The following is a 144,179-nucleotide window of genomic DNA, read 5'->3' as shown; positions in this document are numbered from 1 at the left end:
CTCTGTTCGCCACAGTCCTTCTCAACTTCATTCCTTTCAAAGATGGAAACAAGAAGGCAAAATTATGACTCTGTATATCCAGAGGACGTAAAAGGGGGATAAACTTAAGAAATGCCATGACGCCCACCTCACGGACATGGTGTTCTTTGCTGATAAGTCCAGACTCAGCTTATGGATTCTTCTCAATCCCAGACTTCCAGCAGCCACTACAAGTCAGTTAAACGGACATGTTGAGATGTGGTGGTTTCTTCCTGCGCCCTGTCTCTTCCCCTTGGCTCACCTTCCACTGCAGACACTGCTGCAGCCAGTACCTCTGCTTACAGGTGCATCCTGATAGCCCCTCACAACGGCTTCACCCCTTATCTCTTGCATTCCGACCTCTGGCTTTTCTGCTGCCATCTTGAAGGACCCTTTGGGAATCTGTCATCCTCTCTCACATGTACAGCCTGGAAAAACAAGGGAGTTAGTACTCACAGGTCAACTTTAACCCATGAGGGTTGCAAGCTAGTAGATAAGGGGCACATGCCCTCTTTTTCCATCTCCTGGGTAACACACTCTGAGGCACAGTCTACACTGTTAGAGAGTCCCAGACGCCAACAACAGTGCCCAACCCAAGAAAGCACACTTATGCTGGCTTTCCCTCCTTTCCACTACTGGCTGTCCTCTGCTGCTGTTTCTTGGGACTGCTTCCCAAAATGAACTACCTGCATACAAGCCCTTGTTTTTTAAGGGGAAAACCAGGCTAAGCAAACTATACCTTAACTCGTGAAACAACGGTTTCATAAATAAAATAATTTCATTTCTATTTGTTATGCTTCTTTTTAAAAAGATTTTATTTATTTACTTGACAGCGAGAGACACAGTGAAAGAGGGAACACAAGCAAGGGGAATGCGAGAGGGAGAAGCAGGCCCCCTACTGAGCAAGGAGCCTGTTGCAGGGCTCAGTCCCAGGACACAGGGATCATGACCTGAGCCGAAGGCAGCTGTCCAAAGGCTGAGCCACCCAGGTGCCCCTGTTACGCTTCTTTTATAAGCTCTCCCTCAAGAAACCTACAAAGGATTTAAGCATAGGGCCATGACAAATTGTCCTTTACACCTCTTCACTGTCTGGTATAAAATACTGTCATGTAGATGAATTTAATCTCTAATTAGTTTCATGTTTGCATTTTTAAAAATAATCTATAGATGTTAAAAATATTTGTACTTGGTTTAGTTGATGATTTAAAGTAAATAGAATTTATCACTTAACTTTTATTTTTACTTTAGATCTGGCTTTGCTTTTATTCTAATTTAGTATGTTGACTTATTTTTATACTAGGTAGGCACTTGTTTTTGTGGATTATATGAGATGGTTTTGCTGGAATCTAATGTCAAGTTTACCCGTGTTGTCCCTTCCCTCTAGGAAACTCTGGCTGTTAACGCATGCTTTAAAATAAGAAGGACAGATCTGAGATGTCTCGGGACAATCAAGGCTTGGAGTTTGCTCTCTGCTGTTGCTGCCTGGTTTCTGGGAATCCATGGAAATGGGAGTTGTGTGGCAAAGGTAAGTAGTTACAATCAATCTCAGCAGCCAATTGTGTTGAGGACAATATAATCAATACTTAATGTAACCAATGTAACTAATAGCTAGAACTCTCCAATTCCAAGTCTTAACATCAGACTTGCTCCTTCCCATCTGGCCAGTGAAGGCAAGTCTCTTTGTACCTGTTTTATCACCCACCCTTGTTCACCCTCACATTCGTCATCCAGCAGGCTTCTCCCTTCCAGTGCCATCACTGGGGGTGGTGCTGGACGCCACCTGCCCAGAAAGCTGCCTATCACAACCTCTGGCTTAGGAGTGTCTGAGGGTGGGGAGAGGGTGTAGAGTGCTGGTTGGTTTCCCAGGACCAGGGAAACATCACCTTTCATTGCCTTTGTAGGAATGTCTAAATGATTGGAGAGGAGTCTTTAGTATCAAGAATGAAGGTCCTCCTTTGTTTCAGCCTGACAACCTACCCACATTTTACACACTCTTAAGACTTTCAAGGCTAGGGGTGCCTGGGTGGCTCAGTGGTTTAAGCCTCTGCCTTTGGTCAGGTGATGATCTCAGGGTCCTGGGATCAAGCCCCACACTGGGCTCTCTGATCGGCAGGGAGCCTGCTTCCTCTTCTCTCTCTGCCTACTTGTGATCTCTGACTGTCAAATAAATAAATAAAATCTAAAAAAAAAAAAAAAGACTTTCAAGGCTAGTGCTTTATAATTTGTTGTCTTATTCTTTTGTAATGTCAAATAACTTTTACATGATTTCAAAGGCAAGGGGAGAAGCCCCTCTAAGAAGTTAACCTATGATAATTTGCGATAAGTTAACTCTTGATTTTGTGTGATTGAGTTAGGAGTGCACAGGGATCAAGGAGATCTTACCTGGTGGCATTTGAGAAAAGCTATTCAAAGCCAAGGAATAGTCATGATCAAATCAGTGAAAAACAGGCTAACATGACCTCTAAAATGAAGTATTAAGCAATTAATGGTCTTAGAAAACAGAAATTTTGATAAGATTACTCCTCCTTTAGGTGTGAAAAAGAGTTGGGGTTAATTCTGGACTGCAGGTGTCAAAGTTTTAGGACAGCTTAAAAGTGAGAAAAACAAAAGTGTTTCCCTAGAAAAGAAACCATGATTTTTCTTGCTATTTGGTTTATTCATACTTCTAAATCTAAATTCCACCATTGGAATTTTTCTTTAATATCATCTAAAAAGCTATATAAATAAAAAGATACCTGCACTTTTAGAATAGTGAAAAGTTAGAAACCATCTAAATAACACCTTACATTTTAATTGGCTAAATACATTATAATACATCAATCAATAGAATATTTAGCAAATCAAAAAGGAAAGATTATGAAGACCTTATAGTGAGAATATAGAAAACACTCCAGATATCTTATTAAAAGGCAAGGTTTCTCAACTTCAACACTATTGACATTCAAGGTCAGATCATTGTCCTGTGCATTGCAGGATATTCAGGAAAGCCACTGGTCTCTACCCCTCTAGAAGACTAAGGCACTGCCAACCCAGCTGAGGCAACCAAAGATGTCTCCAGACATTGCCCAAAGTCCCAGTCTGTGAGTGGAGTGTGGGGGGAAAAGCCCCAGGTTTAGAACTACTATTAAAGGGGAAAACCAAACTACAATATCTCTTCTCTACTATAATTAAATCTAATGAGATTAGGGATGCATCTAGATCAGAACAAAGATTAAACAAACAAACAAAAAACCCAGAACACTAATTTATTAAGGTGGTGGGATTCTGAATGATTTTCTTTTTGTAAATTCTTAATAAATAAAAATTTATAGGGAAAGTATCAGAATTGGAGTAACATAATATTACAGTGGTATTATTTTTACATGATAAATGAATGGTATGGTTAAAAGTATAAATGAAGGAATGGTTTTCTTACCTCTAGTCCTAATGAAGTTTACCCATTAGACATCAATCACCTAGAGCAAATTTCATGATTTATCTTCTAGAAGTTTCCTACTCGCAGAGTTATGATGACTGAAACATGATTAGGTTTTGAAAACCTTTTGTTTTCTTCAGTGATGGAAGGTCAGTGTATGGGTTTGCTAGGGCTGCCATAACCCATACCACAGATGGGGGGCCGCCAGAACACTTACCACAGAACAGGTGGCTTGAATAATAGAAATGTATTATCTCCTAATTCTGAAGACTAGAAATTCAAAATCAAATTGTTGGCAGAGTCGGTTCCTTTTGAGAGCTGAGAGGCAAGGATCTGTTCCAGACATTTCTCCCTGGCTTGTGGATGGCGGTTGGTCTTAATGTTCACATGTCCTTCTCCTTACATCTTCATGTTGTCTTCCTCTGTCTTCTGATTTTCCCTTTTCATAAGAATACAAATCATATTGATTAAGGTGCACCCAATGGACTTCATTTTAACTTGATTATTTCTATAATGACCCTACCTCCAAATAAGGTCACTTCTGGGGTAATATCAGGTTAGGACTTGAACATCTGAGTTTGGGGAAGCATAATTCAACCCATAATAGTTAGAGTCTCAAGATGAGTGGGAGGAACTTTTTCTAACTGCACACAAAGCCCTGAAAATTCTGATGGGTTTGGTTTTAGGTTGGCTCCTCACACATTTCTTCGAAATGGACAGATACCCCTCTTTCTTCCTTTCCCTGCCCCATTTCCTAAGGGAGTATCTTGCCTTGCGAGTGAAGAAAATGTGTGGTATCTTCCAGATAGTATTGGGGCAAAGTAGTAACCGTTGGCCTTGGATGATGACTTAATAGCCTAAATAATAAATATTTATATGCCATTAAAGTAAGCTTTTTTTTTTTTCCTTCCATGCATCAACTACATGCAGATGAAGAGCTGCAAATAATATTCCTTCCTGTGGCTTAAACACAGAGTAGAGGGACGCCTGTGTGGCTCAGTGGGTTAAGCCTCTGCCTTCGCCTCGGGTCATGATCTCAGGGTCCTGGGATTGAGTCCCACATCGGGCTCTCTGCTCAACTGGGAGCCTGCTTCCCCCTCTCTCTCTGCCTGCCTCTCTGCATACTTGTGATCTCTCTCTTAAATAAAATAAATAAAAACTTTAAAAAAAAAAAAACAAAGTAGAAAATTTATAAGCAATAGCCATGGGATGGATTCATTTCCATAAAGTGGTGTTCTCTGTAGTTTCAATTTCATGCAAAAAATTCTAAGAGTTCCAAGATGCTACTCCACAGAGCCCTGCTTATTTGATGTGCAGTGGAGGAAACAGTTATGGATTCTGGTTTAGTTTCCAATCTGAAAGGATTTAAAGAAAGTAGTATTTTCATCTGTAAGTCTCAAAAGTTCACTATATTCTAGAATTAGATGAAACAGAAGTCATAAATTATGCTTTCTATGGATTATATAGAACTACACTCAAAGTTGATGTTAAATGGGGACCGTTTCATAGAGATGCCAGTGCACATTTAAATGTGCACATTAAACTGGGCCATAAGTAATTCTTTATTAAATAGTATTGGGACATTTCCCCAATAAGTCAGAGGTCTGAAGAGGGTCTATATGCCTGTGTTTATTTATCTCTGCTCTTCTTATATCAGACAAGTGGAAACCCAGATTCAGAATTCAAACTCTTCCCATATTCCCACAGGAATTCCAATGACTTTAGGCATGTATTTGGATTTCGTACACACACTGAAGAGCCGGGGATGACGGGGAGCCCAGAGAAGAGAATTCTGCTAGTTCCTAAGCTTCTTTCCTCCTAGTTCTTTTCTTGCTTTCTCCTTTCTGTATTCTTTCCACCCTACGCCCCTCCTTAAGTCACCGCAGCAGCAACACCAATTCCTTTTGTCAGTTTGTGCATAGCATGGAACACAACATGTCAAATTATTTCCTCCCATACATGCAGTGCTTTCCCTTAATATAATCAGGAGAATAAACCTTTCTCTATTCCATAACACACTGACCATGTGTAACTTACTTAACCTCTTTAAAGGAATACGGTGAAAGTCATCCCATATGGTGAATTTGCGTATACCATGATCAGCAATGACTTCCACCCTCTGATCAGCCCCTTCTCAATCAAAGGAAGGTAAAGTTTGTCTGGGCGGGAGGAAAAGAGGGTAAAGATAGAAGGAACAATAGGAATCAATCTCAACTTGAAGAGGAAAATGGATTCCTGAATCCTGGAATACCTTCCTGGCCCCAACTGACCTTCTAACTGGGAAATTTCAGATTGCAGTAAGGTGGAGGTGGGCAAAGACTGGTACGCTTGGGTCCTGGAACTTCCTGCATTTCTCGTGCGATCAAATTACTCCCTATTGTGTATGATTGAAGGTTTAGACCTTGCTTATTGTGTTCTGACGGGGTTTATCTGAATATGTTATTTTTTTAAAAACGCTTTAGTATGTCATCTTACAGCAGTCTCAAAATAACTACCCCATTTAACACTAACACAACACCACTGCCAACAAACAGACACTTCTGAAGGAAGCAAAGTTCTTAACAAATTAATAACGAGAGTTGGGACTCCTACCAGTTCTTCTGATGGCAACTACACTGGTTTTTCCTGGACAGCATGCTTCCTTCCCCAGGAGACCTCATCAAGACTAGATAACAGGAACTTATTCTTCCTCCAAAACAGTTATTTGGACTGATATTCGGTTAATTATCTCGTGATTCTCCTGGCCTGTGTCCATATGTTTTAGGCACTGTGTGGGCCCGTGCCTTCCTGTTGGTGGCCTCCAACTGCAAGCTGGGTCTAAACCTGGCAGTTTGGTGAATTCAAACAGACAAGCAGTCACTTCAGTTAAATAAATAAGATGAGTTGTTCTAAGTCATCCTCTACTTCCCCCGAGTGAAATTTTCACTCCCCACTGGGATAAAGAGTTTTGCAATAATATCAAAGTTGGAAGTGGGAAAAAATTGGCTCTGTAGTGATTCCCTGGCAAAGATGTGTAATAATAATAAGAACAGTAGCATCAACCTCTATTTCTTGATTATATGCTTACTATATTCCAGGTACTGCACTCAACCCACCATATAATTTAATTAGAAACAATTTTGTGATCTAATTTTGTCTTTTTCACTATAAATGAAGAATTTTGTGTGGATGACAAAATACCCAACTTACAAAAACAAGAGTTGGGATTCCTACCGGTTCTTCTGATGGCAACAGCACTGATTTTTCCTGGACAGCATGCTGGGCGTTGGTGCCTACTCCCTGATCTAATGAGCAGATGTGAGCAATTACAGTTCAGCCTCCAAGCACTGCTGTCTGGTGGAAGAACAGGAACTGCAAGAAATGACCATGATACTTGATTTAGTCTTTGCTTCTTATACACTGCAACATTTGTACTCTCCATTTATCTACTCTGTGGGTATAAGTTAATGCTCATGACCTGGTGTTCTGTATCTGCTACTTCTCACATGGCAGAAAATACTCATACATCTTACAAGAAAAACACTGTCCATAGCCAGGAGCAAGTTTCTCCCTGAGGATCCAGCATGATTTGCCTACTTTTATCAGCACGGATTTCTCTCCACTTTCACAAGCAACTTGAACTTGTCTGCTAGATAAGGAAGGATATTGAGCAATTTTGGTCTTAAGGTTCCTGTAGCATCATTTTTTGAGGAGGACTTTTACATTTAATCCCAACACCATGTAGTCTGTCGGTATTATCAGAAGGAGGATTTGGAGACCTGAGCAAAAAGAGTGGACATCTAGTGACAGATTGCGTGTTGGCATTTTGATCATAGGCAGCCTGGGTTTAAATCTCCCATCTACCATTTATGAACTGTGTTATCTTAGACGTTTTACCTGCCTTCTCCAAGTTTTAATTTTCTCATCTTTAAAATGAAGATAAGAGGGTGCCTGGGTGGCTCAGTGGGTTAAAGCCTCTGCTTTCGGCTCAGGTCATGATCCCAGGGTCCTGGGATCGAGCCCCACATCAGGCTCTCTGCTCAAGCAGGGAGCCTGCTTCCCCCTCTCTCTCTGCCTGCCTCCCTGACTACTTGTGATCTCTGTCTGTCAAATAAATAAATAAAATCTTTTAAAAAATAATAAAATGAAGATAAGAACAGTGTCTGTTTCATAGGGTTAGTGTGAGGGCTCAGGGAGATAAGGCACAACAATGTGTTGGCATACTGCTTGGCACCTAACACAGCTCAATCAATGTTAGTTATTGTGTAAGCAACTCCTCTCTCTGCCCCTCCTTGGATATGCAACTTTGGCCAAGTCATGCAATGTTTCTAACCTCTGCTTCTATAAGGAAATAGTCTAGACAAATGGTTTCTAAGATCTTTTTCAGGGCACCTGGGTGGCTCAGGTGGTGAAGCATTTGCCTTCGGCTCAGGTCATGATCTCAGGGTCCTGGGATCGAGCCCTGCATCGGACTCTCAGATCAGCGGGGAGCCTGCTTCTCCCTGTCTTTCTGCCTATAGCCCATGTGCTTGCTTTCTCTGACAAATAAATAAATAAAATCTTTTAAAGATAAACAAATAAATAAATAAAATCTTTTCTCACCCCTGACTCCCTAAACATCAAAATCATTTTGTACATTCACAGCACATAGTAGTCACCAAACACTCTATAGGCTCCTCTGCATTTTTCAGCACTCTAGTTAGTTTGGGATGTCATAACTAGTTTTGGCCAATGGAAATACATGTGTAAATGATGTGTAATTAAAGATCACCATGTGGTCTGAGAGGCATGCATAAAAAACATAGAAGGGGCCGAAAAACCCAATACGCATTGTTGCATGTGCAGCTCCAGGATTTTTTGGCATTTACTAGATGCCACCCTTTTCCTCATTGGCATGGTTCCAGGTTTCTTTCATTGTATACGCAGGATGGCTCTGACTCTCAAGTCGGAAATTCTTCAGTCTGTTTTTTATAACACCTTACCATTTCTCCTGGTATTTCACAGGGCATTAGGAAATTCTGAAGCATAATTATTTCTGTTCTAACTACACTAATTATAAGAAGCAAAACTTTTCACATCAGAGGTAAAATGGAAAGGCACACAGTATCTTGCAGCTCTATCTCACAAGATTGTTGTGAAGACCAAAGTAGACAGCAGAGATTGAGGAGGGAAGTGTTGTGCAGTAAGGCAAGGTGGACAATGTGATGGTTGAGTGAGAAGGAAAGGCACTAGAACTCATAAAAGAATTTGAATGTCTGATAGAGGAGACTATATTTTTAAAGAGAAGAAACATATGAAAGTCAAAATGCAAAGTATGGCCAAAGACCTACACAGGAACTTTAATAAGAAGAGCCTAGCTTCATTCCGCAGATTACGTCTCATTTCCCTATTTTATTTCTTTAAAAAGAAAAAGGTAGTAACTTAACATATCCAAAAAAGAAATAATAACACCTTCCTCAGAATAACTGAAATTCAAAGAACAGTGAGAATGTGGTTTTTAAACAGCTGCTTACTTACCCAACTCTGGATAATTTAGGGAAACTGGAATTCTTTGAATTTGCCAACCCTATTTTCTTAACTAAGAAATAATGTTGGTTGACATATATCAATGTCATTTTATTAATAATGATTGATTTAAATGTGAATTTGAAAAGTAAATAAATATCAGTGATTCAGCTCTCCTTGTCATTTATCAAGATGGATTTATCCAAGCCATTTGTGATTTGGATGGAATGTTGGAACACAGACCAATGCACCGTAACAAACAAGATAGATGAAAATCTCAGAGGATGACTGTTGACCTAATCCAAACAAAATAACTCCTGGTTCCATTTGCTGTTGCCAAGTCTCAGTAGAGTGCTAAGCATAAATATAGCACAAGTACGGAAAGGGGTCTGCTTGTCTTTCTGTTTGTGATTGTTCAAGCAGATGAGTGATAGAACTGTGAGCTGATCTCCACCAACTGCCTGGAAGTCAGCAAGTCCTTGACGTCAATGCTCAAAACAAGCTATGCTGTGAAAGCTGTAGTTCTTCACCAGGTAAAAGGAAAAAGTAAACAGTATGATCTAAGGAAGAGAATGAGGCATGTGGCAATGAATCAGGTCACTGAAGCAAGAATAATGCATCACTTCACTACACCAACACTCACCATCTAGTGAAGCCACACTTTGGACCCTAGCAGTGAGGGGTGTCCTAAGAGGTTATTGATGAAAACTTGGTAGGTGATGTGAAAAGGTACTTAACAGTATCATTTCCATATCAGAAGGACCAATGACTCATGTCTTCTCTGAGCCTTTGAGCTAGGTACATTGTTTAATTTATAGGAGACCTGTTTCCCCAAATTCGGGCCAACAGTTGGTCATTTCATCTCATATTCATTCAAGCTATGTATTGAATACATTATGATTTTAAAAAGAGGCAAAAATGTATGTTTAATAATTGTCAGTGACTCTGCATTAGATGTTACTAACCACCAAATGGTGCCACGACACTGGTATATGGAATAGATCTTTTGCTCCTCACTCCGCGTCTACCAATCAGTGAGAGGGTCACTACCAATAGGGAGAGAGAACAGGAGTGAGATGTGTAAGACTTAGAGGATGGAAGGAGGGGGTAAAAGCACCATGGGAATAGACAGTACCAATAGTCTAACACCTGCATTTCAATAATTTGGTCTTCTCTTGGCCACAAATTCCCTAACTGGAGGAGCAGAAGACTTGCCAGCCAACTGGACTCCCCACTTTGTGCTCCCACCCCCACCATACACACATACACTCCTGAAGCCTTTATTTAACTTTCTTGGTTAAATGCTCTGGCTAGAATCTCCAATACAACATTGGTTAGAGGTAATGAGAGAAGACATCGTTGTCTGATTTTAGGGGGAAGGACTTCAGTCTTATATAACATTTGCTGTGAGCTTTTTGTTTGGGTCCTTTACCAGGTTGGGAAACTGAACTTCTATTCCTAATTTTTTAAGTGTCTTTATCATGAAAAGGTATAGGATTTTGTGAAATGGTTTTGTTGCAACTATTCAGATGATCATGTGGGATTTTGTCCTTCATTTCATTAATATTACATATTACATTAATTGATTTTCAGAGGTAAAAACCAAACTTGAATTAATCCTATTTGGTTAACATGTATAATTCTTTTCATATGTTGTTGAATTTGGTTTGCCAGTATTTTGTTGAGGACCTGCATCCACATTTATGAGAGATATTGGTCCATAGTTTTCCTTTCTTTTGACATCTTTGGGCTTGGTATCAACATAAAAATGATCTCATAGGATGAATAAAGAATTGTTTCCTCCTCAAGGCTCAGTCAGTTAAGTCACTACCTTCAGCTTAGGTCATGATCCCAGGGTCTTGGGACCAAGTCCCGAATTGAACCCTGCATCAGGGTCCCTCATTTTCAGCAGGCAGTCTGATTCTCCCTCTGCCCCTCCCCCCTGCTCATGCTCTCTCGTTCTCTCTCTCTCTCTCCCAAATAAATAAATAAAACCTTAAAAAAAGAATTGTTCTCTCCTCTTGTATTTTTTGGAAGAGTTTATGAAGAATTGGTATTCATTCTTTAAATGTTTGGTGGCATTCACCAGTAAAACTGTCTAGGCTTGGACTTTTCTTTGTGCATATTTTTTTATTACTAATTAAATACCTTTTGTTGTTACAAGTCCATTTAGATTTTATATTTCTTACTGAGTAAGTTTTGGTAGTCTGTGCTTTTGTAAGAACATCTTCATTTAATACAAGTTACCTAATTTATTGTCATACAATTGTTCATATTATTTCTTTTTAATTCTTTTTTATTTCTGTAAGGTTGATAGTCACGTCCCCACTTTCCTTCCTGATTTTTATAAGTTGAGTCCTCTTTTCTTCCTTGGTCAGTCTAGCCTAAGTTTTGCCAATTTTATTGATTTTTCAAAGCAGTTTTTATTTCATTGATTTTTCTCTATTTTTTTCTTATTCCCCATTTCATTAACTTCTGCTATAATCTTTGTTACATCACCAAAATGAGAAGGAGAACGTAAGCTATCTTTTTCAAAATCCAGTCTTATGAATGAAAATAAGCAGAGTCCCAAACTCATACTATAGGAAGATAATTATTGCTTTAAACTATCTTTAGACTCTCAAGTTCAATCACCCACTGCAGAAGTTGGTTTATGTGTACAGATCTTCCTTGACCTTCTGTGGGATTACATCTCAATAAACCCATAATAAATCGAAAATATCATAAGTTGAAGCTGCCTTTAGTATACCAAAACCACTCAACATCATAAGTTAACCTCGCCTACCTTAACTAAGCTCAGAACACTTGCATTAATATACAGTTGGGCAAAATCATCTAACACAATGCCTATTAAAATAAAGTGTTAAATACCATGTAATTTATTGAATATTGTACTGAAAGTGAAAAACAGAATGTCTGCATAGGTACAGAACATTCATAAAAGCATACTGGTTTTTCGCCCTCCTGATTGCATGGCTGACTGGGAACTGTGGCTTACTGCTGCTATCTAGCATCACGAGACTATCCTATCACTTACATTATCCCAGGAAAAGATCTAAATTCAAAATTCAAAATATGGGTTCTACTGAATGTGTATTGTTTTCATACCATCATAAAGTAGAAAACTCGTAAGTCAACCCATTGTAAGTCAGGGACCATCTGTATAGGAATCCAAAGTCTGGAAGGAAGATCAAAAAATGTCATCCCCCCTCACCCTCGACAGCATTTCTCATCAAAATCACCACATGATGAAATCAACTAGGCTTCTGCAGACGCAGCTTCCACCCTTTCTCTGTCCCGAAAGTGAATTTGTAAATGCTTCACTCATCAGGCAAAGGTGAATCCTATACAACCAAAAGACTAGAGCAATTGTTCACAAACTTTTCACCACCAACGTGACTTTTCAAAATGTATTTCATCTGTGCCCCCACCCCCCATGTCAGCGGAGTCTTTAAAAGATTTTGTCTACTAAAAAAGCTACATATGTAGTAAGCAAGATACAATTTGTTCTGCCCATCTTATTACCATTCTTTGTCAACCTTAATGGAGATTGCAAGTGATTTATTAGCAGCAAAGTTTATGGTAGTATTATGAAAGCACAGACTATTAATAAACAAGAGTAACTAAGAATCCAGTCCTTTAGAACACAGAACTCTTGGTTGCTCAATACTGGCTGTCATTGTGGCGGGATTCAACCCATTTAATTCAAGCACTAAAATCCCACAGCTTGTGTTCTGAGAGTTGCATTTGGCTCAGTACTCTTGTCCTAGTTGTTTCTTTGATGTCATCAATGACCAAATTAAGCTGGAATTACAGTGGCTTGGTCTTAGTAATATGGCCAACACACAATTTAGAGCCCTTGGTCAGCTCCATGGTTCCCAAACTGTGTACCAAGACACCCCAGCATATTGTAACTAATTCACAAGAGCACTGAAAGACCTATTAAATTTTCTAAGGAAACATAGCAATTTCTCTCAGGTACCACACAAACTATCAGGTTGTGTAGATATATTTAATAAATAAAACTGTTAGAAATTTCTTTTGGCCTAGGAATACTATGAAAAAATTACCAACTCACTGTGATCTGGAAAAGATTTGCAACCTCTGTATTATCTATTTTAGTTTTTCCCCATAGCCCTATTAAGGATAACTGCATGGTTTCATTAGCCTTTTTGAAATGGAAATATTAAAAAGAGCTCCAAGAACATTTTTGGCCTCATGAGCTCCAAGTTGGTAACTGATAGACTAAGATGTCTCTAAAAATCACATCAGCAGAACAAAAGTGTGTATTATTGATAAGTGCATTCTTTATCATGATACATTTATAGCAATACAATGCTTCCTGCTCTTGATTACCTCCCCCCGCCCCTAAAATTTTCTAAAGGTAGAGAATGAGTAAAGAGAACACATTTGGGGAGACATTTCATTTAACAAAAATTGACTAAGCATATACTTAGGTGACACGTCAATTGAGATCTGAATGAAGAGGGAGATAATCACATAGGTAATTAGAGAAAGGCTTCCAGGCAGAGGGTTGCAGCAGGTGCAAAGGTGAGAACATGTTCGGTATTCCCGATATGAGTTTGCGTTGAAAGTTTGACTCTTTTGAATTTGACTCTCAGATACTGGTTAGTTTATAATAGTAACTTTGTGAACCTATAAATCCAAGAGCCAAGTAAGTTCAGGCATGTCTCAGTGACTTGAGCAAGATGCAAACACCCCATTAAAACTAGCAAAATGAACTTGCCCTCCCTCCCTCCTTCTTTCCCTATCCTTCCTTCCTTCCCTCCCTCCCTCTTTCCTTCCATCCAATCTCCACCAAATGTTATTGAAACTCCACTATTTTGGGTACTTATTGTACAGCAGTAAACAAAACACACATGGCTCCAGCCTGCTTGAAACTTACAGACTAGCAAACTAGGGTTTTTGTAAACAAAAAATCCTGAGTGTGATAAGTATCAAACATTTGTTCAGTGAACCTGGCCCAAATTAAAAGATAAATGTTTGATCAATGAATCAATGTTTAAATGAATGAACAAATTAGGAGATGGATTGACTGACCTTTAAGATTTTATAACTCTGAGATTCTTACCATAGCAGGATAATTAGATTTTTTTTTTTCTGATTCCCATTTTCTATTCCTATATTGGTGTGAGTGAAAAATGTTGAGAAAGAATTAGGCTAAATCTGCCAGTCATAAAACTTCATAAGAAAATCAATTAAGTAGCTCAAAATCATTTCTGTACTTTCAGAAAAAAAAAAAAGCAGCTGCCTGATGATATTTTTAATTGAATTCAGAAGCTATTACCTACAAGAACCTTTAATTTATTCTTACCCAGCCAATTGAAAACAATTTAAACAAAGCAGAATCTGTTTTCTTCTAAGTTGCAACTGAGCTGAGAGCTGTCATGCCAAGTTTCACCCAGTGTGAATTTCAGCAGCAGAATGATAAACACCAGTAAAAGAAGCCCTTTTCTAGAAAGCCAGTAGGACTGCTTTAGCCAAGTTTATGCTACTAGGTAACAACTTAAGAAAACCAATATTCTGTTGCTAATTACCCATCTAAAAGGCTAGAGAGGAAATTACAGAAAGAAGCAATCTTTTTTTTTTTTTTTTTTTTAAGATTTTATTTATTTATTTGACAGAGAGATCACAAGCAGGTAGAGAGGCAGGCAGAGAGAGGAGGAAGCAGGCTCCCCTAGACAGCAGAGAGCCCGATGCGGGGCTCGATCCCAGGACTCTGAGATCATGACCTGAGCCGAAGGCAGCGGCTTAACCCACTGAGCCACCCAGGCGCCCCAAGAAGCAATCTTCTTAATAATTCCCCCATTACCAAATCCTGAATCATCTCTTACCTATGAAAGGATGAACATAGAAGTTTCAGAGAATCCCAGTTCTCATTAAAGTAAGAGAAGAGATTGTTTCCCTAAAGGAATGGGCTTAACGATTCTGTGTATAGATCTTACCCCCATCTAGAAATTTACAAATGTCATGGGTGAAAGGGATGGACAGGGCAAGTTTCTGGGGGCTAAAAGGGTGGGAGCTGGAACCCCAAACTTATGTCAACTCTGTCACCCACACTGCAACCCGGCCTCTACTGGTTCATCCATTCACTCATTACACGTGAACAAGACAGAAAAGTTTACAGTGTAGTATAGAGTCAGGTAAGAAATAGGTAAACAAATAAATGAGATCATAAAGATAACTGTGCTTTGAAGAAAATTTCCAAGGTGATATGATAAATAGTAACGTGAGAAGCCTCATTTAATAGGGTGGTTAAGAACCTTCAGAGCATTATTCTGGTCCAAGGTTTTATATATATTGCAAATGTTCTCTGTGTTCTTTTTAAGTTGGGCCTAACCATGCTCCTATAACATTAGATAATGATGCTTATTCTTTTCCAGCCAACTCATGATGAGTCTGAGGAAAGGAAGAGAAAAGAAGGGAAGGGGAGAAATTCTTAATACAATGGTTCAAATAACCCAACATAAGAATGGTTGAAATAAGCCAACATGAGAATACCATAAGAAAACTCACTTCTTCCTTTATGGTCACGGCATAGGCAAATTCTTTAGAAAGGTTAAAAAAGCAAGAATATTGAATAAACAGTTGCAAAATTGGATTTCAAAAAAATGTAAAGCTTTTGCTCTTAGAAAGACACCTTTTGAGAAACGAAAAGGCTGACTGCAGACTGGAAAAAAATATCTAATATATATCCAAAATATTATTTGTGTACACACCTAGTATTATGTTTATATATACATACATGTGGCCATATACACATGTATGTATATATAATATAGGACATAAGTGTGTATCATATTTCATATATATCTAAAAAGAACACATATGGAACACAGAGAATTCTTAGATATCAATAAGAGGACAAAACTCAATTTTTAAATGAACAAAAGGTTTGAATAGGAACTTCACAAAGGAGAATAAGCAAATGGCAAATGGCAAATGACATGAAAGATGGTCAACACCATTAGTCATCAGAGAAGTACAAATTAAAACCACAATGAAACACTCCTTTACACCCTCTAGAATGGCTAAGATGAAAGAGTAACCATACCAGGTGTTGGTGAGGATAGGAAAAAACTGGAACACTCCTAACACAGCTGGTGTACAGGCAAACTTGTATACAACGTTCATAAAATCTTTATTCATAATATCTACAAACAGAAACCTACTGCCCATCACGGGTGAATGGATAAACAAGTTGTATTATATCCATAAAGTGGAATACTATTTAGCCATAAATTGAATGACTAATACATTCAACAACATGAATGAATGAATCTCAGAAACATGCTGAACAAAATAAGCCAAGTATAAAAGTATATGATGTGCGAAAACATTTATAGGAGATTCTAGAAAAAAGGAAATACAATCTGCAGTAATAAAAAGCAGATCAGTGGCTATCTGGAGCTGGGGTTAGAATGGATTGACATTTAGAGAGCATGAGGAAAATTTTGGAGGGATGGAAATATTCTACAATATGGTGGTGAATATGATGGTGGTTACAGAGATGTATGTATAGATTTGTCAAAACTCTCAAAATGCTGTTTATTGTATGTAAATTATAATAATGTTGATTATAACACAACAAAGTTATTTTTGAAAATTAGCTCCCTTCAAAAAGTGGTTTTAACGTTTGCTTATAATACTGGTAAAAGTGTGTCATTTGCTGGATCAATTCATAAAATTTGAAATTTGAAATTTAGGCAGACAGGGAGCCAATATAACAACCATGGCCCCAAGTATTCACTGACCTGGTTTTACTAAATTTTGCCATACCAATCTTGAAAGAAGTTCTGTGAAGAAAAAGTCTCTCTGGTCCAGTAGATTGTAAAGAGACCGAATGCCTTATTTGTAGATTCACATTATACCTCACCATAAATTTGGTTCTAAAAGTCCTATAAAGAATATCTACTGGAACACAGTTTGGGAAATGCTAAGTTAGTTGATCAATGTCAATCTGGAGGGAAATGTCTTAAAATGTTTTTCATCATCTATATATGTTTTAAATATCAAAAAAGGTAATTTAGTATGTAGTATTTTCCACATGTGTTTGAGCATGGTATTGATCTTGTAAAATTGGCGTTCTATATTATTTTCTTACGAAAAAAGTTTTTTAGGGTTTTTCCAGAGAGCTTGGTCCTTGACTCTATCTTTATAAACAACTTGGCCAAATGGCAGAAATTGGATTGTCAAATTTTTGGATGTCACAAACTATTTTTTTTTTTAATGATAGTCATTATTATAGAATTTGAATCTATTAAGATGCCTGTCTTGGACAAGAAAGATTGATGGGATTTTAAAAATTATTGGGTTTGAAAAATCAATTAATTAAGTGTATATGTTTTCTGAGGGACAGAGGAGAGCAGGCTTTGGAGTTTTAGTTGACCACAAACTCAACCAAAAGTATAATGTTGCAGCATTAAAAACCAATTCAACCCAGTCTACACAATTAAAAGAATAGTTTCCAGAACAATAAGAAGAGATCCATTATAGATAAGTACCATTGTAGATCTAAAAGATGGAGAAAGGACTGAGAATAATACCAAAGGAATACCATCCAAAATCTGTGGAAAAGAATACACAGGCATAATGGTATTTGCCTCCAAGTATGTGAGGAAATGTCATGGTCTGTCATTCAAGCATCTTGGTTGCCAGCTTCTAGACCTTTTTAAATCTTTTAAAATCTCTAATTGGATCTAACCAGGACTGTTTTAATCAGAACAGAAATTTGTTCACAAAATCCACAGAATGTGGGAAGACCAGGTTACTCCCAGGATGGAGGGAACTCTGGGACAGGGTGGCCAGAAGCCCAGCAGGGGTCACAGACAGTAGAAATCTGGTCCCTACTCCCCACCCTCTACCATTAACGATGAACCACCAGCACCCACCCCATCCTTGCTTTTGCAGCACCCAAGACTCAATATCGGTTAAATGGCAAAAAAGTTGGACCAAAATTATGTGCCTGGCCCGGGCTGGATTTATTTAGAGTTCTTCCAAAATCAGAAAGGCAACAATTACTCAGACTCCTTCAGTGAGAATTTTAATATCAATAATGGAATCAAATTTTTAAAAAATTAAATTAATAATGGGCAAACAAGAATATTTTAGGAGGGGAATGTACCTTAGACGTTATCTACAAAACAATTAATCTTTTTCAATGTGGAAACTGCGACCTCCCTTGAGTAATCAAATGAGTTTTTTCATAGACTCTCGGTTAATGAGTACTGTATGATCCAAGGGCAGACTGCCCCAAGTTGGGCCTCTTTGGCATGAAGATTATTTTTAGTTAAAAGCAATCAGAACCCAGCAGACTCTGGAAAAGCTCTTTAGCTTTACACAACTGCCTAAAAGAATTTCAATAGAGGAACTGCTCCAGGAAGAGCGCTATCACTGTAGGTAATTACATTATAACGTGAACTAGGTATGGTAGAGAGGGAAGAACCCAACAAGGCCTGTTTGATCAAAGTCATCTATGTCCCATTGTTTCTGTCCGGCCCAACTAAACTTTGTTTACCAAACATTTACCTTTTTGTCTTCCTGTGAATTGCATTCCTTCCCTTTTGAAGTCCCAGATCCCCACTCACAACTTTCCCCTCTCCCCCAGCAACCATTCTCCTTAGTTCAGAGTAACATATATACCTCATTTTGCCTGACTGTCTTTGGAATTTTTATGTCTATGTGGATTCCCTGTTTGTACAAAATTAAATTTGACTTTCTCCTGTTAATCTGACTCAGGTCAATTTGATTCTTAGTCCAGCTAGAAGGACCTTAAAAAGCAAAGGAAATTCGTACCCCTGACAATATCAAAAGAAACGCAGAACCTAGGCTTTCCATGCCTTCAACCCATCTTCCTCTATAATAAAATACTGCTTCCTTTCTCAACTGAACAATTTAACTTACTAATATAAATATACTGAGATCCCCATATCTATATATTATTGTTAACAGAATTAATATGAACACAGGAACGTATGACCATGAGGGGAAGAGGGAGAAAGTTAAGAGGTGAGGTAGAGACAAGATAAAATAGCCATTCAAACTTAATGTGTTTGTGTAATTTTTGTTTGTTTCTGATACGACCTCTAATTTACTAGAATGTCCTTGGTTTTGAAGCTAACCTTTTCTGGTAAGAGTGTTTAAGGAAAAACAATGCCTTTGACTATTAACAAAACCTTAAGGAAAATGTCACTGTGAAGGCAAATTATTTTTCATCTGCTTAGTAAACTTTTTGACTGATGAAAAATCAATGCTTCACCAATTCTTCTTTCAGGTGTTGTATGTCTGATATGTCTCCTATGTCATCTGGAAACAACTGTTTAAATACTACTTTAATGAGAAAAATCACCTACGGCTGGTCTGGTACTGCCTTGAATGGATTTGTGGCTGATAAGTGACTGATAAGATGCTTGTTTGAAACATTTTGGAAGGACAAATCCATTATTTGTTGCCACTTTTTCCACGGTCCTTGGAGAAATTAGCTTTAATTATTTTTTTAGTTGCCAGAACACAGCAAATCCTCCTTTCTTGAGAAAGGGCAAACACTATTAGACTCTTATTTTGCCCAATTCTTTTGTAAATCAAAATATTAAAACTAGTGGATTAAACCATTAGACAACATTCCCTGAAGGACAGAGTATATTATATTAATTCTTTCTCCTTATTGTAGAGGCAGAAAAAGAAACAAGAATTTCCTTAAACGATGTGTCAAAATTTGGGGATAAAACACAGAATTTCAGTCATTCAGATTCTTCATGTATATACCTACTAATTCTCTGGCCTCCCACTTCCTTTCAGATTGATGTAGGGTGTAGATTCTCTAACTGCTCCCATCCTGAAACAATGTGTCCTTTAGCAGCCAAGGATGTAGCACAACCCAGAAGCACTCATTTAAAAGAAAATTAAAAAATAGGAAAGAAGAAGAAAGGACATTAACGGACAGGGAAGAAAGAGGTTATGCAAAAATTGAAGCCCCTCGTCACTGTTATAATTCTCTCTACACAGTTGCTGGGTTAATTTTTTTTTTTTTTTTTTTAAGTTCTCAAAGGAGGAAGGAAAGGGACAAGCTGACTCTGTGCTAAGTGTGGAGCCCCATGTGGGGCTCGATCTCTTAACCCTGAGATCATGACTGAGCTGAAACCAAGAGTCGGACACATAACCAATGGAGCCACCCAGGTGCCCCTGTGTTCATTTTCTAATAACAACTCCATAGTCCTCTCTTCTGTTGCTCAGTATCTCCAGTGGAGACGCCTCTACCACTCAGACTCTGAATCCTACCATTTGGCTGATTTTAGACATTATCACATCGTCACTGAGAGCCTGTTTACCACCCCATAATACCACAGGTCAGAAGGGCTATGATGGCCTTTTCTAAGCTAGCTCAGTTTTCTTAGAGTAGAGCTCACACTGGGCAAGTTTTCATCTAGACTTCCAAGCAACCAACCTCTTTCTCATTTGAATTTCACCATTAATTCACCTTGGAGTATTTGTTGTGACATCTATCTTTACATCCCTGATGTTTCTAGAGGAAATACTCATACTGAACTAACTCTGGGAATCATCTGGGAGGAAGGGTTTGCATAACCATTTCCAAAATAACATCATGGCAGCCTTCCCAATTCACAGCCACAACATCCTGTGGAAGCAGCAAAACTGTTTAGAAAGCCAACAACCAATTTGAATTAGAGCAATTCCATGGAGGCTCAGGGCAGCAAGGCTTCTTCTTCTTCTTCTTCTCCTTCTCCTTCTCCTTCTTCTTCTTAGATTTTATTTATTTATTTGACAGACAGAGATCACAAGTAGCCAGAGAGGCAGGGGAAGCAGGCTCCCTGCTCAGCAGAGAGCCCGATGTAGGGCTATATCCCAGGACCCTGGGATCATGACCTGAGCTGAAGGCAGAGGCTAACCCACTGAGCCACCCAGGCGCCCCAGGGCAGCAAGGCTTCTTTTTCTAGAATGTAGAATAGTGGTATTCTTATATCATGATACAAGATAGATCTGAAACAAGTTTGAGCCCACCCCCCAATCCTACTTAACATGAGTATACTTTTTTTCCTCTATGCTATTGCATGTTCACGCTAGTTATGATCCATAAAACCGACTTCATGATCCACTAATTCGTCATGACCCATAATCCAAAAACATGAAGAATTTCTCTGTTATGTGGGGTCATTTCAAATGGCCATGTTTTAAGGATTCTAAAGCAGTGCTGTGCATTAGAGCCACCTGAAACTCTAGAAAAATGAAGATAGCTTTGTCCCCTGGCTAGAGTCTGATTCAACCAGTAACGAGCAAGCCACAGTCATTGTGAAGGCTCTCTAAGTAATTCTAGCATGGGGCCAGGATTGGGATCCATTGCTGTAGTGTAGAGCCACTAAAAAGAAAACCTACCAGATCCTTTATTGCAGTACACTTGTCCCAAGAATCTCTCCCAGCGAAGTTATTCTGCATAACGCAAATTTGTCCCTCCAAAGCTTGTTTATATCGGTTTGCCGCATTCAGTACAAGATGATCTTTAAAGTACTTTACAATCTCTGTTTTTCCACTTGAGCAGCAGAATCCCTAAAGGCCAGGAGGCCTGAGCACTTGGCCTCCTGCCTTGGACACAATATGGAGGCAGGCCTGGGTTATAATACAGCTGCCTCTGCTCTGTGTGACCTTTCCCCTAGTAAGCTAGATTTCCATGAACAGAAACTAGATGCCTGAGAGCTGACACATGGAAAGTGCCTGCTGGTCTATAGCAGTGACACTTCACCTACTAAACTTCCCCTTGTTGACTCTACCGCCAGCCGGAACAGCCCAGGCTGTGGGTGTGGGACTGACCTTTTACCCACTTAGCCCCGCAGAGGCCCAGCATCTGCTAACATCTGCAGGATGGGCTGTATTTCTTCCTTCCAACACAATGTTGATGAAGAATCACTTGCTTTTTATTTTTAAACAGGAAGTGGGACTATAAGTTAGGGTTGTTAGCATGAGTAAACAATCCTTTCATTCCAATATACAGTGCATTCGGAGGTGTCTGTTTGTTGCCAGAGGCGGTGGGGGCACCCTACTGTACAAGGGCTGAAAGAAAGAACACAGAAAGGGACCCCCCACACCTTTGTTCTCTGGACTCAAAGAGGACTAGTGAAACACAGCCGGGCCCCTTTCTTCAGTCAAGAACATAAACATGTCACCCAAACTCGGCACTGCTGGATGTCCACATTTAGTTTTCAAAAGACTGAAAGCAGAAAGGAATGTGTGTCTGTGTGGTTACTGTGAAAGCGAAAGATAGTGTAGTTTTCTTTCTGGCAAAGTCTAACGGATGCTCTAATATGAAGGACACCAGAAAAAAAAAAAATCAATATTCTCGAAGAAACAAGCTGTTGAGTTTCCAGCATCTTTTTTTAAAAATCTAAATTCAATTAGCCAATCTATTATACATCAGTAGTCTCAGATGTAGAGTTCAATAATTCATCAGTTGTGTATAACCCTCAGTGCTTATCACATCACGTGCCCTCCTTAATGCCCATCACCCAGTTACCCCATCCCCCCACCTACCTCCCTTATGCAACCCTCAGTTTGTTTCCCAGAGTCTCTCATGGTTTCTCTCTCTCTGATGACTTCCCATTCTGTTTTCCCTCCCTTCCCCTACTGTCCTCGGCCCTGTTTCTTATATTCCACATATGAGTGAAACCATATGAACATTGTCTTTCTCTGATTGACTTATTTCGCTCTGCATAACATCTTCCAGTTCCTTTTGGTTTGTTTTTGAACTCAGTTTTATACAATTGCTTCATTTGGGCCAGAAGGAATATGCATTCTTAGTTCTAAAGAGTCAGAAAGGCTAATGTAAAAAAAAATCTGAAATTTCCCAAGCTGCAGAAGAGTGTGGCAAAGATTCCTTTTTAAACTGAGATTGAGAACTCACGTTTTCTACTAGCTCTATGTCCTAGGTGACTTAATGACTCTCCTGCCTTGGTTTTTCCTCTGCAAGAGAAAGTGCTGGATTAAGGAAGGATTTTCATGCTTGTAGTTGACAGTTTCACTCAGGGGTAGTTTTTCCAAGTGGAAAGGGGACAGTGGGGGCAGGGGTCCTGTTGCAGGCTAAAATGTGGAGACGGTTTAGACCTGGAATAACAAGGCGTTACACCTTCCAAATCTGATGCCCTGATTCGCTGATTTCTAGAGTGCTATGTTGAGAAGAATCCTGAGCCAAACCAGACCTAACAGGAAAGGATGTTATGATCTGTTGGTGGTGGGATCAGCCACTCATCTTCCGTTGGAGACGGAAGAACTTATACAACATGCACCTGCTTAAACTAGTATTTTCAAACAAAGAAAAATTTAGTGTGATGTCTGGTTATCTATCCTTTTACTGCTAAGCATTATTAAAAAGAAAACCACAGGTCAAAAATGGTATCACTTAGACTGAGTTCCCAAACTGGGGCTTAATATCTGACCTAATTGTAGTTTCATCTTTCCCAGAAATGCACTCTTAACTAGCTGGTCAGGAATTTTCCCTTCAGTGCTGGGGGGGTGGTGTGGGGGGTGTGGGGGCTAGTCAGCCACTTGGACTCTCTTCATCCCTACCCACCTTCCCCAAAGTTGAGGAGGTGATCTGCATGATAAGGCCCCTTGCTTTTCCCTCTAAGGGAAAATGGCCTCCGGGGAATAATCCTTTTCCTTTGCTAGTAACTTTCTTGTCCCACCCTTTTTCTATAAAACCTTCCCATTTTGTTTGACTCTTCAGAGCTTCCCTCTACTTGTTAGATCAGATGCTGCCCAGTTCATGAATGGTTTAGTAAAGCTTAATAGGTCTACAAAATTTACGCAGCTGAATTTTGGTTTTTAGCAGCATATAGACATACAATGCGTTGCCTATACTAATAGGCCAGTACCCAGGAATTGACTGAACTAACCAGGCAACAAGGAACATGTGTATAACTGACTAAATTTTCTCATTTTCTTCTTCTTCTTTTTTTTTTTTTTTTTAATTTGACAGAGACAACGAGAGAGGGAGCACAAGCAGCAGGAGAGGGAGAGGGAGAAGCAGACTCCCAGAAGAGCAGGGAGCCCGATGCGGGGCTCCATCCCAGGACTCTGGGATCACAACCTGAGCCGAAGGCAGACAGTTAACAACTGAGCCACCCAGGCACCCATTAAATTTTCTCATTTTCAAGTGGATATTCAGTGAGATGTTGACATGCTTTTGATCATACCCCCTGCACTGGGTTAAGCAAAGAAGTCACAAAAGGAAGTGACCTCTAAGATTTGTCTTCCAGATGACTTGGTGCCTGATTTGTGCTCCTTTTATTATCTGGAATACCAGGAAAGCCTGCCTGAGGCAGCCAGTCAGTTCTACACAAACCAAGGCTGGACTTTAGTTTTAATTATTAGCGTTTTGGTTTTTCAGATGAGAGATTTCTGTTTGGACACCATGTGGGGTGAGGGGCCGGGAGGGGGGTGAGGGTTCAAAGGAGAAGAAATGTCTTATTTGGTGATAGTCTCAGGAAACTTAGGCAATGATCAGCAATCAGAGAAAAGGAACAAGCCACAGGCTTGGAAGTAAAGTTTCAGCTGACAGTAGCTCAGTGTCAGTCCACAGACGGCAATAGCAGGGACAATAAGGGAGAGAAAGAGCTGATTATGGGCTCCTCAGGCCTGGAGTCTCCTGGCCTCTTGGTATGCCCAAAGGGGTTAGAATAGAAGGCAGGAGAGCACTGATCCAATGCCCTGTCCTTATTCTGCCTTCCAATTCGGTCAAAAGCTTATTCTGAATGGATACATGACAAATTCATTTGCCTATTCTTTAGCTATATTGACTGTCATTTCAACTTTTGAAATAACCTTAATTTTTCCTATAATCAAGAAGTAACACAAGTTTCATTGCTAACATTTGGAAAAGCACAAGAAAAGCCAATGGAAATACTGATACATCTAACTAACCCTCCCTCCCCCATAACCGCTACGGACATTCTGGGATATTTTCTTTATATACATGTTTATACGTATGTGTATGCATATAATATTAAAAATATTAACCATGTATGTTTTCCACTAACATTTCTTATTAGTCCATGACCCCTTCCCTCATTTGGGCAGCTAATCATGATTCACAAATGGGAGCCAAAAATACTTACACATATTTGGGAGATTTGCTTTATTGAAGTATTATGATATATGGTTTTTTTTTTCTCAGATACATAAAAACCTATGTATGGTTTCTGTGATCCATTCACTATTCCTCTCTTAAGTTTCATTTGAGCCTTCACCAAATCAGTGTGTGCATAATATAGTACCTGGAACTATATTAATCTGCTTGAGAAAACACACTCTGTGTAGCAAGACAGGGCCACCACTCCATTGGTTTATAACAGTCTACAGTCATTCTTAGGGAATTACCCAGTTTCCACAGATGAATTCAGTGGAGACATGAAGAGAACCAATACACTTGAAATACTTATAATGATGGAGATAATCTTAAATCATTCCTGGCAGGATACCATATTGGTCTGTATTTGCTACCTTGGTCAGGGGCATTTTCAGAGGTTTATACTTGGCCTTCTCCACTATGACAGCTCTGTGACCCCACAGGCCATGGACCTAATGTGGGATTTTTCCAAATGCCAATTGCCAAGTTTGTAAATCCTAGTTATATATGCATTCAAGGACCAGAGGAATGACCTCTATATTTGCTCAGGGCAGGACCCCTCTACTGTGAAATGTTTACTCTGGAGCTCCCAGCTGGGTTGGCTGGGGGATGGTCTGTGAAAGACTAAGAAGAAAGAAGCAATACTGGGTAGGGAAAGCTTGGAAACTGTGTGGCATATATGAAATCTGTGAAGGAAAGGGGGCATAGGAAGCAGAATTGACCTGGGACAGACTCACACTGCAATGCAAATGTGACAAAGCGTAGCCATCCAGAAGAGGTCCTGGGAGCAAAGAATTCCTTAACGGAGTCCCACATGGAGGAGAGATGGCCAGTCCCAGATGTTTGTCCATCATTGAGGATGGATGGGAAGAGCATGGCCTCAGCTCAAACACTGCACGGATCGAAAAGCTGCTGCAGATGGCCTCTGTCAGCCGATGGCCTCCTTGCTGCTGACTGCACGTACCTTAGTGCACGGGTACATCATGTATTTCTATCCATTCCCTCATGAGTACACATGTTGTTTTCACATTTTTTTGTTGTTGTTCTTGCAGGCAGTATTGCCACAAACACTCTTGTACATGTATCTCTACACTCTCTGTTGGTAAAACTCTAGGACACGTTTCTGGAAGTGGAATGACTAAAACACGTGGTAACTCTCCTTACAATTTTTGCAAATTCTGCCAATTGCTTTCCCAAAAAAATGGCCAATTATACACTCCCACAAATAGTATAGGAGAATGTTTATTTCCCCAGGATTTGCCAACATGAGATGTTATTAGCCTTTTTCGTTATTTGCCAGCTGACAGAACTATGATGTAGCGTTATCTTACTAGTTTTTATTTTCCTACTTCACTCATTAGTTCAAGCATATTTCCATATGTTCATAATACATTTGTTTTTCTTCTTTGGTTAATTTTTCATTTCCTTCGCTCACCTTCCCTTATTGGTTTTCAACACAAGCATCAGACACAATTAAGAAATTTCTGGGTGGGGAGAAAGAATGCTCAGCCTGTATTCTGAAGCAAAAATTCTTCTTGTCTTCCCACAAGTCAAGATGTGTTAGCTTCAGGATTCACCTGTTTTTCGATAACATTGAAGCTATAGGTGCCAAAACAGAAAAAGGAACTATTTTTGTTTTGGTGTTGGTTCAGTGAGGGGAAGAATCTTAGCCTTTATAAGTGTAAGGAGGCAAGAATGAAACCAAAGCCTTCTTCAGAAGGAAGTTTTGTGCACAGAAAAAAAAAAGTGATCTAGAACTGTGGGATAGTAGGAGAGGGGAGCCTAATGGAAAGAAACAGGCAAGAGGCTCACCCATCTATCTTCACTTCTCACCAATGGCTGAACAGTGTTTGCACCTTCCCTTCCCCAGGAACCACCCCCGTGACTACTTCCCCAGTGGTTTCTCATTAACTCAGTGTTGCCAAATAAACGCATCATTTGTGTTCCCCCTCTTTAGTCAACCTACCCTTTCCTCCTGACCCTTTGACTTCCCTGCTGCTATTAATGAAATCACCCCCTCCCAATAATACAGGCTTACAACATCACAGAACTTTTTATTTTCATTCTTCCTTCTCAGATTTGACAAGAACTGGAGAGCCCACCGGAGTAAAATGGTTCCTTATATTCTCTCTCCCATTGCCCTAACATCTTTCCTTTTTTGTGTGCCTTTGAACTTCTTTTCAATCTTTAAAATTCAGATGACATGTCACCACCTCCAAGGGAGTCTTCCTTGACCACCCCCCTACACACACACACACCTTATAGATACCACATTATTTTTTCTTTAGATTATTTACAGGTTTTTCTCCTGTCCTTGAAGGCAGCAACTACGCTTTTTTCATCTTTATATCCCCAGCACTAATCATGGTGTCTGGTACATAATGGATGTCCAATGAAGTTTTATTGCATTGAATTGTTTAACTGCTATGAAATTTGAGCTCCAACAGTTCCATGTTCATATCAGCATTTAAGGTTTTTTATGCTATAACCCTAAGCTCCCATCTCCTTCTTCCTTGGGTACTCCAGACGGCAGCTGTCCCAATCTAGTCATCATTTCTCCACTGTATCTCTAGCTCCTATGTCTGTGCTTCTGCTCAGGCTTAGACATCCTTCCTCACTGTCTCCCAATAATTTGCCCAAATCTTGCTCATGTTTCTCAAGTCATCCCCAAAGTCAGTTATCAGAGGAGGCATTTCCTGATTCCCAACAGAGCCCTTCCTCCAAACACCCCTGAGCTCTGTTACTATCACCATCAACATGACACACTGACCGAATCTGTTTTTAATATGCACTTAATTGTATTTTTTTTTTGCTCTGAGGATTAAATGAAAGTCCTATGAATAAAAAAATTTTTTTTTAAATTAGCTATTGTTGGGGCACGTGGAGGGTCAGTGGGTTAAAGCCTCTGCCTTCGGCTCAGGTCATGATCCCAGGGTCCTGAGATAGAGCCCTGCATCGAGCTTTCTGCTCAGTGGAGAGCCTGCTTCCTCCTCTCTCTCTCTCTGCCTGCCTCTCTGCCTACTTGTGATTTCTGTCAAATACGTAAAAATTTTAAAAAAATAAATTAGCCATTGTTTTCCATCACCCACTGTTAGTCTGAGATTCTTGAAACAAGATATTTTTACACCAACCAAAGCATCTAGTCCAGCTCCTGGCACCTAGTAGCCTCTAAAAATACCAATTATAAGAAATATCACAGACCAAATGGTGATTTAGGCCTTGCTTTCCCCAATCTCCTCACCAATATGCTTTCCCTAATACTCCCTTCTCATTGCCAAAACAAGGCTGCTCAATCACCTATAATTATCACTTCCTCAGAGAGACCTTCCTTGCCCGCCAAATCTAAGGTAGCTCCAGGCCATTATCTATAATCCCCAAAACAGAAAACATCATGACTATCTTGTTCCCTGCTGAAACAGATATTTCTTAACTAATCATTTGTCTCTTACATATTTTGTAAAAAATTTCTTCAAGTCTGCTGTTAATTTTTTAACTTTAAATATTCCACATATATATTCTATTACACACACATACACATATATCTATCTATCTATATATGTATATATATATATATAGAGAGAGAGAGAGATTTGGCAACACACACACACATACGCTCTCTTCCTTCCATCATGGCTTTTGAAATTCTCTCTCTCTCTCCATATATATATATGTTTTTTCTTGCTTGATCAAGCTATGCAAATACGTAATAAAGAATTCAGAGTACAAAAACACAAATCCTAGGGGTATATATATATGGTATATATATATGGAGAGAGAGAGAATTATAAATATATATAATATACATATAAATATATAAATATATATAATATACATATAAATATATATAAATATACATTTATATATTTAATACTCCCTTCCAATATATACCTAGAGGTTAAAAAGTTGAAAAGCCATCTTTTTAAAGGTCTTGAAGCATTTTGTCAAATTGGACATCTCCAGCCCTCCGACAAAAGTGTCACTTGCATTCTTAAAGTTCTACCAATGACCTTATGTGACCAGATTCTGCTAGGCCAGCTGGACAGAATTAATTTAGTGCTAGCTAAGCACACTCTCAAAAATTTCAGGAATCAGATGTGTAAATCAGGGGTGCTCTGTTCAGCACTGTGTACACTGCCCCCTGGTCATTAGCACCAAATCATTTGATAGTCCTCTCATGATTTACCTTTACTTGAATGAATGCACAAATTTGTCCATATCCATTGCACCCACATACTAATTCTCTTTGCTTTATTTCTGTAGGGACTGGATAACCTCCAAGATCTGTGGTCAGCTGGAGAACAAGTGCCACTTCTTTCCAGGTCACTCTCTAATTGTGGTAATACATAATGACTTAGCCAACTGTGTAAACAACTTTACCTGGCTATTCCGGTCCATTTATCACAAATGTTGCCAATTATAACAGTTTCCATCACAGAGAAATGACATAGAAGAATGCAATGCACTGTGAGGGTCATCTGGTAAATATTATTGGACAGGATGACATGGAGACAAATTTTGGTGACCTCAGTACACACTTAGCACCGAGCCATTTCTGTGAGCGTCATATGACTTCCCCTGATCTTTAGTCATCCTGAAACATGTAGGAAAATAGTGCTGGGTGATCCAGGAGAGCACTGGGTGGGGCTTTCCTAAACTACACCTGCCTGTAATACATCATTTTCCCTGGCCTTTCCTCTGCAAATTAAGGAGTGTAATTCTTTATAATATATATTTTTGCTTCGTCCAGATCCCACAGACATGGAAAGAAAAACAAATGCATTCTTTTACTTCTGTTCTTAAGATGTAATCCAGGCAGGGGAAAGTGGGGTGGATTTTTACCTTAATTTTTTCTTGCTTTGTCAGAGAGGGTTTTATTTCATTGTTTGACTTCTTATACCCATTTTTTTTTTTGTTTTGCTCTTCTTTTTTCTTTTCTTTGTTTTTTCTTGCTTGATTAAGCTATGCAAATATGTAATAAAGAATTCAGAGTACAAAAACACAAATCCTAGGGGTACCTTAGTGGCTCACTCAGTTGATCATCCAACTCTTGATTTCAGCTCAGGTCATGATCTGGGGGTGGTGGGATCAAGGTTGACATCTAGCTTCGACCTTCTGGAGCCTGCTTAAGATTCTCTCTCTCTCTCCCTCTGCCCCTCGTCCCCACTAGTGCACACACTCTCCTTCTCTCGTTCAAAAAAAATTTTTTTATATATTATGTATATGAAAATCATGGTGGTATCAAAACCTATCTCCAAGTGTAGATGCAATTTAGAGCTTCCGCCTTGTTTCCACAACTGTTTAAGCTTAAGTAGTGATAAAGCAGGGTAGGAATAACGAGGAAAAACCCGACTTGGTCCCAACCCTGATTGTTTCCACGGGAGGGGATTCAGAGAGGTCAATACAATAATATCAATAGCTACAATACAATGTCCTAAGTGACAAAGGCAATATTAGAAGGATGGAGGAGAGGCCATCAGGAAAGACCTCTTGCAGCACGCTGTGCTAGACATTTAAGAGCTGAAAAGAATGTCTTGGACAAATATTTGGACTAAGGACATTCTATACAGGAGGTCAGAGTGAATAAATTCTCTGATGGTAGAAGGCGGCGAGTTAAACTGACAAATTGATCCCTTTATAACTTTGTTTTTAATTAACAGAGTTAAGCCTAATGAAGAGACTGCCCTCCTGGAGAAAAACAAAAATTGATGGCCTTTTATGGCCACCAGGAAAAAGTAAATGTATTTTGGGAAGTTACCGAAGCCTTAGTGTCGCCAGAAGGAACTTCCAGTTCCCGAGCTGTACAGATGGCTCCTGGAGAAAAGACTAGAAACCACTCCTCAGGCTATTTATTTCCCTCACTGTCCACTGGCAGAGACGCTCATTTTGAACGCAGCTGATTGGCTACTGTAAAAGCCCGCTCTGAGCAAGAGCCAATGACATCCCGGAGCTCAGATTCTTGGAAATAGCTTCTGGTCAGGAATGCGTGACATTGAGACAGCTTCTCGCTTGTAAACAAGGACGAGTCTGGGCGGGCCCGCAGCCCACGAGGTCCGGGACTCCTGTCCAAGCGGCTGATCTTAAGCCTACATACCTCCAGGTGCCCGCTTCACCTTCCACCTTTCCCCTTACTCCTCACAGTCCCGGGCACTGGTGCCAGGTCTCTCCCGCGACAGGACCCCACGCCGGGGGGCGGGGCCCAAAGTTCTTTATCTGAGCTGATTGGCGCGGCCCCAGCTCCGGACGCGTCGCCAAGTCCCAGTGACTCCTCCCCTTTGGAGCTGGGGGGAGCGTGCGGGGAAACAAATAAAACCGCGGGAGGCGGCGGGGGGTGGCCAGACGGGAACTTGAGTCTCCAGACACTCGCTGCTCCTCACACTCACTGCCGGCCTCCTCCCCTCGGAAGCACCCCAGGATCTCAGCCCAGGCAGGGTGCACGAGCCAGCCCACCTGCCCTCCCTGCCCAGACGCGCACCGCCCCAGCTCGGTCCCAGGTTCTGCTTTCCTCGGCCTTCGTCCCCCAAGCCAGCCCTTGCGCTAGCCAGGCCGGGTGGGCATCAAGATGAAGGCGGCCCGCTTCGTGATGCGCAGCGCCGGCTCGCTGAGCAGCGCAGGCCTGGTGCCCCGCGAGGTGGAGCATTTTTCACGCTACAGCCCGTCCCCGCTGTCCATAAAGCAGCTCCTGGACTTTGGTGAGCTGGGAAGTAGGGCCGGGTGGGGGCGCTGGGGTTGGGAAGCTTCCTTAACTTTCAGCCCCCGAGCTCATTGCTTAAAATAACTGGAGTCTATTATCCTGCTGAACCTTGGAGCCTCGACGGCAGTGCACCTTGCCCTTTCCTAGATCTGCCTTATTTCTGACAGTTTGTGCCTACAGGTCAGGGCCACTTGCTGACCCGCTGATGCTGGATGGTTTGAGCTCATCTTTCTGTCCACAGCTTCCAGTCAAGATACTTTTTGCTTTGCGTCAGTATTTCGCAGTGATTTAAAAAACTTTATCCCCCTCCTTCACAGCATAATACTTTGTGGGGGAGGATTCTTAATGTTATAAAGTGGCCTCAAATTAATTCAGATTTTCTCCTTTAGCCACCTGCCACCTGTTTACGGGGTATATACATCTCTCTGCATTGCTAACAGATTTCTTTGTCTCTTTACCATTATGGTTTTCCATATATTTGCATTACTGCCAAAAATGTTTACAGACTTTCTGCAGTGATTTTTTTTAAGATTTTATTTATTTGACACACAGAGAGATCACAAGTAGGCAAAGAGCTAGACAGAGAGAGAGATAGGAAGCAGGCTCCCTGCTGAGCAGAGAACCCCATCCATCCCAGGACCCTGAGATCATGACCTGAGCCGAAGGCAGAGGCTTAACCCACTGAGCGACCCAGGCGCCGCTCTGCTGTGATCTTATAAGGAATATTTCAAGGATTTAAATGTGGTATTATTTACCACTAATGTGGAAACATCATGACTCCTACCCACCCTTTTATTCCTCTACTCCAATTTCATATCTAGAACTCTCTGTACGATGTTGTGGGGTTGACATTGTGCTGTTGACTGAGCTATGGGATATTCTGACTTCATGGAAGTGAATCCTCTTCCAAAAAAAGAAAGCAATAATCCTCATATTGGTCTTTCTTTTTTTTTTTTTTTAAAGAAAGTAAAGAAAAAGACCATGAAAAAGGAGATACTTCTTACTTTAAACAGTAATCCAACGGCAGGTGAAACTCTAATTTTATGATTTGTGTGTGGGTTCAATATTGGAGAGTTAATGCTATTCAAATGTATCATTTAGAGCTACTTTTTCCCCAAAACTAAATAAAGGTTATTTATTACAGGTTCAGAAAATGCATGTGAAAGAACTTCTTTTGCATTTTTGAGGCAAGAATTGCCTGTGAGGCTAGCCAATATCCTGAAGGAAATTGATATCCTCCCTGATCAATTAGTCAATACCTCTTCAGTGCAATTAGTTAAAAGCTGGTAAGTGGTGAACCATTCCGAAACAGTCTCTATTTTTAAGACAATTATTTGTATACGAATTCTTATAATATATTAGCATCATAATTGGAAAACGAGTGGCCTGAAACTAAGTATTTTGAAGAATGTCAAGATGTTTTTGTAATTTATTTATTTATTTATTTGTTTTTAAGATTTTATTTATTTATTTGACAGACAGAGAACGCAAGTAGGCAGAGAGACAGAGGGAAGCAGGCTCCCTGCCGAGCAAAGAGCCTGATATGGGGCTCGATCCCAGAACTCTGGGAGTCATGACCTGAGCCAAAGGCAGCAGCTTTAACCCACTGAGCCACCCAGGTGCCCCTGTTTTTGTAATTTAGTGTGAGTTGTCATAAGGACAGTTATAAAGCTATGAACAGACATTTTGCCCTGAAAAAGTACATACTTTTCACAATATAACTATATTTTGAATAATAAAAGACAGAGTTTGATATTGCACACAGAATCCTATCCTAGAAATAAACAGAAGGATGGCTATTTAGAGGATCTAATCTTTGTTACTTACAAACTAATTAACAGCAGGCTTTGGGTTCAAATCCTGTCTCTACCTCTAACCGGTTGTGGAATTCATGGCAAGTATCTTAAATTCTTTATGCCTCAATTCCCCCATCTGTTACTGAGGAAAATAAAGTATATGCTTCAAAAGTTTATGTGAGTGAAATTAAATGGGCTAATCCATAAAAAAAAAGTACTTAAAACAGTACCTGGCACACAGTCACCACTTAATAATTGTCAGTTATTATCATCGCATTTTACAGATAAGGATTTTGAGGCTTGGAGAGGGTAGATCACCCAACAGAACAAATTTTCAGAGAATGGAACCAGGATATGCACTGAGGCGGGTATATACCAGAGCCTCACCCTAATTCACTGACTACACAGCTTTACTGATTTAAGAAATCTATATATATTATAAATATTATAAATGTATATTATATGATTGTGTATATTATATAAGTATATTTATAATATATTAATAAATATATATCTATATTATATACTATAAATATAAAATAAACATTATATTTATAATAATTATTTAATATAAATATATACCATAAATATAAATAAGTATTATACTTATATAAATATAAGTATTATATATTATAAATAAATATATAAATATAGATTATTAAACAATTACTATCTGAAACACATCATCCATAGTATTTACTGATGCTTTCATGACTCCTACTCACCTATGAGTGAATATAGCAGGAAAAATATGAAGCCTTCCTTAAAAAGTTTTTTTCTAAATGTTATAAAAAAAGAAAACACTTGCCAGATAAAACAAAAAACTGACTACTGATCTGGAATGATTGAAGAAATATCAATTTTAAGTTAGAAAGTTGAGTGTTAAAGTCGTAGCTTCGTTTTTTGTTGTTTTTGTTGTTGTTTGGTTTTTTATTAAGATACAGTGTTTTCCAGATGTCTTGAAGAAAAGTTTTAATTTTAAACATAATACTTTCTCTTTTGCAATCATTTTTAAATGATTTAGCTACTTGTATCTGACTATTCAACTTTAAAGCTTAAAGCATGACTGTCCCTTTACAGGTATATCCAGAGCCTGATGGATTTGGTGGAATTCCACGAGAGAAGCCCAGAGGACCAGAAAGCATTATCAGAGTAAGTTCTATGCATTTGAATATGTGTCCAAAACTTTGACTATTTCCAGACATACTTCTAAGATTTTTTTTTTTTTTGGACATAAATTAAAGGGGCTACACTCTGAATAACAAATAGCCTCTCCCTTACAAATGACAAGTTTTGACTTGCTGGTTTTTTAAAAGTGAAGAGGAATGATGGCATTGAAAATGATGCTGAGTCTGAGCAAGTGCAGGGAACTTTTTATTTTTGAGGAAACCTATTTTTACTATAAATTCAGTCAGATGATTAGATTCACAGGTGGATTTACTATTACATAATATTAATATATGTCATTGTTACTGGAGATTGAACATTATCTTTCAGAGTAACTGATCGTTTCTGGCTATAAGAATAGGAAAGAAGAATCTTTTTATAAATCCGAGAAGAAATCTTGAGGGTTTTTTCCACAGTGGCACTCTAGAATGCTCTGTAATATGAATTATCTTTTAATTCTTATTTTTTAAAGAAAAGGCTTAATGAATTCCCAGAATGAATTTACCAGTTAGAAAGCCGGTATTTTTACATTAAGCTAGAAGGAAAAAAAATCTGTTTGTGATACTATCTTTTCTATTGTAGTAGAATCTGTAAGTGAGAACCTTACATTTTATCATTTGATTTCTTTAGATGGGTACTTAAAAAAGTTTTAGCCTTCTTTGGGGTAGTCTAAGGGATGTAAGTGAAGGAAACTTACTTGAATTTTCAGTAACTGTAAATGTGTTTTGGCTTAGTTTTGTAGATACTCTCATCAAAGTTCGAAATAGACACCACAGTGTAGTTCCGACCATGGCACAAGGAATCATAGAATATAAAGATGGCTGTACAGTTGACCCAGTCACCAATCAAAATCTTCAGTATTTCTTGGATCGATTTTACATGAACCGTATTTCTACCCGGATGCTGATGAACCAGCATAGTAAGTTAGCTCCTTGTGGTCGTGACCTACTGAGAAGGGTGTGGAATATAAGCCATACCCCAACCAGATGTTTCATTATTCAGGGGCTCACGTTCTTTTTCAATAATCATGATTATCCTGATTTTTATAACACCATCTTTTGTTCTTGTTTTTCAACAGTTCTTATATTTAGTGACTCACAGACAGGAAACCCAACTCACATTGGAAGCATTGATCCAAACTGCGATGTGGCAGCCGTGGTCCAAGGTAATCTCTAGATTTCTGCATTTCTCTTATTGAAAATATATGCTATGCGATTGACATATCTCTGGTTGAAGTGAGTTAGTGAATAACTTTATATTCGGAGTGATCCATTTATATTTTTATAAATATTGTCATGGAGGTCCTTTGCTTTTGAGAGCCAGGGGTTTAAAACTCATTAATAAAATTATAAAAATCCAAACATTACTGGTTAATGTGCCATATTCTTATATATCGTATCCAGTATCTGAATTGTGCGTATTCCTATTGCCACAGCTATAACTTCAACACTATCTTCATTTTTTCTTCAATAAAGTATTAAAGAGGTTTTTTTTCATATATAGAAACCTGTACTCTCAATGAATATTCTAGACTAAGGGTAGTACACACATTGAAGATCATGTGAAAATTTTACTTGGCATAAATTCATTTCATCATTATGAAAAAAACCTTCTATTTCAGATGCCTTTGAGTGTTCAAAGATGCTTTGTGACCAGTATTATTTAACATCTCCAGAATTAAAGCTCACACAAGTAAATGGTAAGCTACAAATAAACCATATTTTAATCTATGGGAAAGTCACTGTTCTCCCAGTATGATTACTTCTTGTAAATACAAAGCAACTTCTGTGTTCCTTTTCTCCCTTCTGACCTTCTCTAGAATTTGTACACTTCTCTTTTGAAGCCAAAGTTCTCTTCATCTCAGTTGGAAAGTTCCAACTGAGTATATTCAGTTGTTAATGATGATTCATAAAACGGAATGGTTTGAACAAATAATTTAAGATTTAAAGTAGCAACCTAGTTTCCATATCTTAGATCAAAGAAAGAAAGCTTATTGCAAAATATGGGAGTCAGGGAGGCCAGAAATAGGAGGAACCACTTGGTAGTGGAAATATCCTCCTGGAGAAGTTACTCATAAGACCTAGAAACAAAAATACTTTAAATTGTACTGTAAGAGATAAGCCAGTCATGGACAAATACTGTGTGATCCCACTTACCTGAAGTATGGAAAATAGTTAAATCCAGAGAGGCAGAAAGTAGAATGGTGGTTGCCAGAAGCTGGGGGCTGGGGTAAAGGGGAGTTGCTATTTAATGAGTATAAAATTTCAGTTATGAAAGATGAATAAGTTCTAGAAATCCACTGTACAACATTATGCCTACAATTAACAATACTATATTGTATATTTAGGTAGTTAAGAAGGTAGATCTCATGTTAAAAGTTCTTTTAAAAATGTTTTTAAATTACAAAAAAAATTAAGTGCACTGTAAGTATACACTACTCTTTTGGAAGCAGAGCATAACTCAGTGGCTTCAGCTCTAGGGTACCTGAGAAGGTAGGGTCTTCCCACATGGAAGTGATAATATAACGAATGCAGGGCGCTGTTTTTATTGTATCCCGTAGTGCTTCTCAGAGCAGGACAGTTAAAATTAAGTTGCTCACATTAAAAGTACCCTAACTCTAACTCATGGATTGGGTTATATGTACATGTAATTGATTGCTAAATTAAAAATAGGAATACAGATAAAGGTTGAAAAATATCTCTAAGCATTAACAGCATTGTTGCATAATACGTGTAGACAAACTGCTTGAACTGTTTGATAAAATAAAGAGGGAATTGTGCCAGGCCTTCTGTTTTCTGATTCAAACTTGGCCAAGGCCTGGGACACCAAAGAATAATACTTTGATTTTTCTTCTCAAACAGTATTAAGAGGTTTTTGTTTCTCTGTTTTCTTTTGCCTCTCAGTAAAATGTAAGCATATTTAGCCTGTAAGATTTAATGTTTGGGTAATATGAATCAAGAATAATCAAATGTGTTATTTTCCCATAAAATACGAAAATTTTAGTTAACATTAATTTCAGTATTATACTGTGGCTACATGAATTTTTTTCTTTCTTAAAATGGTGATTTTAACTCTGAAATAGCACAGTATGAAAGTTTTGAAAGCAGAAACAAATAATTCATGTAACCTAATTTAGAGCACGCTTGTCATGCACTTCATCTGACCTCATACATTTGTAGAGAAATGCAGAAATTAATCATAGAGCACAAGGCAGCAGCCGTGATAGCATTTTGAAAATAAGCCAGCTGTGTTTACTGTTTAAGAGGGAAGTTCTAGGATAGATCCTAGAAGGTTCTAGGGTAGTACAGGAAGATGGGGTGTATTCTAATCTTGGGAGTAAGGAGTCTCTATTAATCAAATAGATACAGAAGTTTGTCTTCCTGAAATACTTGTTCACCAGTTCTAAATGAGTTTAAATTTTTTTCTAGGAAAATCTCCAGGCCAACCAATTCACATTGTTTATGTACCTTCTCACCTTCATCATATGCTCTTTGAACTATTCAAGGTATGACACTTCCAAATAATTGCAATCTTGTTTTGTTTTTAATTCACTGGTTACATTTTTATTTCCTTTATTGTTTCCCACTGAGTGGGAGCCTCACTATCTTCTCCCAAACGTGCTTCAGGGCTCCTAACAGAAAGGAGCCGCAGTTAATGTTGGAAAGGGCCCCCACAGTTCAGCAGAGCCTCCACACGTACTGGAGAACACATGATAGGACTCACGATGTCTTTGAGCTCCCTGTTCTTATTATTTTTTCAAGTGTCCAACAAAGCGCTAGTCATACATGCAATTGTTAAGGAAGGTCGGGGGGTGAATGCTGCAGTGAATGGGGGCCTTGTTACGTCCACCCCTGCAGGATGGTCCAGCTCCAAATCCAGATGTTCAGGTCCAGAGTTACTGCAGGTGGCAGGGCTCCAACGTGAGTCTAAAATATACTCAGAAGGCAGTCAGTTCCCTCCATGATCAACTTTAATGTGCCTATGAACCATCTGGGGTTTTGTTGAAATTCTGATTCAGTGGCACTAGACTGGGGCCTGGGGTTTAGAATTTGTAATAAGCTGACGGGTGATGCTGCTGGTTCACATTCCACACTTTCCGTCGTAAGACTATAGGACAGTGCTTCTCAAACTTCAGTATGCATTGGAATCACCGGGAGGGCTTCTTTCTTCCTTCCTTTCTTTCTTTTTTTTTTGAAGATTTTATTTGTTATTTGACAGAGAGACAGTGAGAGAGGGAACACAAGCAGGGGGAGTGGGAGAGGGAAAAGCAGGCTTCCCGCCCAGCAGGGAGCCCCATGTGGGGCTCAATCCCAGGACTCTGAGATCATGATCTGAGCTGAAGGCAGATGCTTAACAACTGAGCCCCCAGACGTCCCTGGAGGGCTTCTTTAAACATAGATTTTTAGACACTGGTCCAGAGATTCTGATTCTGTACATCTGAGAATTTGCATTTCTAACAAGCTCACCAAGGATGTGAATGTTACTGGTCTGAGGTAGCCAGGTACCAAGAATCAAATCCTGTCCTAGGTTCTAAGACAAAGCTAAAACTATATTTACACCAAAAAAAAAGAAAAAACACCCTAAGCTTTATGATGCTTTCCATGAATCTCCTGGACTCCTTGAGGAGGAAGCCTTAAAAAAAGTGAAATTTGCCTCTAATTCTGATACAGCTTTTCTCAGAATTTATTGTTTCTTTATTCTAATGTTAGTGTAATGAGGTATTGATTGTACTACAGACATTATGATCTATTTTCTTTTACTTCAGCTAATGATTAGAACTTAGTATTATATAGAGGGGCACCTGGGTGGCTCAGTGGGTTAAGGTCTCTGCCTTCGGCTCAGGTCATGATCCCAGGGTCCTGGGATCAAGTCCTGCATTCCATCCGGCTCTCTGCTCGGCGGGGAGCCTGCTTCCCCCTCTCTCTGGGCCTGCCTCTCTGCCTACTTGTGATCCCTGTCTGTCATATGAATAAATAAAATCTTTTTAAAAAAATTTTTTAAATTACAAAAAAGAACTCAGTATTATATAGAAACCAGAAAACAGATAATGTACCACAAGGAGGTTAGAGAGGAAAATGGGTGACGTAAACCAAAACTTAATCTGTATGAGACCTATCCAGTTGTCTGCAAACTTGAGTTTCTTCTCTGTTAAAGGACACAAGATACTTTTTGCCTTGATTTCATTCATTTTGAAATTGAATGGTCCAGCTCTTAGAGTTGTTTTGCCATCATTGGTAAAAGTTAAGATGATAATCAAATGCAAATTGAAACTTAATTTAGAATTATTTACTATCCTTTTAAATAGTAACAACCTTTCCCAGCAAGTTTTATAAAAGCCAATAAATTGGTTCAATGATTCACTGTTCATTTGTTATGTAATAGTCTTTGGTGCTTGGATGTAAAATGTAATGGAAAGACAGAAAAGAGAGAGCCAGGAAATGGACTATAAAAACCAATTTCTACATTTAAATTAAGCTTACAAATAAGAACTTGACAGCTAGCAGAATTATTTTTCCATTAGACATTACTCCCAGGAGCTATATTACATGGTAAATGAATATTTTTCATTATACATCCTGCATGACACATTCATAAATGGCTATTTACAGAGCTGTTTTACTACTAACTTAAAAAAAAAAATAGGAACTTTGAATTACCCTCTGTGCCGCTTTTATTTTAAACATAAAAAACAGTTATTTATTGTTTCTCATTCCTCTGCCATTGAATTCCTTATGGTTTTGATTTCTTTAGAATGCAATGAGGGCAACCGTGGAACACCAGGAAAACTGGCCTTCCCTTACACCAATTGAAGTGATTGTTGTCTTGGGAAAAGAAGATCTGACAATCAAGGTAACCATTTTCTGTTGTTCGTTGGAGTCTCTCTTTTTTTTTTTTAATTTTATTTATTTATTGACACATAATAAGTAAATAAAATCTTTAAAAAAAGATCATAAGTAGGCCTGGGGGGAGGGTTAGGGGAAGAAGCAGGCTCCCTGCTGAGCAGAGAGCCTGATGCCGGGCTCCATGATCATGACCCGAGCCGAAGGCAGAGGCTTTAACCCACTGAGCCACCCAGGTGCCCCTGGAGTGGGGCCCTTCTTCTCTTGAGAGAACGTAAAAGTGTCAGTAATAGTAAAGTGATCTGCTTTGAGCAGCAGATCAAAGTCTATGGTGTACATAGGCCATAATGACTTTTAAATAAAGGAAAAACTTTTTTAGAGGGACAAATCACCTTGTTTTTCACGCATAGCTTTGGTTTGTTTGTTTAAGATTTCAGACAGAGGAGGTGGCGTTCCCCTGAGGATCATTGACCGTCTCTTTAGTTACACGTACTCTACCGCACCGACCCCCGTGATGGATAATTCCCGCAATGCTCCTCTGGTAAGACCAGTTACACGGCTACATTCATCCCAGCCACCTAGTCCTAAATGCAGAGCAAGGATTACAAGGAAGTATTTAGGCAAGTTAGTCAATTTAGTTAAATTGGGCATGGGGGATAGGAGAAAGCAGGAGAAATCAAGCTGAAGAAGGTGAAACAATTTACCGGAGGTCTCTGATTGGAAGCAGAAATCACTTACCTTGGCTCTAGAACATCAGTAGCAAGGAGGCTAATAACACTTGCCTATGTTTTGCACTTCCACGAGCATGTCCACTTCTTTGCCAATAATTGATCTTTTCCCTCTAGGCTGGTTTTGGTTATGGCTTGCCAATTTCTCGTCTCTATGCCAAGTACTTTCAAGGAGATCTGAATCTCTACTCTATGTCGGGATATGGAACCGACGCCATCATCTACTTAAAGGTATCCTTTCAATTCAGTAGAAACAATCATATTTCTATTTTTGTAAAGATTTCATTTGTTTGTTTATTTGAGAGAGGGAAAGAGGGCGAAGGGGCAGAAGGAGAAGGAGAGGAAGAGCTCAAGTGGGCTCCTCAATGAGGGGGAAGCCCGGGACTCCGTCTTATGAGTCCGAGATCAGGACCTGAGCTGAAATCAAGAGCCGGACGCCTTCGCCAGGTGGCTCAGATGATTAAACATCTGCCTTTGAAAAAAAAATAATAGGGGATCCTGGGTGGCTCAGTGGGTTAAAACCGCTGCCTTCGGCTCAGGTCATGACTCCCAGAGTTCTGGGATCGAGCCCCATATCAGGCTCTTTGCTCGGCAGAGAGCCTGCTTCCCTCTGTCTCTCTGCCTACTTGTGATCTCTGTCTGTCAAATAAATAAATAAAATCTTTAAAATAATAATAATAATAATAATAATAATAAATAAAGATTTGCCTTTGGCTCAGGTTATGATCTCGGGGTCCTGAGATCGAGTCCCTCATCAGGCTTCCCTCCCTCTGCCTGCCTCTCTCTCTCTTTCTCTCTGTCTCTCATGAGTAAATAAATAAAATCTTTAAAAAAAAAAAAAAAAAAAAGAGTCAGACGCCCCACCGACTAAGCCACCCCGGTGTCCCGAAACAATATTTCTGAAAGCAATGTTGCTCTTAAGGTCCTGAGTTCCACGCTCCATGGTGTGAATACCTCAAACTGAGTTAATGCAAATAACAACCACATGTCATTTTATTTTCTGTTTGGTATGTGTAGATTTACTCATTAATATTTAATATGGTAACTTACCAGTTAGAAGTGGGACCAGGCTACCTGCTTTAAGTGAAGCAAAATTTTTTCTCAAGAAGCATATTAGTCTCCCAGTGAGGACATCCTCATGTGAATTTCTTAAACCAATGCCTTTTGGCATCTGTGAGAATAGCTGTGCATTTGTTTTACTTAAACTCATGGGAAATATATGCTAATAATGTTCCAGCCTAGAAAACAGCTGATACCAAGATACTCAAGACCTTAAGTTGACCTTATTAGAAATCCAGGGAAGAAAAGCTAACCGCTCACGAGCTGTCACTGGGATGTCTGGCATTTCCTGATTAAACTTTAAAACTTGGCACTTGTTTTTTCTATTTCTGATAAAGCCTCGTTGTATTCGTTAAGGTCACTGTCCTGATTTGTTCATTGTTTTCCAGCAGTTTTGACTGAAAATGTATTTACAGATATTTGTAACTAAAACATTAACCTTGTGGGTTCCCATTTTGTGCAAGGGAATTATGTGCTGAGAGGCCTTTGACTGTCTGAAGTAGTTACTGTATTCATTTCTTAAATGAGCAGAAGTCTTCAAAGTACTGGGAAGGATTAAGAGATGATAGAGTTATAGTATCAGATTTTAATAAATTAATAGTATCAGATTAGGACTCTTTATCACAAATACAAAAGTTTTTGTAAAGAAATAATAGCTTTGCTATTCAGTTCTATCACATCAGCAATATCTGAACAAGGGACAGGTGTAAATATTGGAGACGAATTCTGTTCCCCAATTTATAACTGTGTATATATTATTTTGGCACCTAGAGGATGGAAATAATATTTATTTTTTTCGTTTTCTTTTATACCCTGCCCAGCATACTATGGGCTATGGTGTGCTCTTACTAACTGAATCAACTAAAGGAATGTATTTGACTGTTTGAGTACTTACCTCTGGATTTATTTTAAATAATCACTTCAGGTACAAATTGTGCCACGAATAATTTCTTTGAGTTGACTTTTCTTCCCCTTCTTCTTTTAGGCTTTATCTTCAGAATCTGTAGAAAAACTCCCAGTCTTTAACAAATCAGCCTTCAAACACTATCAGATGAGCATCGAGGCTGACGACTGGTGTATTCCAAGCAAGGAACCAAAGAACTTGGCAAAGGAGAAAGTGGCTCTGTGAAGAGAGTCGCTTGGGACACTTTACGGGATCAAAGTGGGTCTGCGCCAGTGCTGCTTCCTGAATGCTTGCGTGTGAGCTCTTGTTTCCTCAGAAACAAAAGCACAAAAACCTGCTGATCAGAACAGTGGTGCAAAGAGAACGAAGCCTGTTTCTCAGACCCAGGATGTAGGCGTTATTCTTTCAACCTGGCCCGATGTACGAGCTTATATCAAATCCTGAAGCAAGAAAGGCCTGTTTGCCCTGTCTTTGTCAACAAGGATGGGAATGCGAGTGAAGTGGAGATAGAAGCTGGCACTTGCAGTAGACTGCTATTTTAGGGCTGCTGTTGATGGCGTAAGATATTGGTATTTATTGCATATCAGAAGTCACTATGCCAATATTTCCCTGCCATCAAAGGGTTGGGGCTTAGTTTACACTACGTCATTAGAAATGTATATAACGGTACATTTCCTGCGTTTCTATGTTCTCTGGGGAGGAAAAGCTGGTGACTGAATAACATTTACTTTGTATGTTATTTGAATGAAGAAGAATGAGTCGAAACATTTTATTTAAAGTTGTAGCCAAGGCATCCGGCCAGTGTAGAAACTCAGAAGAAAGCCTCTTCTGATAAATACTGTGTCTTCATTAGGCTGCTCTCCTGTTCACACTTCATGTCATAAGTGAACACTTATTGCCAGGTGCCTGCCTAGTCTTGGGTGAGTTTTAAAATAGGCACTGAATTCAGGATGTTGGTGGTTGGAGGGGGAGAAGAATTGCCAAAGTGATAACAAAATTATCTCTCGCCTTGCTTTGTTTATAAATGAGACGGTGGGTTGGAAAAACCAATGTTAGGGAAAGAAATCATGCATTCAGGACCTAACTCAGTAGGAGGGTCTGTTCTCTCCCCTGCAATGGTGGTAATCCAATGATGGCATCCCCTTTCTAGGCTTAAAGAGGTATATTTTTGATATGTGTAATTATATTCTTTACACTCCTGCATTAACATATCTATATAAACAATTCCTAAATATCAAATGGCTCAAGAACATTAGAATTTAAATACTTCTTGGGACAGTTTTAACAAATAGCCTGAGAGTAAGAGGTTTTCATGCCAGGAGGCTTTCATTTGGATCATTGAGACTGAGGACTGATAAACGGAAGTTGTAATGCATATGGAACTTTTGGGGACTTCAAGTATAATAGGCAGGTGGACAGGCCTGTCTAGCACATAATTCTCACAGAATGAAGGACGGGAGGAAGGAAGGAAGGAAGGAAGCGGGGATGGAAGGAAACAGAGGGCAGGCATCTTGCTTTTTCGCCTGCAAAGTATTTCAAGAAATTGTCTATATTTTCATAGATAAGTTACTGGCAAGAGGATGAATTGATGTTTCCCAAAACAGAATGGCTTTTTTAAATGGGTCTCTCACTTTTGCAACATAATAGGCTTTCATAAGATTAAATAAGCTCATCTGTGTCCAACTGATGTGTCAACCAGGATATAGAAAAAAACTAGAATTTTCTGCATTGCAAAAGAATCAGTACTCTTTGTATATGTTGAATTTAACATTTGTGTTTAATTTTGTTGTGACCTAGAATTGTGGTGCTTCTGGTCGTGGCCATAGAGGCCTCAAATGATTTGTTGCTTATGTCAGACTTTATCATGAGAAGTCCTAGAGAGTGACTTTTCTTGATGGTGGAACTCTGGCTCATGCATTTATTGATTACACAAAACTTCTTGCAATAGGTCATTTGACTTTTTACTGACCTTAAACATTTTGCACGTATATACTTGTATTTACCAAAGATTTAAAGCAGTTGATTAAGGAATTAACCCCAACACTGTGAATTATCTTTAAAATACTAGAGAAGAAATGTTCATATCACAATAACATAAACTGTAAATAGAATTCTTTAAGAGAGAAATTGTGTTGGTATTTGTGAAATCTGTAGAAGAGCTTTAGGATTCTAGCAGATGGATACTGAATGTTCAGGCCCACTTAAGTTATTGATGTATAAACTGTGTTTTTGTCTCTATGTACAGAAAGATATAATCATTTTTATAATAAATATTTTTATTATAACAGTAAACATCCTCTTTTGAAATTTGTTTCTCAAATAGATGGCAAAATACTAAGAAACATTTGAGGTAAAGATTTTCTTCACTTTGCACTCAAATCTAATTCATCTCTATATTGGGGATAGCCTTTTAAAAGTATTGAAAGCAACTTAAAATTTTGATTTTTAAACTAAAAGGTAAGTACTTTATAGAAGTCCACAAATTTCTTTTTTTTTTTTTTAAAGATTTTATTTATTTATTTGACAGAGAGAGATCACAAGTAGACAGAGAGGAAGGCAGAGAGAGAGAGAGAGAGAGAGAGAGAGAAGCAGGCTCCCTGCCGAGCAGAGAGCCCGATGCGGGACTCGATCCCAGGACCCCGAGATCATGACCTGAGCCGAAGGCAGCGGCTTAACCCACTGAGCCACCCAGGCGCCCCAGAAGTCCACAAATTTCTGATTGTCTTTTGCTTTCTCATGTATGCCTCAGTTGCACATAGTACACTGTGTGTTTATTACACGAATATATTGAATATATTCAATAATCATTTTTGCCATGTACATATTCTGCATTTTTTTTTTTTTTTGGTAAACTTAAAATTCCACTTGGTGACTGTATTTACGTAATAAATACAGTAAAGTACCAAAATAATTACCTAGATAATTTAGGTTCCCAAACAACTTCTGGATTAAATATCTGAATAAGATAGAAAATATCTGAAAAAAGATAGAAATTACTAAATTAATCTTTACGTTGTCTTTCTTCACTAATTTAATCCTACTTTATCTTTAGATAGCATCCTTTGTCTACCTTCATAATGCCTTTATTGGCAAAGTTCTGTAAATGAAAAAGAGGGAGGGGGAGAGAGGAAAGGAAGAACAAAGAGAGAGAAAGGAAGGAAAGAAAGAGAAAAGAAAATTAGTGGAATGGATTCGTCATAACTAAATTCTAAATTTTGTCAGAGTAAGCATATTCGAATCAGAAATGCCATTAAGCTAAGGCATTAGACCTAAAGAACGTAAAGATACAGTATATCATGACACTCTGCTTGATTGCCTTCATTTCTTCTGTCAGAGAAGTGTGGCACCATGTGACTAAAGAAAGCACATCACACAGGCGCACGCAAACACGTACACACACACACAGAATTTAGCTGTACAGTGTCCTTGGATCAAGCTGCTTGGAAGGTAGACAGCTCATGCACTACACAGGCTCAGAACCTCCATCCACATTTCCATAAAAACTGCAAGACTTTAAATCCCACAATTTCCCATATATGCGTGCGTGCGCACACACACACACACACACACACACACACACACACATACACACACACACACATACACACACATCTTTTTGACTCAAGTCAAAGGATACTAATTTTTTTTTTTTTTAGAATTTATTTATTTGACAGAGAGAGATCATAAGTAGGCAGAGAGGCAGGCAGAGAGAGAGAGGGAAGCAGGCTCCCTGCTGAGCAGAGAGCCTGATGCGGGGCTCGATCCCAGAACCCTGAGATCATGACCTGAGCCGAAGGCAGAGGCTTAAACCACTGAGCCACCCAGGTGCCCCAAAGGACACTAATTTTTGAGTAAAACAAAGTTGGCTAAATTTTCATCAAACCATCTTTATACCATTTCTCCCAAATTTCAAATTTGACTAGAAATGGCAAAAACATTTGATCTTAACTACAATGACATATGCAGAGAGATCTTTGAGAGCTAATAGCTTGGGCATTGACCTTGATAATTCCTTCACTCTCGGCTCTGCTTCCAAGTAGTGCACTTACCCTTAGCTGTGTACCAACACATCAAATGTACATGAACTTTGCCGATCACTTTGATCTGGCCTGGGGAAAGAATTGAGGGACTTTCATAATTTCACAGGATCTTGGCCAAGAAATCCCTAAACCCCCTGCCATGAACACTGAAAGCAGTCAGGTTTTTATTTCCAATAATGTTTTGCCCATATCTCTCTTTTTGATTTTTCACTTTTTATCTTACATCACAGTTACTTGGGCAGTCCATAAACATTCACTGGACAAAGAGATGAATAAACACATAAATCAACTACTGCCTATAAGGACAGCCTCTCTGCATTTAAGGGGAGATTGGAACTCGGTGTTAAAAACAATGTACAGGGGCACCTGGGTGGCTCAGTGGGTTAAAGCCTCTGCCTTCGGCTCGGGTCATGGTCTCGGGGTCCTGGGATCGAGCCCTGCATCGGGCTCTCTGCTCATTGGGAAGCCTGCTTCCTCCTCTCTCCCTGCCTGCCTCTCCTGACTACTTATGGTCTCTGTCTATCAAATAAATAAATAAAATCTTTAAAAAAAAAAAACAATGTACATCAAATTTTATACAATTTTATGCTTTAAATGGTATTCAAGAAGTTTTACAACATTGCAGAACCTCTGGAATACGTCTCCCAAGTTGCAAGTTAAATTGCAACTGATCTTTGTTTAATGTCACTCTTTGTTGGTGCTCTCTGCCCATTGGAAATTATCACATATTTCAAAAGAAATGAAATAACAGGGAAAAGTTATTACTACTAAGGAAATTTCTTGAGCAAATGGGTCAGGGTTTCAGATCTATGAGTACTGTTTCTTCATGTTCACCTTGGACTCAGATGAGAAAATATTAACATCCATATTTCATGACCCCTTAACGGAAATGAACGACTGTCTTTTAATGAGATTTTTCAGTTCCTACCCAAGTGCAAATAAACATTAAAAGCCACTCAAAACCAACAGAAATGTCAGTAGCCTTGAAAACACGTTGAATCTACTAAATGATATGAAATAGATGTGAGCTGTCTTAGTGACAAATTCAGCAAGAAAATGATAAAGTTTATCAATGCGTTATGAGACATCATTTTCATGTTTACTGCTACCATTTAATGTAATGAAAGTAACTCGGGACTGGTTGTCGAATAATGCAATATAGCTAGGAATTATTTATTAGCATACTCTTTTCATAAATGTAAAAGGGTGTTTTAATATATAAGACAAGTAACATATCGGATAGCAAAGTCTTGAGGTTTTTTTTTTTAATCGATTCCATTAAAGCTATGCCTTTTAATGTTTTTCTAGCCCCAAAATATACTTTGACAGCTGGTAGAATTGCCCTTAATTCAGTCTTTTTCTTTTAAACTCATTTTAAAGGATAACAACACTTGTTTGAAATTACAAATTTGTGATCTGGAAATAAAATAAAAACTTGAAAACAAAAATAAAAGCCTCATACCGTGCTCTTAGGCAATTCTCTTTACCTATTTCCTTACAAAGGAGAAGATAGCAATAAAGTACCGTCTTTCTGATACAAAGTCCTATAGTGCGAACCCACAATATCAATGATAGTAACACATTTGCTCTCATATACCCTATTGCCTGATTATGACCCCGGAGTTAGGTTGTTAGACCAAAGTATGCTTTGTGACCCAAAACTGCTGAGCTAGACTGAAACCTCTTCAGGCAGGAATCAAATGAAGACCAAAGACCTTGACCTCTTTGGTAATGCTGTCCAACCAAAAACTGGGTGGATGGTGGTGCCATGTGTTACCTAACGAGGTCTATTAACCCTTTCAGGTCCCTTTGCGATCACTGCACAAGGCTGCCCCTTCCTGAATATGGGGCAGAAGCCGGCTTGCTGCACATTATCAGTAAACACATAGATGGCTTAACGCACACTTTGCCCAAAGCATACTCTCAGTAATTGTTTGTCGAGTGGATAAAAAGAGACTTGAGCCATTAAAGTAACACTCAGGCTTCAGATGTTCCGAGCAGCCTCTTTCCCCTCCTAAATATTATATTTCATCTTGTGAAAGCAGACCTCCAAATGATAATAAAAACAAACACTAAACATAGTTTTCAAAGAGCCTTTGGAAACAGTTCTCTGGCTGGCTGGGAAGTAGAGAATGTTTTCCTGCTTTTTTTTTTTTTTTTCTTAGAGTGTTTGACAATAGTTCTTTGTAACTAAAAAATATATCCTGCCTTCTGTATAAATCAGATGTGATTCTTATTTTTACACAATCCAGATTGTTCCAGGCAGGATTTCACTTACCGTGCACTACTCTGGGGATAGTTTGTGGGATACAACTTGCCACTGAACCTGAAGAAATTATTTCTTAACCAAAGAATCTATAGGTTAAAACGTTGACTTGATCTTTTAAACTATATTTTTCATTGGCCACAACTTTTTTTCATATTCATTGTACTTTTTTCTTCTCTCTCTGAACCCTTTCTAAATTGAATATTACATGGGCAAAAAAAAAAAGAATTATAAAACTTATTAGGTGGCAGATATTTTTCTAAGGCTTTTATGTTAATTAATCCATTTTCTCCCTCACAACAACCCATTATATTATTAACTCTTTTTTTTTTTAAGATTTTATTTATTTATTTATTTGACAGAGAGAGATCACAAGTAGAGAGGCAGGCAGAGAGAGAGGGGAAAGCAGGCTCCCTGCTGAGCAGAGAGAACCTGATGCGGGGCTCGATCCCAGGACCCTGAGATCATGACCTGAGCTGAAGGCAGAGGCTTTAACCCACTGAGCCACCCAGGAGCCCCTATATTATTAACTCTTATGTATAAATGGACTCCTCTAACCTCACAACATGGGTGATATTCTTTTTTTTTCCCCATGGGTGATATTCTTATACTGCCCATTCTACAGATATGAAATTGAGCCACGAAGAAGTCCAGTAAGTTGCCCCTGTGAAGGGACAGAGCTGGGATTTGATTCAAGGCAGTGGATAGTCCAGAGCCTTTGCTCTGAAGAAACAGTCCTTGTGTGAGGAATGTATCCAGGAGAGCAACAAGTCAGAATGATGTCCAAGGCCGTATGAATGAGTAACCCAAAACTAATCTATCAGGTAACGGGACACTGCCACTGGCCTCATCAGCACTAAGCCTACTGACCAGAAGCAAACCTCTGGATTCCTTCAGACCACCTGACCGGAAGCTCTTACCTACTTGTCGAGGCATCGCGCGCTTTGGTCTATTAGACCAGCTGTCCCTGTCTACTGAATGACACTGAATCATTCTTCAGGCATTGAGGCAATTCACTTACTTACTCAATGAGCAATCAACAAAGATTTCTTAAGCACCACATACCGCCAGGCACTAGGAATACCGTAATGAATCTCAAGGATCTCTACACGCAAGGACATTATAGTCCATTTGTGAACATAGAAGTTAAATTTGTAAATATTTTGATCTGTTTTAATATCTTTATTTATTTATATTATCTGGTGAGTTAGAGACAAGATTTCTGGAACAGAGAAAAACTATCTGTATTTACTTACATTAAAAAAACCAAAAAAAAAAAAAAAAACAAAAAAAACCCAAAACAAAACTGCACGGGTTTTCTAGCCCCAGAATTTCCCCCTTCCAAGGTTGATACAATGAGAGCCAGATATCGTATTATATCTGCTGGAGTTTATTCTGTAAGTGAAGAACCCCAAAAGAATCTGAGAGTTTTGTAGAAGAGGGATGGCTGCCCCTCCCACCCCCGCCCTGTCTTCCTAAGTCTGTGAGAAAACTCTCGGCTCCCTCAAGTACACAAACTCTCCTTCAGGAGAGAACAGAAAGCATCCTGGGTTTTTACCCTTTGGAATGTAAATGAACGTTTCCAGCGAAGATAGAAGACACTGTTTCTCTGAAATGAGCTCCATACAAGGATCTCATTCCAAGAGCACTCTTGGACCGTCTTCATGCCTCAGGATCTTAGCATCCCTTGAAATAAACAGATAACTCCAGGGAGGCGAGCTTCTTACTATCTTAAGTTTCAAAATCTTTCCTTTAACCCAGTCCTCAGAAAAATTTGCCCGAAAACTCTAATTATGCAGAAACATAAAAATATTCACTTCCTGCCAATTGTGAGGATGGTGACCAGCACAAATGAGACATTCAGAGGGCTGTGGAAGGGGGAAATGAGGCATAGTCCATGCTTAGTGAGGGAGGGGCGGATCCTGGACGAGATCCCTGAAGAGTGACATTTGGTCTGAGGCATGGAGAGGAAGTTAGTCACGCAAAAGACAGGGCTGGTGGTGGGGTGGGGGTTCAGCTGGTGGAATGATTAAGGCAGATAACTGGAAGGTGGTTTCAGTGAAAGAAAAGCTGGTGCTGTGCCTGAAATTGGTAATGAAATGGGAGACGTAAATAGAGACCAAACCATAAAAGGTCCAGTCAGCCTTGAACCTTTCTTTTACATCTGGCAGGTGCCTGGCTGGCTCACTAGGTAGACCATGCAAATCTTGATCTTGAGGTTGAGCCCCACATTGGGGGTAGAGATTACATTAAAAAATAGGGGCGCGATTTCCAGTTGTTGTTTTTATTTGTTTTTACTTATTTTTTTCTTTCGAGACCTAATTTAAATTCAAGTTAGTTCACATACAGTGGAGTATTAGTTTCTGGAGTAGAATCTAGTGTTTCGTCGTTTGCAAATAACACCCAGGGCTCATTACATCAAGTGCCCTCCTTAATGCCCATCACCCAGTTACCCCATCTCCTCAGCCACCAAGTGTCCAGCAACCCTCAGTTGGTTCTCTACAGTGAAGAGGTTTTGTGTTTTGTTTTGTTTTGTTTTGTTTTTAATTGCTTGGAGCTACATTGTGTAGAATGGATTTGATAGAAAACAGAAAAATTGGAGTGGGCGGGAGGCTGAATAAACCTCTATAGTACTCACAGGCCAGGACATCAGGCTCACAATTTTTTGTCGGTCATTCTCTTTGTCCCCTTTTGGATGTTCCAGTCTTAGGGAGATCATTTGCTTAAAGGCTGGCAGCTACAAACATGCATTTAAAGCTTTTAAGACACTACAATGGGCAAGGGAGATGATTATGATAACCATTCTTGATGTTTGCCATGCACTCTGATCCCCAAGGTCCAAACTAATCAAAGAAAGACCCCACAGGAAGAGTCACCCATTTAAAGCAAGCCGTGTGCTCCGCGAGCAAGCCAAGTTTCAGCCTCCTCCAAAGTGTTAATCTGAGTACAGCTGGCAGTATTGGCCCGAGCAAAGACACCTTCTTGCTCCACTGAAAGATGAGTAAGGGCTAGCCTATTTTCAAGCGCAATGTTAGGTGGTTACAGAGCCTGAGGACTTTCATCGGGAAGGTGTTGCTTTGGCAGCAGATTCCGCAATATTTTCAAGAGTAGAGCAGAGCTTCCTGATTTCTGTTTACTTCATTTCTTACTTCATTTCTGTTTACTCCTAACCAGGGACCTAATGCCCTGCCAAGGGAAGTGTAACCTGAAGTATGAATGCTTCCTAGTCATTCCCGTTTCCAACTGGCTTGGGACTGGAAAAGTGACAGACATGAGGCCACTGAGATTTTAAGCATCTGTAAACCAGTTAATCAATTTCCTTATGCCCATTCTCTCTCTTGCTCTCTCTCTCTCTCTCTCTTTTTTTTTTTTTTTTTTTTTTCCACAGAGCCTGGACAGAAAGTTCCCCAAATTTGAGGCTGTTAACAAGAGATGGGGAACAGACCAGGGGGTCTCCAGCATTGGGGCAGTCTGAAAAGTTACCCACCCCCACCGCTCCCCAGTGGCCTGGGGATACAGATGAATGGTACTATCTTTCCAGGCCAATACCACAGTCCAGGAAAGAAAAATACACTTTCTGGGTATATTTAGCTTAGGGGGGAAGGCCTAAAAACTCCTACCGGGCTCTGAATATCCTCTTCTGATTTGGACAAATTTCTGATCAGAAAATTACTAAATCCTTTCAGATATCTTGTCGGTTTTCAGCTGGTACAGTAACTATATGTAGCACTACTGAATAACCCCATACATCCACAGTGAGGGTACAAAGGATAACTTCCCAAGTCTAGAGTCACTGCCGAAGAGAGTCCAAGGAACCGACAACCTTCACGTCCCAAGTATGCAGAAAGCTAAGCTGAGTTCTTAGGATATGAAATGAGATGAGTAAGAAGACACTAGCTGGGAGAGAATAAGATCAATAACCAATTGGTCTGGATATGGAAAGGAAGTGATAACATAAAATTATATTTCCGTCTCTCAACTGAGCTCAGGAGTTAGTCTATTTACAAAAACTTTTGAGGATCCTCCCTGGGTTTAAAAATTCTTTAAGGCCCCTAGTTTGGCCTTGGACCAGGGAGTGAAAGGTATCTGAAGAGGTTTGCCTGTAGCCGCAGGAGGTCTTATTTTAAGAGGTAACTGTTTAATAGTCTCTTCAGAGTGGAAAGGCCATTCAGAGAAGATTGTGAGAACAAGCACTCAAATGACGGACGATAGCGGGCAGCATAGGAGAGCCTAGCCTGCTAACCCCCAGATTATAGTCTTCTTTTAGGAACCTTGTATCTTTTCCTCACTAGCCTTTTGCAGTGAATCTTTTAATGAAACTAGTATAGAATTTTGAAAACTTTTGGAGGCTTCTGGATGTGAATGTAAAATCGGCATCCCATTCTGTTCATTTAATTATGGAACCCTTGCTTTTAGGTGCACGTCTTAAGTAATCTTATTTAATTGGAACATTCCTTGTCATGGCCATTGTAATTCTACATTGTCTTTAGTAAGATGTTGCCATTTTTGTAAGTACCTACAGCTTCCAGGACAACAGTCCTTCTACATAAAGTAAGAGGTGATGGCTATGGTAGCTGCCAGTGATGGCCTTCCTCCATCAGAAGGGGATTGGTGGGCATTTTGGCAGCTGTGGTTCCTCACAGATGGGTGCTCTGTGGGCAGTCTTTGCTGTAGCATGCTACAGAGAGATGGAAAGGGGCTGTTGAAATGGAAGGTTTGTTTTTGTTTGTTATATTCTGTCATGTGCCAGAACTGTGAAAGACAGAAAGGAAGCTTATGAATTATATGAAATTGTAATTAAAAATGAGAAAGCACTATAAAATGGTGTTTAACCAAGCACCATATAGTTTCATACTAAGTAAGTAGCAGGGATAAGAAAGTAGATGGATATGGAGGTATTGAACATCAAGGGAGCTTCCTAGAAGGAAACAGAACTTTCCAGAAAGAAATGAGCTTTAATGAAATTTACATTCTATCTAGAAAAAAAAAAAAATATATATATATATATATATACATATATATTTAAGCAGACAGTAGAAAAGAGAAAAACTGTAAGTAAACATCCCAGGGCCAGAATATGTATAGTGTGTGTGTGTGTGTGTGTGTTTGAATAAGAATCATGTGTATAAACCTATATGTGTTGGAGTTGACAGGGGGAGAGAAAGGCAATAAAATAAAGGTAATACATTTTATGATGGGGAAGTGGGAAATAACATTTGGGGTAGGTAAGATAGGTACAGACTATCAGGCATCTTGAAAAGTGTAGACATGAGCTGACACAGAGGAAGAAACCATAATCAATTCTGACCAAGAAGCTGAGTGATCAAAGCAGTATTTTATAAAAAATTTGAACTACATTTGTCTACGGAATAGTTTGGAGAGGAGACAGGCGGTTTTACAACTCTGCCAAATGCCTTTGAAAGTCAATACATTTTTAAGTGTTTGTAGAGCTAAATTGAAGAACTCCCAACAATACATTTTCTTTCTTTCGTCTCAAAGGAATGATGATGTGACAAGCAAAATAGCTACACCATGTCTTTGTACCTTCCCTTTACAAGGAACATTAGAGAATGGCTGTGCTCTTCTCACCTGAGAAGCTTGGTGTGCAGGCCTTTTAACATCTATCTAGGAATTTTATTGTGGGAAGTTTTCCTCTCAACATGAGTACCAGTAACACTAGTTTTACTTGGTGTATTAAAAATTCACTTCCAGGGGCATCTGGGTGGCTCGGTGGGTTAGGACCTCTGCCTTCGGCTCTGTTCGTAGTCTCAGGGTTCTGGGATTGAGTGCCGAGTCGGGCTCTCTGCTCAGCAGGGAGCCTGCTTCCCCCTCTCTCTCTGCCTGCCTCTCTGCCTACTTCTCATCTCTGTCTGCCAAATTAATAAATAAAAATCTTTAAAAATAAAAAAATAAAGATCAGAGGGACTAGGGTTTTTAAGTGAAGCCTGGGGACTAACAAAACTCTTTCTCCCAAAAGACACAGATTTATCTGATCACGTAGTTGTTATCTTTACTAAAGAGAGGGCAAGAACAAATTTTTTGAACTATGGTTTCAAGAGGAACCCAAAAAGAATTTCATACACTTCTCTCCTAGCTTAAGGCAGTCTTGGAAATTGCTTGGCTGATTGATGGTGCTCTCTTCCCATATAATCCTCCACCTCTGCATGTTCACAGCTCTCCTTTTTACGCAGACACAGTCATATTGGGTTAGGACCCATCCTAATGACCTCATCTTAATTTGATCACCTATAAAGACCTTATTTCCAAACAAGGTAACATTCACAGGTATTGGGGGTTAGGTCATCAAGGTCATTTTGAGGGGACACAACTCAACCCAAAACACCCACCATTATCAACCTCACCTCACACCATAATGCAATTGTGGCATGGAGAGAGTGCCAGTGCTTCTGACATGGAGCAAATGCAAAGATGGGGGCAGTGTTAGGTGGACCAGGAACAGAGGAATTGCTGGCAAGAAGTTGTAATTTTTTAAAAGACTGGATGGATTGACACCACTTGGTGGATATGTATGGGCTTTCGAAGCCCCCAAGTTTGAACTGTTTGCACCAGACGTTACCTATCGTCTAACAGACCTAAAATACTACAGGTGCTAATCCAATACTTCTTTTATGGGGCGCCTGGGGGGTATGGTCATTTAAGGATCCAATTCTTGGTTTCCCCTCAGGTCATAATTGAGCAAGTCTTGATCTCAGGGTCATAAGATCAAGCCGCAAGGGGGTTCCAGGCTGCTCTCTGTCCCTCCCCTACTTTCTCTTTCTCTAGAAAAAAAACAAAACAACAACAACAACAACAACAAAACCACTCCTCTTGTAGTGTTTCTATTTTCACCCACAGGACCTAGAAATGGCTTTGTTTTTAATCCTTTATTTAAAATACAATATGAGGAAATTGGTCTTAATTCGGTATAAAATTTGTTTAGCTTGAAAAAGGAGACAGTTGCTTTAAAAAAGATCTTATTAAAACTTCAGAGGTTTTTTTTTTTTTTTTTATCCACAAAGAGAAAGAAAAGCATTATATTCATCAAAAATATGCCACTGGGAAGGTACCGTACTTAAACCTTATTTACAGGAAACAACCAACAGCCATGAAAACCTTTGATTCTCTGGAAAGTCAGGTTTCTAGAAAGAAAGTTTTTCGAAAACCTCATTTGAAGAAAAAGCTGCAGTACTTGGCCCATTTTCCTCTTTTTGCTAGAAAAGAAGGTGTTTTGACTCTGGCCTTGTAAACAGAGGAGTCAAAGTTCCTGCAAAACCAGGCTTGCAATTTTACACGGCTGGGAGGTTGAGAGGCCGGTATCAGAATCCAGGTCTTGTGTCACCCTACTTCGCGCCACCAGCCATGTATTCCAAAACTCCTCAAACCTACGGAGCAGTCCTTAGACTTAGTGAGCATTCTTACTTGCATCGGGTAGGAACGGTTTCAGCCTTACAACAACAAAGTAGACTCACAGTATCTTAAATAGTTAGGGTTTGGAGGGGGGAGGGCTGGTTTGGTTTGGTTTGGTTTTTGCTTTGTTTTGTTTTTCCATAACCCAGATTCTGGAAATGGAGCCTGGGCCATGGGTAGTGTGATTCAGTCACATCCTTGGGAAGGAGGGTTTTCTACTCTACCATTCTCAGTCAGTTGACTTTTTGTCCTTGCTTTGATGGCTTCAAGATGGCTCTCAAGTTCCTGGACTCTCTGTGCGTGTTTAGGTTGAAAGAAGTGATCACAGGGGTCAGCGAGCTACGTTTTCCTCTCTGTTGTTTCTGTTAGGGAGCAAAGACTTTCCCCGGAAGCCTCCAGCTTATCCTATTTCTGTCAAATCTCAGTTATGGAGCTACCCTTAGTTATACATGAGGACAGGGAGCGGAGTATATGGTGAAGGGCCGTAGGATCTTCATTATGATTTGTTTAGACCAGAACTAAGAACATCATGACACTGAACCAACTCACAGTTCTGTAAGCAAGGAAGAATGAGGAAGTGGCCGTCAAGCCAAGGGTCTGCCAGCACAAAGCGGAGGGGTCTGTCAGAAGGCTCTTGAAAATCCTTAACTGATAATCTATCATTGGAGGGGGGAAACACGACAAAAAGATGATTAAAACAATTAGCGAAAGGAGCAAATAAGAAAAAAATAGGGATTCTTTATCACTTTGGAAAACTCAAGAAATACCGTTGGATAAAATCAGAGTCACGATAACAGCAAACAGCGACTAAATTAATAATAGTATTAATATGGACACAAATTAAGTATCTGCTGATCCTTCATTGGCATTTACCATCACACAGTTAAATGCTGAATGGAATCATTTCAACAACTGGCCATATGAACAACTTTATAGTATCTGGAATGGAGATTTGAAAACTCTGATGTGCTCTACTCTGATAAACCATGTGGGAATATCATTAAATGTAGATTCTAATTTAGTAGGTCTGGGTCAGGGCCTGAGACTGAATTTCTAACACTGTTTCAGGTGATGCTAATACTTCTGGTCCATGGGCCATACTTTGAATAGCAAAGATCTAGAGAACAAATAGTATTTTTTAAAATTATTTCAGCATGATCAAAATGAAGAGTACTTTTAATTGAGAGTTTTACAAATAATCATCTTTGCTTTTGGTAAGAAAAATAAAGATGGGGCCCTAAAATATTCATAAAGATGATTTTTGAATAATTACTTGTTACAAACTCCATTTTTGCTTTTTTCACATAGCTTCAGTCTCAGTCAGGTACGAGACACAAGTGATTTTTCCCCTTCCTGTTGTTGGAAAACACCCATGTCTGTTATAATCCCAAATGCCTTCTGAGGATAGAGAATCCTTTCCGTGGATTCAAAAACCCCCTTTGTTCTGTGAGCTCGTTGTTAGGTCTGGCTTTAAGGTTTTAGCCAGAAGATGCTTAGATGTAGACCATTTAATACTTCTGGATTTATTACCTTTAGCATGCCTTCCAGATGAAGTAGGAAATTAGGGAGAAGTTGTTCTTTATTCATCCGTGTGCAGCTGCTTGAAAATGACCTTTTAGTCACCTGCTAGGTATGCTGGGGACAAGGTCACAATAAGACACAGTAAGGGATCAAAGTCTATGAGAAGGACATTATGGGTTAAGCAGAACACACCGGCTGACAGAACCAACTAGCATTTACCCTCCAGAGTGTACTGGGAAACAGGAGACTTTCCCTCATTAGCAACAAAATGCTAAAATCAAACACTGTGTCTTTTCTTATTATGGGCTGATAGTGTCCTTGACATGGTACCTATTTTGTTGAGGAGCTCTTCTTTTAATATTTGGTGATACTTCTTCTCAAATGCATTTTGTACTTTCAGGGTTCTGTGTTTCTTCATAGGTAGTGTCTCTATGAACATGGGCTGACAGCAAGAGTCAGGCTTAGGAACTGTGCCCCCTGAATTGCACAGCATCTAAGAGGTGCACTTAATCTTTCTGTCTGTTATGGACTGAATGTTCGTGTGTCCCTTCAAATTCATGTGTTGAAACCCTAGCTGTTACTGCCATGCTCTTTGGGGATGGGGTTGTTGGGAGGTAACGGCATGAGGTCGTGGGGTAGGGGGTGAGGCTTGCGATGGGATTAGTGACCTGGTAAGAACAGGAAGATCTCCTCTCCTCCTTGGTCTTTCCTTGTGAACACAAAAGGAAGACCCCAAGAGGACAGAGTGAGAAGGTGGCTGTCATCAAGCCCGAGAGAGAGTTCCTACCAGAAATCAAACTCTACCAGATGTTGAATCTTGGGCTATCCAGCCTCCAGAGCTATAAGAAAATAAATTTCTGTTGTTTGAGCTACCCGATCTATGGTATTTTGTTATTATAGTCAAAATAGACTAAGACAGGCACACACTCTCTCTGTCCCTCTGTCTCATTCATTTTTTTTTTCTCTGTCTTTTTCCATCTTTCTCTCTGTCCCTAAGGACCTCTCCGGGAAACTTTAAAAAAATATTCTAAGTATGTCACTGGTCATTTTCTCAGAGTAGAATCTACTCCAGCTGGTTTAAGCAACAGGGATTTTTAAAGATCATTAAAATGCTTACAAATTAATCAAAAGGGAAAGCTCACCAAGTTGAGCAACCAGGAGAACTTCCCAAAGCCAACACCACACAGGGGCCCCCTGGGAGCTACAGACACTGCCATGATGGGGTTACGTTGGGGTTCCAACATGGTGTGCTGGCAGAGATGAGGTGTCTGTCCACCCTCCTGCCCTTTCCTGCCTCCACCAGCATTTCTGGAAAGCCCACTTTGCCTTCCTGAGACAACCCTAGACCTTCCAGGGCCAATCTGCCGCAAAATCCCTCCCTGGGTCCTACCCTACAATTGCAATTATCCTTCTCCTTGCAGGTTGTTTGCGTTCCATTGCCCAGCCTCAAAACACAACAAACTTGGTAACTTGGTTACGTTCTTGATTACCAGGCTGATAAACAATTTATGCCAAGTTACTACTGACTAAAGGGAAAACACCCTGGGTGTGTTCATGTATTTAAGGATGTCCATAAATTGTTGCCTTAAACCAGTATGGACTACTTCTTCTTCTTCTTCTTCTTCGTCTTCGTCTTCTTCTTCTTCTGATTTTATTTATTTTTTTTGACATACAGAGAGAGAGAGAGAGAAAGAGAGAGAGGGTGTGAGCACAAGCAGGGGAGCAGCAGGCAGAGAGGGAGGGAGAAGCAGGTCCTCTGCTGAGCAAGGAGCCGGCCCTCTTGGCTCAATCCGTGGGCCTTGAGATCATGACCTGAGCCAAAGGCAGCCGCTTCACCCACCGAGCCACCCAGTCACCCTCAGGATGGACTTATTCTTAATATGTCATCTAGACACTCTAGTGGCTTAATGGAGAAAAATTTTCTGAGCAAGATGATTTTAATTAGTGATTGCAATGTAGATTTTCAACATTCTGGAACTCTTGCTACTCACTGTTAAGCACCAAAGCACTGATGTTTTTGTTGGTGTGATGTTATTATTTCAGCATTGAAGAAATCTGTAATCTGAGTTATTAATGCTTTGCAAAGTACCTGGGGAGTTAAGCCCAGCACTAAAAGGGAGGCTTTATATTTCAAGGTGTCTGGATAATAGAAGAGAAAGACTGAAACACTAACACAGGTTTTCCCAGATCAAATTCACTCTAGTTCTCCTTCTTGAAAGAAGTTTTTTTGTTGTTGTTGTTGTTGTTGTTTTCTTTTTAGCGTTCTGGGAATACGTAGAAAAGTGCTTCCTAAAAGAGAATCATAAGGAACAAAGACTCAGTCTTACCCTCAAGATAACAGCACTGCAAATGGGGTCAGGTTGACCGTAGAAAACTATCCGTGTTTATGGGTGGAAACTTCTTATCTGTCTGATTGATTTGTTCTGTTTGTTTGAACAAAGGCTGTTTCAGAGCAGAAGCTAAGAACCAGGCAACTTACAAATTGACTGCCCGGCCTTAGTAACAAAAACTACCGCTCACTGTCACTAAAAATATTGAAGTCTTTATTAAAAAAAATAATTTCTGAAGATTGTTTTTATAGTATGACATAGATGAGAGATTATTTGTCAGTAAAAAATTCAGAGAAAGATTCCTGGATTTAGTTTATATTTATCTTTTCACTATTCCTCCAACTGTAGACAATATGAAAGAGTTTTTCTAGGGGCTGGAAAAATTTGCCCCAACACGAGGCTCACCTTTGAAGATCCCACCATTGATACATCTTCTTAAGATAATACTTGCCAAAAAAACAAATAATTCAATTCATTTTCATTTTGCAATGTTGAATTTCTTCATTTTATGTAATAGCTTATTTTGTATACTTATTTTTATTGCTCTTTTCTTGACGATAATGCATGGTTAATATTCATGTTCTTGAAATTTATGTTTTTTCAATGTTAGGTAATAGGTGTTTATACATTTTATATGCAAAATACACCACATTTCAATGATTTTTTGAATTTTCTGAATTCTAAACACTTTTTAAACAAGCTCTGGGTATTTATACCAAGATATCAATAAATGATGAAATAAATATGAAAATACTGTGTTTTTTTGTTACCCGGAGGTATCTTCTGACCCTGAAACCTTGCAAACGGGATCACAGCTATTTCTCGAACATCCACTATGTGCCCAGCATTGTGCTGCATGCTTTACATAATCATTTTATTTAATCTTCGCAATTATTCACTGTGGTCCTTGGGAAAACCCCCATTTTACAGCTGCAGAGAGGGATGGTAAGCAGGGTTGCCTGATACATGAAACAGCACATTGGCTGGAAGTCTTCTGGCTCCTGTACGCCCACCGAGTGTCCTCCTCCTTCTTCAGGACATCGGGACTCTCGGTCTCCTCCCTACAGACTTAACTTGCAGATGTTGCTTTGTCTATACACTTATGCAAGACACTTTGTTTTAAGAACTTGAGGTATTTTGCGGGTGCCAGGGTGACTCAGTTAAGCGTCTGCCTTCAACTCAGGTCATGATCCTGGGGTCCTGGGATCGAGCCCCACGTCAGGCTTGCTGCTTAGTGGGGAGTCTGCTTCTCCCTCTGCCTCTGCCACTCCATTCACTTGTGTTCTCTCTCCCTCTCCGTCAAAAAAAAAAAAAAAAAAAAAAAAATCTTAAAAAAAAAAAAGAACATGAGGTATTTTCTCAATAATTAAATAATATTTTACCTTCAACTAAATGGGAGGTGAGAATAGGTGACCTTTATTATCTCTTCAGTCCCTGGGGGAAGCTACAAAGAGACAGAAGGCAAATGCCTCACAGAGGAAGGGAACGTGGTGAGAAAGCTCAGGAAATATCCTGAGAAGCGCTCTCCGATGAAAATGGGACCGTGAAGCCATAATGAACACATTATACTTTTTCTCTAAGCCAAGAATACCAATTGAATATTTTATTTGCTCTTCAATGTCAAAACATATGTCATCATGTTCTGAGTGCTTATTCTCTTTAGGTGACTGGGACTAACAACATCTTCCGTTTGTAGAGCACCGCCTGTTTGCTGAGCACTTGCCGTTTGTCAGTAGTTTGTTGAACGCTGTGAACTCAGCAACGTCAAAGGCCATCAGGGTTTATTTCTCCAGTCAGGGCTTTAAATCATGCTCCATCCACTCTCCCCTTCTCAAGACTGGATGGCCTCTCTGGCAGAGGCCAGTGTTCTGACCTTTCCCGGTTGTGAAAGACGTACTCCAGCACCGCCCACTTCAGTTTCTCAACCAATGGAACCGTCCATCTCCTCCCGCAGGCCCACGGACTGGCCTGAGGAAGGGACAGGAGCAAGGAGCCGGGACTCTTCCGGACGCTTTCCTCTACAGCTGCCATCTTCTGGGCCCCTTTTTAGATTAAAGCCAAGGAGACAGAAATGATTTTACTTACAGGCTGCCCTGTGATCTGTCCCCTCCTCCATGGCAACCGCCCATGGCAGCACCTCCTGGGAGACACTTAAGGAGTCTTTGAAAGGCCCTTTCGAGGCCTTTCCTCTGCATGGCGGCCTCTCAAAGGAAATCAGCCCCGGTGGATCTTTTCCAGTCTCCCTCGGCTCCCATTCCCATTGTAATCCACCCAACAGACATGCTGCTGGGGGTCTCTCGTCTCAGTGATCACAGTTTAGGGTGGGATTCCATCACAATAACTCAAGCCTTTCCTGATGTCCATTTGACCTGTAGAAGACTCCCACATCTTTTTTCTGCCAGATAATGAGAGTGTGTGTCCTATTCCCCTACTGTTCGCGTTGGTGGTATAGTGGTGAGCATAGCTGCCTTCCCCTACTGTTCATTTTCTCTACCCCACGTTCTCTCCCTAGATCTCTCCCACTGCCCAAGTAGGAACAAAGGGCAGCTTAGAAACTCCATTACGGAGCTAGATATCCAAATGAAAAATGAGATTCTAGGCTCAACTTCCTGCTGGCACCCGTCTCTAATCTGTACAAGTCCTCCTCTTGGAACACCCCACTGGCTTACTTTAAAATGAACATCCCCCACCCTGCCCTCCAAGGGTAGAAGGAAAAGACGCGGAACTGCTTCCGAGGCTGAAGGTTGACAATTCCGTAGTACCCTCAAGACTGGATTAGTGAGTAGAGAGTGAGGAGAGGGCGGCAGAATGAATTTGTTTCTTAATAAATCACAATCATCTGTTTGTCCTCAAATTATCATTCCATCTGTTCTGAGATAATGAAAAAAGTCCCACTCAGCATCTTGTCACACATACAGTGTATATGAACTCCACACAACTCCACACATACATATGGTTCTGTCTTAGGAGACGAAGCTCAAAGGATAATTAATGTTATATTATGAAAGCAAGGAAATTTCCACCACCTCACATTATGCTTGGCACATAATAGGGCTCAATAAATATTTATTGAATAACTACATCATGTGAATGAACAGCCCCAGGTCCTGCTTAGGAAATGGCGAAATTGCATTCAAACTCGGCTCTTTTTACCCACCAGGACCTCCTAAATCAAGTGCCATTCTCACACCAGCACTGGTTACAGCCACAGCCCAGTATCCTAACAGCTCCTTCGGTCTGAGTCAGACATTTCTTTCAGTGAAAGATCTCATTTCTCTCCCCATATTGGAATCTGACCCCATGAGGGTTCCTTCCACTTACATGTGAAACCAATTAGCAGGTCCCAAGCCCAGAATGAGCTTATCCTGCCCAGGCTTGGCTTTCTATATTTTGTGGTTGCATATGGTGTTGAGATTTCTCTATGGAAGAATCCTTCACATTCACACAGATCACTGTCCCTTGAGCTTTTCTATTTTCAGTCGCTTAATAAGCAATAGGATCTATGTGACATTTATCATCTCTTAATTACTGTAGGTTCTCAGCTTCAGGGCTATAAAGGCTGGTTAGTTACTTATGGGGACTTTAAACTCAAAAAGTATTAAATGGGTGGATGGATGGATGGATGGGTGGAGGAATTAGGTGAATGCCTACCTTTCGGGTAGTTGACACCACGTGATGCCTCTTGGTTAGTGTCAATTCCATAAACCAGAAAAGCAGTTAAATCTTAGAAACTTAACAGAACTAAGGAAAGAGTCTTCAAAGAAGCCATACCCTATACAAATACAGGAATATACATGAAGCACTCACTTAAAAATAATCTAAAAATTGGCACTGGATTCTTATAGGTATTATTATAAAGGAAGAACAATTGTTAAATATTTGGTTTTAGACCTGTGCCATGATGGGGACACCAAGAATTTGGAAGACTCCAGAAGAGAGCTGGAGAGATATCTAGTACCTCTGAAAAAAGATCAAAGTTTTCACTTTGCTTGCACTGGCTGGATTTCAAGTAACCTTTGTGTTTCTTGCCAGAGCTCCAGCAGAGGGCTACCTTGGGAGAACAGCACTCAGACTATGCCTGTACCTGGTTAAAATGGGCAAGGTGGGTGGTTATTTTCCTTGGGTGCTCCCTCCAAGGTCTGTGGCCTGAGTTACTGACATATAAAACGAATGAAAGTAGAAGAAATATATTTGCATTTGATTTTGGATAACTTAATTACAGTTGTCCGAAGGTGTACAGTGGCTTCTAGTAATCACTTCAAAACTACTTTACGGGTTGCGAAGTGCAGGAAAACAGTCTGTAGGCTTGGCTTGGAAGGTTAGAGGAGCAAGGAGGGGCAGTGGCAACCCGGCACCACCCAGTGTCCCTTCTGCAGCGGGAGAGAGGCCTTGCTGTCTGTTCTTGGCATTGATCCGACTCTCTCATAAGTTTCTGGCAGTCTCCCAGAGAGAACAGCATGTTCCCTGCTGAGCGTATAAAGGGCTTCAGGAACATGTTTGTGAGTGCAGCCTAGTAGACAGGGCCTGGCTTAGTCACTCCGTGTCACCTACTGCCCTAGCCTTTCTGGAGTCTTAGGAGGACGTCTTTGGCTCGGATCTGCTGTGCACCTCTCCATGAGCTGGGCTGGCCCCTGGGTCCAGGTTGGGCACATTGCTGGTGTTTCTGTAATGCCCATATAATCAGTGCCGAGATTAATTTTTAGGGAACCTGAATGTTCCTGCAGACCGTGGTCCAAAAAACATTCTGTTGCTAGGAGTAAATATAGACTGAGTTTCGGCTAACCTCCTACTTGGTCACAAAGGCCTCCTTTAGAAACCTGCACCTGTTTCCCAGGGTTGGGACTTCTGGCTGGGCACGATTATTCATCCTGAGGGAGCTAAGATAACACAGAACAACACCAGCTCTGCGTACTGCCAGCTTGAAGGAACTGACTCACTTCTTGCTCTTTGCCCTACCCTTTTAGGAGAGTGAAATCTGAGCAGAAGGAGGGATTGGTCAGTCTGGCCTAAGGGACCCTTGTGGGGGCGGTTGGGGTTTTCGGTAAACAGAAAAGGGATTATCAGAATGACTGTGAGCTCCTGGGCTCCATGGGCAGGCAAACTAGGTCCACTTGTCTTAGACACTAAGAGCAAACAGCAGCCAAAGACCGTGGAGTATCTTAGGGACAAACTATTATAGATCAGATTTTATCATTACAGACCTGTTGCTATAGAACTTTCTGAAATGGAACGATTGAAATTTCTGCATCTTTGAATATATGTAGCACTTTCTCTAACCACTTCTTTTTTTTTATTTATTTAAGATTTTATTATTTGACAGACACATCAGACAGATCACAAGTAGGCAGAGAGGCAGGCAGAGAGAGAGGGGGAAGCAGGCTCCCTGCTGAGCAGAAAGCCCGATGTAGGGCTCGATCCCTGGATCCTGAGATCATGACCTGAGCCGAAGGCAGAGGCTTTAACCCACTGAGCCACCCAGGCGCCCCTCTCTAACCACTTCTAACACACCTCTCCCAGTACTGTCTACACTGCAGTTTGCTGAATGCACAGTCTTACTACACGTCCCCACCACACTGACCCTTCCCCGCCAGCCCCCAACCTGGAAACTCTCTCCTAAGTGTCTCAGCTTTCCTGGTCTTCTCCTCCCTGCTGTCTGTCCCATAGCCCCTCAAATGCAGCATATCCCAAATTAATCTTGTTATAAGGAACAGTCTAAAAGGTGATTTAAAAACAATGGGACACCTGAGTGGCTCACTTGTTAAGCATCTGCCTTCGGCTCACATCAGGATCCCAGGATCCTGGGACTGAGCCCTGCATTGGGCTTCCTGCTCCATGGGAAGCCTGCGTCTCCCTCTTTCACTCCCCCCGCTTGTGTTCCCTCTCTCTCTGTCAAATAAATAAAATATTAAAAATAATAATAAAATAAAAAATAAAAACAAAACACATAGGCATCAGTATGGGATGGATTGAGCTTGAGTCCTGCCTTTAACTCTTAATTTACTATGTTGTCTTGGGCAACTGCATAACCTCTCTGGACTGTAGTTTAATTGTCTGGAAAATATAGATAATAGTACTTTCCTCATAAGGTTGTAGTGAGAATTAAGTGAACTAAAACATTAAAATGATCAGCACCATGGTATTTGTCAATTTGATTTGCCATAAATGATTGGTAAAAGAATGAATGAAGGAACACTTTTTTTTTTTTTTGAAGGAACATTTTTAATGGTGAATCCAATATTTAATTGATCAGGCTACTAATAACCAAAAAATATAAATAAATAAAAATAAAAATAAAAACAACCGAGAAGCCTGGAGCTGAGCAACAATTTTGAGAGTAATTAGGTAACTTTGCTCAGGTTACATAACTTTTCTGATCTTCATCTCCTTACATATAAAATAGGGATAGTGCTAAGGGCTGCCACTTGTTAGCTGCTGACTGTCACAGGCAGGATGCTAACCACTTTAATAAGCATTATAAATAACTAGGTAGAGATTTAGTAATCATATTGGAGCAATCACTGATGATAGACAGTATAATATTCTTTTATTTACTAATTCAATAGTTTTATATCAAGTGACTACTAAATGCTAGAAGTTGAGATTCAAAAGGCAACGAATTGCAAAATATTTGAGCAGACAGTCCACCAAAGATACATGAAGAGCCAATAAGCACATAAAAGCTATTTAACATCTTTATCCCTCAGAGAAATGTGAATTAAAGCTACACAGACGAATACACAGCCATCAAAATAGTTAAAATTAAAAAGACTGACACCACTAAATGTTGACAAAAATGTCTAGAAGCCAAAACTCTCATATATTGCTCATGGATGTGAAAAAATGCACATCACTTTGGAAAACTGTGGGATGCTTTCTTTTTTTTTTTTTAAGTTTTTAAAAATTTTTTTATTTTTCTTTAAATATTTAATTTATTTATTTGAGAGAGAGAGTGCGCAAGAGCGAGAGAGAGAGTACAAATGGAATGAGAAGCAGACTCTCCGCTGAGCCGGGAGCCCCACGGGGTGCTCGATCACAGGACTCCAGGACTATGACCTGAGTGGAAGGCAGAGCTTAACTGCCCGAGACACCCAGGCGCCCCTGGCACTTTCTTATAAAGTTAAATATATGCCTACCAACTGATCTTTCTATTCTATTCCTCGGTATTTACTCAAAGGAAACGGAAAAGCATCCACAAAAAGACTTGAAGAAGAATGTTTGCAGCAGGTTTGCCCACTGCATTATTCAGAGTCCTCCAGAGACACAGAATGAGTAGGACAGGTATGAGAGAGAGAGGAGATTTATTTTAAAGAATTGGTTTATGTTATTGTAGGGGCCAGCAAGCTGGAGATCCAGAGAAGGGTTTCTGTTTTCACTGTGAGTTTGAAGGCAGTCTGGAGGCAGAAAAAGACTGAGGTCATCCGTCTTTTTGTAAGACCTTCAACTGATTGGATAAGGTCCACCCATATGATAAAGGATAATTCACTCCTATATTATGGAGTATTATGAGTCTGAGTAAACTCAAAGTCTGCTGATTTAAATGTTAACCACTAAGATATATACATATCGATACATATCTATATGGATATAGATATGTAAAAATATCTATATCGACATATATATATATATATATATATATATATATATATATATATATATACATCTTCACAGGATGGTCAAGATTGGTATTTGACCAAATATCTGGGCACCATAGCCCCCCAAGTTGAAACATAAAAGTAATCATCACAGTTATCATTACCCCAAACTGGAAACAACTCAAATATCTATCATCAGAAGAACGGATAAAGAACTCGCATGCATTCATACAATGGAACACTACTAAGAAATAAAGAGGTATAAACTGCTGATATGTATAAAAACATGAATGAACCTCAAAATATTACGTTAAGAGAAAAAAGACACAGAAAGTTATATTCTGTGTGATTCCATCTCTATGAAGTTTAAGAAGTAAATCTCACCTCTGGTGACAGAAATAGTATAGTGTTGTCTATGGGAGGTGAGGGTTTACTGGAAAGAGGCGGAAAGAAACATTCTGGGGTAATAAGTGTGCTCTTTATCTTCATTAAAGTGCTGATCACACAGGCATATGTGTTTGTATAACTTCGTCCAATTAAATATTTAAAAGTTATGTATTTTGCTGTGTGTAAATTTTACCTACATTAAAAAAGGGGGGGGGGCGCCTGGGTGGCTCAGTGGGTTAAAGCCTCTGCCTTCGGCTCAGGTCATGATCCCAGGGCCCTGGGATCGAGCCCCACACCAGGCTCTCTGCTTAGCGGGGAGCCTGCTTCCCTTTCTCTCTGCCTGCCTCTCTGCCTACTTGTGATCTCTGTCTGTCAAATAAATAAAATCTTAAAAAAAAAAAAAGAAAGAAAAAAACCTGAAGCGATTACAGTTCCTTCCAAGCTGTTTGTAGAGACAGATATGCAGACAGACATTTTTAACATGATATGATGAGCTTATTAAAGTTTTTAAGAGAGTAAGTTGAGGGTGGGTGCTAATATTTCTTGAAGCACCCCAAATGTCCTAATGTGTAGACCAGAGTGAGAACCATTGCCTTATCAGTGCCCCATGTAGGCTGGGACTTCGTCCGCCATCATTCACCTTTTAAAAATTATTTTATTTTATTTTTTAATTTTAAAAAAATCTTATTTATTTGACAGAGAAAGAGAGCACAAGCAGGCAGAGTGGCAGGCAGAAGAAGAGGGAGAGGGAAGCTCCCCACTCAACAGGGAGCCCGATGTGGGGCTCAATCCCAGGACCCCGGGATTATGACCTGAGCCAAAGGTAGATACTTAGCTCACTGAGCCACTCAGGCACTCTATTATTCACTTTTAAATACTCAGCACTGGCTCAACAAATATTTGTTGAATGAATTATATGTTTCTTCCCACAAAAAAAAAAAAGAAGAAAGAAAGAAAAGAAAAAAGGAGAGAGAGAGAGGAAAGAAGGAAGGAAGAAAAGAAGGAGGGAGGAGGGGGGAGGAAGAAAGGCAGACTATACACATAGAGGGAGTACAAGTTAAATGAGTCAGTCAGCCCAAGGCCAGAAAAATATTTAAGGACTGTTGAAAACCAACGCAAATATCAACACACTGCAAGAGGGTCGGTCTATGTGATTTCTTTGGATGTGCTCAGGGTCTACACATGCCCAGATCTCCTTCTGTGGACTGCCACACATACCGATGGCATGTCATTGACTAGAGAGCTGTGTACGTTCCACTCATAGCCATTTGCCACATCTGTGTGTGACTATAGTTTTCCGGCTTGTGTGGCATCTAGGAGTCACAGGGCTGACCCCCCTTGTTAGTCTGTGTGGCTAGCTATTCTGCTAGGTTATCCCAGGAAGGAATTCTTTCATGCTTTTCCAAAAGGGAGAGCCTCTGGGACACTTCTGGTGGCATTGTTCAACTATTCCACGTATGGGACACTAAGTACCCAGGTGGGATGACCAGGCCCTTCGCTGAAGAGGTCAGGGTAGGCAGACTGAAGCTGCAGGCCTCGTCTGGGAAGCTTTTCTCCTTGCTGCTTCTTCAGTGGTTGTTTCTTCTGCTTTGGGTCCCAATCTCGTACCTGTAATCTAAGGCTAAAAAGGAAATCAACTCTTCCACGGTGGTGCCTTTCAGCCCAAGAACATAGAATCAAGAAATTAGAGAGGGAAAAGAAGCACACAAGTTCCCAGTTTCTGGATGGCCGAAATGCCCCCTTCGCAGAAGACACACAGTTGTTGAAGTGTGTCCTGGAACACACCAGCACGGGCTCTGCAGGGCTCACACTGAGATCCTGGCCAAGCAAACAGACGCCCAGAAACACACCCAAGAAAGAACACAAGAGACACTTAAGGGAGAAGAGAGGAACTGGGAGTCAGGGTGAGAAAGAGAGAGGGAAGTAGGACAGAAAGAAGGGACATGAAATCAATGAAATGACTAATGAAGTTGTCTATCTCAGTGCTACACAGAGAAATGAACCGCAATGTTTTTTCTTCCAGATTATGTAACCAGAGGACAGAGACCTGTGGTTCTAAGATCTCTTCCTGATTTCCAGTGAAGACCAGAGCAGATTTATCTGGAACTAGAACTGGAAGATTAATGAAAGTTGCCACAGAATAAATAACCTTTTGTCTTCCTTGAGCTTTCCTGTTTAACTTTCCCCAGGGGCTGTATTTTACAAGGGAGAGCGAGGGGCGAGTTAGTAGCGCACAGATGATTCGTGGCAGGGAGAAAGCTCTACACTGCCCTCTTCAGGCCAAACTACAAAGAGCAGAAAACCAAAATCCAATGGGCTTGGATCAGCTTGCCACAATAGAGCTTGTATCACAGGAAAATCGTCATAGTTAACTAAAACTCAATAAAAACCACAAGGCACTTCTCCAACCTGTGCACATGAATGTCTTGGAAACTGTATGTCCTCCAGCATATTCTACATAATGCCCTTCCCTCTATACACGCACAGCGGACCCGCGGAGCACTCACTAGTGTTCAACTACATACAGACCCCCCGCCTTAGATGATTTGCATTCATCATTTCATTTAGTTTCCCAAAGAGCCTTGTAAACCAGATAGTTCATCTCTTCCACCCAAATAACGAAGTTGACACTTGGGTTAAGAAACTGACTTAAATGCACATAGATATTAAGTGGCACGATCCAGATTGAAATCCCAAACGGCTGAATTCCAAAATCCGTATTTTGCCCCCGGGGGGTGGCCCTGCGTTGCTTACAAATGGGAGCAAACACTGCAAGTTCTTTGCAGTTATCTTTATTGTAGAACAACCCAAACGTTACTTAGAAACCGTTTGCGGCTGCGTAAGCATCCCCTGGTGGATGATCGTAAGGGGTCCCTCAGTGTTGCGCAGACTTCAGCAGTGTTGGGAGTTCTGGGGCCCCTGAAGGACCGTAATCATGTCAGTGCTTCTGCAAACAATTTATCACTTGAACACTGCCATGGCGAGAATTATATGCACTCCTAGAACTTCCAATTTTGCCTTTGTTCCTTTATCCTCTCATGTCTTGGAAGGAAGATTTCCTTTTTTCCCCCCTTGTGCAATTACACACACACACACACACACACACACACACACACACACACACTCTTTAGCTTTTGATATTTTAAAAAAAAAAGTGAAAGGTTTGGAGCACCTGGGTGGCTCAGTTGGTTAAGTGTCTGCCTTCGGCTCAAGTCATGATCTCAAGGTCCTGGGATCCAGCCCCGCACAGAGCTCCCTGCTCAGCCAGGAGTCTGCCTCTCCTTCTCCCTCTGCTCCTCCTCCCACCTTGTGCTCTCTCTCTCTCTCTCAAATAAATAAATAAAATGCTTTTAAAAATGCAAGGCTATATAGTCATTTCTTTGCTTGAGTAAATAATTCCATATGATTGGAGTGGTTTACATAAGAAGAAGAGGGTTAATTAATGTCATGTTTAGACTTTTTTCATGTCTTAATCTTCAGAATTGTATGAAGGCTCTCTGAACATTATAAAACACCATATAAATGTTCCATAGTTGAATCATAATTTTTACTACCATAGAAGTTATGAGGTTGGAAAAAGAGCAATTATGATAATAATACTCCATTGGTTCCCCACAGAGCTTCCCTGTGGTTTAGGATACTTCATAATTTGATCCACCCAGCCGTGCCAACCTCATCCTCCACTCTGTACAGCAAACATTTACCTCCTCTTCCATCAAGGTTGTCTAATTGGTGATAGTGCATACCTGTCATATATCCCAGCCCTAACCCTTCACTGAGGCTACTGACTTACCTTAATGGCCACCCCCTCCACTGACCAACTCCTACTCACATTACTGCCCCAACCCCACCCTTCTTCATGTCACAGCTCAAGAGGCCCTGCCTGACGTTTGGTCACAGTGACCTGTCTTCCCTCAAGGCTGCTGGCACTTACCATCTGGACCACCACCCAGGCTCTCGCCTTGTGGTGACTTGTCACAGTCTTATGTGTGCTGGTGCATCTGTCATCATCCCTAGAGGAAATGAATCGTATGCCCCATAGGGGTGATGGAAGAGAATTTCGGCAAGTACAATTTACAGAAATGTGGGGAACCAAGAATAGGAAAGTACCTGGGACACAAACAACAGGAGAAAGCCTCCGCTACCCCTAGGTCGGAAGGAACAAGTGGAGGAAACAGTTACTATCACCCAAGGAAGAGAGTAGCTGAGGAGAAGTGCTCCTCACGAGAGCTGTGTCTAGTGAAAGGACTTCAGCTGCCATCTAGAGGAGGCCCCGCAGGGTGGGAGGCCGGAATGATTCCAATCTTCATCTCCTCTTGTCCTTCAGGCTTCAGTGTGTCTTGGCACTGACTGAACACAGGAGGAAGCCAGGGGGCAAGAGTTCAGCTGATGCATGGAAGTCCTTCTGTCAGGACCTAGACGTGTGCTTAGTAGGGCCGCTCAATTTGCATGTCTTGCTCTCCAAATTGAGTTGATGATGATCTCCATTGGTTCCCAGCTTTTGTCAATCAGACACTGGTTTTTAGGTTCCCCCCAGTCTGGAATGGGATAGTGAGGAAACATCATCCCTTGTGACTCAGGATAGTGTCTGGACTCCTGGACCCTGAGAAGGTCCCTGGTACCCAACTTCAACTTCAAAGACATCCTTAAACTCCCCATGACGGTTCTGTTTTGTCAATCTTCATGCTCAGTAAGCACTAAGAACTAATCAGCCAGCATCTTTAACTTAGGAAGTACAAGGTGGCAACATTATTTTATTTCCTTGTCTGGATTAGCATATATTTGCATAATTGTTATCCACTATCATCAGTGAGGCACACCTATAATCTGAGAAAACCAATTACTAAAGAATTCTAAGTACACCTAACCCACTTAGTGTTGCTAACAAAAAAAAAAAAAAAAAAAAAGAGAGAGAGAGAGAAAGAAAAGGAAAGAAAGCAACTGTTTCTTGAATGAGAGTTTTTCTTATTTCACATATTGCTTTGCCTTGGTGAAAGGTATGATCGAAAATACGAAGAAGGCAATTTATCACTAAAATATAGGTTTTGAAAACCATTTCTAATCATTTTACAGCAGGCTGACAGAAAACTAGCTCAATTAAATAGTACCTAATTTTAAAAAAACAGTATATTTTTTATTCTTCTTAGTAAAAACAAACAAAAACGTAGTGTCACTGATAGTGAATCTTGGAGAGAATTGTCATCAACCCCCCCCCCCATTCCACTTCCTTTGCAGAATCACACACTTTGTACTGCCGAACAAATTCTTGAAAGTGAAAGAATAATTTAATGAAATTCTTCAGCCCTCCCTGTTCATTCATTCTGATGGGCAATAACCCCACCTCTAGGCATCTCATTGCTAGTCTACGTTCCCTCAGCTACAAAGCTAACCTCCTACTCTTTCTCTCTTTGAAGAGGGAAAGATGAAAATTCTGTCCCCGTGATAGACACATTTCAAGTGATTCTTCAACCTTTCTGAAATAGTAAAAGGAGTTATTGTATCCTTGATAAACTCATTTGCAAAAGGGATAATTAATTCACTTGTTTGCTAATCATCCAAATTCATGTTATTTCAACCTTCATCTCCCACCTCAAAAAGCCCAAGAAGATCAGGGACCTGGTTTGTCTTGTTACTCCCATTGATTCCAGCCCCGAGCCAAGTGCCTAGTGCATGGTCGGAGATCAATAAATATTTGCCAATGCGAGCAAAAATCTACCACGTATCACCTTTGGCTATAGCTTCACTCTGCGAATACATCACCCTACCGGTAGAAAACTCTCCCTGGATAATAATAATTATGAAAGTAACATGGACAATGATAATAAGAAAATTTTTACTATTCTAAGTGATTTAATGCATAAGCAATTTAATCCTCTGATGGGATTTTAGGACATGCTACCCCAAAGTGTGGTATCTTGGCATATTGAACACTTTAAGCTGAAGGAGTTTGAGAAAACAGCAGAAGCAAGAAGGTCATTCTGATTTCCCCACATCTTCTCCCCTGAAACAGGTCATAAAACCCTCCCGCGGGAGGTGCCCTCCCTGTACCTGGAGGAAAGAGGCATCTTTAGTTCTTAAGACAAAGGAACATCAGAGAAGAATCCTAACAAACAAGACTTGCTAAGTTTCCCCTCATACTCCTTGAGGATCCATCATATCTTCTACACAACTGCCCACTCTTAATCAAAATTAACATAAAAATACTCAGTTCTATTTCTCCGGATCCTCATTTCCTTATGAAAATTCTGTGGCATGTAGAACTTGTATGCTTTTCTCCTATGATCTTTGTCAGTTTAATTTTCAGACCCAACCTGGGATCCTAAGAGAGTCAAAGAAAACTTTACCCTCCTCTACACCTCAGGATAATCATGCAAAATTTTTATGACATAGATACCATCATTATTCCCATTTTATTAATGAGGAAACTGAGTCATGGACCAAGTGCATTATTTTTCCTAGAAAATGGATCAGATAAGGTTGGAAGTCAGGGGGCGCCTGGGTGGCTCAGTGGGTTAAAGCCTCTGCTTTTGGCTCAGGTCATGATCTCAGGGTCCTGGGATCGAGCCACACATTGGGCTCTGCTCCGCGGGGAACCTGCTTCATCCTCTCTCCCTCTGCCTGTCTCTCTGCCTACTTGTGATCTCTGCCTGTAAAATAAATAAATAAAATCTTAAAAAAAAAAAAAAAAGGTTGGAAGTCAGAAAATGAACCCAGGTAGACAGGTACCAGAGCCAAAACTCTAAACATCTAACCGTAATGCATCTGTTTATTCTCTGAGGGGAGTGACAATGAATTTCTTCCAGACACCAGCCACAGTATCTGTGTTTCAAAGAAAATGAGTGAATAATTCGGACAGCTTTTCTTAAAGTTTAGGAAGTGTGCCAGTTTAAAACTTCTTAAGTTCCTCACAATCGGAGGAGTAACAAAACCATGAGGCTCAGCTGTTCTTTCCAACATTGATAACCCGCTGCAAGTGGTTTGTTACTTTTCTTATCTGTACAATCAGTTTTCGACCGCTGTGTTTTTTATTAGAAGCCACTGGGTTCAGGATGGAAGGACAAAGTGGCAATGTAACACTACATGATTAAGAAATAGAACACAAGTGTGTCTAGATCCTGAGAAGGGGAGAAAGCTGGATAGGTGGTCCTCCCTCACATTAAAGATCTTTCCTCACATGTAACTCACAAAAGAGAAGAGGTTTGTTTTTTCAGGCCACTAAATGACTATTTACAGAAAGTTACAAAAGCAGCATGAGGACATCATTTCCTCTGTTGCTGTCACCTGGGGTTGTGTGAATGGAGAGAATGAAGAGGAATGAAAGGACCAGAAGGGCAGAGATGGAGACAGGCAGGAGAGAATGATTGTGGTAGCATTTCTTTATTATTATTAAAACATGCTATTTTTCTGGGGCACCTGGGTGGCTCAGTCAGTTGAGCATCTGACTCTTGATTTCGGCTCAGGTCATGATCTCAGCGTGTGAGGTCAAGCCCCGCAACTGGGCTCCAAGGTCCCAGGGAGTCTGCCTTTCCCCCTCTTTCTTCCTCTCTCCCTCTGTCCCTCCCCCTCCTCTGCTCACAGGTGCCCACTTGCTCTCTCTAAATCAAAGAAATACATCTTTAAAAAAAAACAAAACAAAACACTCTTGTTCCTACAGCCTGCCCTTTAATTGTGTTTACTCTTTCTTTTGAAAATATTATTCATTTACAGGCTCATTTCCTCATTCTCCTTTTCTTTCTAAACGTTGAAGACAGCAACGAAACATGTAGAGCTCTTCAGAGACGTCTTGCTGAAGTCGATTGGAAGTCTTATCGGTAGATAAACAACTCCCAGAGATGAAAGGAAACAAGAGCTTTATTTAAGTCCTCTAAGTAAAAGTTCAGAGATAAAGAGAAATAACTTCAAATGTATGAGTAAACAATTCAAAACAAGTAGGCACATATTATGTGCTAATTAATACAAAGTGTTTAAGCACAAGCAAGCAGATTGAGAAACATCTCCTAATGCAGGGGACCCCCTCTTCGTTTGTCCTCAGCATTTTATTGACAAAGACAGTGCATCACAAGTTTTTCAGCCAGAATATTCCTGAAGGTGAGGGCAACAGGCGCCTCCGCCCAGCATTCTAGGATGTGTTCCAACACCACTTGCTCCAAACAATCTATTTTTTTGGAAGGATCAGTGTTTTTATACGATTAGTTTATACAAATTCAGCATCCTATTCCACAATATAAATCTTGTTTTAGTGCAAATTAGCTTCAAAATATCTGAGTAAGACTGAAGAAAAACAGAAACATTGTTGTATCTGCCCATGGTCTCTCCTACAGTGCACAGGATGTTTGAGAATCCAGGTTTGGAAGCACAGTCCAGGTGGTGGGCTGTTGGAATATTTGGTAACATCTCTACTCAAAACTCAAGCATCTAAAGTTAAGTAAGATGAAACCATGGAGTACCTGGGTGGCTCAGTGGGTTAAGCATCTGCCTTAGGCTCAGGTCATGATCTCAGGGTCCTGGGATCCATCCCTGCATAGGGCTCCCTGCTCAGCAGGGAGCCTGCTTCTCCCTCTCCCTCTGTGCTCTCTCTCTATCTCTCTCTCAAAAGAAAAGGAAAAAAAAAAAAAGATGAAGAACCACACAAATAAAAGAAACCTGCTCACCACTGGCAAATGGATTGGTTTGTGCTTAATTACTACCGCTCTAACTTCTAAAAAAGCGATGCTAGGAGGCAATGAGCTTACCTAAAAGTGATTAGCAAGAACAAAAAAAAACAAAACGAAATTGGCCTCATAAACCCTGAGGTCCAGAGGTTAATCAACTACATTTCACTTTCTGCAAACCACTAACTAACAAGCCTGATTGACACACTTATCTTTCCAAGTGTCTCAAACTTAAACCATTTTCAAAAAGTCTTTCTATTTGCTCTATTGGGAGCCAGCCATCGCTAGCGAAGTGCTCCTTATCTTCCAGCTAAAATACTCTGAAATGTCAGTCTATTATTACACAACAAGACCAAGTCACCAACTGAAGTTCTTCCCTTCACACTCCTCCTTGTACACGTCTTACTAAACTTCATGGTCGCGTACATGGGAGGCACAGAGTGTGCAATATTTTTTCCCAAGGACGGTACTAAACAGGAAATCCTACTAAAAAAAAAGAGTTTCTGGATGTTCAGAGAAACGGAAAGTGAATACATTTATACTAACAGCAGCGGGACTTCCCTCTATGACACACAATGCCTTCATTCTTTTATATTCATGCTTAAAAGGAGACTCACACTTCAGGTCAGAAACATGACCTAAACACAAGCACTAAAAATGAGTCTGCACCCTGTACTGTTGCCCCTGACATTTGACATTGCAGTTTCCTGCTTGTATGTCCGGATCCTCTGCTGAACGGTGAGATTCTGGAGACCAGGAGTCCTCACTGGAGAGTCCTCACTGGAGAGTCCTCAACGCATCTCCAGCCTCTGGCTCAATGAGCATATGTTGAAATGTCCATTTTTTGACTAGTAAGTGGATAGGTCTTCGATTTGGGTTTCTGCTTTAACTCAAAGATCTCGTTTTGACGAGGCTTGTATGCTCTCTTCACCAAAAGTAAGTTATAAAGAGCTTAAAGTGGGGATAGGAGTTTGCAAAATTAGTGACCATAATCTCTGCTAAGTGATAACAGTGGTGGTGTGGGGGTGGGGGTGGGGGGAAGCCACCGAGATTAAGAGGCCAATCACAAAGCCTATGATTTTGCCAACTGAAACCGTAATATAAACCTACCACTGATAAGGGAGAGAATGAGATTGGTTGTAAGAAAAACTGGGTCCCGTTTCAAATGAGATGATATATGAAAAATTTTATAAAAATATATCAGGCACCAAGTAAAAACACCGTACACATTAGTTATCACTGCTGTCAGTACCTACTGGATACATTCTTGTCTTTGAGAATTCCTTAACTTTACTCTTGTTTATTTCCCCTCACCGTGATATCCCAGAATTAATGACACAGAGTTTGTCAAGTGTTTTGAAATCCCTGAAGTGTTATAATCAACCCAAGTACCATTTTATTTATGCAAACTGTGTCTACCCGGTGAGTCCACTTAAATAGCTAGGATTGGGAACTTCTGTCTCATAAGGCTTAATAAATGATTCCCTCTGGCTCTAAAAGCAAGTACTTTTTCAATGACAATGGGAGGGAAAGCAAAGGAATTGCTCGGTGACATCTGTTGTGCAGCGTTCTTCGAATGGCGCATCTCGATAAATGCATGAGAGTCCTTGGAGAGTTACTGCACACAGTGAAGAGCGAGTGGTAAAAATCCCAGTATCTCTGTAAAGGAAGGCAAGACGGGTTAGAGGCAGAAAAGCCCCAGGGTTTACATCTAAAGAAATCAACAATGACACGTTTAGTCCCTACTTTACACACAGTGGCAGCTTTTTAGGGTCTCTGACAGTGAGACGAAATTAAACATGAAATTGAGACGGGGGCTGAGATGGTGATATGGTTCTGCAATTCAGAACCTGGGAAATGAGATAAAAGATACTCATGTGAACTGTCTGGGCCAGCGTATATCAAAACTGCAATTTGAAATTAGTCACAAAACTACTGTACACCTTGGTGGCTCAGTGGTTAAGCGTCTGCCTTCGGCTCGGGTCGTGATCCCAGGGTCCTGGGATTGAGCCCCGCATCCGGCTCCCTGCTCTGCAGGAAGCCTGATTCTCCCTCTCCTGCTCCCCCTGCTTGTGTTCCCCTCTCCCTGTGTCTCTCTCTGCCAAGTAAATAAATAAAATCTTTTAAAAAAAATACTACTGTAGGGGCGCCTGGTGGCTCAGTTGGTTAAGCGACTGCCTTCGGCTCGGGTCATGATCCTGGAGTCCTGGGATCAAGTCCCACATCGGACTCCCTGCTCGGCGGGGAGTCTGCTTCTCTCGCTGATCTCTCTCTCCTCTCATGCTCTCTCTCTCTCAAATAAATAAAATCATTTTAAAAAATTAAAAAAAAAACTACTGTACACCCTTTATATGCCTTATGTGGCCCACACATTCAGATATTTATTCTATTAATGACCCTGACGCAGATTATAAGTAACTTTTTAAGGGTAAGGTAGTTCCAAAGTAACAGAGTACGATTGCGCCTAAGCCATCAGGTTCTGAGCCCCATGAACTTTGCATTCTGTGCCTGGTACCTCTCCACGCATGCTGGAGACAGCCTGTGACTGCTAACACAGAGGACGCAGTGGGAGGTCTGGTCGACCAAGGCAGCAAAGTCGGTTTGCAGGGTCCGAACTCAGCTTTGTCAATAGTTTTCTGCATGACTCATTAAGGATTTTTAATGTATTTAAAGTCTTCAAGATAACCAAAAGTGAATGGAATGGGGGCACTTGGGTGGCCCAGTAGGTTAAGCATCTCACTTTTGTTTGGCTCAGGTCATGATCTCAGGGTCGTGAGATCGAGCCCCTTGTGGGGCTCTATGCTCAGTGTGGCATCTGCTTGAGATTCCCTCTCCCTCTGTCCCTCCCACTCATTCTCCTCTCTCTCTCTCTAAAATAAATAAATACATCTTTTCAAAAAAGCAAATAAAATAATCTGCATGAAAGACTTATCTTCTGGTAACAATATAAACCTCAAATATTACTATTATTATTCTTATTATGAAATTATCTAAATTACTGAGGAGAAAGTAAAACTGTCACCTTTATACAAATGTTCAACTTGCACTTAAATGGAGAAATCCTCAAGATATTCCCAAATGCTGCATACATGATGCATCTATTTATTCTCACATCTGTGCTCTTTCTAAAGATTTTATTTATTTATTTGAGAGAAAGAGAGAGCAAGAGAGAGAACACACAGAGGGAGATGGAGAAGCAGACTTCCTGCCAAGCAGGAGGGCCCGATGTCGGACTCGATCCCAGGACCCTGGGATCATGACCTGAATGGAAGGCAGATGCTTAACCAACTGGGCCACCCAGGCGCCCATCTTGCACCCATGTTTTATAACCATTTGTCTTGTTGCATTTGAGTAGGTCTTTTTTTTTTTAAGATTTTATTTATTTATTTGACAGAGAGAGATCACAAGTAGGCAGAGAGGCAGGCAGAGAGAGGAAGGGACACAAGCTCCCTGCCGAGCAGAGAGCCCGATGCGGGGCTTGATCCCAGGACCTGAGATCATGACCTGAGCCGAAGGCAGAGGCTTTAACCCACTGAACCACCCAGGTGCCCCAGCATTTGAGTAGGTCTTAAAAACATTCTCAAGACCAGGTTTTTCATTAGAATTTTCTGTCCTACCACTGCAGTCTTAAACTATTCTACGGTGAAAACCACAGAAATCGCGTGGATTCTTTACCTCCAGGTCATCATCGGGGATAGCTCTTTTCCACTTCACGTTCCACCTGATGTGTTCGTAGGCGTTGACGACAACTTCGATTGCTTTGGGACAAGAATGGCAAGCCTGTATCACCTGCAGAGGAAGCATACAGCGTTATTTGTTCAAGGCACATCTATGATTCATTCATTCTCACAGAGACATCGAGAACCTACGGATCCCTTAGGCTCCTTGGAACCCTGAAATGCTTTCGGGAAGCCTCATGCCTTTGAGTCTTCAAACACACTGCTAGTCCCAGCATAGGTGGGTGGATTAATAAAATCACACTAACTTCCTTCAACGTTCAGGAACAAGTGAAAAAAGAGGAGCTAACCAAGAAGGGGGAGTCTGATGAAAGACACATTCTACCCTGCAACCCTCGGTCCTCCCCACCAGCTTCTGTGTCCACCGGAACACCTCTGGCTTCTTTCTGCCAAACTGACCCATCTCCGGAAGTCCTCTGAGTGTGGCCCGTTTTCATGTCAAAGGGACCCAGATGGTTCTGCGACGTTCCCCAAAACTGGTCCACAGGGAACCTGCCACAAAAGTACTCTTGACTCTGAATTTACCCGACTTTCTTTCCTTTGTCACAGATAACCCAAACCAGCCAAAGACTTTTGCCTTTAAGTTTTCTTATCATCGGTTCCATTTTCCCCTTGGAACTCCAGAAAACATCTATCAAGCTCTCTGTGGAGTCCTTTTCAAGACCCGTCACTGGACGTGAGAGGAGGAGAAAGCCCCCCAACGCTGCCATTGGAAGGGAGACATGCCTTTGCACCGAAATGACTTTCTTCAAAGAGTTCTTCCTGACTCCCAGTCCTTGCCACGCTCAGCCCTATTGTCATTGGGCAAAGGTTCACAACACTTGGTTTCCCCAACTCCTTTATGCGTTCATCACAAGTGATCCAGCATTGTTTTTTCCAATGCGGGCTGTTCAGAACCTACTGTCTTGAAGCCCCAGGCAAAACTGAGACAGAAATATTATCATTCTAATGCCCAGTTCAGTGTGTGTATGTGTGTGTGTGTCTGCGCATGTGTGTGTGGTGTCACCTGAAAGGAGGGCCCATGTCAGGAAAGAGCTGATGTTAGGAGCATGTGGGGATGGAACCAGCGGATGGTCCCCCTGCGATGCCAGTCTGAAGAGCTCGGGACTGGCTTAGCAGGCAATAGGACACTGTTACGTGTTCTTAACAAGAGAGGCTTATAGTCAACCAATTCATTCCATTAGGAGGCCTTTATCGAGCACAGTGTTTAGCCCTGTGACTGTAATTCTGAGAAGTTTATGACCTGTTTCTTGCCTTCAAGGAGTTTACAACCTAGTTGAAGAGAAAATACATACATATTTCAAAGAGCAAGCAGTGTAAGTCAGTAAATAATAAGAGACTGGCTTAAAGATCATCAAGTGTCCCTTGAGCATCATGAACAAAAGCACAGAGGAGAAAACAAGGATGTCAAGGGCAGCGAGCAGTGTGGAGACTGAGTGAGAGAGCGCCAAACCGCTTCTCAGTTAGCTTCACGGTCAGTCACGAGAATGCAGGACAACCGGAGCTCTGAGAAAGCGTGAGGAGGGCTTAATGACTAATCAGCTATGGGGCTTAATGACTAATCAGCTATGGGGAGTAAAGAATGCGGCTTTCGAGCCTGAGAACAAGGACACATAGGGGTGCCACTGATGGGAATGAGGAAACGGGAAGACCATGGTAATTTGGGGAAGGTCAGATCATGGGCAAGAGCATATGTTACAGGCAAAGTCTTAATGTCGGTCAAAAATGTGCACTATAATGCTCCACTGAGCAGGCCAAGATGGAGGTGGAGACTTGGGCACCATTAAAGGATGTGCTGGCTAATGCCACACTGCTCAGTAATACTCTAAATGGGAATAAATGGAAATGGTAGAGGACGCTGGTCTAAAGCCTGGGGAGGGGTACCTGGGTGGCTCAGTGGGTTAAGCCTCTGCCTCTGCCTTGGGTTCAGGTCATGATCGCATTGGGCTCTCTGCTCAGCAGTGAGCCTGCTTCCCCTCCTCTCTCTCTGCCTGCCTCTCTGCCTACTTGTGATCTCTGTCTGTCAAATAAATAAATAAAATCTTAAAAAAAAAAAAAAAAAAAAGCCTGGGGAAGCCTAACAGGCAGGAGAGAGAGGGAAGGAAAAAAGTTACAGCTACCATTTTTTGCATACTTGTTATGTGTCAGGGACTATGTTAAATCTTTGCGTATCTGCCTTGCTTGATCTTCAAACCACCCTATGAGGTTAGTCCTATACTTATACCCATTTTACAGATTTAAAATCTAAGACGGAGAAAGTTTAAACCCAAGGTTATTTAGTTAATAAATGATAGGGCTGGGATTCAAATTCAGGTCCCTATGACTCCAAAAGTCAAAAGGAAATTGGGCCTATCAGAATGAAAGACATCAAGTGAGGAGAGCACTGGAAGGTGGTTATCACCAGAGCCACAAGAATGAGGGAGAGGAAGAGAGATTAGAAACCACCAGATCTGATTAGAAGGCCAGCTTACCAGGAGTTGGGTGGATTCAAACAGGGAGGGCTCAGACTATGAGAGACAGATAGAGGACAGATGCACAGTTGTAACTAGGCCTGACCCATCCTCATCCTTAAGACCTTGGCGTCACAGCATACAGCGTTTTAGAGACCCAATAAATGACTTTCCCTCCTGAGTTTAGAACCTATTAAAAAATGAGATGAGATCACAATGTCATTTTTATTACTCATAATACTAATTACATAAAAGATGTTGAATTATGGGACCACATCAAGCTTCCCAACAGTCTACCCCAAGATTAAATTTGCATCCCCAAACTATGGGCCTCTGCCTGGTGTAAAGAGTTTGTTCCCTGACTCCTACTCCACAGAAGAACCAAGAATTCAGGTTTTCTCTAGGCTCACAGTTAAGCGAGCAAGTTCAGTTCTTCTACCCAACTCATCAGTAGGTCAAATGGAATAAGATAAGGTTTGGGACAGAGGTGGGTGGGGGTTTCATTTTAGCAGAATTTCTCTTACAAATGCATAAGATAAAGGAGAAGGCAGCTCTCCTCTAATACAACACATCAAAACCCAGCTGCAATGGCCCAGACCCAGCAGGAATCAGGAGCAACAAAATGTGGTCAGATGAAGCAGAGTCATCAGAGTGGGGTTATCAGGAAAGAAAGATTTGTAAGAATGTACTGGAGCACAGTGTCAAAACAGGACGCCCGGTCTCAGTAGAGGACTGTGTCAGCCCAACCAACGGGACAATCAGAGGGTCTCAAGAAGTAATAAGGGAGTCTTCTTGAAACTGAGGTTTGAGTCAGTGGCATGCAAAAATATGTTCAATAACAGGTCTTCTGGAAGAGGAACAACTCTGTGTATATTTATATGTACATAAATGCGATACAAATTTTTACTAATATAAAGAATGTGAAGCCCACATTTTATGAATAATAAAATAACCAGTACTTTTTATTTCCTATTTTGCAGAGTTAATTGGTTCTCTCAGAATGCTTTCACTGATTTTTGTATCAATTTTGTATGGATATAAGATTGCATTCATAGCCAAAATCTATGTCTGCAAATGAAGAATACCATGTGGTTGTTAAATGAAGGTTGGTTGGTCATTTGATTACACAAGAGAGTAACTGTTTCACAAATGGGAAACAATGAAGATCTATATTGGAACTTCACTCATTCATCAATAATATGAGTTACTTTTTTATTGAAATATAATAGTTTTTGAATACTGGGATCATATTTCCCCATTTTTTGTGCTATTTATAATGTCAGAGCTACCAATACTATATACTTTCAAGTTTAATCTTTGATAGTAACATTCTCACCACTAATTTCTTAGGTGTAGACATTAGCAAAGCAATAAATCAAAGTCTGATCAATAGCATTTGCTGATTTCTGTGGTGTAAATCCTCCCATCATGGCTGAATCACAGCTACCAACCTGAGGTCACTGAATGCATGGTTGGGAAGAGATGGGCGGGAACAAATCATTACACACTCTTTCCACTGCACGGGTGTAAAAGACCCAGGTAACATCAAGAGCATAGGTATGTATAGGAAAATAACTAAGAAATACAAAGAAAATAATTAGAAAATAATGTTTTAAATGTCTATTATCTTTGTTTTTAACAAACTCTGTTGTAAGTTTATTTAATTTTTCTTTTTTGTTTAAAGATTTTATTTATTTATTTGACAGACAGAGATCACAAGTAGGCAGAGAGGCAGACAGAGAGAGCGGGGAAGCAGGCTTCCCACTGAGCAGGGACCCTGTTGTGGGGCTCGATCCCAGGATCCTGAGATCATGACCTGAGCCGAAGGCAGAGGCTTTAACCCACTGACCTACCCAGGTGCCCCTTGATCTAATTTTTCGTAATGGCTGCACTTAACAACCAGCTTGCACAATTCCCGATAATTTCTCAGCTCTCGTGAGCCACTGTGAGTCCATGTCCAGCAGCCAGATGCTTCCAGTTGTCCCATATTTAAGCCCAGGCAGAAGCCATCACAGACGACCGGTATGTACTGAAGCTCTACATCAGTGAGTGTGGCTGGATCCAAATGAGCACAACGTAAATACTTGCTTAACGCAGAGGAGCCATTCACGTGCATATTCTGGGCACAGGGCACAAAGTGCAGCTGCTGACCATGGCCTTTTCAGTAGCGCCTCACCACACGAAGACCAGACCTATATCACCAACCCCTAAGTGGGTAGGGAGATAGGTTGGACCCAGAGACCCATGGCTCAAGGACCTCTGCAGAGTCCACATTTTCGTGTCTACAGAAAGTGTAGCCAGAAGGACTCCCATCTCGGTACCTGGCCCTTAGGATGGGAATTTCTCAGCACTTTGGTCTTAGAAAATTAAGGCAACTGCGGCTGCTCTTTTCTCTAGAGCTGGGATGAGGATGACCGCTATGGAGCTCCAAGTGAAAGAGACAGACAAAATCTGAGGGTAATTAATTTGTACACTAGCTATAAACTATCACAGCACCATTGAATGCTAGAGTTACAAGAGACCCTACAGATTAATCACCACCCCCCAATCTGGGGATGAGAAAACTGAAACCAGACAGGCACACCGTAAGCAGCAGCATGAGGACTGAACCACGTCTTCCTAATTTGAGTTCAGTGCTCTTTCAAATATATTCTGATTAACCTTGTTTTAATTTTTAGATAATGGCCAGTGAAATTAGTAGTTTAAGGACACAAATCTCATTGCACAGATATTTTCAAACAAACAAACAAACAAACAACCACACTCTTTACCATGAGGCTGAGTTTGGTTGAAATTTCAAAAGAATTCTCTTTCGAATGTAAATCTGTTGCTGGTAAAATAAACGTAGCAACCATCGGGAACCCCACATCCTTCTCTAAAGACCTCCAGATATCCTTTCTGAAAGGATGATCTGTGGTGAGAAGTACATGGGTGATCAGCTGATAATCCAGAATAGAGATTTACGTGTAAGAGTCACTAGTAGAGAGATGATAGCTGAAATTAATACAAGGCTTGAATGAAAGTATGCTTATAATGGAATTATAAAACAACAAAGTATGGAGCAATCAGAAAGTGTGTAATGAGGCTCTGCCCATGGTTTAAGGGGCCCCTCAGAAAACTGGCCTCTGCTCTACACTAGTTCCCCAGTCACACTCACTCTTCATGGAAGCCGTACTAGTTATATTTAAAGACAAAATGCTCCCCTACCCAACACATGTAATTTGTCCCCAGATATTCCCTACCTTCCCCTTCCTACCAACACCTTGACCACAGAAGAGAGGCGGCTAGAAGTTATTCTCCTCTTGCAACACATTACCTATTTCCCAACTAGGGTTCCCAGATTCAACAAATAATAATAATAATAATAATATAGACTGCCAGATTAAATCTGAGCTTCAGATAGACAACACAGAATTTTTAGCATAACTGTGTCACAGATATTGCATGGCACATATTTATGTGAAAAATTACTTACTGTATACCTAAGCTTTAGTTTAACTGAGCATCCTATATTTTATTCGGCAACATTGTTCTCAGCCCCCATTCAGAAACAGCTCAAACTAAGTTATGGATACAGGAACACCATCCATTCATATTTCTGGAGCCTCCTTCTCACATCTGAGGCCTCAGTTGGCACTTGGCGTACTCCCATAAGTCACAGGGAGAGAATTTATTACCTTTCATTAGGCTGAAAAAGAAATTAAGTGGTTCTTAACCTGCAGTCTTTAGATGCACAAAGTCCAGTGCTCCCATTGCTGTCATGGGGTTTTGCTGACACTGACCCCTGCATTTTCTGCTTACAGAAGATGGTTCTCCCAGCACGAAAGGCTTCCTGAAGAGCCTGACAGCCTCCCAGCTCTCTTCACTAGCAAGCCAGTTCTGGCTTCTTCCAGAACCAAGACAGTTGCACACACTGTCTTCAGGCCTCAGTGATTATTCTACTAGGCAACAACATTGAAAGAGATCCTTACGGGACACTGAACTCCAAATCATCACTCTACCCCGACTACCAGGAACCTTGACCATCAAATGAAAAAGGACTGCTGTGGACTCAGGGAGAGAAGTTTCTGCTGTTTCTTTGAGAAGATGACCAATGAATTTCACTTTCTGTGAGTCTCTGTGTCTCTATTCTCTCTTCATGGAAGAGCAATCGGACAAAAATTTCTTTCTACAGTGGTGGCACCTGGAGAGGACTGTAGACACTTGTCCTCATCATCTGGCCCCGGAAGCATAAATTAAAAAACAGATTCAAGATAAATCTCCCTGACATACTCCCAAAACAAGTGCCACCTCTGTAAGCCGCTTCGGCGAGAAATTCTCTTTATATTGATATATCTGTGTGCAGAAATGTACTTAATGATCAAAGAGACTGCTTGTACTCTGGGCTTCATTTGCAACATTGTTCAACAGCAGAAATCATCCTTACCTCCCCCAAACTCTCACATACCTTTCCCTCCCCTAGAAAAATGTCTTTCTTGCCCTACAAGAAAACCCAATCTTGGCTCCCTGGGGTGTCACTTCCTTCTGAATTATGCCAGGAGAAAAAAAAATCAAATGTCCTTTTGTACCCTGGAAAGCAATTGCAGACCCTATAATTCTTTTTTTTCCCCCTTTATGTAATTTATACATTGGCTTTCAGTGAAATACACCCTCTACAAATTTGCTTTGTATTTGGAAGACAGCATCTTCAGCTCTGACCTTGTTCCTTGTAAATAAGGAAACTGAATTCCCCATCCACAAGAGAACAAATCACTTTATCTTCTGGATAAATGAGGCAGTCATTTACTTGTCGTAAAGATGACTTTCTCTTTGGAAAGTTGGGCTGTGGAGTAGTTGTGTTAAATCACTCTGAAGCATCTGCATAGTAAATTGAATAGTTTTTCTTTAGTTTTCCTTTGGAAGGGGGCCAGTTCCCTCACACTGTCTTTTGGGTAGCAACAAAAATGTTTATAATACCAGCCATCAACCAGTAGCCAATCCCGTCCTAAATCTCTTTGGCATATGGCCAAACTGGAGGAGCTCAGAGGACAGAAATACAATGGAATAAGAACACGCTAACTCTGGATAATGTCCTTGGAACACATAAAGAGACACTGAATTCACGGGCTCGAGGAGCCACCGAAGCAAGGTGAGGAGGACAGACTCCAGGCGACGAGGTGTACCTTTTGAGAGGAGGAAGATGAAGGAAAACAATTTTGTTGAGCGCCACTACTGGGCCGAATGATGGATGTATCTTACCTACTTTTTCCTGAAACACTTTGGAAAAGCTGATATTTTTACTTTTATTTTTTTAATTTTTTAAAATTATTTATTTATTTGACAGACAGAGAAGTAGTCAGAGAGGCAGGCAGAGAGAGGGGGAAGCAGGCTCCCCGCTGAGCAGAGAGCCTGATGTGGGACTCGATCCCAGGACTCTGAGATCATGACCTGAGCTGAAGGCAGAGGCTCAACCCACTGAGCCACCCAGGCACCCTATTTTTCTTTTAAATGAGGAAATCAAGATCTGAGGTATCAGACACTTGTTCAGAAATCGTAACACACATAAATGGCCAAGTCAGGACTCAGCACTAAGCCTCTGCTCCTCCTCCTCCTCCCTGTCACCTCTGAGAGGACCTGGGGACCTTCTTCACATTTGCGAGACTTCTCACCGGAGAGCAGAAACTCCCTGCGAAGGTCTGTTCTCCTTAATCTGACTCTCAAAGGGGACAATTTGGAAGAGGAAAGGATGGTCTAGCTACTTTCGCAGAGAACCGTTTCATCCACGGTCAACCAGCAGTGAGTTTCAGGCTAAAACACGACATTTCGTCTGTGCGCAGTCTCACACATTGTCTCTCCTGGTCGGAGAGGCCCCTGTGGCTAACCCAGGCCCAGAGCACTGATTCCACTAATCAACAACCATGTAATAATAACAAATAGTGACGGCCGCCATGTCTCTAATGGTTGCCATGCACCAGGCACAGGGTCAACACTTCTCAAATATTATCTTGTTTCATCCTCAAAGCAAACTTGTGAGAAGGTTATTATTATTCACAGATAAAGTGAGGTATGCCTCCATGTCCTTCCTCCCTCTCCATCCTTTTCTCTGGAAAGAAGGTAGCCTTAGAAAATACACGTGAAATTATGTTTTGTGGAGTGAGCCATAGTAGAAACAGAGTAATTGTCTTCTAGAAGCTGTGTGATGAAGATGGTCCAACTCATGAGATGCAGGTGGTGCAAGAAGATGGACATAGACCAAGGGAGAGGTACTTGCAGATGTGAGAAGGGGTGGAGGCAGGCACTCTGCAAGGACGGACAGCGACTCAAGAGGAAGAGCAAAAAAGGTTTGCACCATCCTCTGAGCTCTGAGTCTATCTGTGTGCTATTAGTAGGATTAATCTCCTTCTAATGTAGGACCTCGTCTGCCTATTATTGCAATCTCATAAACGCAGAGTGTACCCATTTCACAGGGGAGGAAACTGAGGCTCTGGAGGCTTAAGTAATGTGTTCAAAGTCAAATTCTTGGACAAGTGGCAAGACCCAAGTTTGTTTGACCCCAAAGTCGAGGCTTCTTTTTTCCTGGCATGAATAGTAGTTCGGCTAAGTCCAGAATGAACGAGTTATAAATGACAAGGCAGAGATAACAATCTAAAGCAAGAATAATTCCATACGTAATTTAAAACACATCCTGCTCAAAAGATAGCAAGTATTTTCCTGTCCGACACCACTGGCCTCTGCAGGAGTCTTAAAGTGGCTTTCTTCACTGGGGCTCACATGAGGCATGGAAAATTATCTCCCACTCTTGTTCTCATTCTTAGCTCTCAGCCCCAGATTTTTTTCTTTCTTTTTTAAGATTTTATTTATTTATTTATTTGACAGAGAGAGAGAGAGCAAGAAAGCATGCAAGAGAGGGAGAAGAAGAAGCAGGCTTCCCGCTGAGCAGGGAGCCAGATGAGAGGGACCCTGGGACCATAACCTGAGCCACCCAGGCACCCCTCCGTCCCAGATTTCAAACCAACCTGGACCAGAACCAAGTCACCAGGGTCGTGTGTGTCAGTGTGAGGCCAGCTGGAGAAGCAAAGGAAGCTAGCCAGAGACTCAAGCTTCAAAGAAGCTCGAGTTACCACCAGAGTTGAGGGAGCCAGCCATCCTCAGAGTCTCTGGGGACCCTGCTGACTAAGGGGTTCAGTACTGGGTACCCTTGTTCGTAGCCTCACCTTGTGGAACTGTGGCGGGTATATCCGAGCAGCCCCGTGGTTCAATAGGAGCTGGTAGCAGATCTCGGGCTGGGCAGCGGGGCGCACAGAGGTGACCTTCAGCACGTACTGGATGGCAGCACAGCCATTGATATCCATGAGATTGGCTTCCGCGCCCGCCTCCAGCATCATGTGCATGAGCACGTGGTCACAGTTCCAGGCCGCCTTATGCAGCGGCGATTTGAAGTCATCGTCCCTGGCGTTGACCTCGGCCTTGTAGTCCAGCAGCATGCGGCAGATGAGGTGGTGCTCCCTGCTGTACTCCTGCTCTTTAAAGCGAAGGGCCCAGTAGGTGGCGATAGCCAGCGGCGTCTCCATGTGGGCGTTCACGCTGTCCACTATGGCCCCGTGCTCCACGTAGAAGGCCACCAGCTCCGAGAGGCCGAAGTGGGCGGCCGTGTGCAAGGGCGTCTCCTCATCCTGGTTGTTGGTCTTCATGTTCACATTGGCCCCTAGAAAGGGAGATGGAGGAAGCCAATTACGCAAACATATTTTGACATTATTCCCGGTTTCTAGACTTTTCCTCGCTGCTTCCCTTTTCACCTCTGACTGCTTTCCATAACCCATTCTTTCCAGGGTCCTTTTTGGGGGCCCCAGCGGAAGCCAGACGTTTGAAACAATAGTGCCACCTCCTGGACAAGCAGCAAATGTACCGGGGTTGGATGGGGGGAGAAGGACAGATTTCCACCGCAGAGCTGGAGCGCTCCGTTGAGTTTGAGTTCTTACCCCCAGATGGATTGGGGAAAACAAAGTGATTCCTGTAGGTAAATAGCTTTTATCGATAAAATAGTAAATATCATTGAAAATAAAGGTTATATTGCAAACTTTGGAGCTCAGACAGGTGGTTTTAAATATCAACTTCTTTGAATATTTCACAAAATCATGTCTTTCTTCTCTTTCAAAGCTGGAAACCCCGAAAGTTTGGTCCAAGCAAACTTTAGGATTATGGAAATTGCCCTCTTCTGACTGCAAACAGCTGGTAGGAGGGCCACCCAAGTCTAAGGCTCCTTCAGAGTACAGCTGGGGAAACACAAAACACAAAAACCCTGTGACCACCAAGCTAGCCTAAAGGTCATAATTTGCTTGGAAAGGGGCCGAAGCCAGTATAATAGAAATACTCACTGAAAGGAAGAGAATGACTTAGAGATGTATTTGATTTTTGGCTGATAATGGTTGTTAGAAATACAAATTTGTACTGTTTGGAAGGCCCTGCAGAAATGACTTAACCAGACCCACTTAACTAACTCACCAGAAAACCGAAGTGAATTTTGTTTTTCTGATAGAGTGTGTTAAGTACTAGCATAGTCAACTTAAGAAGCTGAAATTTTCCTTCTCTGCCTAACTTAATGGGGTGAATGCATCGACCCCTAGGGGGCTTACTCTATAATGAATTCTACTGGAAATTTTTATAGCTCCTTCAAGTTTAAATCTGGAAAGATTTTCTTATTATGATGATGATTATTTCAGCAACTAGTATTTATTAAGCACTTACCATTTGCCACATTCTGAGCTAAATGCTTCTCATATGTTGCCTCATTGAATCTACCTAGCAACCCTCTGCCCTAGGTGCAATTTTTAGCCTAATTTTACAGATGAAGAAATTCGTACTTGGAGAGGCTCATAACAACATCAAGCTAAGAAACAATGGAATGGAGGTCTGAAAGCAGACAGCTTGGCTTCAAAACCTCTTACCGCTGTACTGTCCTACCTCGTGATTTTTCTAGAAGAAATCTTTCCTGTACTGTGCTCTCTTTTGGTACTTGAAAACTTGAAAGAACTAGAGAAATCACCTTGCACTTTGTGAATGTTTAAAAAAACCTGTTTTTCATGTATTGCTTCTTTATGCCTTTTTAATGGCATCCCGTGATCATGTGGAACTTACTTAAGAAGGACAATACGCCCACATATGTGCTCAGTACCTTATACAAAATCAACCCCCCAGTGAGGTTTCTGAGAACACTTTTGCTCCGTAAACTCAGAGGCTGTCTGTTCTCCCAACCTGCAGAGAGCAGACTTATAACCAAAAATGGTCTCTCACGGAACCATCTGTGTGCATCAATATTCAACCCTGGAGATGTTCTGGGTCAGGTGTCTTTCTGGGTCAGCCCTTCTTTGCTCTGGAGAGAAATAGAATGAATAAGAATGGCTCCTCAGAAGCCAAATGCGGGGTCACTTCAGACACTGGAGAATTTCCAGTAAGGAAAGGAATCAAAGGGTCAGGATGAAAATTTTACAGGCCAACTTGGAACAAACTGTGTCCTTTATTTTTTAATGTACTTGGATATTTACAATTGATCCTTGACCTTTTGGTACAACTACACGTGCTGCATAGATTTCTGTTCTGAATAGGAGATCTTTAGTTTTAATATTTGAATTGTATCTTTGAGTGCAAATTTTCCAGAGAATATATAAAGAGAATATATAAAGTAGGATGGTTTGAGTACTTTTTATTTTAGATTTTGTGACTTATTCAAGAAATTAGAGACCCCAAATATGAATTCTTGGAAACTTTTAATAAATATTCTTTTAAAAAAAGTATTTTATTTATTTGAGAGAAAGTGATTGAGGGAGAGCACAAACGTGGGGAGGGGCAGAGGGAGAGCGAGAAGCAGACACCCCGCTGAACAAGGAGCCCCACCCAGGGTTTAATCCTAGGACCCTAAGATCATGACCTGAGCTGAAGGCAGACACTTAACAGACTGAGCCACCAGGTGCCCCTTAGTAAATGTTTTTTTTTTTTAAGATTTTATTTATTTATTTGACAGAGAGATCACAAGTAGGCAGAGAGGCAGGCAGAAAGAGAGAGAGAGGGAAGCAGGCTCCCTGCTGAGCAGAGAGCTCGATGCGGGGCTCGATCCCAGGACCCTGAGACCATGACCCGAGCTGAAGGCAGAGGCTTAACCCACTGAGCCACCCAGGTGCCCCAATAAATATTCTTAATGTGAAAATACAATGTGATAGTTTACTAGACCTGCCCTAACAAACTACCACAAACTAGGCTGCTTAAAACCACAGAAATGTATTCACAGTTCTGGAGACTGGAAGTCTGAAATTAGGGTGTCAGCAGGGTTGGCTTCCTCTAAGGGCTTCAAGGGAGAACCTGTTTCATGCTGCTCTCCCAGCTTCTGGTGATGGCTGACCATCCTCGGTATTCCTTGGCTTGTAGATGTACCACTCCAGTGTCTGCCTCCATCTTTGATCATATCCCAGGTCAAGAAGACAAACACCTCCCAGAGCCAAGGAATCCATCCTCTTTCCTCCTCTCCTTCTCGAGCACAACTCCTCCAACCTACCCGAGGTATCTTCCCCTGACTATTATGCATTTCTTATCGTTTTACCTTTGTAGGTATCTCTAAACAAGAGAGCTTCCTTTCATTTATCTTTGAGCTTTATATGTGAAATAATAAACACATATTTTTCTATGACTTGCTTCTTTCATTCAACATTATGTTTGTGAAAATAATCTATGTTGTGATGTTTAAGCTGTCATTTGTTCATTTTATTGCGTTCTGTCTCATTGCACAAGTGATCCACAATCTGTCCCTCCTACTGCTCATGGACATTTCTAGTTTCAGGCTATTCCCAACACTGCTGCACTGAGCGTTCTAGTACATTCCTGTGCCCTGGTGCTCACCGAACAACTGGATCACTGGGTATGCAAACCTTCCCCTTCATTAGATGGTGTCAAACAGGTCCAGTTTACACATCCATAAGCCACGCGTGAGCACTCTTATTGGGTCACATTCTCATCCGTGGTTGGTATTTTTGCTCTATTTAATTTTAGCCAATCTGGTGGGTGTGTAGTGATAGGTCATTGTGTTTAATGTTTGTTTTCCTAACAATTAGCTTAGACAAATTTTTAACATTTTTATTGACCAACATTGCCTTCTGTTTACTACTATAAACATTCCCGTGTTGTTACAGAATTACTTTAAATGTTATTTCAAGGGGCGCCTGGGTGGCTCAGTGGGTTAAGCCGCTGCCTTCGGCTCAGGTCATGATCTCAGGGTCCTGGGATCGAGCCCCGCATCGGGCTCTCTGCTCAGCAGGGAGCCTGCTTTCTCATCTCTCTCTACCTGCCTCTCTGCCTGCTTGTGATCTCTCTCTGTCAAATAAATAAATAAAATCTTAAAAAAAAAAAATGTTATTTCAAAGGAACTACATATTCCACAAGTCACTTTACCCAACTGTTGGATATGAGGATTTTTTCCCCAATGTTTTGATCTTATAATTAATGCTACAATTAATAAATTTGTGTGAAAATTTTAAGATTATTTCCTTGGCATAAATTCCCCCCACATAGAGTCATTAAGCTGAAATGTGTGAACTGTTTTAAGGAATTTTATGAATAATTGTCGCAGGTTATATAACTCACTGATGTGGAGCAGTGATATTTCATTCACCAGCATGTCTTTATACATTTAAAAAAATTTTTTTTGCTAGTTTAGAAGTAAGAAATGGTCTTCTTTTTTAAAGAATCTAAATTCATTTGATTACTAGAGTTTGAACACTTTCTCTGTAATTATTAACTTGTGATATTTCTTCTTTAGTTAATTGTCTAACGTTTTGTCCTTTTATACATTGTAAGCTTTCTGCTTTGTTTTCCTTTATATGAACCATTCATTAAAATAAGATGTAAGTTTATGTTATCATAATTGCTACCAAATTTTTAACCACTTTGATTTTTCTTAAGTACAATGACCTTAACTTTCATAGTCAAATTTTCCCATTTTTTAAATTAACATATAATGTATTATTAGCCCCAGGGGTACAGGTCTGTGAATCACCAGGTTTACACACTTCACAGCACTCACCAGAGCACATACGCTTCCCAATGTCCATAACCCAAACACCCTCTCCAAATTTTCCCATTTTTAAAAAACTATTAGAGTGTTCTCCTTTCAGAGTTTGCATAACTATCCAGATTAATTACAATTTAGTTTTTTATACATTTTTAAAAAAATGTTTAACATTTGATTCATCTGGAAATTATTTTGGTGTAGATATCAATTTAGGAAGAACTGACATTCTTACCATAGAGAGTCTCTCCACGCAGAAATATGGTCTATTTCTCCAACAGTTTTCTTTACACTCTACTCTGTAAACTGCCCTTCCCAAAAATTTGCAGCAATTTTCATTCTAGGGGATAAACTAATTCATTCGGGGGTAAATTATTTCTTGGATAAAGTCACTTTAAATGAGAGAGGGCCCTTCACAAACCCTTTAATGTACACACGATGGTCCCCAGAAGTAGTCTGGAATGCTGGTAAAGGAGAGAGACACACAAATGTCAATTTGTACTGATGATAAAGAACAAGGACTTTTCAGATTCCGTCTGTGGGCAAAGAAGACAGAGATTTGGGTACACTAAGAATGGGATGAAGAGGGGACACAGCAGAAGAATTTGAGCAGAAAGAGTGGGAGCTGGCCACAAGCAATGGCTAGACCAGGCCCAAGGGAAAAGATAATGCTGAGGTCAGGATTACTGAGGGACACGGTACCAGTCTATAGTAAATGTTTTCTGTTCTCCCATGCTGTGGGATAGTATCCTTTCATTACTCCCAACAGAGGGAATCAGTTTCATCAGTCTTAGTTATGAGACTTCAAGTTTTCTTTCTTTTTTTTTTTTTTTAAATAAAATTAAATTGCCTCACGTGCCCATTTGTTAGATTGGCTGATCATCAGCGCGCAGCATCGTGGTGGCGCCATCTGCTGGGTTTTGCTAGTCCCTACAGGCTGAGGGCTGTCCTCAGAAGCTTCCTCTCTAGAGTATCCACGTTCCCCCCAACTTCTGGCACCTTGAGAGCTACTTAAAGTGGGAGCAAAAAGTAAGTCTCTGTCACTACAGAAACTGTCATTTCTCTATCTTTTCAGACCTGGGGAATCCACATCCCCTACCGTATCCCTAAACCAGCCCCTGCCCCCTTCCTATCCTAATGGACCTGATTTCCTGAAGAGCCTGTAAGTAGGGAGGTCAGTGGGGAGGCAGAGGACGAGGCCAGCCCTTTAAGACAGCCTTCCCTGTTCTTTAAGGAAATCCATAGATATTAGCATCTACTTTCATATCTAGTCTCTTAAAAATAAAGAGGAACACCCAAGTGGCACAGTCGGTTGAGTGTCCCACTCTTGGTTTCAGCTCAGGTTGTGATCTCAGGGTTGTGAGATTGAGCCCTGTGCCCAGCTCTCCACTTGGTGCAGAGTCTGCTTGGGAGTCTCTCTCCCTCTGCCCTTGCCCCTTTCCCACGCATTTTTTCTCTCTCTCTCTCTCAAATAAGTAAATCTTAAAAATAAATAGGTACAATACCTAGGCAAAATGAGCTTTATGTAAGTGAAATAATATAGGCAGAATGAAAGTAATTTCTAATAATTACCACTACATAGTTATGATTGTTACATATAATATAACTAATACCATGATATAGTTTAGTACAAAATTCAACGTGTTAATGCCTATCCTAGATGCCATAATGAAATAGTGATTTGCTCGTACCCACATGTGGAATCCTAACATCCATGTATTTGAACTGACATGGATGCTTTGTATTGTAATTCAAATACCACAAAGGTCATTGCCATAATGAGGTTATTCCAAAATAAGGGAAAACATTGGTAAATCTCTGAATAAAACCAAGTCCAGTCTTGTCTTGATTTATACCATAACTGCGTTCTTGAAAATATCTGTATCTATTTACAATTCAAAAGTATTTTGTCCTTATATGCAAAATGGAGTTAGGTAGAAATCTACTGTGTTACTGCATCTAAATATCTAGTATTATATCAGCATGAAATCTAAGATGTTTTACAAATTATGCAATAATTCAAGCATACATATATACCACTACCCATATCTGATAATTTTTGCCATATTTAATTTTTTTCAAAATAAAATTTTACAAAAAAATTCAGCTCATTTCTCCTTTCTTCCCTTTCTTTCTCCATAAAGACAACTAAAATCTTAAAATGTTTTTTGTTATTCCCTTATAAATTTTTGTGCTTTTATCACTTATATATGTACCCATAAACAACATATATACTATTATTTTGTGTTCATAAAAATTATAAAGTGGCATCTCATTTTTCAACCTGTTTTTATTAGTCACATTATGTTTTTGGGTGGAGAGCTGAGTTTTTTCTTCATTTCAGGTGCTGAATAGCTTCACATTACATAATGAAACTACAACTTAACTATTCCTCTACTAAAGACAATTGTTAAGTTTTTCATAATAATGATATCTTTTAAATTGTGCAGGAATTTCTCAAGAGAGAGAAATAAAATTACCGGGTACGAGTGTATGAACATTTTTTACTGTATTAAATTATATTCCTCAGTGGTTATACCAGTTTATGTCCATCAGTAGAGTTTAAATGTTCACTATCACTTCCAACACTTGATAAACATTGAACTATTTAATTTTTACCAATTATATGGTGTAAAATGATATTTTTTTATTTCATTTGGATGTCCCTGGTTACCAGTAAGTGAAGTGTCTTCTTGACAACAAGATTCCCACTTTTATTGTTTCTTCAGAACCTCTGCCCATTTTTCAGTGGGTTGTTTGTGTTTTTCTCATTTATTTTTCAGGATGTAAACAAGATCATTATGGAGATAATGATAAAGAGTTGATCAAAGGCAAAGGACTTCAATAAATGTGACGCTTCACTATGTTCGTGGATAGGAGGATTCAGTATTGTAAGGATGAAAATGTTTCCTGAGTTAATCTGTAAATTAGGTGCCATTTAAACATTTTTTCCACAGAATTTGCACAGAGTAAAGAGCATATCATTTTGGGGAAAGAGGGGTAAAAAGAGTGAGAAGGAAAGAAGAGGTGGTGAAGAAGGGGTGCTCACCCTACCAGATAGCCAAATAAATTGTGATTAAAACAACATAGGATGGATGCATAGAAAGACAACTAGACCAGTGAAACAGAATGTAGAGCTTAGAAACAAACCTATTTCAGAAAGCATCAATAATGCTAGATGGGGTATACTAATCAGTGGAGAAATAATGGACTATTTAATAAAAGTATTGGGACAGAAGACAGTGTTGTAAAAACACAAATTAAATCTTTTGTGTATGTGTTAAATTTCAGGTTAATAAAAGGCGAATGTAATCAACTAAATAATCAACTTCTTAAATAAAAGTGTAGGAGTTGGGATTGGTGGGGAATGGGCAGTCCTTCCTATTGGGTCACTATGTTTATGGAAAGTCCTTTCAGCATATTAACTTTTTTTTAAAGATTTTATTTTTTTGACAGAGAGAAATCACAAGTAGGCAGAAAGAGAGAGGTGAGGAAGCAGGCTCCTCGCCGAGCAGAGAGCCTGATGTGGGGCTTGATCCCAGGACCCTGAGATCATGACCTGAGCCGAAGTCAGAGGCTTAACCCACTGAGCCACCCAGGTGCCCCCAGCATATTAACTTTTGATGGAGACAACTTCATCCAAGACTTCAGTGAGATCTATTAGATCCAAGCCTCATTAGATCTAAAACAATAAGGTGCTATCTTCTTTTTCCCACCTCTTTGACTTTCCCTCCACCTATTTGCCTGATCTGTATACTGTCCAATACTCCTGAGTGTGCACACAGTGTTGGTGGTTCTCACTTCCTTGTTCCGTCTTTCAGCAGGATGGAAGGAGAGACCAGCTGGACGGTTGCTAACGTTGGTTTTGTTTCTACCCTCTTTGTGCACAACTTCCTTGAACATTCTGCATGGCAGAGACCAGCACCTCTGTCAGGGGGCCACTCCCAAGATTTACATTACTCCTTGACCCCAGGAATGCACTTTATTATTTTATATAATGAAACAGCAAAATGGCACTGAGAAGTGGTTTGTCCCAGTCCTACATTTGAACTGATCCTCTTCTGATCTGCAGTCCAATCCCTCTCAAAACTTCCTCTAGGTTAGAAGAGCAGACATGAGGATTCTCTGTTTTCTGGATTCCCTGGGGATTTTGGCTTTCCCTCAGGCCACCGACAACTTTGGTTCCAACTAGCTCAACATGGAGTATTTTATCTATTCTTTGAAATGCTCTCTTCAGTAACAGGGATCAAGTGCTCATCTCAAGACTCGTTCAGTCGTTCTGTAAATACTTGTACTGTTTCTATTCTGTGTCAAGTACACAGAGACACCAGCGCACTCTGTGGTCAAGATCCCTACTCTCACGTCATTTCCATACTAGACAAGAGTCAGAAAACAAACACACAAGGAAATAGGTGACAAGATCATTTCAGGGAGTGGCAAATACAATGAAGAAAATAAAACCAGTTGTAACGATCGTGACCACGAGGGCTGGCTCTGAGGAGCTGACCTCTGACCTGAGAGTAACTGTGAAATACCAAGGAGAAAAGCTTTCCGGGCAGAGAGAACCGTGAGTACAATGGCCCAAATGGGTGGACAAGCTTGCACGTTCAAAGGAGCAGAAAGAAAGTGAGAGGAAGAACCTAAAAGTGAAGTCACAAGCATGATGTTGGACCTTCCAGGCCATGTGAGAAGTCTGGGTTTTATTCTTTCACTTCAACCATTCTAGTTTAACATGGACTTTATCAAATCTGTGGTAAAACGTTAAAATATTTCTTGGTTTTAGCATCAGTGGCACATTTGATGCCCTTTTTAAATATTTTAATCCAATATGATTGTAACAGAAAAATCCTACACTTAAGCAAAAAGGAAAATACCCTTTCTATTATTTAAATATCTTTCCCCCCCCCACTTTGGAAGAACGGTGATGCCATCATCTTTCCTTGAAGACTTGCCTGTATTTCTTTTCTACTTACATATCCTGATGTATCTTCTGCTTTTGTTTCTCAGCTTTCTCATTTTATACTGGATATCCTTTATAAGGTATACGTTACTGGATTTTTTAAAAATCATAGGGTATGCCTTTTAATAAGTAATTAAATCGACGTTAGTCACTGAGCAGCTGTATTTCTTTAAACAGTGCTGCCTATGTGGGCAGCAGGTGCTGGAAAATCAAAATAAGGGAAAACATATGATTTTCATACTCCCATCTTCTTGAATAAATTTATATCATAACTCCCTCTGAGATGAACTCATTTTTATTAAATAAGTTTCTATTATTTTATATTAAAGAATAAGGCACCTGTTTAAAAAAAATCAGAGGTAAAGAACTTGATTGACAATTTCGTAGAATAGACCCGTTTACAAAGACATTTAACTATGTTTGCTTTTAGATCTTTTGGCAGTTAGTTCCATAACTCCAGCTAACATACCGATTCATCTATTTATTGTCAAATTTAGGTAGTATTCTTTACTTTCTGATATAAAACATAAGTTTTAGTTGTTTTAATACTAATCCTTCCTCCTTTCAGTGTTTGCTCTTTTCATCATGTTTTAATTCTTCTGTAGGAATACTGAAACTTTAATGCATTGTGGTCTCTGTCCATGAATTTGTTACATTATCTCCACCTCCTTTAGGAAATGACCTTACCTCCAAGCTATTGCCCTCCTACACTTAAACACGCCTCCCTTCTGATCATTAGAACTTACACTGTCGAAGCTGTAAGGTCATTATATTCAGCTCTGCGATCTCAATCTGGTCTTCGATGTTTTATCCATGGTTACTTATGAAAGTTTTTAAACTAATGAACAATTTTTAAACGATGATGGCTTAGAAGTTGAGGTCACTTTGGCCTTTAACTAGAAATGCAGAAGCATGAGCCCTACTGCAATGCAGCTGGGAATCCGCAGCCGCGGCTGGTTTGGCACAGAGCCCCTCACCAGGAACGGCCCCATCTTCGTTTAATGATTTGTTGTCACCATCCTGAAATGGCTGGCATTTTTTAAAAAGATTTTATTTATTTATTTGACAGACAGAGATCACAAGTAGGCAGAGAGGCAGGCAGAGAGAGAGGAAGGGAAGCAGGCTCCCTGCTGAGCAGAGAGCCCGATGTAGGACTTGATCCTAGGACACTGGGATCATGACCCGAGCCGAAGGCAGAGCCTTTAACCCACTGAGCCACCCAGGCACCCCATTCCTGGCATTTTTTTTTAAATAAAAGGCCTACACCTTTTGCATTGGACTCAACAATTCAGGCAGTCTGTCCTTTCCTCAGCCCACACCGGAAAAATTAAACGGAGTTCTCACAGCCAGTGCATGGGATATTATGTACCCTCCGCACAAGGGGGAAAATGTTAAATGACTACCCGCTCTCTAAGAAAGGAAAAAGGGCAGGTAACTAAACTCAAAATTTCACCAGCCGCCTGAGAGTTTCCACCTCTGTTAGAGCATGCTGGAGGTGTTATAGCAGTAAGCCGGCCCACATGTTCGAGGAAATCAGCCTGGGGCCATAGTTGGCCAGCGTGGGTTCCTGTAAGACAGCACGGAAAATAAGGCCCCCTTTCCCTTGTTTACTCTACCTCCCATCTGTCTCCCACCTTCCTCAAATGTATTCATCTAATCTGGGGTTGTTGATCTTGTGTTTAATTTAAAAAAAAAAAAGGGGGGGATCCTTCTAATGCAATTTTGACAACTGCATTTGATTTTCATAATCACCAAACTATAGTTATTTTATCTCTCTGTGCTTATCTGGTTGGAGTTCTTTAAACATTTGCCAGATTCAGGGCCCCTGGGTGGCTCAGTTGGTTAAGCGACTGCCTTGGGCTCAGGTCATGATCCCGGAGTCCCAGGATTGAGTCCCGCATCAGGCTCCCAGCTCCATGGGGAGTCTGCTTCTCCCTCTGGCCTTCTCCCCTCTCATGCTCTTTCTCTTTCTCTCTCTCTCTCAAATAAATAAATAAATAAAATATTTTAAGAAAGAAAGAAAGAAACATTTGCCAGATTCGGAAAGTGGCCAAGCTAGATTCCTAAAAGAACTTTCCTGTTTTGTTTTGTTTTTTTAAATCTCTCCTCCCTTCCCACCCCTCTCTCTGCACCAGCTCTGCAGGGGTTTAGAACCCATCATTGGTCAAACGGGCAAGAAAGGATAGAAGTGCTGTGTGAGGGAAGAGAGTATGCATCCCTTCCCCAATTGGCTACTTTCAGTCTGCAGTGGACTTGAACAAGGGGAAAGGAGAGTTCAAGTCAAGTTTGAATGAGCAGCCCTGGATATCCAGCTTTTGAATAGAAAGTGAATTTTGACACTCGAAGTGACTATATAACTTTTTCTTACTTAAGAGTCATAAGAGAAGACACGGGCTCACCTGAGTTTTCTACCCACAGTAGGGGAGAAACTAGACTCTCCAAATAATTTAAAAAGATACTGGAAAACAAAAATGAAATTCTTTTATGAATGACATCCCATATATTTTGCACAGTCCAGTTAATAGTCATGTATCTAGTAAATTTTTCATTCAGGGCCCCCTTTTGGTATATTTTCTAAGAACTCAAATACATGAGACTATTTTTCTGTTGTCATCATACATTAAAAGTAACACTGAAAGAGTGTCAAATTCGTGGGTAATTTTCTCCACAATATTCCATAAGTTGTTTCCACTCTTTTTTCCAATAGTAAACATTATAGAGAAATGACATACCACCATCTTTCAAAGCAATCTATTTTCTTTTACTCACTCCTTTTGACACTTTTGCTATTTTTTATTGTTGACATTGACTATTTTATTTAAGAGATATCTAGACTTATTATTTTCTTCATGAGTTTTGCCAGGAACCAAGCTTACCTATTTCATCTCTGGGTGAATAAGTCTTTTTTTAGACAGAAATTTCTTCTACCTTGGTTTTAAATATTGGTCATATTCAAAGCTATAAAACCTTTTTTTTTTTTTTTTTTTTTGCTTAAAACCTTCATCACCCCCTAATTATCAAGTTGATAAGAAACTCTCCCAGTTTTTTAAACCCCACTCCTCAGATACACGAGTGAAAACATGGTACATTATTCATGGCTTTCTTTTTTAACAACACCTTAAAAAGTTAGAGTTTTCTTAGAAAAAGTCTCAAGATGGGGTGAAAAGCAGATAGTCTCTAGTGAGAGTGGCCTGCAGTATGTATGAGGGCATAGGGAGACACCGAGGTAGCTGACAACGTCGGTTATCATCGTAAGGGTTTGCAAAGGAATTGGGATCAATTGATTGACCTCGGGTAGACATTTAGGCTCCTCTCCTTATTTTGTCTGAGATTATCTCCATCCTCCTCAACTGGAAGTTCATCTGCCTCAGTCTCCCCATGTTCGGGCTTGAGCAGGCTTCTGTGCAGGTAAAAGGCCGTCCGTTCGTTGCGTGTTCCTTTATGAAAATATTCATCACGTCTGCTATTTTTCGAGCACTCACTAAGAGTTTTACATATATTGTCTCGCTTGTTATTAACAGCAAGCATTCTTTAGAAACATCTATTATTCAAAGGTTAGATTTCTTTTTTCATATTCAGGGCTTTTCATTTTCTGCGTGTTCTGGGATTGTTTCTCAAGTCGGCTTCTTTGTCAAGGATGCAATTTTGTGCAGTGTCAAGTTTGTTATTAACTGTCACCAAAGCGTATTTTCAGTTGGCTGCTTTGTTCTAGTTTCAATTTTGCCCTTTCAATCTACAATCTACAGCAAATATATTTTCCTGTATCTTTCATGGTCTTGTCTTAAATGAAATCTTAAATGAAAGACCATTTCCTGTAAAGCCCCTTGTCTCTAATACTCACACTCTCCAGGGTCTGGAGTTGAGAACTACCTTTTTCTAGATCAACAATGGTCTTCTGAACCATTACTCTCTCACCCTTGTGTACAACCCCTCATCCATTAAGGTTTATATCACCCAACGAGGTGACTTTTTAATCCCTTCTTATCAAGGATCTCACAAACTCTTAGGTATTCTCCCATTTGCAAAGAAGACATAGGTAGTGGGCTCAGTCTTTCTTTTCTCTCTGTCCTGATATCATCCTGCATATCTTTGCAGATGCCCCATCCAACACATTCACACTCAATTCCTAAATCTCCTGGGGCAGGTTGGATCACCATTACCACGTATCTTGTTGGTCCTCCTTGCGGCGGCTTCCCTGTGGAAGGTTTATGCAGCTCTGGCCTCTCGAAGTCATTCAAATTCCTGATTCTGGTTGCTCAAATGCACCTCTATCCTTCCCCTAGCTAGGTTCTTCAACTTTTCCTGCATTGTCCGTGTATTTTAAATTTTCCATAGGCTAGGATTTCATCAGGATAGACAAATGATGCTGTTGTAAGCCACGTCTCTGTGGCTTGATGCTTTAAATCTGTATTTCTCCGTCTTAACAGTGCACTGTAGTTCCAGAACCAATGTCCTCTATTTGCCCTTTATTTGAAGCCCCTCGGTCTTGTGACTTCAGAGTTTCCTCCACTGTCACGATACCAGGAGGAGAATCAGACTTTCAAAGTCCTGCATGGGCTTTTTACTACCTGGAAGTGACTCATTTCTTCTATTTATATGTCATGAGGCAGAGGGTGCACGGGGTTCTGCTGCATCACAAGGGGACTGGACTAGGACGTGTAATCTCCCAGGATTCTGGAGGGGAAGAGAACTGGATCCTGAAGATCACCGGTTGTTGCTACCACAGCTGAATTGACTTTCTGTGGGTTGCAGTAAACTAAACAAAACTGTTGACCAATTCAATACTCACCTCTACCTTCTCCCTTTCATTTTAGGGAAGAGGGGTCTTCCCGTCAGTGCAAGACAAATTCCTCCATCTTTGTGACAAATCCTAAGTGCAGCGGTGGAATGCTGCTCCACAAATAATATCTTCTTACTCTAAATCCAACACCTCCTTTCCATCAACTTCTTGCCATCCTTTTATAAACAAACCTCAGCTTCTCCCAGCCCTTTTCTCCCTTCTAAGTACCCTCTAATTTCTTTTCATCTCTTTTTAGCCCAACTTCTTGAAAGTGAAGTTTCTGCATTCTGTACCATTTCCTCACCACCCATGACCCCCTCAGCCCATCACGACCTGCCTTCTGTTTCCACCCCTCCACTGGAGCTGTTCTGAAAAGGTCACCAGCGGCTTCCAGGTTATCATTCCCATCTACCATTTTCAGTCTTCATCTCACTATACTTCTCTGCTATACCCAACAGTGTTGATAACACACTTCTTGAAATTCTATTTTTTTTTTTAAGCTTCCTTAGAATGTTTTCTTCTCCTTCTCTGGCTATTCCTTCATGATTTTTATATGATTCCTCTTCTTAATCCCTCACCTGTGTTATTTCACACTGGCTATCATCAATATTTTTCCTGCATTTCTTCCTGTGCATGGTTTCCCTGAGTAGTCATAACTACTCTTTTCATTTATCTATGAACAGAGGACTCTCAAAATTATATGAGCAATCATAGTGGTATACATTCTTCTCAAGGCTATATGGGACATATACAAAAGTTGATTCTTTACTAACTAGGTCAAAAACTCATCTTCATAGATGTCAGAAACCAGGTATCACTACAGACCATTTTGTTAACCATAACACAATTAGAAGTTAGTAACCAAAAAGATGAGTTTAATCGGAAATATATTTGCAGAATAAATAACCCATGGATCAACGAATTAATTATATCAATTAAAATATCATTGAAATAAATTAATGATATCATATAACAATAAATTAATTATATAGTATCATTAAAATAAATTCCCTGTCATTATAATTAATAAATTATATATCCCCCCAAAAAGGAGAGAAATAACACAATTTGAAATGAACACAGTATCATTACAAAGAAGATATATAAAAGGCCAATAATCACATAAAAAGATGCTCTGTGCCATTAGCCATCAGGGAAGTGCAAATCAAAACCACACTTGGATACTACCTTATACCCACTAGAATGACTGTGATAGAAAAGATAGATAATAACAAATGTTAGCAAGCATATGGAGAAATAAGAATCCTCATACACTGACAGTGGAAATGTAAAATGGTACAGCTACTTTGGAAAATAGTATGGCACTTCCTCAAAAAGTTGAACACAGAGCTCCCATATGACCCAACAATTCCACAATTGGGTATCTACCCAACAGAGATGAAAACATATGTCTACACAAACATTTGCCCTGGAATGTCCATGGCAGCATTATTCATAATAACCCCCAGTGGAAACAGTCCAAATATCCACCCACTGACAAATGGATAAGGAAAATGTGTTATATCAATACAATGGAATATTAGTCCTCAGCAAAAAGGAATGAAGTACTAGTGTGGTGTTCCATTTCACTATTTCAAAAAACACTGAAAACATTATGCTTTATGAAATGAGCCAAATACAGAAGACCACATATTGCAAGATTCCATTTATAGGAAAAGTCCCCAGTAGGCAAGTACATAGAGGCAGAAAGTGGATTAGTGGTTGCATAGGGCTAAAGGGTAGGAAGCAGGAGTTGGAGGAAATGGAGAATGATTGCGAAAGAGTACAGGTTTTGTGTTGGGTGATGAAATGTTCTAAAATTGTGGAGGTTGGTTGCCTAACTCAGTGAAAATACCAAAAGCCACTGAATAGCAGACTTTTTTTTTTTCAGACATCCTTTCTTTTTCAAAATATTTTATTTATTTGACAGAGAGAAATCACAACTAGGCAGAGAGGCAGGCAGAGAGAGAGGAGAAGCAGGCTCCCTGTGGAGAAGAGAGCCCAATGCGGGGCTTGATCCCAGGACCCGGGGATCATGACCTGAGCCAAAGGCAGAGGCCCTAACCCACTGAGCCACCCAGGCACCCCCATCCTTTTTTTTTTTAATTAAAAATTTTTATTAACATATAATATATTATTTGCCCCAGGGGTACAAGTCTGTGAATCATCAGGCTTACACACTTCACAGCATTCAACATAGCACATACCCTCCCCAATGTCCATAACCCAACCACCCTCTCAATACCCCCCCCAGCAACCCTCACCTTGTTTTGTGAGATTAAGAGTCTCTTATGGTTTGTCTTCCTCCCAATCCCATCTTGTTTCATTTTTTCCTTCCCAACGCCCCATACTCCCCACTTTGCCTCTCAAATTCCTCATATCAGGGAGATGATATGATAATTGTCTTTCTGTGATTGACTTATTTCACTCAGCATAATACCCTCTAGTTCCATCCACGTCATTGCAAATGGCAAGATTTCTTTTCTTTTGATGGCTGCATAGTATTCCATTGCATATATACACCACATCTTCTTTATCCATTCATCTATTGATGGGCATCTAAGTTCTTTCCATAGTTGGGCTATTGTGTACGTTGCCGCTATAAATATTCAGATGCACATGCCCTGAAGGGCAGACTTTAAATGGGTGCATTGTACGTAAGTGAATTATCTTGCAATAAAGAAATATCTGATCAGTCTTGAGCTGACCCCTGAGTTTCAGACTTACATATGTACAATAGCATCCTGAACAAATCTATTTGGAGGCCCACTGCACACTAAAATTTAACAGATCTTAAACTAAACTCTTTTCCTTCTTTTTTTTTTTTTAAAGATTTTTATTTACTTATTTGACAGAGAGAGATCACAAGTAGGCAGAGAGGCAGGCAGAGAGAGAGGAAGGGAAGCAGGCTTCCTGCTGAGCAGAGAGCCCGATGCGGGGCTCGATCCCAGGACCCTGAGATCATGACCCGAGCCGAAGGCAGTGGCTTAACCCACTGAGCCACCCAGGCGCCCCTCTTTTCCTTCTTTTAAAATTTTTTTTAAAATGTATTTATTTGACAGACAGAGATCACAAGTAGGCAGAGAGTCAGGCAGAGAGAGAGGAGGAATCAGTCTCCCCGATGAGCAGAGAGCACGATGCGGGGCTCCATCCCAGGACCTCAGGATCATGACCTGAGCCGAAGGCAGAGGCTTTAACCCACTGAACCACCCAGGCACTCCTAAACTCTTTTCCTTCTTAATCCTTGCACTCATGTAAGCTACATTCCAAAAAATAGTGTTGCTATGGCCCCAACAGATCAACCTGAAAGTTGGAAATTCACGCCCACCCCTCCTTCTTCCTCATCCCCCAGTCCCTTCCCATCAATCGTCACATGTTGGCACCATTGCTCCCTATCCTATTACCACTGCCCTTTGTTTGTACATTTGCCTTTCCCTCCATAATGCTGAGAGTAACATATTTAAAATACACAACAGATCATCTCTCTTAAAATCCTGCAAGAGCTTTCCGTTCTCTATATGATATGGTTTAAAATTTTTATCCTAAGAGATAAAACCACCCAAAACCCAGCTTCTGCTTCTCCAGACTTCTATGCTGCTATCTTCTGCCTCACACTTTGCTTTCATTACTGAGCATCCTGTAGTTCTTTGCAAACCCTACATGCCTTTGCTTGCATCATTTTCTTGGCCTGCGACGACTTTACTCTCTTCTCGACTCACCCTACAAGTTCCAACACCATGTCTTTCTGGAAAGATTTTCCTTACTCCCAGGCTGTGTTACTTGTTCCTCCACTACAAAAATCGTGTTATCTCACTCTAACGAATCACAGGTGTGGGTGTCTTTCTTCACTTTAAGATCCTCAAGAACAGATGCTACATCCATTTGTCTTGGTACCCTAGTGCGTGGTACATTCATTCATTCAGCAAGTCTTTGTTGAGCTCCTACTGTGTACCGCTACTGTTCGTGGCTCTGGGAATAACCTAGTAAATAAGACAATGTCCCTAACGGCATGGAATTCATATGTTAGAGAAGAAGACAGACGAAAAAAAATTAACTCATATATGAAGTGACAGGTAGTGATGTGTGATGAAGAAAAATACGGCTGGGGGAAGTCATGGAGGATGATGAGGGAAGATGAAGTATTTCATGTGAAGGCCCTGAGGGTGTGACATCAGTGCAGCCCAGAAGGAACCCAACTGAAGATCGTGGGAAAAGGCTTTCCTGGCGAAGGAGACAGGAAGGGTGCAGGTTCTGAGGTAGGCAGGAACAAGCCAGATGTGTTTATAAAATGGACAGAATGCAAGCATCAAAAGAGATGAGTGAAAGAGGGAGTGGTAGGAAATACCGCTGGTGAAGCCAGAAGGGGCCAGACAATGTCAGGCTCAGCAGGTCACAGAAAAGACCTTAGACCATAAGCTAAATGTGAGGGGAATGAATGTGAGGGAGGGAAGGGGTCTGATCTGCTTTTCGTAAAGATCACTCGGACTGGCTATGGGGAGAGTGGACAGTAAAAAAGGGGCATGAAAGCAGAGGCATTATTGAAAGTCTGCTCCCGTAGTTCAAGAAGAAATAATGTGGCTTGGGTTGGGTGGCCCCAGTGTAGACGGTTTGAAGTGGTCAGACTGGAGATATATTTTGATGGCACCGACAGGTCTTGTGAGGTGTGAGGTGTGAGGGAAAGGGAGGAAACGGAGGTGCCTTCTAGGCTTTGGGCTTGAGCCATGGGAAGAACAGAACTGTCACTTGCTAAGAAGGAGGGAGGGGCAGGAAACCTAGTTTCCGTCTGGACATGGTAGGTTTGAGATGTTCATTCAACATCTACCAGAGATGGGTTACAAGCAGTTGGACAGATGAGCTGGAGCTGGGAGGAGAGGGTCAGGCTGGGAGACACAAACCCAGGCGTGAACCCCACTTGATGGTATCTGAAGCCATGGGACTAGATCAGATCACTGAGGTGGCAAACGTACATCTTCCCCTGAACCCTGGGGCCCAGCAGAGTGTAAACATGGAAAAGACAGAAATCCAGGAAACCAGACTGAGGTAAGCCAGTGAGGAAAGTGAAAACAGCTTGGCTCTATCAATGTTGTTTAAACCAAGCTGCTTTTCACATGGTCTCTTCTCATAAGTTTCTTCTCTAACAGCTACCTGTATTTTTTAAAAAAACATATTGAAAACAGGAAGCAAATATCACAAACTATTTCCTTCTGTCTACTGAAGCAAATCTTTTTCATATCAAAGCTTATCTGCCAACTCAGAATATTGCTTCTCACCCCTGGGGATGCAGACTTCTCCTCATAGAGCCCATGTTTATTTATTCTTATGTTTATTTTTAATTTACTCAACCTTAAGGAAAAAGATATCTTTCTAGATGCGAACAATCCAGAGGCAGACACGGAGCTCAGTCACCTTACACTTATTTTATTTTTTATCTTTTTAATTAAAAAAACAAAACAAAACACCCCACATTGATGAAAATTTAGCAAAGTAACCATAGATAAGACTGAATAACTCAGACTTCAAGAAATGTACTATTATCATACTATTTTGCACTAATCTTGTTGGGCTCATGAAGTCAGACCATATCTTATGATTGGGGATGGTGTTTTTGCTGAGGGAAGTGAATGCTGCTATTGTCATTCGACAGAAAAGAGGTTAATCCTTGGGAAGTTTGTTGGGCTGTTGTGTTTTTTAAAGGCCAAGAATTTGGAGAGATGGAATAATGATTTCTTCCTCCACCCAGAGATAAAACTCTGTTTGTTCTGGACTCAGAAGGAGTGGAGACCTAAACCAGCCTCAGGGGTGGAGGGGCTTGGCCCTGGCTGCTGGGTGGCTGGGCTGGAATGAGGCAGGAACAAGGTGAGGAATGAATGGGTGTGGTACCCGCAGTCCTGAGGCAGAATTCACAGGATGGGGGGAGGAAGGGGGAAGCTAGTGGGGCATTAATAGTTTAGCAGAAACCAACTGCAGGAGGAGAAATCTGTCAGGCAACAGTGGGCCTTCCCTTTCAAGTGGCAGCAGTGGTGATGAGGCCTGTCTCAGGGGCCACCACGAACACAGGTAAGTCACTGCTGGGGATTCATATCAGCAAAAGGGGTTAGGGCGAAAAGACTACCTGCTAATACAATTTGTAGAGAATGAGAACTATTCTACTAGGGATACTATGTGTGATAGGGTCTAGGTCCAAGCTGGGGAAACCAGACATTTGACTACACAAAGTTTGAAGACAGGCCCTGAGATTGAAGGAAGAGGGACATGACTCTGAGCTAGCCCACACCGCCACCCCCGCCCCCTCCAGCTCTCTTTGCATTTCTGCCTTTATCTGCTAACGTTTCATACAGCTCTTGTCCCCTTCAAACTTTGGATGGAATTAAGCAAAGGGCTTCAAACTTTGTGTCTATTTCTCACAGAAAGGCAGTTCCAGAATTATCCTCTCCTGAGTTGTCAGGGTAACGATCCTTCCCTGTGGGCCGAGATATTATTCTTAGACTCCCAGTTGGACTTCTTTTTCACCAGCTTCATACTTGAGAGCTCTGTAAGACAGGTAGTGACTAATCATCTGAGAATACAAGATCTTCTCTAATTCTTGACATGTAACATGCTGTGAGTTGTATTCTCAATGGATTGCGACTGATAAGGCAAGGGAGAATTTGTGCGCCCTAAAACTAGACACTGGATGTGTGAGTCAATCTCTTTCTTTAACTCTTGGGGGGGGGGGGGCATCTGTCTTGTTTTATTTAAGAAGGTATAGCTGTGGCATCTCATCAAAAATGTACATCCCAGGGACACCTGGGTGGCTCAGTTGGTTAAGCAGCTGCCTTCGGCTCAGGTCATGATCCCAGTGTCCTGGGATCAAGTCCCGCATCGGGCTCCTTGCTCGGCAGGGAGCCTGATTCTCCCTCTGACTCTGCCTGCCACTCTGTCTGCCTGTGCTCGCTCTCGCTCCTCTCTCTCTGGCAAATAAATAAATAAAATCTTTAAAAAAAAATGTACATCCCAATCCATTCCCTTGGATGATGTAATCAATAGAACTTGCCCTCATTCTTTGGCTTATAGTTTGTTCATATATTTCGTTTACATAGTTGTTGCTGACGGATTTGGGGGGGGCAAATTTTAATGTATTCTTATAGATATTTAACAATGAGTCGGGATAAGTATATTAGCCCAGGCCCGTGTTAGCCCAGGAGAACACTGCTGTGGCAAAGAAGTCACCACACTGGTAACTTCAAGTACTGGTGAGATTGTAGTTCAAGTATCAACCAGGAAGAGGAGGCTGAGGAGAGAAAGGAGATGGTTCAAGGAGGGGGCTGAGAGACATGCATAGGACAGGTGCAAGGAGCTGGAGTCAGGGTAACCTTGAAGAGTGGGTAAGGTGTAACTGAAGGAATGAAGTTTGAAAATACAGGAAATGAAACTAATAGAGCAATTGAAAGGCCAGGAGGTGGTCATGTGAGCAGATGACTGATCTAGCCCCCGAGGTAGCCCCCGAGCTGAGGTAGCCCCCGAGCTTTACAGATGAGTTTGAGTCGGGAATCCACACCCTTGAAATCCATCCCTAGTGATGGAATGAAGGAATGGACCAAAGCCGAGAGACAGATGACCAGGTCCACAGTAGGCAATGACTCGTGGTACATTGGATGACAAGGCTTATAATAGACAGAAGGTGAGTGTGTTCATTTCTCACTGCTGTCTTAACAAATTACCACAGATTTAGTGGCCTAAAACAACATGGGTGTATTATCTTATGGTTCTGCATGTCAGAAGTTCATAGGTCTCCGTGGATGTAGTGGTCCATTTTGTCTGACAGCCTGGTTGGGCCCCAGTGCCCAGATATTTTGTCAAAAACTATTCTTGATGTTTCTGTGAATGAGTGGACTTTGAATAAGCAGATGATGTGTGCACCTCATCCAATTAACTAAAGGCCTGAATAAAACAAAGACTGACGTCCCTTGTGCCAAGAAGGAGTTCTGCCAGCAGACTGTACTTCTTTCCTGGTCTCCAGCTTGCCAGCCCACCCACAGTTTTTGGACTCCCACTTCCACAATCTCGTGAACCAATTTGTTAAAATTCATCGAACAATCTCTTCCCCATGCCCCCCATGTTGATTCAATTTCTTTAGAAAACTCTAACACCGTGGGCTAGGATCAGGTATCAGCCAGACTATGTTCCTTCTGGAGTCCTTAGGAGAATGTTTCCTTGAATTTCTCAACGTCTAGTGGCCACCACATTCCTTGGCTCATGAGCTGCTTCCTCCATCTTCAAAGTCAGCAGCGGAGGGTGTAGTCTCTTTGTAGATCAGAACCTTCCTTCCATAGTCGCATTCCTCTGACCACAGCCAAAAAAAAAAAAAAAGGCTCTCCAATTTTAAGGAGATCGGCCAACTTGGATAACCCAAGATCATCTTCTCATCTCAACGTCCTTAATTCAATCACATCTGCAAAATCCTTTTTGCCATATAAGGTAGAATATTCAAAGATTTCAGGGATTAGGATGTGGACATCTTTGGAGGATCATTATTCTGCCCACTATGGTGAGACAGAGTGTGCCCTTGGATTAGACACTGGAGGAAAGACGGGTGTACCCAGGGCTGAGTTCAGTTCCTGCTTCTAGCCAAAAGCCCCAATTTCACTCTTCTGTGCCAGTTTTTTCCCAAAGTCTCCCTGTGAGGCATATTAGTACTGTAAGATGCATGGAAAAATAAAGACTGTGGGTTAAATAAATTTGTAGATCGGTGTGCCTTTGTTTATGTATGATTCCATTACCATATGAAAGATTCTGAAAAGTCCTCAAGTGAAGATCCCTATCTAATTTAATATGTGTTTTCCCAAATTTATTTGACCAAGAAACTGTCTTTTTGTAATACCTATTAACAGTCCATGATCGATGTTTAATATAATAGACTTTGGGAAATGCATTTCTAGACAATACAAAGGTAAGGGGTGGGGAAAGAGTCACACACGAAAATCCACAAGCCTTGTTTGAGTTCCTTACAATCAACTTGGATTCTGATCAGCATTCCCATTTAGTAAATGAAGGCTCAGATTCCAAGAGGTTGGGTGCCTGGGTGACTCGGTGGGTTAAGCTTTTGCCTTCAGCTCAGGTCATGGTCTCAGGGTCCTGGGATCGAGCCCCACATCGGGCTCTCCGCTCAGCGGGAAGCCTGCTTCCCCCTTTCTCTGCCTGCCTCTCTGCCTACTTGTGACCCGTCCTCTCTGTCAAATAAATAAATAAATAAATCTTTAAAAGAAATAAATAAATAAAGATTCCAAGAGGTTACTCATGTAGATAGCGAATGGGGGGCTAGCAGGATTTGAACCCAAGAAATCTGACTCCAGTACTTATGTTCATAAGCACTATACCTGAATGCATCTTTTCATATCCAGTCCCTTGGATAGGATACCACCGCCCTGGTTTTATCAGCTCTGGTGGGGAAGGATCCAGTATTACAAAACACAACAGCCTAAGCCCCGTCATCAGGGACTGTGCCCAAGGCACAGTTCTAGAAGGATCCGAGCAAGTGGCAGGTTTACTGATTGACATGTCCAGTCTACCCTGGAGACAGATTCACAGAATAAGGCCATGGTGCAGTCCCAAGACTGTTCTATTCCTGGCAAGGATTCCAAGTAGCAAAGGAGAAGTAGCACCACCTAGTGGAGAAAGCAAGTACTCCTCATCGAGGTCATTCTGTCTTCAAAACCCGGTATTTCCATCAACCAATTAAAAGCTCAGCCTTTCGAATCTGCATATGGGATAATAGAAGAATCGCATAGAAAAGCCGTGAGGATTATGGCAATAGAAATGCCATATCTGATTGTTGCTGTTGTTGTTGTTGTTGTTAACTGTTACCTGTAGGCCAGATTTTCCCTTGGAAAATCTTATTCAATCTTTTCTTCTTGCTGCCACCCAGGTTATTTTCAATTTTGCTTGCAAGAAGTGAACTTATTTCCTGCCTTACCGCTAGGTTCTGTGGCCTCTTAATTGAAGGATGTTTCCGAAGGCTGCTGGGACTTCCCAGGCTGCAAATGAATGCAAGCAAGAGACCCTCCAGAGGCTTCCCCAGAAGTCTTGGGCCCTCGGAGGCTCTCAGTGGGGGCTGGCTATTACCTCTTCTGACTATAGGAGAGCTGTTTCATCTCAGAAAAGAAAGGGGTCCACTCTGTTCCGATTAACTTTCTAATTAGTGGAAACTTCTTCAGGAAGCTGGCCTATGCTTGATTCTTAGCTTCCAGCTTCTAAACCCTTTTATTACCAGTTTTCATATTGCTGTGTTTCTGTGGTTAGCTTAATAGAAAACAAAGCTGGGAGCTGCAGATTCTTGTTTGATTTAACCATTTTACCTCCAAATCTGGGCCCTTGAGTCTCATTCTAAAATTGTTTAGATTATCTTTCATTAGTCATTATTTTGGGAGATGACAAAGAAAATGCTTGCTGTTTATAAATCCGATATCTTTTACTAAGTGAAGTTTAAAATGTTTCAGGGGATGATCCAATCCAGGCTCCTCCGAGTAAGGAACAAATTAGAGACGTGTTGATAAATAAGGAAAAAAATAAAGTAGTTCGGGACCATGAAAACGTCATCCTTCAATTTCTGGTTTCAGATTCTTCTAGTTATTAAAAAAAAAAAAAAAAAAAAAAGATAACACGCCCGGACTGAAAACTCACAACGCAAGTCAAAAATAGCCTTTGAAAGGAGAATTTAAAGTAGAGAGAACCAGTCAGAAAAACCTCTACTACTGACAGGGGACAGAAGGCTGGAATTAACACTTTCCCTCTGAAGACGCACTTGGGAATCATCTGGGGAAGAAGTAATCAGCCTGAATTTAAGAAAATAGGCCTGGCATAGTCATATAGGTAAAACTAAACCATTAGTATTTGGAGAAAAAAAATGCTAACAACCAAGTTTAGTGACAGGGATATTTAACTTGCACGAAGTTGTTTCTATTTATTTTAAACCTCGTATCACGTTGTTAGAGGCAAAAATTAGAAATTGATCAGCGTTGCTTTTAATTAAAGATTTAATTTTAAGGAAAATGAATTAATGGATTTTTAATATATCTTTTTCAATCATTATCTGCCCTTAGCTGGAACAAACCCAGAAAAACCAAACGAAGTCATTAGACGCAGAAGAAAAAAAAGCAACTTCTGTTCGGAGTGTCTGTTTTGCAACCCTAAGCCTTCCACGTACCAGTTACCATGTTCCACTCACCGGGAACACAAAGTGGGGATAACAATTGCTCTGGGGGGACTCATTTTAGAAGGAGCCTTGACAGTTTTTCACATCTTTTAATTAAACACACTTCTAATATAAACAGCTGTCTACTTTTTTTTTTTTTTTCAAGAAAAGCCTTTAAAAACATCTAATGGTAGCGAATTTTTTGAAGTAAATGGAATTCTAACACAGCATATAAACTTCTCTCTCATATAGGCAATGTCACCTTAGGACAAACTTTTCTCCTAATTTTTTTTTTTTTAATTAGCCCAGTGTCCCAGAAAGATAAGCCGTATACAGTTTTCAGTCAGGCATAGTTGGGGCCTCATGAGCCTAAATCGGCCAGAATCGGGCCTCCTCAAATCCTACCAATTGTGTGAACCGGGGGCCTTAGTTAACGTCTCAGAGTTTCTAATTCCTCATCTACAAGATGATGGGAATGATACTTGTTTCACATGGTTGTTGCAAGGATTAAGTGAGTCATTTTATTTTAAAGTACCTGACGTCCCACCTCGTAGATGCTTAATATATGTTATTTTCCTTTCCATTTTCCCCTTATATGCATATAGACCGGCAACATCAATTTCCTTTATATGTAAAGCTGATGCTGTTAACTTTATTAGGCTAGATTTTCCATTAAGCATTTATCCTTATTCATTAGCTAGGAGGACTGACGCACAAAGATATTAAATTATTTACTCAAGTTTAATGAATGAAATTGAAAACCTTTTTCCCCGGCTTACCATGAATGTGCCCTTTTCAGTATGCAGAGCTTTGTTGCATCTAGTCAGAAGCTATTGCTAAGTGCTTCGTTTGGAACACAGGATTAATGAGCCCCGAGACAGGGCGTTGGTCACCATGGCAACCCAACTAGCTTTGCCCTGTTCTGAGCTCAAAGAAAGGATGCAGGATGCTTAACTCTGGCCTGCAGCACATAGCTGGGTGTTCTTTTTCATATGTCGGGCTCCCCATTGCTGCTTCCAATTACTCCCTAATTCTCTTGAAAAAAATAAATAAAAATGAAAAGAACATCTCAGCTTCTTTAGGGTTCTGCTTTTTTTTTTTTAATCTATACCACCTGCCCTCCTTCCTGAATACACTTATCTCCCCATCAGTTTCTGAAGATTTTGGCTGATTGACTCACATTATCCTTCGCCACGCAAATTCTGGGTGATTTTAACAACCATGTGGATGACCACCCAGTGGCCTGTTCTTTCAGTGTCCCGATCTCATTCCCTCCGGTGACTTTCTCCCATTCACTGACCCTGTGACTCCCACCCACGGTCATACCTGGGCTGAGTAATTAGTTTCAACTGATCCGTCTCCCGAAATCACAAATTCCCATATTCAATTTTCTGACCATCGCTGCTTATCTTTGTGTCTTGATTTTGTTAGAACCCCTATCTGTGTTCTCTTTGTCCAGCAGATGTTCCTGACTCACCTCCTCTCCCTACCCAGCTTACTTCCATATTCCATCTTTTCAATAACCCTTTTGCCAAAACCTTAAACCACCTCCGACTCTTCCAAGCGCCCACCTGTTGTTATGAATGAACCCAATTAGCTACTGTCTCTGTACCCACAGCCAAGTGGCAGAGAGCTGTCCAGCAAAAATCACAGTCCCGCTGAGTTGCCAACTCTACCAGCCCACTACCACCATCGGGTCAAAGAGAACACTCAGCTGGGTCCTCGAGATGGTCAGCCATCCAGTGATTCTCTTTCTCTGCCTGATTTATTCCCCCAGTCTCCATAATGATTGTTTCAAAACTTTTCTACCTCCTCGATTCTTGAACTCTTTCTTCTCTCTCTCCCCACTCTCAGATCTGCTCACCTCCTCTTTTACATAGAAAATGCCTTTCAGATGGAAACGTCACAAAGCCATCCACGCCCATCAATTCCCATCTCCCTTTTTTTTTTTCCGGCTTCCAGCTACACTGAAACAGGTGCTCTCCTCTCTAGATTGTCAATCCCTCTACCTGGTTCTAGATCCCATTTCTCAAACTTCTCAGAATCCTCACACCGTAAATTACCGCTCCCTCCTCCTCTGTCCTCCGTGTCCACCCCTCACCTATTTTTTAAATGCTCAGGTCTCTGTCATCTAAAAGAAGGCAATCCTCAACCCTATTTCCCGCATGCTCTGCCCTGCTGTCTCCTCTCCACAAACACTCTTCCTCCGTGGGTTTGTTCACACTCACAACCTGTTTTCATTATCAATCCCCTCCACTCTGATTTCGGCATCCATGCCTCAACTAATACCGTTATCCCCAAGTCCTTCCATGTCATTAAATGAACGTAAACTTTTAAATTCTCCACTTACTAGATTTCTACATCGATAGTAATTGACACTTCTGACTTTTCCCTTCTTCAGACCCTCTTCATGGAGGAAAAGAAACGAGGAGAGCAGTGGACGATAAACTAAGAGTCATCCTGCCAGTAACGATGACAGAATTGCTCCGGTTTGACCCCAGTCTCCTTCCTAGTTCTGGTGCCTGCATCCCATGGAACATTCATGAAGGCTGCACAACCAGCAACTGATACGGACTATATACACGGCAGTATGCTGAGCAAAACTCTGCTCTCAGGAAACATAGTGGGAGAAACAGGTACTGATCAAAGGACTAAACGAAATGTAAGTGCCATAGGGAAAACTACATGCTAGGAGAATACAGAGTGACACAGGGACCTAACTTCATTGAAGGGAGTTCAGGAAAAATGAGCTTTGGAATTGATGTCTGAATTACGGCCTTAGGTGCTAGATGTTAGCTCGGCCAAGAGGAGAAGACAGAGCCTTCTAGACAGCATGTGTACTCCTTATCCATTCCCAGCCCTTTTTCCTAAAAGCGCTTAGAAAACTGGCAAGTAGGCCTTAACCCAGGTAGAAGTCAGGTACAGGATTTTTGTTTTGTTTTGTTTGTTTTTTAGAATCTGGCCAGACTAAAAGAAAAGACCCAAAGATACTATTTCAGAGATTTCTCAAATAAAAGATCCAGCTAGATACCACATAGCAAAGCTAATAGTTAAACTAAACTTACCCATACCCTGAGATTCCAAATCAGCTTTTAGTTACTCAATCTTAACTATCAGCAGACATCTAAAGGTGATAAAAATTTAAACAAAGCCTTTAATACAGTAAATAGAGATTATTAAGAAAAAAAACAACAACAACAGAGAAAAATAATCTGGAATAAATTTCCCAGGAAGGAAAGCATAAAGATAAAGAAATAAAAAACAGGAGAGACAGGGCTCCTGGGTGGCTCAGTCGATTAGGTGTCTGACTTTTGATCTCAGCTCAGGTCTTGATCTCAGGGTTGTGAGTTCAAGCCTCGTGTTGGGCTCAATAAAAACAAACAAAAAAACAGGAGAGACAAGACAAGACATTTAGAGAAAGAGTGCAATAAGTACAATATGTAAAGTATAACAATTCAAGGGCCAGAGCATACAGAAAACAGAAGGAAAGAACTCAGGAACATTTCTCAGGACTTACAGACATGCACCTTTGGGGGTTGAAAGGACCCGGTACAATGGATGGGGGGGGGGGAAGGCAGATCATCATGGAATTTCAGAACACCAAAGACAAAAAGACAGGAGATAATAGGTCACATACAAACGATGAAGAAATAAAATGGCTCCTGATCTTTTAGCAGAGGTACTAGAAACTAGAGGGAAATGGAGAAATGTCTTCATTATTCTGAAGGAAAATGATGGTCCATCTGGAATTCTATGCCATGTCAGGATAGGATAAGTGCATTTTGGAGATGTGGAGTCTCCTGCTCCTTTCTCAGAAATCTAGTAAACGAGGTACTTGGCCGAAACAGGCAGCAAACCAAGATATAGGGAGACTCAGGACCCAGGACACGGGTGAGAGGCCCATGGAGTTTCTTGGATGGTGGGGAATGGAGATCCCAGGAGGACGGCAGTTGGAGCATCTAAGTCTGAAGCCTCCAGAAGGGATCTTTTTTTTTTTTTTTTTTTGGTAAGAAAATGACAATGACCGTATACCTATTGAACTGAAATATTTTCAAAAAAGATTAAAACCATTGGCAAAAAGTTTGGGGTTAAAAGAGTGATAATCCACAGGAAACTAAGCAAAAAAAAAGAGACAACTCCAGGGAAAACAAAATGTACCAAGGAGAAGTTATCCCAGTTTACTACAAGCCTCATGATTATAATGTCATGATATTGTGAGGATGGAAGACGAGAAAGGTACTTGTATAGGGGAAGGGAAGTGTAGAGAGTAGAAAAGGAACCAGAGCCACATCTTCCATTATGATAAATAAACAGATTATCAGAAATTGCTTATGTTGCTACCTATTCTTTTCAATTTTATGCATAAACAAATGGTATTTATTTAGCAATATGGAGATAAACACCAAACTCATCAGCTCAAAGAAATGAAATTGACTGCCACTTAGGTGGGAGTCATTAAGAACTACATTTTTCATGCTAAACCTTGAATGTAGTATCTTCTTAATGTCTTCTCATCTGTTTTTATATTTTTCCACGCTTCTGTGGAATATATTTTCTAGGTCCCTTAAATTTCTCATAACATACATAAATACATCTTTTCTTACGTAATAATTTCAGGCTGCTCGTTTCCGGTATATAGAGATACAATTGATTTGTGGATATTGATCACAAATGCAGTACCTCCACTGAATTCAATACATATTCTAACCATTCGACCTCAGATTTTCTTGTTGTGTATCTTGTTTTTTAAGCCGACAAACATATCGTGTGCAATAATGGCAGTTTTGCTTTCCACTTTCCCATCTTCATACATCTTATTTATTTCTGTTTTCTCTTTGTGCTGGCAAGGACCTCCAGGACAGAGCTGACATTGTGGCGAGAGCAGCAGACTTGTTTCACCCCTACTTTTAAAGGGGATGCTTCTAAAATCCACCGCTAAATAGACCATCAACTTCAGGAAATGCTGCTTATGGCAGTATCCCCCACGGTGGGCTGTGATCTTACGTGGGCCATTTTTTAATGGGCTGGAGTACCTGCGACCTGGGGAGGTTTGCAACATGGCCTGCAAATAAATTTCAAGTTCACTCACTCAGAGCAGAATCATCAGAGACAATGTTTCTAGAAAAAAAAAAAAAAAGCAACGAGGAGATGAGGCTTTTGAGGCATTTTCTGCCATCTGAGAGAAGAGTCTTTCGGCAGATAGAGGTCAAGAATTTTCACTGCCCGTGATTTACTGTTTCCGTTACATTCTATGCAGGGCAAGGGATCTTGCCCTGTTTTGTACAGTGACAAATCAGTTTTTATAGGGATACCCAGTTTCTTTTAAAATTGAATTTAATAAGTAATGTCAATTTGGAGAGAAGATTAAATTCATATTGTACAGGTGGTACTAACCATACAGCAGATGGGACAAAAATCCCCGAAGTTGTTTGCAAATCACAAGGATGGTCAGATTTGTGCTATGACGATGTATAATGTCAGAGCTGAAACAACATGCAGGGTGACCGACTGGGGACAGGGATGCCAGTCGAGCCAGCATCTCTGGTTCCGGACTAAAGGGAAGTCCCATGACATCCCGCCTTGCTGTGTTCTCATCACGGGACGGGGCTTTCCTAACATGCGGGTAACTTGTGTCACCGTCACATCAAGTAGCAGGGGACCATCGTTGAAAAGGCAGGGTCTCCTTTGCATTGCCCTCATGCTACATTCTGGGAGGAAACATTTGAATTTTTATGGCTTTCCTGCAGTAACGAATTTTTCCTCCAACTGTCAGGATTTGCTTCATGCAGAGCAAAGCAAACAGCTTTCATTTTCCTCTTACCAAAGGGAATAGGTAGAAATAATATACCGCTATTCAGCCAGCTAAACCTGACCTGACTCTCTTTATTTGTAGGGAAATGCAGGATTCACAGAGAGGACATTTTCACTGAGGTAAATAAGCCCTCTCAACTGATGAGCACTATTATACTAATACCAAAGGAAACAAAGGCCAGAAGATGGGGGGCATTAAGTAGAAAGGCAAACAGAAAAATAGCGGACAAAATCTAGCATAGGGACAAGGCAGGCTCTGCAACATTGAAAAAAATAGGGGAAAATCCTTTAAGCGAAAATTGCATGCAATTTTTTGGCCTCAATTAGCCTTTTCCACAAAGAGCACTTTTTTCTACAAAGAGTCCATTAAGTAGCAAATGAAATTACATCGGTTTTCAGTTGCCATGGCATTGGTTTTCCCTCTAATGGACTTCTCCAGTCCCGAGTTTAATGTTAGCCTGACTCACTTTCCTTGCCTGTGTGCTGCCTCCGTTCCCTCTGTCCAGCTACAAAGTGATGTATGTGACTTCTCCACAAAGTGCCTACAACATAATCCTAGAGAGAGAAGATCCATCCCTCAACTATCCCCCGAGAGACAGAGAGGGTGAAACTGACCAGAAACCACATTTCATTCATTAACCATGAACATAACAGTATCTATTTATTAGATAGCCTAAGTTCCCATCTGTGCCCTCAGGAGCCATGCCCAGATCAGTCAGAGAGCGTTTACAGAGTACCTCCTATGTGCCAAGCACTGTCCAGAGGCTGAAGACAATAAAAATACAAAAGAAAGAATGCAAGATGCTTTCGGTCTTCTAGGGTTTCCAGACTGGGAGACCTACTTCCAGCCCCCTACTTTTTCCTCCTATTTCTCCATCCATAAAATGGGTGAAAATTTTCCCATTTATCTGATGCACAATGTGTTTTGCTTTTGATATATTTTCTGGGCACCACACTTAAAAAACAAAAACAAAAACAAGAAAGTGTGATTCTAGAAGTAAGGATCTAAAATAACAAATTTGGTTTTTTGAAGTTGCTTAGCTATAGGTACACATTAGCTACGATATCAGGTTTGACTCTGATAATTTGGATATTCTTTCATAATATGCATAATCATATATGCTTTTAAGAAAAATAAGCTTATGCAGTTCATACTCTCTTTTAAACGTCTTTTTAAAAATTGTTCCATGTCAATGAGCATTTTTTACAATATAATTTTTAATGTCTATATGGTATGGAGGTAACCAGCTTAAAATTTGTCTCTTCTTTTTTTCCAATATTTTATTTATTTATTTGAGGGAGAGAGGAGGTGGGAAGGAGAGAGGGAGAGGGAGAAGCAGACTCCCTGCTGAACAGGGAGCCTTATATGAGGCTCGATCCCAGGACCCTGGGATCATGACCTGAGCTGATGGCAGATGCTTAGCTATCTGAGTCACCCAGGCACCGCTCTATTTAATTTTTTATTGTAAAAATCACATAACATAAATTTCACCATTTTAACCATTTTAAAGCATACAGTTTAGTGGCATTTAATACGTACACAATATTGTGAAACTACCACCACTATCAACTGCTCAAATATTTTCATCCCCCCAAAAGGAAACCCATGCCCATTAAGCTGTTACTCCCCCTTACCCTTTCCCCCCCAGCCCGTGTTAACTATCAATCTGCTTTGTCGGTGCGTTTCCCTCTTCTGGCTGCTTCATATAAATGGACTCACACACTAGGTGGCCTTTTGTGTCAGGCTTATTTCCCTTGGCATATTTTCTAGATGCATCCATATTGCAGCATGTATCAGGACTTCATTATTTTTCATGACTGAATACTATTCCATGCAGTGGATAAGCCTTTCTTAAAGTCTGGGTTTTTTTTTTTTTTTTTTTTAATCTCATTGATTGCTGGTTTTATCTCTATTTTTCCGTCTTTCTGCTTTCTTCAGGTTTTTCCGTTTTTGAGACACGTGCTTAGATAACTGCAGCAACGTCGTATAGCTCTGCTGATTTTGTCTTCTATACTTGGACACTCTGTGCTTAGGTGCACACGAATGTAGGATCACCAAAGCCAGACATCCACATCTGGGGCTCCTACACTTCTAACTAGATGACTCTGCATACAGTGGGGATAGCAATGAGTTAAGGGCCATCTAGATGGGTCAGTAGGTTAAGCATTAGCCTTCGGCTCAGGTCTTGATCCCAGGGTCCTGGGATGGAGCCCCAAGTAGGGCTCCTTGCTCAGTAGGGAGTCTGCTTCTCCCTCTGCCTCTTCTCTTCCACCCACTTGTGCCCTCTCTCTCTCCCTCTCTCAATAAATAAATAAAATCCTCAAAAAAATCTCTTCTATTAGACATGCAACTGTTCTTCAGTTTTTAGTAATATAAGTGATTTCAGGCAAAAAATAAATCAAGAAATTTTTTGTGACTCTGAATATATTTAAAAATGAAAAATGCCAATGTATGTATTTTTAAGTTGGATATTTTGAATGTATTCCTTAACTGGTCAAAAGCTTCTGATACAAAAATGTAAAATAAAACACAGTATGACTACACTGTATTGAAGACTCTTAGAGAATGAGGACAAGGTCTCTTTATTCCTAGTGTTGTGTAGACTGCGCGACCAAGCCCAATTCTGTTCCATGATCAATGTCTTCTTTCTTTCCTACCAGTTATCTCTTGGACTCAATGCATAACCTTGTTTGGAGGTAAGAATCTAAAGTTTGGTTTGGAGTCCCTACATAATGAGAATCCATATGAGCCAAAAGGTGCAGAATGAGCCCTAAATCTTAGAGACAGAACTTCTGAGTTACAAAAGTTTTCACCCTCCAGACCCATTCAGGTCCCATTAAAGATGTGTGAACGCACATCCCTGTGTTTGGCAATATCTGTATTGTTATCATTTGTATCTTTGTTAATGTAATAAATAACAACAAAGGCACCTGTCATTTTAATGAACATTTTACTGATTATCAGGGCAGGTGATCATTATGTTATGTTGATATGTTGTTTATATGCTTTTTTGGCTGGGGGGGTGGCCCTGAAATACCTATATCTGTTCTTAGTCTTTTGTTCTCTTTTTCTCTCTTAGTTGTTAATCTCTTTACTTTAATTTTTAAAATTTCTTTCTTTGTTAAGGATATAAAAAGGGCCTTTGTCCATCTAGTCCCAAATATTTTCTTCCAGTTTTGTGACAGCATTTTTCTTTTAGTATCCGTGTGCCTCTGGCACACAGAATATTTTTGCTTTCTCTAATTTACCTTTCCTTCCTTTATGGCTTTGGCCTTTGATGCCACGGACCTAAGAGCAAGTTTGTTTTAAATGGACTTCCATTCTTCCTCCTTGATTGTTACTAGCCTAATTCATTAGTGGCAGCCTATAGGGAGCCTTGCTTGGTCTCCCCACTACCTCCACTCCTTTTCATGTCCAGGAGTCTCCCTCTGTCAATAGGGATACAGGGGACAGGCAATAAGCACATCCTCTGGGGAATGAGGTTCCCTCCGATGGTGCCTCTGAGCAATGAAAGGCGAAAGGCTTGACAGCTTGTCTGAGTCTGTGGTTCATGAAGTCCCATGAAAAGGCAACAATATTAAAAGTCAAAAATTAAACAAACAGATAGTGTCTTAATTCTCAAACAATTTTAAAAATAGGAGCACTGGGTGTTATACGCAAACAATAAATCATGGAACACTACATCAAAAACTAAGGATGTACTGTATGGTGACTAACATAACATAATAAAAAATTTTTTTAAAGATTTTATTTATTTATTTGACAGAGAGAGAGAGAGAGAGATCACAAGTAGGCAGGGAGGCAGGCAGAGAGAGAGGGGGAAGCAGGCTCCCTGCTGAGCAGAGACCCCGATGTGGGGCTCGATCCCAGGACCCTGAGACCATGACCTGAGCTGAAGGCAGAGGCTTAATCCACTGAGCCGCCCAGGCGCCCCAATAAAAATTTTTTAAAAGCTTAAAAGTTTAATGAATGAATTAAACTATAAGCAAAAACAATATCAAAACCCCCTACCTATGTAAGTCAGTGTGAACGGGGGTGATGGCCACGTGCTATAGGTGGCTTGCCCCGACTGTCCCCTACTCCTCTCCACATGTATCTGCTCTAGACCCCTCCCCTCCCCAGGCAGGCACAAAGGAGAGGAAGCTGGATGGATTTTTTCCCCCTTGGATTCTCACAGGTTGAGAAGACCCTGGCATCTTTAAGCCTGTTCTCCTAATCTTTCCCCATGACCTTTCCATCCCTCCCCACCCTCATCAAAATTTCCACCCTTTCTGCTGTTGTCTTTGGCTCATGACTTTGCCTTATCCGTTACTGAGGGGGGAAAGTTATCAAATATGAACCTCTGCATCTCACCATGCCACATCTATAAACACTCTGGCATTTTTTTTTTAAAGATTTTATTTATTTATTTGACAGACAGAGATCACAAGTAGGCAGAGAGGCAGGCAGAGAGAGAGAGGGGGGGAAGCAGGCTCCCTGCCGAGCAGAGAGCCCGACGCGGAGCTCGATCCCAGAACCCTGGGATCATGACCTGAGCCGAAGGCAGAGGCCTCAACCCACTGAGCCACCCAGGCGCCCCAACACTCTGGCATTTTAAAGCCATCCTTTACTTTGGCCCCTTGGTTAAAACTGAGGCACAGTCCCTTGATTTCCCCCCATCTCAGCCTCTAAGATTTTAGTTACCCTGTCTTGTGCATTTTCAACTGTTGGCTTTCTAAAATCATTCCCTTCGACATACAAACATTTCCTTTTATCTCCAACTACAGAACACTCTGCTGTGTCCCCAACCCCCCTTCGGCACTCGCGCGACTCTTGTGCTTACATGTGCAGCCAGACTTCTTTGAACAGTTGTCTGTATGTGGCATCCCCAGTTTTCATCCTCCCTTTCCCACCTTATACCATTCGAATCTGGCTTCTACACCCACCGTTTCACCCAAACTGCTTTTTGTCAGTGATAATTCTGTCACTTAATCTATGGGACATCTAATTAAATCTCTCAGTGGCCATCAATACAATTGACCGCCTCCTCCCTCTTGAACCTGCCTCTTTCTTAGTCCCCCTGATGCCAAAAATGCTCTTGGGCTCTCTCTCACTCCACTTACCAATCCATTTCACTCTCCTTGGCCCCTCTCCATCCTGCTAACATCTTAAATGTAAGAATTTATCACGGCTTGGTCCTCCCTTCTCTTTTCTCTCCGCACTCTTTATCCAAGCGATTTCATTGATTCCCTTGGCTTCAAATACAATCTATAACAATTCCTAAACAATCCCCAACAATTCCTAAACTTACAGCTTTAGTCCAGAGCTCTCTTCTGCAATCCATAGGTTATGTCAAGTACAGCTTTGACTCATTCACTTTGAGGTCTCAGGGCGATCTGAAACTTCTCGTGTTTAAAACTGATCTGGGGAAACTCACTCTGATTTTGAGACTTAATCTAAAGCTTCAGCAATCAAGCAAGTGGAACATCAGCAAAACAAACAAAAAAACCCACATAAGTCAGAGAATCCATACATATCTGGCCACTTGATTTTTGACAAAGATACCAAGGCAACTCAATGGAGAAGAAGCAGTCTTTTTCGTAAATGATGTTGAAACAATTGTATATATAAGATAATTTACCCACGCATAAAAAGATGAACCTCAACCGGTGCTTTATACCATATACAAAAATTAACTCAAAATGAGTCAAAGACCTAAAAGTAAGACCTGACATTATAAAACCTCTAGAAATAATCATAGGAGAAAATCTTTGTTCCTGGGTTAGTCAAAGATTTCTTAGCTAGGACACATAAAGCATAAGCCATAAGAGGTAAAAATGAATAAATTGAATTTATTAAAATTAAATGCTTCTTCTCTTCTAAAGACAGGAAGAATAAAAAGTCAAAGAAAGAATAAAAATATTTGCAAACATTTCTAATTAAGGGCTAGTATCCAGAATATATAAAGAACACTGACAAATCAATAATAAGAAAACAACCCATTTTCAAAAAGAAGGAACAAAAGATATGAACAGATATTTCACCAAAGTAAATACACAGCTGGGAAATAAATACCTGAAAACATACTCATCATCCTTGGCCATTAGGGGAATGTTAATTAAAACCATGAGATACTATTATATACCTATTATTGCTGAAATAAATTTTTCTTTTAATCTGACATCACCAAGTTCTGGCAAGGATGGAGAGAAACTGAACTCATGCATTGCTGGTTGGAATGCAAAATGTACAACTAGATTGAAAAAGGGGAAAGTAGTTTCTTATAAATTTATCACAAGACCCATAGTCCTACTCCTGGGTATTTACCCAAGAGAAATGAGAACATTTCCACACAAGAATCTGTATGCAAATGTTTATATCAGCTTTTTTTTTTTTCCCCAAAATTGCCAAAGACTAGAAACAATCCAAAAGTCCCCCCACAGGGGAGCTGATTAACTGTGTTATGTCTATATAAGGAATACTACTCAGCAGTCAAAGGTCTGATAGACTGGTGAGTGCAAGCACATAGGTGAATCTCAAAGGCATTATGCTAAGTAGGAAAAAAACAGGCCCAAAGCCTACATATTGTATAATTTAATTTATACGACATTCTGAAAAAGACAAAATTATAGGGACAGAGCACAGACCAGTAGTTGCTGGAGGTGAGGGTCCAGTGAAGGGATTAACTACAAAGAACATCAGAAAAGTTTTTGAAAGTGACCGTGATGATGATTTCATGACTACATGTTTCTCAAAAATACTGAATTTTACTGTGTGTGGAATTATACCTCTATAAACTGACTTTTAAAAAATTAATTTTTAAAAAGATTTTATTTATTTATTTGACAGACAGAGATCACAAGCAGGCAGAGAGGCAAACAGAGAGAGAGGGGGAAGCAGGCTCCCTGCTGAGCAAAGGGCCCGACACGGGGCTCGATCCCAGGACCTGGGATCATGACCCGAGCTGAAGGCAGAGGCTTTAACCCACTGAGCCACCAAGGCGCCCCTAAAAAACTAATTTTTAAAGATTTATTTATTTGTTTATTTGAGACCACACGCAGGGGGAGGAGCAGAGGGAGCAGGAGACAAGCAGGCTCCCCACTGAGCAAGAGCCTGACACACAGCTCCATCCCAGGACTCTGAGATCATAACCTGAGCAGAAATCAAGTCAGACGCTTAACCAACTGAGCCAGCCAGTCTCCCCTAAAAAACTATTTTGTGGGGGCGCCTGGGAGGCTCAGTGGGGTAAGCCTCTGCCTCCGGCTCAGGTCATGATATCTCAGGGTCCTGGGATCGAGCCCGGCATGGGGCTCTCTGCTCAGCAGGGAGCCTGCTTCCCCACCCCCACCACCTGCCTCCCTGCCTACTTGTGATCTCTGTCTGTCAAATAAATAAATAAAATCTTAAAAAAAAAAAAAACTATTTAGTGATCTTTCCCACATACATGATTCTTCTTCAAGTCTCTCCATCTTAAAAAATGGCTCAATCAATTAAGCATAGGACTCTTGGTCGTGAGATCAAGCCCCACGTTTGGCTCCATGCTCAGCGCCAAGTCTGCTTCAAGATTCTCTCCCTCTCCTTCTGCCCCTCTTCTCAGTGCTCTCTAGCTCCCAAATAGATAGATAGATAGATTGATTGATCGATCTTTAAAACAAAAATAGCATCACTATCTATCCACTTTCTAAAGCCAGAAACCTGGCAATGATACTTGAAATTTCCTTTTCCTTCTCCACTCATCCATATAAAATCCATCTCCAAATGCTATTAACTCTGCTTCGAAAAAATATTGCAAACCCATCTTCTAATCTTCGTATCCAAGTTTGCCCCTTCATGCAAATCACCGTCTTTTCTCACCTATGCCATTGCAATAGCTTCACTGCTGGTCTCCCTGCTTCCCTTCTTGGTCTCTTCTAATTCTATTTCTGCCTACCATCAGGATAATGATTTTAAGTGAAAATTAAGCCATGTCATTTCCTTGCTTAAAATTTTCTGTGCCTCCATTTCTAAACCTCATGCCCTGGCACCCAGCAAGCTCTTACCCAACACATCCAATGTCATCATGTGGCACTCTCCTCTACCCTCTTGTCCCTCCCACCCGCCCCATACCCGTGATATTCCGACCACACTGGTCTTCCCCATGTGTTGAATAGTCCAGGTTTTTTGCTTCCTTAGCAACTCTGCACATGCTCTTCTCTATACTTGGGCTTCTCTTCCCCTTGGCTCTTTTTTCAATGGCTCACTCCCTCTCATTCGTAAAGTTTCAACTTCACAAATCATATCTTTAGAGGAATCTTCATACATGTTCGAATAGTTTACTCCTGACATTCTCTTTCATAACACCCTATTTTGCTCCTTTCCCAATTTATGATTACATAGTTATGAATTTATTTTGCTAGCATTTCTCTCCCTTTCTAGAATATACCTTCTTGAAGGCAGAAACTATTTTCTTTTTCAGTTACTTAGCACATTAACTGACACATCATAAGAGCTAAATAAATATTTGTTAAATAAATGTGTAAACTAATGAACCTCTTCCAATGAAGAAAATAATGAGTCCAATGTGATCATCACTGAATTCACCTGGACCAACATGTGCATTTATATAGTTATATAAATATATAAATTTATAAATATATATATGTGTGCATATATATATGTGTGTATATATATAGGTGTTTAGACTTATAAATGGGATACCTACTACATTACTTGAGGAAAGTAATGATCACCAAGTTTCACAACTGTGAGTGTGCAAGTAGATGACCATGTCAGCCACCCAGAAAGTCTTACCTCTCCAAACCAATTGCTTGGCACAGAGAATGGAACTAGGAGTTGTACAGAAGTGTAAAGCTGTGTGTCCACTTAAGGAGTAGGAATTGAGCTTTGCTCCATGGTCACAGAGGATCTTAACACAATCCAAGTTGGCCATTTCGCAAGCCACGTGAAGGGGGGTTTTCCCATTGGGTCTACAGTTGATTGTAGCATTGTGGTCCAGTAGCACCAGAAGACATTCCACGTGACCAAACAAGACAGAGAGATGCAAGCCCGTTGCCCAGGAAGACTTCAACTTATAACTAGGCAACCAGTAACCTGGACAAGAAAGGAAAGAAAGTTTAAGTTTTTGGCCTAGGATTTTTCTCTGTTTTGTGAAAGTTTTTATAAATCTCTTACTTTGGTCACATTCATAAAATTAGGGGGGAGGAGTGATTCAGAAGTGCAAACTAGTAACTGGTGGGTCTGCAAATGTCTAGTTTAGAAGCATGCTTGGATATCTTGAGCAGGACAGGCGCTCTTGAGTCTCTCTGTTTCTAGCATTTTCCGTTACCTCGTTGCTTTATTTACTGATTCTTCCTGGCCCTTCGAGGCATTTGAGTTTGACACCTTCATTTATGGAATCACATTTTATTTTACATGGTGAGTTACATGAGACTCTTATTGTTTTAACTCTCAATCATTGCCTTGAATGTTTCTGAAGCTGTTAGTTACAAGATTATACCTTTTATTCCATCATGGTTCTTTTGCCCTATAGTTGCTGCTGTTGTTGTCAATCAGAGGTATGAATGTATTTGATGTCTTTAAAAAATTTGTCTTGTGGGGGGGGGTGGCTGGGTGGCTCAGTGGGTTAATGCCTCTGCCTTCAGCTCAGGTCATGATCCCAGAGTCCTGGGATCGAGCTCTGCATCAGGCTCTCTGCTCGGTGGGGAGCCTTCTTCTCCCCACCCCCTGCCCACCCACCTCTCTGCCTACTTGTGATTTCTGTCTGTCAAATAAATAAATCTTCAAAAAAAAAATTTGTCTTGTGAAGATTTTATGTGCCTGCCTATTGGTTTTTATAATAGCTCTTATGGAAGAAAAACTTAAGGCAACTCACAAATTTTACACAATACAGGATTTTTTAAATGATCTAAGGGCAAAGGGAAAAAAATAAGGTAGGAAAACAAAAAGTGGTCAAGGGTAAGATCGGTACACAAAATATAAACCTTGTCCTATACACTAGAGCCACATTGCAAATTTGCCTTTGCACTTCCTAGCAGCCAAAATAAATAGGAAAATATGATGTATTGCACAATTAACTATGCCCACAAGCTATACACAAATTAATTGCTCAGGAGAAGCATGGCTGATCCTAGAACTGAGATCTTAGATAAATTCTTCCCATTAGTTGTTGGAAATGTTCTCTCTCTCCTCCCTCCCCCTCTCTCCCTCACATGTCTCACAAGCCATAACAAACATAATTTTATAAACCTTCTTCCAGTGTCAGTACCTAGAGCCATGATATTAAGCTCAGTAGGAGTGGGTAATGGAAAATGGGTTCAAAAAGATAAAATACTGAGGCCCAGATGAAGATGTAAGATAACCCAGCAGCTTGGAAGAGATTCTAGGGCTGAAACAACAAAATATATTTTAACATGGATAAATCAGAAGTTTGCTTTTAAGTTATAAAATTCCACTATACAAGTACAAGATGAGTGGAATACGGTTTAATGCTAATTTATTTGAGAAAAGACCTAGGGACTTGAGTTGACAGAATTCTCAAAAAGAGCCAACAGGGGGTGAAGCTGCCAAAAAGCTAACTCAGTCTTAAGCTCCATTAATGAAAGTGCAGTGCCCAAAACAAAAGGGGTGAAAGTTGTATTCTCTACCGAGTAGATGAGGCCAGAATGAATCCAGAATATTGTGAATACTTCTGGGCACCAATGATGAACATCTAGAGGGCCTTTGGAGGTTGAGGACCACATAACAAGGGGGCCCGGCGATCGGGTATTAAAATTCTCTCATTTAAGTGAGAAACATCACATACGTGCTACTCCTGGTATTTATCCTACAAGTATAAGCACTCACGTGAGAGAATTCTCTCTAAGGACCACTGTATTTTTTTTTTTTTAATTTGACAGAGAGAGAGAGAGCACAAGGAGAGGAAGCAGCCTGCGGAAAGAGGGAGAAGCAGGCTCCCCGCTGAGCAAGGAGCCCGATGTAGGGCTCGATCCCAGGACCCGGGGATCATGATCTGAGCCAAAGGCAGAGGCTTTAACCCACTGAGCCACCCAGGCACCCCCCTCAGGGTCACTGTATTGCACAACTTCCAAGAATACCACCTGCATTGAAGTCTGTGAAGAGTATGAAGTTGTCAGGGGTTATAATAACCTGGCCTGTGGGTAAGAACAGGCACCACACTACAACATGGGTAGTATGCTATCCTAATGGGTAACCATTGGAAACAGTTTCTATCTTTATCAATAGGAGACTGTTTAAAAAACTTTTTTGGTGTGTCCATACAATCAAATACTATACAGCTGTTATGAAAAAGAGAGCAGTTCTGTGTGTATGGATACGGGAAAATCTCAAGATATATTACCGAGCAAGAAAGGCAGGGGCTGATCAGTGTGCAGAACATGCTATCATATGTGAAAATATTTATCAGCCCTGCAAACAAGAAACTGGTTAAGCAGTGACCTCCAAGAACTAGGGGCTGGGAGACAAGGACATAGACTTACTCGTCCTCAGATGCCTCCTTTTTGAGCTTTTAAATTCAGTGCCTTGTGCATGTATCCCTATTTGTGAAAATAAGTAAAATTAAAATAAACTATTGTCCCCTCTTCAGAGGCAGAAAGATAATTTAGTTTCAAAGACCATATTACAGGGTCGTGCACAATGCTGACTAATCCTGAGGGAATCAATGAACCCAGCTGAAGTTTGTTTTTCTGTAAGCCACTCTCCACCATAGACATGCACACACACACCACACACACACACACACACACATACACACATCCCTTTCTCATTCTATTCAGAATTCCAAGGCCATTTGACTTTCCATCCCTCCCAGCATTCTCCTTACCCACAACACCTCTTTAAAAAGAAATACAAAGTTAATTCACACTAAAGTCTAATGAACTGAGGATTTTTTAAAGTGCGACCCTCTTAGGATTATCCGAATTTATGTGGGAATCTGGATTCAACTAATAGAACTAAGTGTTAAGATACTAATTTGAGATCCCAGACCCTGTGAAGGGAAGGGGTTCATTGATAGGGACTTTTCTCCGGCAGAGACAAACAGTATCACGGACAGTCTGGGCTGTGGAATTATCAACCCTGTGCCTGTAATGTGCGTGCGTGCGTGTGTGTGTGTGCGTAAACAGATAGGCATACATGCTGCATGTGTGTGTACCCATTTATACTTTCTTATTTAGCTGTGTGCATTGAGTCTACGTTCCGAGCAGAGTTTTCAGGCTCTGTGGTATGCAACCTGCTTTTGATAATGAATGAATCACATTAGCACCAGTACATAATCAGTCATTTTAACGCTCAGATTTCCTCAACAAGCAATTTGCAAAGCCATTCTCTTCTAACTGTCTTGGAAAGAAGCTGGTTCCAGATCTGGAAACTGGACTACGTTTTGCCTGCTGAATAGCAGCCAACATTCGGCAGCTCTGTGCACCCACTGATTGGAAACTCGTGCCTGCTTCTGCAATGGGAAGAAAAATGATCCCAGAAAAGGAAGCAGTAGAGAGCTGATTAAGAAAACACCATTTTGATGTAAAGTCAAAGAAAACACAGAATGTTAGCGCTGGAGGGAAGATTATCCAGTCCAAGCCTTTCATTTTCCAGATGAGAAAACTGCCACTTTCTCAGCCTGCCAGAGCCATAAGTCGCCTGCCTCAGTCCAAGCTAATGGACTCGGGATATCTGCAATGCAGGGTTTCCATCTGTCTTTGTCTTTGTGGAAGCAGAATAGGTTTTAGCAGCCATCCTGCTTCACAAATCACGAGGAAGGAAAGCAGATCCTGAATTCATCTATACTACACCACATCTCTGATATGGAAATGCATTTGCTGGTGGATGTTTTATTCCTAAATTCCCAGTAGCACCTGGAGAATCTCTCCTGCCCCATTTATTCCAGGCATCAGTCATCCTTAGTCTCTCAGTCCCTTGCCTCCGCCTGTTCCTTTGGTCATAATCTTTAACCAGTAAATCAGCCTCGGAGACAGCCGGGTCCTGGGATTCAGCCCACCCCGGATGAGCTTCTGCCTACCAGTCACCCCTCCTAGATGGAAATGTGTGTAGGTGGTTGGCAACAAGACACCTTTGCTGCTGCCCCTAGAAGCTGAATAAATAGGAAGGGGACAGATCAGATACAGATCACGGCCCACTGAAGTGTGTCTTGAAGCCACGCAGCAGAACTTTTTGGTGGTGGTGTGTATGTGCAGTGGGGGGTGGGGTGGGGCTGAGATTCCGGATCATTTGACCCCAGGCATAGCAGGAAAGCCTTCTGGAGAGAACGGAGCAGCCCACAGCAAGGAGGCTATGTATGGCCACACCTTGGGCAGTCACACCTTAAAATGAGCCTGCAGCCACAGGTCACTTTGTACCAAGTGTGGGAAGCAGCAAGAGTGTCCTTTCCACCTCACCTACCCACTCTGGGAACCAAACCTGAGGTAAGGCCATCCTCAGAAACCACAGTGAGGCAACACCTATTAAAATGTTGTATTGCTACGGACACTCCAAGACATCAGAATTTGCCTTCTAACGTACAGCCTCCAACAGTCACAGCACAACAGAACTACAGCTAACTAACCAATCGGACATCTTCATTTTGTACACTCTTCCTTCTTTCCAGGGCAGAATTATCCCAGGGCTTCCGGGCCTAGAGTGTGATGAATTCTGAGTGTTTGTTTTTCAGAGTCCCCTCTGCTACCCTCTGAAGATGGCAGGCTGCCCTGTGTGCTCAGATGTGCACAAAGGGGGGGTGGGTGGAACCTGGGAACAAAGCCCCTGAGGGGGGAGTCAGGAAGCCACTGCCTCCCCAATACTGTAAGCCACTCACCTCGCCTGCCCCCCGCAGGTCTGCAGTGCGCCAGTAGCAATGGCTCGAGGAACTCTGCTTGAGCCAGGAGTTTAACAGAGACAAGACTACAGATCCTGTCCTGGGCAAAAATCCCGCAGAGTCTCTCAAAGGCATGCCCACGTGGATTTATAGCATCTACAGTCACTTTTCACCTTCCCCAGACCGTGACACATCATCTGTTTATATCATTTCCCCTTCATAACATCACAGATTATCGGCACGCAGGGGATTTGGAGAGGGTCTTGACAAAGTCTCCGCTTTACAAATAAGGATAAGATTAAGGAGCACACAGCGCTCGAGCCTGTCTAACTGGTACGGACAGATCAACCCAATCTCTGGTCTCCCCAAGTTTTTAAACCGCCGCGGGTGACGGGCTGACTGCCCACTTCTCCGCCCCCCAAAACCAACAGCACTTGTACGCAAAAAGCTCTAAATAGCATCTAAGAAGTTCAACCCCTACAGAGGTATTCGGAGTGATCGTGTGTGTGTGTGTGTGTGTGTGTGTGTGTGCGCGCGCGTGTGCGTGTGCGTGTGTTTAATTAAATCTGAAACCAGAGACAGGTCTGAATAGCCGAGGAGGAAGCCCTGCGCTCAGGAAATACGGTAAAGAGAGAGGGTCGGTGTTCAGGCTACCTCTTGGAAGAAGGGATTGACTCTGCTCTGTGTTTGGGGGTGTTCACCTCTCTGGGAAACTTTCAGCTAAGCCTGGGCTGCGCAACAGTGATCAGCTACAATGTTCTCTGAGTCCAAAGCACCCCACACACGAGAAGCCTCTGTTATTACAGCCAAAGGTTACACACGCTGCTCGCGCTGGATTAGCAGACATTTGCTCGGCCTGTGTCCACGTATTTGCACAGTACCGAAGGATTACAGACGAAAGCACAATTCTTGGCTATCTTTTAATAGCTAACATTTTCAGGATAAACCTCAGAACTCCCCCAGGAGAGGGGGCAAAAAGCCAGCTTGAAATGCAACATTTAAAAGAAAAAAGTTTGAGGGGCGCCTGGGTGGCTCAGTCGTTAAGCGTCTGCCTTTGGCTCAGGTCATGATCCCAGGGTCCTGGGATCGAGCCCCCCAGCAACCCCCCCACCCCCTCATTGGGCTCTCTGCTCCGGGGGAGGCCTGCTTCTCCCTCTCCCACTCCCCCTGCTTGTGTTCCTGCTCTCCCTATCTCTCTCTCTGTCAAATAAATTAAAAAAAAAAAAAAAAAATTAAAAAAAAAAAAAAAGAAAGAAAGAAAGAAAAAAAAAGTTTGAACACCCAGGAAGGGAAAAGTACCCGAGGATGGTAAGAGGATTGTAGGAGAGCATATTTCTGGCAAAGAGGAAAGTGAAGTGATAAAGAGATTATTCATTAAGAGTGTGGAAGTAAGAGCTTTCAAGATATTTGGAAGGCAGTTGTTACTTAGTAAAGTAGATAGAACACCTGCCAGAAAGTTTTCTAGCGAAATCACTCATTGGTTATTTTAATTAAAAATATGACTACCAACCAAAGAACCTGCAGCTGTGGGCCATAAACGAAGTGCTTAAAGTGCATTACACTGATTAATAAAAGACTCTGATTAACCTCGCTGACTAGGGAATTTCATACCCAAGAGAGATGTACGGTATTCTGCCTGTATCATTAACGCGCCAGGGCTCATACATCTGAAAGAGAATCGCAATATGTAGTTGGAAAAGCCTTTGGAAACAGCTTTATGGATGTTCACATTTCTAGTATAGGGATCACTAGTGAGAGCCCATATGAATAGCTTCGGATTTTCTTACAGATACTGTGTTCACTCTGGATACTGCACCCTTGGCTCATGGTAAACTTTCTATCATTAACAACCCTTGACTTTGCAGCTACTTACTGCGTGTAGCAGTTAAAAAGTTGTTTGTGTATCTAACTTTCCTTCACGCCGTTCCCATTTGAAAGCCGTCGTCTGGTAGATGGAATTTTGCTTGCTTGTTTTTGCTTTAGAGACACATGTCCCTGCTGTCCTCCAGGAGTTATCCCAAATGTCAGCCGGCATGTTTTTAATGTTTGCTTTCTAAAGTGTGAGACAGGCTTTTTTTTTTTTCCTTCAATTAGTAAAACATGATTTTTTCTGAAGATTTGATTATGAAGTTTAACATAACTTTAAAGAAATAAAACAAGGACTCCCCAACTATAACAATCATTATTAGGTGCTGGGGCTGGGTGGGACCCACAGTTTGAACCTAAGCTCTGGAATTCCGCTCTCTGTCCCGTGGGCGAGGGGAGCTATTCAGTGGGATGAGGAAGCAGAAGTGAATTTCCAGATGCTTGGTTCTGCCTTCCTCACAAAACCCACATTTTATATTTGCTTACGTGACTGTACCAATGAGATGGTGGATTTGGGGGAGCAATGTTGAGACCCCAAGCTGATTTCCTCACCCACAGAGTTCTGAACTGTCTTTCCAAAAACTATGAAATGACTTGTATACTAAACTTAGACATACCATATTCAGGGGAAAAAATGGGGTCACTTTTTGAAATTCTATGAAAAGTGCTCTATGTCCTAAAAGAAGTAAAAATGCTTTGGGATTAATTGTACTCCTGTTGATCTTCTGCGGGACCATGAAATGTTGAATATAGATTATATTTTTCATCCTACAAGCAAATTTAAAGATCGCGTGGTATCTTTTATAAGTCTTCAACATTGTTGCGCTTAGTAAGCTTCAAAATACCTAAAACTTGAAGATTCTCATACTTTTAAAGTAAACAGGTCATGTTTCCATTTCCACATTCAGATGCTGGTTATATGGGTTTGTTTACATTATGAAAATTAATCATGCTGTACACTTGTGATCTGTACACTTTTCTGCGTGGCACCTTTCAAATTTGTTTTTAAAAACCAAAACCTGCTGCGTAGCAATGCACTAGAATTCAATGTCCCGAAAGGAACTACCTCTACTGAACTAATTACCCAGGGCAGCCTGCTCAGCTCTACCCTGGTCCCTGGGAATTCCTCTGTGACTTAAGAAATTGATATAACCACTTAGGTCAACTTTGCTTGGCTAGCAACCAAGATTCTATTTATCACTTCCATTCCTGACTGAAATATTAAAAGGTTCGATAATGAGGCTGAAAGACATGTGAAAATGTGGGGGGGAAAATTTGAAAAAGCTTTGAAGAAAGAGGAGTCTTTAATCTGGATTTCAGATGGAAGAGAGAGATTCTGATGCCCATATTCATATTAAACAGGAGTGTGTTTCTCTCTGTGTCTACAAGCATGTGTGCACACACACAGACACAGGCATGATTCCCCTATAAACCCTGAAGATATGATCCCAAATCCCATGATTTCTGTGCATACGTTTACCTGGCATGCATAAGAAATGGAACTCTACTTTTCCTTGCCCAGAGGCTATAATTTGCTGTTTCCCAAATGGAAAGCCACATCCCACAATCCTAACACTATGAAAATTCCCATTCGTGTGAATGAATTTTTAGCTCTATGAGGACCATAGGAATCGGCTCATATGGACAGAAAGGATGAAAACTGTATTTTCTTCTGATTCAGGGTGATGACCCCCTGGAAGCAGTAGAAACAGCATCTTCTTTCCCCAGAGCCTGCCCTTCAACTTCCTTTTTCTCACAACCTCAAAACCTTGAGGGATCCACGCAATTTGGCATGTTTAAGAGATGGGAAGAGGCAGTCTTCACAACTCAATGTTAAATAAGTTACACTGACTCGGACCTGAGTTTTTTCCATGGGCACACACATGAGCTTAAAAGATACCTTAAAAATGTATTTAGTGTTCACTGAACAGATCCAGAAGGAGAAAGTAATGTGATTACATGCTATACACTCTTTCTTTCTAACAGAGCTCCATCAACCAGTTTTTTAAAAAACAAACTTCTTCATTATCTTCCAGTCAAAACAGCAATGCCAATTTATGATAAAGCCCTCCAGGAAAAAATCATAAACACAGTAACTGGCCTCCTCTATTCTTCCTTCAGAACTAACAACCAGAGTACAGTAAATTAATGGAGAAATATATACCATTAGCATTAGTTTCTGAAAATTGATGGTGCTGATGGCTTATATGTGAATGGAAAGCACTTACAACAAGAAGAAAGAATTGCTCTCTCTCTCCAAATGCTGTACACAAGACCTTATCATCTATTTTGTTTAAACAGAAGTGATGTTGAACATGGTGTTTGTTTGTAGTTTGCTCGCCAGATGGCCTTGCTACTCAAGTTCCCCATTAACTAGCTGATTTGGGAAATCAGAATCTGCGTACTTCTAATTTATTTCTGATTTCTCAGGCATGGGTTCCAGAAAATCCCTTGATAAAAAAAAAAATCCGTTTTCGTTCTTGTTACCTCTCGTTCTTTAAAAGGCAGCCATTCTGTATTTAACATATCTACAGTTTTGATCTATTATTACAGTCAAGGAAAAAAAGTTAACTTTGGGGTTTTTCTGGTTTCAGTTTTTTGCCTGAACTAAAAACTCATTAACATGATGAAGACCATCAAGGTGCATCAAGGCAGAGACTTACCCATTCATTAACCCTCCAAATAGGGGCAAAAATCCCCTTTTCCATCCAGATAGACACAGAGATGATATACCTTTCAGTGGCTGTGCAAGCAGAGAGTTAGCCGCCTGTCCCCAAGGCAGTCACTCTGTCTGGATTAGATCTTAGCAGTCTGTTTAGCCATAATCTAGAGATGTTTTCTTTATTCTATGTCATTGTAGGCAGAAGAAAAGTTCAAAATAAAAGCAAAGTACACTAATAAATATCATGGTCCAGGATTTCAAACTCCAGACACAAGGATAGAGAAAGAAGAGAAGAGAAAAGAAAAGATAGAAAGATAGACAGAAAGAAATACAAATATATCCCATTCACGATGCGGTCTAGTTTAAAAAGAAAAAGATTAAATTAGAAATATTTTTTAAAAATACATATGTAAACCATAAGAGCTCCTGGCTTAGATTGGGTGACCAACATTGTGTATTAAAAAAAAAAGAAAATCCATTATCTATCGATTTTATAATCACACCTCTAATTTTTACCTTGTTTATAAGATGCCAAAACCATATTCTCATCTTCAACTTCAAAAACCGTGTCCACATCTATTAGCCTCTGGATTAAGATGGCTTTCAGTTTTCCGAAGTCATTGGACTTGAGAGCCTCAAGGAAATTTCTCTTAACTAACTTGGCAGCTGCGGATTTAGTGATAGGGGCGGTGGTGCCTTCCATCCTTCCTCCTCTCCCTCTGGAAGCTTTGTTGTGATTTATCAGGAGAGCGGCACCAAGCAAACAGGCACATGCTGGAGAGCCCACAGACTGTCGGCTAATTTTATCCCAAAGTTATGCTGATCCGTTCTATTTATATAGGGATCATTTCAAACTTCAAAATATCCTTCCTGGCCGTCACTGCCTATTCAGGTCTTTTAAACTGGTTCTACGCTCACTGATTCATTGAATAATATATCGTGTCAATATCAAGGAAAAGCCCTTGCACCACATTTCAGGGAACGAAATGTCAGTATTATTTCTTATATGATCAAAGCAATAGCTTAAGATTTAAAAGCTCTTAATGCTTTTTTTTTTTTCACCCCTCAGTAAAAACATCTGGTGTCCAACTGGAGATCCAGCGTCCTGCTCTGATTAGCCAACAGCCAAAAAAAGAAAATTTGTTACAGCTTCTGAGACATATGTCTCTGAAAACCTATAATAATTTTGTGGCATAAGCCCATGGAATCGGGCAGAGTTGTACACATTGGAAAACAAACAGAAGGTTTTCAAGTGACCTAGACTTGAAAAATTTCAATGTCATGAGAGAAAGCTGGGGAGGGTCGCGTGGCAGGACTGTTTCAGGTAAAAAGAGACTAAAGAGACAAAACAGCCAAGTGCAATGAGTGAATGAACTTCATTTAATCCTGTATTTAAGAAACAGAAAAGACTATATACCGGGGCAATTGTGGAAGTATGAATACAGACTAGATATTACTTCACAATACGGAAATACTGTTTCTGTTCCAAGGCATGGTGGAGGGATTGTGGTTATGCAGAAACATATCCTTATTCTTATGTGGTGCATGAAGGCGTAAATTGCCATGATGTCTAAAACTTCTTTTCAAATAGTTCAGAAACGGAGAACTAAATGTGTGTGTATATACACACATGTACGTGCATGTGTGTGTGTGTGTACATGTGGGTGGGAAGTAAATAGAGTCAGAGAAAGAAAAGGTGGGAAAAAGTGGAAAATTGACAAATCTAATGAAGAATCTCTGGGTGTCCATTATATTATTCTCTCAGCTTTTCTGTAAGTTTGAAAATTTTCCAAATAAAAAGTTAGAGAGGGGGTGCCTGGGTGGCTCAGTGGATTAAGCCTCTGCCTTTGGCTCAGGTCATGATCTCAGGGTCCTGGGATCGAGCCCTGCATTGGGCTCTTTGCTCAGCAGGGAGCCTGCTTCCCCCCCCACCCCCCCTCCCTGCCTGCTGCTCTGCCTACTTGTGATCTCTATCTGTCAAATAAATAAATAAATAAAATCTAAAAAAAAAAAAAAAATAAAAGGTTAAAAAGCAGAAACAATCAAATTTTAAATTTATAAATTATTAAAAATTAGAAAAATGATGACAAGAAGTATTAATTTGAACGCAGTGAAATCACAACTTATATAGTGTTGATAAGAGTCAAAACTGTTACAGACTTTCCTGCAAAATAATTAGCAATGTGAACTAAAAAAAACTTAAAATGATAATAGTATTTGATTCTTAGAATATACTTAAGGTTGTAAACATGGATGCATATCATAGCACAATTTTTTAACTTATTTCATTGATGTGCAACCTAAATACAAGAAAGTGACAAGTCATAAGTATACAGCTTGTTGAATTTTTACAAAGTGATGGTCCCCATGTAACTGACCCCAGATCAAACCACAGCATAGTCCAAGTGTGCTGGAAACACTGTTTATGTCTCCTTCCAATAGAAACATCCAATCTAGCCCCCAATGACAACTATTATCTTGACTTCTAACACTGTAGATTCAGTTTGCTTGTTTTTTAGTGTTTAAATTTTTTGTTAATTTTTAAAATTTTTAAATCTTCAAGCTCAACATAGTATGAAATACTTGACCTGAAAAGAAGGATGAATAAATGAGTGAAAATGTATGTGTGGGAAGTTACATTGTTAATAATAGAAAAAATTTTGGAAGCAATCTAAATGACCAACAGTTAGAAAATTTGATAAACAAATTATGGCATATTCATATAATCGAATACCTTTCAGTCATTATGATTAGTTAGACATATACTTATTAAAAAGTCTTTGAGGAGCACCTGGGTGGCTCAGTCAGTCAAGTGTCTGCTCCTGGCTCAGGTCATGATCCTGGGATCCTGGGACCGGGTGTTATGTCAGGACTCCCTGCTCAGCGAGAAGTCTGCTTTCCCCTCTCCCTCTGTATTCTCTCACTCTCTCTCAATAAATAAATAAAATCTATAAAAAGAATAAATAATAATAAAAAATAAAAATATCTGTGAGCTAGACAATTTATAAAATAGTATGTGTAGTATAAATATCTTTTAAAAATCTATATATAGTGTATAAATATGCATTTGTACATATTATATAATTTGCACAATTATACATACTTATATAATTTGCATAAATTTATGTAATATATACACATATATAAATATATGTACTATACACACACATAGGAAATAAAGTCTATAACCATCTATCTCCAAATATCATGAGCTTTTATTTCCTAGTGGTAAGATTACATTTGATTTCTTCTTGATCACTTTCTTATTTTTTGAATTCACCTACAATGAGTATATATTACATTTGTGATGGAAAGGTATTTCTGTACAAGTATATATATGACATTAATAAGGATAACCTGTTAACTCAGAATAACTACAGAATTGTAGGTTCTAAGAAGTAAGGAACTGAATTATTCTTAGGTCCTTGCTGTCTAGCATGAATGAATAAAAGAAAAAA

At 40.7% G+C, this 144,179-nt stretch overlaps 2 protein-coding genes across 3 annotated transcripts; one reads left to right on the top strand and one right to left on the bottom strand.

Annotated features, from left to right (window-relative positions):
- Positions 1 to 31,410: 31,410 nt before the first annotated feature.
- Positions 31,411 to 44,777, top strand: LOC111147260 (pyruvate dehydrogenase kinase 4). Of its 2 annotated transcripts, none has more exons than XM_022503187.1 (11): positions 31,411 to 31,759; positions 32,906 to 33,047; positions 34,638 to 34,709; positions 35,459 to 35,643; positions 35,803 to 35,889; positions 36,346 to 36,423; positions 38,153 to 38,229; positions 40,476 to 40,574; positions 40,995 to 41,105; positions 41,410 to 41,523; positions 43,337 to 44,777. In XM_022503187.1, the coding sequence occupies exons 1-11, from the start codon at positions 31,630 to 31,632 to the stop codon at positions 43,478 to 43,480; spliced, it is 1,239 nt and encodes a 412-aa protein (XP_022358895.1). In that variant the 5' UTR covers positions 31,411 to 31,629; the 3' UTR covers positions 43,481 to 44,777. The 2 variants fall into 2 exon arrangements, with proteins under 2 accessions (XP_022358895.1, XP_022358894.1); XM_022503186.1 differs by having other exon boundaries at positions 35,399 to 35,643.
- A 34,142-nt stretch (positions 44,778 to 78,919) lies between these two features.
- Positions 78,920 to 141,510, bottom strand: LOC111147442 (ankyrin repeat and SOCS box containing 4). Its single transcript, XM_022503452.1, has 5 exons — positions 141,238 to 141,510; positions 131,159 to 131,458; positions 90,830 to 91,320; positions 81,125 to 81,238; positions 78,920 to 79,108 (listed from the first exon to the last, which is right to left on the bottom strand). The coding sequence occupies exons 1-5, from the start codon at positions 141,422 to 141,424 to the stop codon at positions 78,920 to 78,922; spliced, it is 1,281 nt and encodes a 426-aa protein (XP_022359160.1). The 5' UTR covers positions 141,425 to 141,510.
- Between the last annotated feature and the right edge of the window lie 2,669 nt (positions 141,511 to 144,179).

The sequence above is a fragment of the Enhydra lutris genome, unplaced genomic scaffold (genome assembly GCF_002288905.1).
Source record: "Enhydra lutris kenyoni isolate GAN:26980312 unplaced genomic scaffold, ASM228890v2 scaffoldscaffold16, whole genome shotgun sequence".
In the NCBI taxonomy this organism is placed as follows: Eukaryota; Metazoa; Chordata; class Mammalia; order Carnivora; family Mustelidae; genus Enhydra; species Enhydra lutris.
Note: the sequence above shows the minus strand (reverse complement) of the source record. Positions and strands in the feature narration are given on the sequence as shown.

What these genes read in the sequence shown, in the direction of transcription:
- LOC111147260 (XM_022503186.1), top strand. Translation starts at nt 31,630, where the DNA reads ATGAAGGCGGCCCGCTTCGTGATGCGCAGCGCCGGCTCGCTGAGCAGC. An exon ending in GTGCAATTAGTTAAAAGCTG is followed by an intron (nt 33,048 to 34,637) that starts GTAAGTGGTGAA and finishes GTCCCTTTACAG; the next exon opens with GTATATCCAGAGCCTGATGG. An exon ending in GATGCTGATGAACCAGCATA is followed by an intron (nt 35,644 to 35,802) that starts GTAAGTTAGCTC and finishes GTTTTTCAACAG; the next exon opens with TTCTTATATTTAGTGACTCA.
- LOC111147442 (XM_022503452.1), bottom strand. Translation starts at nt 141,424, where the DNA reads ATGGAAGGCACCACCGCCCCTATCACTAAATCCGCAGCTGCCAAGTTA. An exon ending in CAAGCAATTGGTTTGGAGAG is followed by an intron (nt 91,321 to 131,158) that starts GTAAGACTTTCT and finishes CTCCCTTTCTAG; the next exon opens with GGGCCAATGTGAACATGAAG. An exon ending in TCCCCGATGATGACCTGGAG is followed by an intron (nt 79,109 to 81,124) that starts GTAAAGAATCCA and finishes CTTCCTTTACAG; the next exon opens with AGATACTGGGATTTTTACCA.